Source organism: Lissotriton vulgaris, chromosome 12, assembly GCF_964263255.1.
Source record: "Lissotriton vulgaris chromosome 12, aLisVul1.2, whole genome shotgun sequence".
Classification (NCBI taxonomy): Eukaryota; Metazoa; Chordata; class Amphibia; order Caudata; family Salamandridae; genus Lissotriton; species Lissotriton vulgaris.
Window position 1 is genome coordinate 711,769,949 of NC_141700.1, and position 144,179 is coordinate 711,914,127.

General features: G+C 43.6%; 1 protein-coding gene across 1 annotated transcript; it reads right to left on the reverse strand.

The window, feature by feature from the left end:
* Window positions 1-4,093: 4,093 nt before the first annotated feature.
* Window positions 4,094-100,162, reverse strand: LOC147678076 (vomeronasal type-2 receptor 1-like). Its single transcript, XM_086945622.1, has 6 exons — window positions 99,279-100,162; window positions 97,514-97,805; window positions 88,493-89,317; window positions 56,701-56,925; window positions 45,633-45,756; window positions 4,094-4,998 (listed from the first exon to the last, which is right to left on the reverse strand). The coding sequence occupies exons 1-6, from the start codon at window positions 100,160-100,162 to the stop codon at window positions 4,094-4,096; spliced, it is 3,255 nt and encodes a 1,084-aa protein (XP_086801748.1).
* Between the last annotated feature and the right edge of the window lie 44,017 nt (window positions 100,163-144,179).

Below are 144,179 nucleotides of genomic sequence, written 5' to 3' on the forward strand. Positions count from 1 at the left end.
TGGCGGATGCTTAATATCCTCTGTCATCCCTATCTAGGTAATATACAAGGAATGAAATATTTAAATCATCAAAAATAGCGGAATTAAGTCTAAAACAAATTATTAAATAGCACCTTTCTTCTCCGCTTTGTCTCTGAAAATTTAGGTGAATCCTGACAGCTAATAACTATCAAAAAGAAGCAGACAACTATACTGCATTTGATTGATTGATCAACATATCTGAGTATACATCTAAATCAGGCGCATGAATCGAGATATTCTCAACTGTTCTAACTTACGTGATAGTCATCTACACTATCTTCCCCAACTATCACATCTCTAATCATTCAATCTCTCTATTGAGAAAAATAACCGTAAGGAAATGACAACGTTTGAGGAAATATATATACTTATATGTTTAATAGAATGATGCATTTTTAAATTGTAGCATTGTCTTAAAAACGGCTGCTAAAAGACAAACTGATAAATGTCAGACTGTAACTTTTATGTATACATAAATATATGAGTTTGATATACGTTTTTATATTTGTAGATATCACGTGGCTACTCCAGGAAGAAGGCGCTGGCCGCCGAAACGCGCGTAGAGTCCAATAATTTCGCCACTCGTCTTGTTTAATACATGAATTTATTGTTCTTTGTATATTTTTTAAAAAAATTGTTTTCACCTGTAAAACGATACTGCATAATTTTTAACCTTGTGTCATATTAAATGAAATGTTTTCTGTTTTAATTAAATGAATAAAATGTTATGTCTTTTTAGCCAGCTGTAGTTACCTGTTTATTATTCCCTATCAAGCATACATTTCAAACTGTTGATTGCCTAGGTTGTTACTTCACATATATACTGTTTTCCCTGACCTAGGAATCAGACGATTCAAATTCTCAGGGGGTCCTTGATAAATATACATGATTAGGGTTTGGACACCATGCCTAGATAAACATCAAATTCAAATGAACATGTTAATGATAAAAAGGGGTATTTTAAGCTGCCTAGGAAGCCCTTGAAATTTCCCACCCCAGGACAAATTAGAATAGGACAGTTTTAATTATTCATCTGTCTCTCGTGTAAGCGCCGAGGGATATAACGAAAAAGTCTCCAAACTTAAAGGTTAAATAGTCAATTCTTTATATGAGCAAGCCAGGGGATCTTTTCCACATGACATCCTTCCAGTAGCCCCCGGGTCTATTCCCTGTAGGGTTCTAAGTCCTTGGTTGACCACAGTATTAGTCAGTATTTGATGGGCTTCAATGCAACTATGTCCCAGATGGATCGGAGGTTTAAGTCCAAGTTAATTGGAAAAGTTGGAGCGCTTGGAGGGATTTTTAAAAATGACTTCAAAAGTGTTTTCCGCTTACGCTAAGGTGTTTAGATTGCAATGTCCCCAAATTTCCCCTCCATATAGGGAAGCCCAACAAACTTGGCTCCTAAATATTTCCATGGTGGGGAAGATAGAAAAGGTAGAGGCCCTGTTTGCAAACCTAACAAAGGACCCAGCTCTATACTTTCATGTCATGGTACTCTTCTGTGACTGAGCTGCCCATCTCTGTGACCCATCTAATCTTATACCCAAATAGTCAAACTTGTGGACCTTCTCTAACACTAACCTTCTACGGACATGTTTCTCTTTAATTTTTTGCAGGCACCAAACACCATATATTTACTTTTGCCATTAGAAATCTCCAGGACGTATTCTGTGCAGAAGAGAGAAAACCTTTCTAGCGAGATAGATAAACCTTTGGGGATTTTTGATAACAGCAAAGTATCATCTGCAAAAAGTAGACAAGGTGTTTTTGAATCCTTACTCTTTGGAGAATAATTTTCACAATCGAAAATATAGGGGTAACAGAAATTGATATACAGCATAAAGAACGTGTGGGCCAAAACATCGCGCTATCATCTGTTACTGTACTCTGGCAAAGTTGTCTTTGTACAGCTCCAGAATTAAGGTCAACAAATCCTAAGCAGAGTTTCCTATAGTTTGTGTTTGTGGACTAGGTCAATCGCGGATCGTAGATCCACGAATGCAACATGAAATGTCCAGTTATCGATATCAACAGTCCTACACTTAAGGGTTTGGAACCGTATAATTTGGTCTACAGTGCTAATATTTTGTCTAACCCCCGCCTGTAGGTGGGAGAGCAGCTTGGATTAGGAAATCCAGTCCCACAGTCGAGTTAATAAGTGTGTGCTGAACAATTTCTGAATATTATCAATTTGACTTATGGGTCTATAGTTGCCAGGGTTTGTTCTCTCTCCCTTTTTATAAATCAGTATTATTATAGCTCCATCCAGGAGATTGGGATCCGGGCTTCTGCTGTAAATACATTGGACAAAGAATTTATCTGGGGACCCTCACTGACTAATTATTGGAATCCGTGGACCCAGCCTAAGCTATTTCTATTACTTGAACGCAGGCAAATACACAAAAAATAGGGAAATAGGCATCCATCAAACAAATACATATCTGGTGAACTATATTATTTAATTCAAATACAAATCGAAAGTAATCAAAATTGTAATTTTAAAGGGAAGATTGGAGATTTTCTAAATTCCATTGAGGCCAACCATTATCCCTACTGTTCTATTTAAAGCACTTGCACCCCTCTCACAATTTTATCTGAGGATACCAACGTCATTTTTTAAAACACTTTTTATTAAGCAGTTGCATGTCACAGCAAGATAATTTGATACAGATGTATAAAACATTAGCAAAGTGCATGGATACAATACATTCTGAAGGTGACTTCCCAACGAAACAATTATTTTACCTATTGCCCTCCACCCAACCCTGAAGAGTAGTCCCTTCGTACCACCCTTGTCCACACATTGCCTAGCTGTGTCTGTACCTGTCCCAGTGTGCCCAGATCGTTTCCTATTTTTTGGGGCATCTCCAGCTTTGGTGCACCACCGTTTCTGCCAGTTGGCACCAGTCCACATCGCGTTCCCAGTCCCTCACCCTTTGTGTGGTTGCTGCTACCCATGCTTGAGCAACATTTTGTTTCACTATTTCCTATGGCAGCATTAGTCAGACTTCCAAGTGTTTGTGCCACCGCTCCTACCCCGTTATTCCTGTGTGCGCACTGAGAAGTGATGCGTCGCTGCTTTCACGCAGCGATGTGTCATTTCTCGTAAAAGAGGCCCTTAATATTTAGTCTATAACATCAAATCAAAAGCCTTCACTTTTACTGAAAATGTAAACTTTTTCAATTGTACATTTTGTTTCTTTCTTATATACACTTGATTAATCTGTTGATATTATTTAGTTTTCTAAGCAGTCCACAGACCCCGGAGTAGGAATCACAGACCCCCAGGTGTCCCTGGAATACAGATTAAGAATCTCTGCTCTATGGAAGTATGTGTTTCAGGGAAGGCCAACAGATCCTAAAGGAGATAAATCAAAATGTTTGGAGCCTTTGCCACTAAATTCTGAGGACAAAACGTACATGTACATGCCTATTAAAGAAACAAATGATTACTTCTTATGGATGCAATAAGTCGTTCGTGTGAAGTTGTGCCACATCTTGCTTACTTTTGAGGAATTGATGTATCTAGTTCTAAGTGAAAAGCACAGAGGGCAGCAGCTTCTGCAGAGTTGATGTGCAACAGGATCACGGGCAAAGGTTCCGCACAGAGTTAAAGATTATGCAGCCTATTAGTTCATCATCACTAAGTATCATGGGAAATATACTCTTAAGGGCTAGGTGTGATGGGAAATGTAGTTTTTCAACTGGGTGAACTCACTCTTAGAATCTAAATGTGCTAGGCTTTCTAAACTATTCATACAATTGAAGAACAGAGAAGAGAGTAAAAACTCATAGCACAGGGCCCATGGTGCAATGGGCCAATTTATTCAAGTTAGTCAAAGAATAAATCAATCATCTTAGAAGGGTACTTGTATAGCCTTTCATGTAACCATTTTGATTTTCAATGTTTAAAAATTATAGGCATAGAACAGAAAGATACACAACATATTCAGCATCAAGCAAACTGTCAAATGAGATGTCTAGAATAAACAAAAGTCCATTCTGAACTTGCCTATTCCTCTCCATTTATTTTCTTCTGTCCTTGACTGGATCATTTAGTTCCATATTCTCAATGGCTTAGCTTACCCTTCATGTGATTTCTGTTGTTCAGATCAGGCCGGATCAAAATGATGTAACACTTGGGAAGAAATATGCAAACTACAATCCCCATTGAGGATGAAATGATGGTGAAGACCTCCACGGCAACCATGTACTTCCCTTTAGTGTTCTGGTAGGCTGGAAGGAACAGAGTCCAGACAGTTAAGAAGGTCACCATGCTGAACGTGATGAGCTGGGCCTCATTGAAGCTGTCCGGCAACTTTCTAGCTCGAAAGGCAACCAGGAAACTAGCAAAAGCCAAGAGTCCCATATATCCCAGGACACACCAAAAGGCATGAGGGGAGCCTTCATTGCACTCAATCACCACCTTCCCGATCAGGGACTTCATATTCCGTTGAGCGTGAGGAGGGGATGAGGCCAACCAGACCCCACATATCAGAGTCTGTACAAATGTGCAAGTAAAGACGATCATCACTGGCACCTTAGGGCCAAAACCACTTCTGAGGGTGGTATTTGGATAAGTGGCTCCAAATGCCATCAGCACCAAGACAGTCTTGGCCAATAAGCAAGACACACACATGACAAAGAGGATGCTGAAGGTAACCTGCCGAAGCATACATGTGATGTCTGTGGGGTGTCCTAGGAAGAGGAATGTGCTGAGAAGGCAAAGTGACAAGGCCATGAGAAGAAGGCAGCTCAGAGTCCGATTATTAGCTTTAACTATTGGAGTCTCTCGATGTTTGAAGAAGACAATTAGGATCACAATTGGAACCAAGGCACTAGATGTTGCCACAGCAACCAAGATGTAACCCAAGGGCTCTTGGAAGGAAAGAAACTCAATAGTTTTGGGTATGCAGTGATCACGTTTGGCACTCGACCATTGGTCATCTGGACACTTGATACAGTCTGGTGAATCTTGAACAAGAGAGAAATGTCCATGAGAGGAGAAAACAAATACAGTCATTGACTTCAGGTGACTTAGACGTATGAACACAATTGTAAATTAACATTTTACATTTATCTTTTCATGTGACATGATTTTGGGAATGTGTGGCATTTTCATACAAGCCAATCAGCTGAAGGATCCTAACACAAACATAACATTTGCGAAGGGAGAACAAAGCGTTTCCAAATATCTTCCTCCAACATCACCCATTTGCCCTATACATGTACTAGGAGAATTTTAATGTTACAAACACTCATTTAAGCCAAGAGGATATCTTTAAACCAATCTAGAGAGTGAATCAAAATGATTTTGTAGGAGGGAAAAGATAATTGGATGGCGAGGATGGAAGAAAAAGGAATAGTGACTATTCTTTTGTAAATAATAATAGACCAGTTACTTTGAATAAGGCTTTTCCACAATGTGTTGCAGAGTCCATATTTAAATGATTTACTTACTGGTGTCCCATCAGAAAATGTTTTCCCTTATTAGAAAGGCATTAGTTTCTTGAATGCTGAGTACCAACAATATCTGCTACCACGCAACCTGTGTGTTACACTTTCACTATTAATATTCATGTAACTAGGTGAGGATCAAGGGTCACAATAATTTCCAAACCTTCTAACAAATCAGGACCCCACAATGTGTTTGTTTCACCTAGTCAAACAAATTGTTGCTACTTCCTTTGTATACTCTTGTACCACTACATAGAGTTTATTGGTGGTTCATAGACCATCAGCAAAGCCTGTCACATGCTTGAAAATGTGCTGGTCAGTGCGGGTGACATGGGCAGTATGAATCACAAACTCCCCAGATATAAAGAGACACCTTTTTGGAACAAACTAAAACCTGTGCTCAAAATTCATTGAGATTTTTATTTGTGTCTTTTCACCATTAGTCTATGTTTTTATAGCTATCTGGGCTTTGAACATTTGATTATTTAATTTAATGATAATATGTTAGTGTACTAAAGTGCTTCTTTTTGACATGGTCACCCCCACTTTTTACCTGGAATTCAATGAAAGTTTGACACAAAGTGCAATAGGTTCCTGCTGTCCAGGTCCCCAGTGCCAGATCTCTTTCCCTGAAACTAAACCTCTGCTTCCATAGTTGGCAATACCTTTAGCACCCTTGTAAGTTCCTAGTAAAAGGTGCCCTAGGTTATTAGGGTATTGTTACTTAAGAGGGTCCCTAAGGGCAGAAGCATGTGTTGTGCCGCCCTAAGAGACCCCTCACCTAACTAATGACTGCCATTGCAGGCCATGTGTCTTGCTGCAGAAGTGAAACAATGATATGGCACACATCCATCCCTGTGTGCCATGCCTGCAGACATTGCATGCAGTATAGGTAAGTCACTGCTACAGCAGACCTTATCGCCCTAAGGCAGGGTGCACTATAGTACATGCGTGGACATATCTGCATGAGCAGACATGCCCCTGAGCTGTCCAGTTCAAGTACGGCCAGTACAAGTGATCAGATTACCCAATTTAAGTACATGTGTTGGACACTGGCAATAACGAGTTCCCCAGCTACATGATGGCTTCACTGAAACCAAAGATGTTTTGTATCAAATATCTTGTATTAATAAACCCACACTGATTCCAGTGATGAATTTATTAATGCATGCACCCATAGGGCACCTGAGAGGTGCCCCTGAAAACCTACTAACTACTATTATGCTGCCTGACTAGTTCTGACCAGACTGCCACCACATATGAGTTTTTGACCCCCAGGAGTGAGGATTCACACTCTTAGGAGATCAGTAACAAAGCATGTGCTGGCAGAGGGTGTTTTACACCCCACTAGCAGCACGACCTGGAAATTAGCCTTCCAAGGCATTAACGGGCACATGCATCAAGCGATTTTGGAATCGCAAACGGTGCGAATCGCAAAATTCGGCCGTTTGCAATTCCAAAATCACTTTTTGGGATGCATCATTCATTTTTCATTTATCGCAATTTAAGAAATCGCAATTTTTTGCGATTTCTCAAATTGCGATAGCATTTAAGAAATCGCAAATTTTGCGATTTCTTAAATGCTATGCATGATTTTTTTTTTTTTACGAATTCGCAATTTTGAAGGGGAAAATTACCATGAAGTACACCTTCATGGTAATTTGTGAAAAGTTTCAAAAATGCAAATAAATGCATTTTTGAAACTTACATTTTACACACACACATGCCCTTGGGACATGTGTGTGAGTAAAATGTACTTACGTGACATTTCAGGGGTGCAGGGGGAGTCCTTTGGACCCCCCCCTGCACCCTTGAAATTTCATTCTCATTTTGTGATTCCTTAATTGTGAATTCGCCTAAAATGAGAATGCCGTCCCATTGATTCCTATCGGCCTATAGGCCCATAGGAATCAATGTAATGCGATTCCTTATTTGCGATTCGCAATTAAGGAATCGCAAATAAGGAAAATTAAGAAATCGCAAAAACTTTTGCGATTTCTTGATGCATAGGAATTTGCGATTCCTAAATTGCGATTCCTTAATTTTTGCAATTTAGGAATCGCAAATTCCAACAATGATGCATGTGGCTGTAAGCTTCAATGAGCCAACCACTTTTAGTAACCAAATCTAGGATTTAGGGGGAATCCTGCCAACAGGTAATCAGATCCTGACAACCAGAAAGAAGAAGAAGGATACGGAAGAGCTGCAAAAGAAAGAATAGAAGACCAGCGACTGACTTGGTGCCAACCCTGCCGGCCTGCCTCTGTCCCTAACAATTGCGCCAAAGATGATTCGTCCTGCAGCTGCCTGTGCCTCCAAAAGACTGGGAGGACTGCAAGCCTCACCCAAGACCCAGGACCTCCCATGGAGAAGCGGAGGTGCTCCTCTGAATCCTGCAGGCTCCCCAGAAGAAACTGCAAGAACTCTGGACTGCCGAACCCTGACATCGGAAAGCACCACTGCACCTGGGCTGCCTAGCCCACATCGAAGTGGACCAAAGGTGCCTGAATGGTCCCCAAACCCTCCAAAGATGAAGCACACCTTTGGCTTGCAAACAGTTGACTTCTCAATGCCGCCTGCAGCCTCTTTACGCAGAAGAGGGCCAAAGGTACCCCTACTTCCCTGAGCATTGTGAGACCTGAGTCTCCTTGTTGGTTCATCCAGACTGGTCCCCCAGTTCCAGCTTGCAGTCTCTTTTACGCTGGACCAATCCCTATTGACTTACATGGAGCACCCAATGCTGAAAAGCACCTCTGCACCTGGTTGCCCCAGTCATGCACAAGGTGAACTATTGGTGCTGCCTTGGACCTACCTCATACTCTCCTTAAGTTCACAAAATTAGTGCTGTTAGTCGCTGTAAATTACATGTATGCAGCAATGTCTTTCCTCCATGGGATATCAATAATGCTCCAGAAATTGTAGTGTGCCAACTTTTAAGAAATTTAAAAATTCATAAATCGAAATGCACTCACCGGATCCTGCTTATCTTGGTGCCTAAACCTATATAAAGATAAGTGTTATTTTTATAAATTGGTGTCCTTATTGAATCGTATGTATCATTTATTGACTGTGTGTATGCAGCAGATGTCTAACACTCTTCTCTGATAAGCCAAATGCTGCTTGACTTCACTACCCCCTTTGAAAGCACCTTTGGATTGCTAGAGCAAGCCCCTGTCTACTTATGAGGGATACCCAGACTCTTCGCACAATATACCTCTTTTTTGTATACTATATAAAGAGCCAGCTTCCTAACATTATTAAATAAAGTATTTAAATATATCCCTAACTAAAGTTTTAATGTGGTGATCAAGTTATGAATCTGCTTCCAGGAACCGCGTTGGTGGTCTATATGAGCAGAGCTTGGAATAACTGCTATTGTCATAAAGCACCACTTTTTACCTTTAATACAGTGTTCAGCATTTATGGAAGTATCAGTGACAAAGCTACAAACTTCATAAATGAAATGTGAGTGATATTGTAGAAGGAGCCAAACTAATAGGAACATGTGAATGTGGCACCAAATGAGAAATTATATGTAATATAGAAAATCTCCATAAGATGCACTTTTCAGAATGATTAAAGGGATATTGCACTTGTTAACATAAGACCCAAGACTGCATTTAAAGGTGATCGGCAACAATACACTGTATTGAATATCCTCACAGCTTACCTAATGGTATTCACAACAGCAGTTCTGTGACAAATTCATCTTTGGGAAAATCCAATTGGTTTTTTTAAAAAAAAATTGCAAAGAAATGTGTTATTTTCTAAAGAATGATCTCAGCCTTGCTTCTGTATTAGGAAAAGAAAAGAAAGATTTGATGGATCTAGGACGTTGTCACAGCACAGGAGACCAGCATTTACTTTTTCACTAGGAGGACAGGAGTGATTTTAATGAAAAATAAATGCAGACCCAGTAATAATCTCTAATGTTAGTAGGCAGGAGATGGGTGGACCAGTGGAGGTGATGACTCTGATGTCCAGTCTATTTGATGGGCTGTCAAACATTAAATGAGGGCACTAGTCTTTATTTGTAGTATATGCATAATATTGATTCAGGGTACATAAAAGCTGCTTAATAAGCCTTAATACTCAGACAAGAAGGCTTAATCAATCAGGATTTAAAAAGCACGGGTAATCACTCGATAGGGTATCAAGGAGCTTCCAGGCGCCGGAGGCTTATTCGAACATTTTTATATTTTTATTAATTATAATTACTCACGTTATGTGCACAGAGGTGGGTGCTGTTACTCCGGGAAATGTCCAGGAGGAACACTATGTGTTTTTAACCCCTTCCATGCTCATGACGAGCTCAGCTCGTCATGAGGCACAGTGGAGCTGTGCTGATGACGAGCTGAGCTCGTCATGAACAATGGAGTTCACCATAGATCAGCACAGGAGGGGAAAATGCACAGCAGCGATATGGTTAAAATACCCCTCACATACTATGAATCCCATAGTGTCATGCTTCATCATGGGGGTCTTCCCGTCCCTCTACGGAATGGGGCGTGCTATGACCGACGAATACGTGGGAGCACAATTTTTTGTGATAGGTTATGTGTGGTGTGGATAGTGGGAGTGGTAGGGAGTGTGATGACTAGTGAAATAAACTTTATAAACCCCTTTTTAATATTTCCAGCTGGAGAAGCGAATAAAATATATGTTTTCTACTAGCCAGGAAATGTTTAAAGTTTATTTCACTAGTCATCACACTCCCTACCGCTCCCACTATCCACACCACACATAGCCTATCACACAAAATAGTGCCCCCACGTATTCGTCGGTCGTAGCACACCCCGCCCATAGAGGGACGGGAAGACCCCCACGATGAAGCATGACACTATGGGATTCATAGTGTGTGATGGGCATTTTAAAAACACATGTTGTTCCTCCCGAACATCTCCCGGAGTAACAGCACCCACCTCTGTGCACATAACGTGAGTAATTATAATTAATAAAAATATAAAAATATCTAAGGATAGAATCTTGGTGTTTATGAACTTTGAACTGGAGGCGGATTCTATCCATTACCTCTATACTCCCCAATTTGTTGTTTTGTGCTTATTCAAACAGTCAGGTCTTGAGGGACATTTCCAGAAGCGAGGTGATGGTCTGGGGGTATGTGGGGAGGCTGTTCCAGGTCTCTGCTGCAATGTGGAAGAAGGAGCATCCTCCACTTCTGCTTTAGTAGATGTGGGGAGTATTGTCAAGTAAAAGGGAGGTGGAGCATAGTCTTCTCGATGGTTGGTGGAAGTTCAGATGGTGGTTATGTAGGTGAGTCTATGGTTGTATAGAGCCTTTTGTGTTTGCAACAGCAGCTTGGATTGGCTTCTCTTCTGTATGGGGATCCATTGGAGTTTCCTGAAGTGAGGTGTGATGTTGGTTCATCAAGGAGGATGAGTCTGGCTTTGGTGTTCTGTGTGGTTTGAAGTATCTAAAGAAGGTGTGTGGCAATTCCTATGTAGAGGGCATTGCCATAGTTCAGCTGGCAGGTGATGAGGGCTTGTTTCACAGTTCATCTCGTGTGTAGGGGTAACCAATTGAAAATCTTACGTAGCATGCAGATAGTAGGGAAGATGAGGCGGCGTTGATTTGGGATTTCCTGGTGAGCTTGCTGTCAATGATGATTCAGAAATTTCTGGCATTGTTGGAGGGAGTGCATACGGGTCCTAGGTCTGATGACCACCAGGAGTCATTCCATGCAATGCTGCTGTTGCCAAAGATCAGTACTTCTGACTTGTCTTTGTTCTGCTGCAGGCAGTTGTTCTACATCCAGTCTGCAACGTTTGTCATGGATTTGTGGACGTTGGTTCTGATGGTGGTGGGGCGTCGGTGAGTAAGAGGATGAGCTGGATGTCATCTGCGTAGGAAATTATGTTGAGACTGTGGGATATGACTATGTTGGCCAGCAGGATCATATATAGCCTAGGGCAATGAAAACCTACAGTCCAAAAGTGAATTGTCTACAGACACCAGAATAGTTGTAGCTGTGGTGTTTAAACAACCATCAGCACCTTTGAATTTGCCCATCTATGTTTTTTCGGTTGAAAGGGCTTGCCACATATGATCTTCTTCATCTTTATTTGATCGAATTGCACAATTGAGTCTAAATTGGAGATTTAAGTCCCTGTATGGAACAGGATACCACCCTGCATCCACATACTTAGCTAGATTCTTGTTCTCTCTGATACTGTAAAAACGTGCTCAGGCCTTACTTCCAACTTCTTTTTCACTATGATACCTCAAAGGAGGCTTCAGACACTTGTAAAGGCATTTGAGTTGAATCACCTGGCCATGCCATTTTAGTTCGACTTTAACTTACGCAGACTAATTTTTTAGCCACTCCTTTCCACACCCTATACACTGCATTCAACGTCTTAAATCTCGTGTGTTTGAAATACGTGAATTCAGTAGTGTTGAAAAACCCATTCTCAGCTTCCTCCCCCAGCAATACAGCATACACATTAGGTAAGCCCACCTCACTATCCGTTGGTTGGTCCCGACCTCCTCCTCCTCCTATTAACACCTTACTATACTGTAATACTGCAGCCCAATAATAGAGCCTGAAGTCAGGAGCTCCCCAGCCCCCTTTTTCCCTATCTACCGTCAAATGTCTGTATGCTCTTCTTGTTTTCCCTTTCACCCAAATGAATTTATTCAAAATCGATTCTAATTTGCTAAACCAAACATTTTCAAAATATAGAGGTATAGATCTAAGTAAATATAGCACTTTAGGGAATGTTATCATTTTAATGACATTTATTCGCCCCATTAAGGTCAGATGCAAATTGTTCATTCTTTCTGTATTTGTTTTGATTTTCTCCAACAGTGGTCTCATATTGATTTCAACTAAACTATCTAACTCGGACGTGATCTTCACCCCAAGATACGTGACTTCCAGTGCTATTCTTGTATCCTGATAGTTTACCCACCTATTTTTAATTATTTGTGTTTTTCCTTTATTTAGTGAATACCCTGAAAATGTGCCAAAAAGTGAAGCCTCCTGTTCAATTTCAATAATGGCTAACCCTGGATCCGGTGTGACCACTGCCACGTCATCTGCATATGCAAGTGTCTTATATGCATAGCCGTGTAAACCAATCGGGAGAATGTTCAAGTTTCCTTCTAACCTTCGTAAAAAAGGGTCTAGATATAGGGCGAATAACAGTGGTGAGGCCGGGCAACCCTGTCTTGTGCCACGCTTTATATGTATATCCTCTGTATACCCCCTATTGATCCTCACTTTAGCTGATGGAGCTACATATAACGCCTTTATAGCCTGTATATAACCTGTGCCAATCCCGAACCACTCCAAGGCTTTCCACAAGTAGCACCAGGAGACCCTGTCAAAGGCTTTCTCAGCATCTAAAAAGACGGCAGAGGCAGGGTCTCCTGCAGCTCCCGTAGCGTCCAATATGGTGATCATTCTCCTTGTATGTTCCGTAGTCCCTTTACCTGGTATGAAACCATGCTGTGTTGTGTATACCAACCCCTCAATTACTCTGAGTCTTTGTGATAAAGCCTTAGAGTATATTTTTGCATCTGCGTTCATAAGCGTGATCGGCCTATAAGAGCCAGGATCCAAATGCGATTTATTCTTCTTCAAAATAACTACTATACTTGCACCAGCCCATGACTGTGGTGTATTCTCCCCTTTCTGTGCGTACCTTAAAGTTTCCAACATGTATATCCCTAGTGCATCCCAAAATGTCCTATAAAATTCTGCTGGTATCTGATCGGGTCCTGCGGCCTTCCCCGAGGGGAGTTTTGAAACTGCATTATGTAGTTCCCTCAACATTAGCGGAGCCTCTAGAGTCTCTTTATCTTCCAGGGACAGTTCCTTGTGTGGGATACCAGCCAAATAGTCCTCTATCTCGTTTCCGTTTCTACTCACGTCTTGATCATACAAATCAGAGTAAAACTCTCTAAACACCTCCCTCACCTCTTCCACCTTGGTTACAACCTTCCCGCATTTACTCTTGATTTCTTTAACTTCCCCAGCTGCCAGGTCTTGCCTGGTGCGCACTGCGAGCATATGTCCAACTCTCTCGTTGAACTCGTAGCATTTTTCTTTTTTTGCCAAATAATTAGCCGCAGCTTTATTAGCTAATCTTTCCCCAGTTTCTGCCTTCTTCAATTCTATTTCTAGTAAGACCTGCTCAAGAGGTTCTTGATTTATAACATGCTGAGTAAGCTGTTGTTCTAGATTCCTTAAATCTTGTAACCTACTGGCTAACTCCATTTTCTCCTTTTTACTCCTATACAGGGTATAAGCCAACGTTTCCCCCCTTATCCCTGCTTTGAATGCATCCCAGACCATGCCTGCGGTTGCCGTACCTCTGTTTACCTCCCAGAACTGCGTGATCCATACCTTCATTCTGCTAACATAGTCATCTTCTCTGAGCAACCCTCTTTCAAATGTCCAACAGTACTCTTTGTGACCAATATTGTAGTTCCGGGAGATAGTCAACACCAGTGGATTGTGATCTGAGGAAACTCGAGGTAATATTTCTATTTTCAGTTCTGATACTAATGGACTGGTGACTAAGAAGTAGTCTAATCTGGCTATACTTTTATGAGGGGCCGAATAGAAAGTACTACCTGTCCCTATAGGATTGAATGCCGCCCAAACGTCTACCAACGCATTATTATTCATTAGATTGACAATGGCTTTTCTTACTCTCTTCTTTCGCTCGCCCTTCATCCCCCCTCCCCTCATACCCAGCCCTGTTAACCCATTGATATTGAAATCTCCACACACAATTATAGGTTCAGTCCATAGCGGCAATTCGGTATCTAGATAATCAAATATATCAGGTTCATCTTCATTGGAACCATATACAGAAACAATTGTGTAGCGGCTACCGGCTATTTCTCCTTCTATCATCACCCATCTACCATCCACGTCTTCCTTCTTTCTCTCTACTTTCATCAAGCCTTTTTTCGCCAGTATAGCCACTCCTTTTGTTTTAGTATCTTGGTGCGTGTGTGCTAATACATCGAACCCTAGCTGATCCATAAGATACCTATCCTTCCCCCTCACATGTGTTTCCTGCAGACATATGATGTCCAATTTTAACATTCTGCACATGGCTGCTACTTTCTGTCTCTTGCCCCCATCATTTAACCCGCATATATTGATTGTAGTGATTCTTACTGCCATCTACTTTTATACAAAAGACCAAAAAACAAATCCTCAAGATATTTTCCTACCACCTTTGTGTGTCTACCTACCATTTTATTTTGTGCTGTAAAAAACCTTCTCTCTTTACCACCCTCTTCCCTCCCCCCCTCCCCCACCCCCCCCTTTTCACCCCTCCCCTTCCTAGCCCCCCCCCCTGTCACAGGCAAATAGGTCAATCTTGACCTATGTGTGGCTGCGTGCTGCTGTAGTGTCGCTTTCCTTCTCCCACCCTAGCTAACCATATTACCATCGTGGGACCCAATATACAATATAGCTAATATTTTTCCTTACTTAACCTATGCTGGTTCTGATTCCTTACTTTTCCTGCTTTTCTGAAACTCTGTGATCTCTGCTAAATATTCTCCTGCCTTCACTTCCGAGAAAAACATTCTGATGCGGCCCCTTGTGACCACTTTTAACTTAGATGGATACATCAAGTATGCTTCTGAGCCCTGTCGTTGAAAAGGAGTGATAAGCTGCCTCAGTTTCCACCTCCTTTCCACAGTAGTGTGGCAGAAGCCGGGCCTCGTAAAAAAAGTAATCCCTTCAACTGATTTTTTCTTCTCTGGTCTTGCAGTCTCAAAGATTTCCTGCCTAGCTAAAAAATTTCCAAAAAAGACCAGCATTGCCCTAGGCAATCCATTCTGATTACTGCTGTTTTGATTACCGCCTCTACCCCCCTTCTGCACTAACGGGAATCTATGTGCTCTCTGCACTTCAACTTCCCACTGCCACTGCGCCTCTGGGTATGCCTCTTTTAACAGTTTAACCATAAACCCCCTTGGGTCCTTCCCTTCCAGTCCTTCCTCTATGCCTAGAAAGCGTAGATTGTTCCTTCTTTGACGATTCTCGAAATATTCCAGCTTCCACTGCAAGTCTTCGATCACCTTCCCTTGTTCTGTTCTTGCATTCTGCCAATCTGTGACCTCATCCTCCAGCTTCCCAGTTCTTTCTTCTACTTGTTCCACTCTAGTTTCAACTTCCTGATATTTTCTGTTCATTTTCCTGATGCTCGCTTGTATTTTCTTTGTATCCTGCCTTGCTCGTCTGCTTTCTAAGCGAGCCTCCAAATGCATTTGCTTCAGCATAGAGAACATCCCATCTAAAGTTGCTTGAGGAGGATTATCGTTTAACTCATTAAGGGCATTTACCGGATAGCTCTCGGGTGCCACTCCCAAATCCTGATCCTGGTAAATTTTTGAAGCACTACCATAGTCCCATAACAGCTTCCTGTTTGTACTTGTTGCTGCTCTGTCCATTTCCCTGTCACGTCTTATCATTGTTCTTCTTCTTCTTTTTTGTGTTTCCCTGTTTCTGTGTTCACTAGAGAGGGATCTATCAGACTCTGTCCCAGATGATAGGTCTGTGTTAGTATCCTCTTCCTCTGATCCCAACAATGAAGAGTCTGACCCCTCAGTCACGGAGTAGAACTTTTCCCTCTCCGGGGAACATACTCTCCTCCCTTTCGCCCCCTTTGTTATGTGGCTTTGAATACTTTTCATACTGCCCCAAGTAGATTGTACCATAATACTGCTATCCACGGGTGTTGGCGCTAGATTAACTTCATTTAAAGCTTCGAGCATTTGGGCAGTGTAAATGTTTGTTTCAAATGTTTCTTTTGCTTGGGAATCACTGGACTTACTTGCATTATCCATCGTCTTTAATCCTACTTCACCGCCTGCATTAACCTCATTGTTCGTGCTGGCGTCCTCGGCAGCAACCTCGACAACCTCCGCTGTGTTCTCCAGTCCCTGTGCGTCTCCCGCTAGAGGCGTGAGCATTTCAGGCCCTGGTTGCTTAGCAACCGCCGTGCTTGCGTCCTCGCGGTCAGCGAGGAGATTTTCCGCGTTCTGTTTCGCTTTTGGGTCTGAGTTTGGATCCGGACCACCTCCAGCGACCGGGGTTAGTTGTTGATTCCTTCCAGCGAAAGCCTCTGCCACAGTGGGTTGCCGCCGATCCTTGCCAGCGGCAGGTATAGTAATCGCATGCTTCGCTGTTCCACTTTCAGAGTGAGAGCGCCTTTGTTGTGTCTGCGCTTTACCTCCAGGAGTCTCCGGTTGTGCTGCTTGCGAGGCTGTTTTACTCTCCACTTTAAAGTCGGGCTTTTCTTTGTCTTTGTCTTTATCCTTAGCAGGTCTCTCGCTCTTCTTGAGCTGTGTTTTCTGGGAGATGCCGCTTGTAGCCGTGGTTGTTGTGCGTTTACTCAGCGTGACCTTTGGTATAGCACCTGAGCGCTGCGACATCCTTAAGGCTGTATGGATGCTGACCACAATCGCTTTTTTAAATTGCTTTTTAAAACGCTCACAGTAATAGCACCCCCAGGTTGTAAGCACCTTATGCAGTGACTTAATGTTAGTCCCGCTTTCCGTCCAGAGTATATTCTGCAAAACCAGCATGCTTTAGACCATCTCCAGCCATTTACTCCCTGGGTCCAGGAGAAGGAATAAGTGCGACTGCACTCTACAGCAGCCTGGCGGCCATCTTGCCCTAAACTTTCACCTATGCCTAAACTTTCACCTAAAATTTAGGGCTAGGCAGATTTAATATCTATACAAGATTGTACACAAATAACTCACTGCCGAGGGAGATCTTTAAGGATGTCATTATGCTTGATTGGTATAATAAAGGCATAATGCAGATAGGGGATTTACTGGATGAACAGGGTAATATCATGCAGTTCGGAGTACTCAAAGCAAAATTTGGGCTAGAGCACAACAGTTTTTACAAATATTTACAAGTGAGGAGTTTTCTGACACAAAAACAAGGTGGTCCGCTGGGAATGCGGCAGTGCAAAATTATGGATTATATAAAAACAACCACCAAATGTACAATAAGATATCTCTATGCAGAACTGAAAGGAACTAAGTCAGATGAAAGGGCAAAATTTGCACAAAAATGGATGGAAAAATTGGGGTCAGGCTCAGAAATCTTTCAGGAGTCACTAGATCTGGGTAGAACGGTGCTATGCTCAGCAACCCTCCAATCGCAACACTACAAAACAGTATTTTCACTTTACCATACACCGGCTAGAATTGCCCAGTGGGGCGGAACAACAGGAATAACTTGCCCACGATGTAATGCGAGCGGAGCAGATATTGTACATATGTTTTCGCAGTGCCCACAATTATTTACTTTAAAAATGGCAATTGAAGAATTCTTTGATAAAACGCTTGGGATCAAGATTAAGCTACTAGATGAATTAATCATCTTGGGGGTGGTCGACACGATGGAAACCGCGCCAGTAGAGTTTATTTTTGTTGCAGTAGCAGTATTCCGCATTTGTATAGCAAGGAATTGGCTGAATAAGACTCCTCCGACATTTGCAGATTGGATTGCTAGCCTCCTTACTATATATAACTTAGAAAAGGCAATATACGACAGGAAAGGTAAAAGGGCCAAGGCCTTAGGCAAAAAATATGGCAACCAATCACGACGTGGAAGACTAGCAGGATAAATCCAGAATAGTGAAACAGAAGCTTGATTTGATTTGTATTAGAGGATGGTTTTTGGTTTATGATATCTGCTTATGATATGAAAATTTGTATAAAAACAGTGAAATGTATATGTACTATATAACCACCTGAGAAATTGGTATGTGCTGTAATACATATGTTGGAATATGTTGAAAAATTTTGACAAATTAATAAATATGTTTTAAAAAAAAAAAACTTACGCAGACTAAAGGGCTACAAAGTTCAGTGTAGAGACTCATTTAAATTATTAAATCACTCTCTGACTAATGTTTTGGAATCTTGCTTCCTGAGTTTGAGAGTGAATAGAATGCTGAAAACTGTTCTTTTCATTGTCATGATGATCCTGTGGTAACCATCACCACTTTCAGAACAACTAGTTCACTCCTAAACATTTATTGTAAAGAAAATAGAAAAGGGCTTTAACATGCCTTGGCCTGATCAAATCTTTCTGGCTACTTTATTGTAAAAGCTGTGTGGGACACTGCTGTGGAGATAGACATGAACTTTCATAACCTCTTATCTGGTTAGCTTTATCCTCTATGATATTAAGTCAGTGTCATAGGCGGTGCACTGCAGGCTGATGTACAGGCACAAACAGTTTTAGGTGTGAAGCACCTATATAAATCATGTTTAGATCTGTTCAGAATAGAGCACTGGTCAGCAGGTAATGCTGTCTCTTGCTGTCTTGAGTTTTGGTAAGTCCTGATTGTTGCAAACCGTGGATGTTACTCCACTTTGGGAGTCAGAGAGGATAGCGTGTACTCGAGCTAGTATCAAAGTTTGTGCAATCATCTGAGACACTGATTTCAAGTCAGAACCAGAAATAAAGTTCAGGCTCAATGTCAACGAGAAAGTCATGTAGTCCATGTGATGTGAATAATACAAGGTCAGAAGTAGCCAGCCCACAGCAACCTACTACTAGATAGGGCATGCAGGCTATCCTATTTTAGGTTTATACCTATTATAAGTGAGGGAAGCAGCCCTCATCATTGTAAACATATCAACACTGATAAACACCTGCACAACCACAAACTAAAATGCCATTCAAAGTAAGGAAAGTGAAAAAGAATGTAATTTTAATATCTTCCTGAAGGGGCCAACAAAATGTAACTTTGTTTTGCAATGTTGCAGCAAGAAAGAATGATATAAAATTATTCTGCTTCACTTTTGGTATTTAAGGATGCCACTAAAATATGGTTTCTTCTTCCTTTCCTTGCAAAGTTGTATGCTTAGGATAAAGGTGTGGGATTTAGATGCATGTTTTAGGTGTGATCTAATTATTTCATATACTTTAAAGAATCTGGACATATTCAAATAATAACTGATCATTTTGCAGTTCTTAATTCTTTCACTAAATGGTGAAACAGCTTGCTAATAAGAATCTTGGCCAATGTGTACTATCACATTTACCCACAGATGCAGAATTGGTAAAAACCCTTTGATATGTCATCCCCGTTTTCTGACAAGTCAATATTAATAGAGGGGAACAGACACACATCCCAGGCATTAAACATTCAATGCAAGGTGTAGTGACAAATACCTGAGAAAAAGTGCTGTAAACATTCACATAGGTTTGGTGAGGAAAACATGACACAACTTTCCACATACCAACAAAATTCACAGCTGCAAGTTGCCCCATGGTTATGTGTGGGGCAATCAGCTAATTCTGGCTTTTAACCCAACTGCACCTTACTGCAGGGGTTTTGGAGCACATAATGACAATGTTAACAGCACAATTTCAAGTTCTAGATTACAATGTGATGTTTGTTAAAAGATCAAGAGTGACTGAAAGTGAGACATTTGCCATGAGAATATTTGGCAACTATGAATGTCCATACTACAGAAACTCCAATGGAATGTAGTCAGGACAGGAGTAAAGAAAAACAGTGGGAGCATGCTTATAAAATCTGGTTTGAAGTAGTTTAGAATGCAGGTCTACAAATTATTCTGGTGTACTTCAAAATTTTAAAGGTTTTAGAAGGTACTATGCTGCTGGGAGGGATGACCACCCATACAATGTCATAATAATCAGGAGGGTATAGGTGAATGACTTCAGCTGTGTTTAGGAATTTGTTTATTAAAACATTTGGTATAACTATTTTACTTTTTTATTCCATTTATAGTCCTGTAAACATATTAAGTGTGAGAGTTAATGTGATATGAGAGATTGTAATGAGATGTGAGACACACTGCCAATGTGAAGACACTACATACCCTATGTTACTTCTCCTATAACCACTTGGGTGTTAAAGACATGCTGGGCACATCCTCAATACCGGCGCCCAGTGATCGTCTCGCAGGCCCTCCCACATGCCTCCTCCAGGGATGGCAACAGAAGGGCTTCCAGTGCCACCCCGACCCCTCCCCATGTGATCTGATGATGTCAGCGTGTCCACAGCGTGTCATTATGAACAGGCACAGAGGATGCGCTGAAAGCCATTTGCTCCAGTGAGTCCAGGGAGAAGGATGTCTTTTGGTAAGCCCTCTCTCCAAGGAGGGCTAGGGAGGGCAGAGAGATACTAAGGGGAATGTAAAGAGTTTTTCCTTCCCCATGTGTCTCTCTTCTGTGTATTTCTGCAGCGGGATTGTGGGTGGGACCACGACTGCACCGCAGAAATGCACCCACTAGACAGCAGGGATGATTTAAAGTGGGGGGAGCTGCCCATAGAGCAAGGTTGCGCTCCCCAAAAGACTGGACACTAGTTTTGGCCATTTTCCTCCCCCTCTGAGGGCAGATCTGCCATTTTTTAGGCCAATCTGCCTGGAGGGTGGAAATTTACTATCCACCAGAGATTGTTCTAAATGGATGTTCTGGAATGGATGGTCTCTTGAGCAAGGGCTATTTCCCAAATATTTCTGCTTATGTTTTGGCTATTTTCCACCCTCCTGGGGGCAGGTCAGCAACTTTTTAGGTGAATCTTCTCCAAAGGGTTAGCAGAAAACCACTAGACACCAATTATTTGGTTTGGTGCAAGTCGGGGAGTAGCTCCTTATGGAAGAATTGTTCCTCAAATATTTTTCAATGTAGTTTGGCCATTTTCCACTCCACTGTGTGTAGATTATCCATTTTTATGCCGATATGCCAGCAAGAGGGGTTGCATAACAACTAGGCACCAAAGACTTGGTTTGGTGATTGTTGTGTGGCCTTTTGGGCAAGGGTCACTACTCCTCAAGTATATCTGCGGACAGTTTGGCAGTTTTCAGCCCTACTGGGGCAGATCACAAAGTTTTCTAGGTACATTTTGCAATGAAGTGGCCTGTAAAACACTAGATTCTAGGGAGTTGTTTTGGTGATTGTCGTAGAGCAGACCCTTCGTCAAGGGTTGTTCCTCAAATATATTGGCACATGTTTTAGCAATTTTATGCCACTCTAGGGGCAGATCATCCTTTTTTAGGGTACTTCGCGCCAAGGGGGTGGAAAACCACTAGACAACAGGAAATTATTATTTATATATGAAGGAGGAGCAGCCCCTTGGCTGGCGGCATTTATAAACTGGCATTTGGCTGGCGGGATGTGAACTGTCAGTGTGTGTGCTGACTGGTATTTGGCTGGCAGTGTGTGTGAACTGGTGTTTGTATAGCAGTGTGTGAGGAGTGGTGTATGGCTGGTAGTGTGTAAGGCTGGCCTCTGCCTGGTGGTGTGTGTCTGTGTGTGTAGTGATTTGCTGCTGGTCAATACAGACACAAGCAACCAAGCACCAGTCCCCATTCACCACCAGCCAAACACCAGTCCACTGATTACTGTGTCAGTCCTGTGGGCATTGGAAAGTGATGGGCCCTTGAATGGTGCCTTTGCTGATGTGAGTGTTGTAATGTACTGGGCCGTCAGCTGGCGGATTGAATGTTTTTTTGTGTGTGATACGCGAAAGGTGTGCAAATGGCCCATAAAGCGATTAGTGCCTTGTCGTGGCTTCACAGCTCATGAGCTGTCAGTCACTGGCTCAGTATTGCAAAATTTAAATTGTCTTATTAACAGTGATTTCCACATTTTCATTTTAGTGAAATCTTTTGTTTATACAATTTCCATTTTGAACTTCTCAATCACCCGTGCCAAATCCAACCAGTATGTGCATGTACTTGAGTAGCAGATGCTTGTACAATAATATATGTATTTTCTGTCTTTCTCTGCCAGGGTGTACATTGTCTCTAAGAATAATTTACCAAAGTGAGATATTTTCATAAACTAGACACCAGGGGTCTCCAAGCTGGTGTATCTTCTGTGGATCCCATAAGGTTTTCTTACCCAGAATCCATCTTCAAACATAGGCTAAAACACACCTTTTCTTCCTATTTCTCAGACTCAGAATACTGGAATCTGTGGGAGCCACAATTTTCCTGCCACCCAGAATTCCCACATGTCTCCCGATGAAATTGGTACCTCACCTGTGTGGGTGGGCCCAGTGCCCGCAAAAAAGGCGAGGTCCAACACACAATGTGGTAACATCAACAAAAGAGATAGCTGCAGTTTTTAAGCCTGGGCTCCCAAGCCACCCAGGGAAACCTACCAAACCCAGGCATTTCTGAAATCTAGACAACCAGGAGAATACAGGATACAGGGTGGTGTGATTTTAGTGGACCATTCAAAGATTTCTTGCCCACAATGCCCTGCAACCCTGAAAATGTGCCTAAAACTGCGCATTTTCTTTGCATTTCTGTGATGTATTCTGCCAGAATCGGAAGGAATCTGCAAAATTCCTACTACACAGCATTCCTCCACTAATTCCGATAAAAATGTTGCCCCACTTTTGTTGGTGGGCCTAGTAACCACGACAGAAACGGATCAAACTACGGTTAATGGTGGTCCTCGCAAAGGGACATTTAGTGACCTTGGTTTGATCTGGTCCTGTCAGGGGCATTAGGCACAGCCACACAAGCGGAGCATTGTTTTTATTGAGAAACCTGGGGGAATGCTGGATGGTAGGAATTTTGTGGATTCCTGCTGATTCCAGAAGTTTACGTCACGGAAATTCAAGGAAATGTGCAATATTAGGCAAAGATTGAGTTTGCAGGACATTGTGAGTAAAAACATTTTGTAGGATCCACACAAAGGGACAATAAGCTGGACTCCCCTGGGTGTCTAGTTATCAAAAATGTTGGGTTTGGTAGGTTTCCCTGGGTGGCCGTTGATCCCTGGCCAAAGAACAGGTGCTTTCCCCATTGACAAATCATATCATTTTTGTGCCAGGAAATATTTTGTGGCCTTTCAGGTCGCGTGCACTAGGCCAACCCACACAAATGAGGTACCATTGTTATCAGAAGACTTGGAGGAATGGAAGGGGGTAGGCAATGTGTGGCTCTCTGCAGATTCCACAACTCTCCATCACAGAAATGTGAGGGAAATATGTTTTATTTGGTCAAAATTTGCTGTTTGCAAATGTTTCTGGGTAGCAAAACATGGTGCGAAAAACACAAGTTACCTTACCCTGGATTCCTCTAGATATGCAGGTCTGCTAGGTTTCTGTTGGTGCTGACTGAGCTAGGTCCCAAAATCCACAGCTAGCCACATTGCAAAAAAGGGAACGTTTTTAGTGTAAAAATGTGATGTTTGCATGTTGCGTTTTGGTGTCTTTATGTTGAGAGCACTAGCCCTGCTCTCACAAGTGAGGTATAATTTTTATCAGGAGTCTAAGAGGGAACAATAGGTGGTAGGAAACGTGTGGCTCCTGTAGATTTAAGAACATTGTATCACAGAAATGTGAGGAAAATGTGTTCCTTTAGTCAAAGTTTGAGGTTTTTAAGGGCTTCTGGGTACGAAAACCCGGTCGAGCCACACAATTCACCTCACACTCAATTTCCCATGGGGTCTAGTTCTAAGAAATGTGCATGTTTGCTAGATTTAATTATGTGCCGAATGAGGTAAGGCCCAAAATCCACAGCTTGATCATTGTAAAAAAAGGGTCAGTTTTCTGTGGAAAAATGTAATGTGCCCATGTTTCATTTTATGGGCCCTTCCTGTTGCAGGCGCTAGCCCTACCCAGACAGGTGAGGTTCCATTTAAATTGGGAGACTTCGGGAAATGCTAGGTGGTAAGAAATATGTGGCTTCCAACAGGTTCCAGAAGGTTTTCACACAAATGTAAGGAAACTGTATATTTTTGTCAGAATTTGAAGTTTGCAAGGGCATCTGGGTAGGAAAACTTGGTGGGAGCCACACAAGTCACCTCACCATGGATTCCGCTAGGTATCTAGTTAAAATTTTTTACATGTTTGCTAGGTTTCCCTGGGCGCTGGCTGAGTTAGTGCCCAAACTCCACAGCTAGCCACTTCACTTGGCAAAAAAGGACCAGTTTTCAGTGGAAAATGTAAAGTCTCCATGTTGTGTGTTAGTGCCTTTCCAGTTGTGAGCACTATCCCTACCCACACAATTGAGGTACTATTTTTAGCAAGAGACTTGGGGGAATGGCATGTGGAGAAAATGCGTTGCTCCCTGCCCCTCGCAGAACTTTCCATCAAGGAAATTTTGGAAAAATATGATTTTTTAGTTAACGTTTGAAGTTTGCAAGGGCTTCTGGTTAAGACAACCTAGTGGGAATCACACAATTCACCACACCCTGTATTCCCTTGGTGTCTAGTTTTAAGAAATGTGCAGGTTTACTAGGTTGCATTAGATGCTGGCTGAGCTAGGACCCAAAACCCACAGCTAGCCATGTTGCAAAAAAGGGTCGGTTTTCAGTGGGAAAATGTGATGTGACCATGTTGTGTTTTAGCAACTTTCCTGTATCTGGCCCTAGATCTACCCACATAAGTGAGGTAACACTTTTATACGGAGATACGTGGGAATACAGAATAGTAAAACATTTGTTATTATCTTTTATATTTCTCAGCATTTGTGCCTTCCAAATGTAAGCCAGTGAGTAAAAAAAAGAAGACATTTTGAAAAATGCTCTCTGCATCACATGCTAGTATGGGTAAGCACAAGTTCAGATATCTACAAATAACCACAGCTCCTCGCCTCCGTATCTGATGACCAATTAAGAAATACATAGGATTCCTTGATTCACATTTTTCACTCTTGATATTTTACCATATGAATTGCTCTATACCTGGTACACATTAAAAACCCCTGGGAAGGTCCAGTTCAGGTGTTGGCTCTGGGTACCTCAGGTTCTTGAAAAACCAACAAATCATGTAGATCCTAGGAACCAGAAGGGTCTAGCAGGTGCAATGGTATATTGCTTTTGTAAATCGCCCATTGTTAAAAGAAGTTACAAATGGAAGCGTTGACAAAAATGTCTGCAATTGACAATCAAGGTGAGGAAAATATAGAATATGTTGAAGACTTGCAATGAAACTCTGGAAAGGGATGAGGAGTAGCCCCCATGGTGCAGCGATGAGGGAAAGTATCTGGTGGTACACAACAAAGAGGATCGAAATGGTGCCCAAATGCCCAAGGGGTGAAAAGAGGGGGGGGGGGACAGTTCATCACACTGATCAATCATGTCCTGGGGCAGTAAGCTGCATCTTGCAACCAGAGCATTACCAATGGAATCCTCCTCTGCATCCACACCATAGCAAAGTTTTGCTTAGCAAGCACCATCAGTATAGAGGAAAGACAACGGCAGGCCATCAGCAGTGCCAAAGTGTCGCCCAGCAGGGCGATCTGAAGGGACATGGATGCCTAGGATCTCATAGAGCAATAGGAATATGTCATGCCAGAAAAAGGACTAGGTCGGAACACTGCCATGATATATGCAGAATGTCTGAATTAATAAGCCCACGACTACAGATTGAACAAACGTACAATTGTGACATTCTAGCAGGAGTATAGTAGTATTGATGAAGGTATTTAAACTGTAATAACTTGTGCAAACAACAATATGCCCACGCCTTATCTGTGAGTTGATAACCAAGAAGAGTTTCCCATTTGCGCCTGGACTCAGGAAGAGCATGTATCATAAAGGTTAGTTAGTTCAAGTATAAATAATAGAATGTCCCACATCTGCTCTCTCAGATTAAGCCGCAAGGGGTAGTTTCTGGTAGAGTGGAGAGAAATGTGGATGCAACTGTTCAAACCGAGGAACACAGCCAGAAGTAGCAGAATGGTGCAAAGGTGGTTACACCGTGGTGAAAACAAAAAACTGGCTAAGAAATAAAAATGGCATTCACAAAAATATATATATCTCAAAGCGTGAGTAGCCCCATCAGAGGAGTTCCTTCGTGGCCCTGTTACCAGCAGAGTAGGCAGAAGCAAGGGCAAGTATGGACTCAACTGGTTCAGTCCTCGCAAAAGCTTCTACCAGGCACATCTGGTGATAGCCAGAAGATCCATTTTGCACCTAGCAATCATGGACAGTGAGCAGATTGTCCCAAAAATGAGTGTGTACGAGCAATGGCCCACTCTGCCCTAACATGAGTAGACATGATTGGTGAGGTGAACCAGTATTCACCAGCAAGGTAGTAGATATGGAAATCAAATGTGTAAGGTCACTGGACTGCATTTGCCAAATTAAAATCTCCCCCTTATTCGAGGTTGGCTAACTCTCCAAATTAGTCCAGTTAGGAGTGTAGGAAAGTAGGATCTGCTTCTTATGGTTACCCCCGCTTTTTGCTTGATGTTACACTGTTTTTGACTAGTCTGACTGGGATCCTGCTAATAAGGACCCCAGTCTAACTGATTTCTCCTTTAAATGTTATGCCATATACTTTGGTACACTCCAGATTGGATACTAGGGTACCCTTATAATAGTATCTGGTACACATGTACCCAGGGCATAGGTATCCCAGAGGCCTCCCATGGGCTGAAGCATGTATTGTGCCACCCATGAAAGGCCATGCAAAATGGAACTACAGGTCTGCCATTGCAGCCTGTGTAAGCTTGTGCTTGCACCACTTACTTTAGATATAGATTTGCTATATCTATAGGTCACTACACTTAAAACCTATAAGTCACCCCCATAGCAGGCCTTAACAATCCTGAAGGCAGGTTGCTGGGTTTTACATGAGAGGGTGTCCCTTAATGAGCAGAGCCACTCTGCAGCCTTCAGAGACCATTCTCCTGGGTTGTCTGTGACTCAGCCAGACGTATAGGTAGAGGTGCATTATAACCTCACTGTAAATGCTATCTCAAAAACGGCTGAAGCAAAACATGTCATGTTTGGTATCAAACACCTTGGAATCATACCTCCACACTGGTAACCGGTGTGGGAGGTATGATTCCACCCTTCTGAAGTGAGCTTCGTGTGGTCACTGGTCTTCCCTGTGCCAGCCATCTCGACCCGGAGAGCACAAAATGGATGCTGCTGACCAGAGACACATTTCTGCCCTCCTGCTGCTGAGCCAAGCTCGAGCAGAGGAAGGCAGCACAATAGGCATCCCGTCACAGGGAAGTGTGACCACCTCCCAGACAAGATTTAGTGTATTGCGGCTGGGTGGGGGCATTGCCACAGTGCCTGAAAGTTTGCATCAGTTCTGGGAGCCTTTGGCTCCTGCTCTGATGCAAAACTGAACAAAGGACATGGGTGTAACCACCCCTCTGTCCTGACCCTCCCCTAGGAGGGAACACCTGAATCTGTCCAACCCTCTTCCGTGGGTACATAAGGGCTTCGCTGGGCTGCGACTGCGACTGCGACCGACTTCCTCTCCATCCAAAGCATCGTCTGTGCCCCTGCACCATACAGGCTCCATGTAGGATCTGTGGAGCATTAAGAACACCTGAAGAATCTCCCTTGGGGTGAAGGAGTCACTCCCCTGCATTCGCAGGCACTACAACTCAACTGACTGGTCTACTTATCCTGACCTCCTGCAGACTCCGAAGGCTCCAGCAACACAGTAGGGGGGTTCTGAAGTTCACTGAGGTTGACTGCCCTATCACCGAAGTTGAGGCCAGTATACCCCGTGGGGATCGCATAACCCAAACCTCTGTGCACCGCATACTTTTGCAAGTGCATATGCTTGTTGGAAATTCCCGAGCTTGTGCATTGGACTTTGTGTAGTCCTGACCCTGAGCAGTATTTCCACCAAAGAAGTCCGGCCTCCTTGCACTGAGTGCTCCGTGGGCTGGTACTTTATGATGTTGCTTGAGGTACCCTCGTGACTCATGGTCATCCTACCTGTGGGTCATCTTGATTTCTACTGTGCTTTCCTGGTTGCTCCAGATGTGCACTGGCTTCCCAGTGCTTGGTGAGTCCCCTGAACCTTGCTTGTCCACACAGTAACCTGCTTGACCTTCTTATGTTGGTTGCTGTTGCCAAGGCTTGTTTGTGCTCCCGCCGGACACTGACCCCTCAGCACTCGTCATCCTTCGTGGGACAGCTCACATCTGGCTCCTGGTCATCCTCATCATTTCCTGGACCTCGTGGCTGCAGAGTGAAGCATCCTTTCTCCGCACCTGAAGCACCCGACATAGGTGGGCATTCGTCAACCGAACCCCTGGTCACACTGAAGTGATCCAGACTCTGTCCCCTCTGCTTTCAGGTTCCTTCCACCACGAATCCACCCTTGGATTCCAACGGACACCTTCTTCCTTCTCTGTAGCAGCTCTTCTTTGAAGACCTCCATTGAGAACGACGGCCGTTTCCGACACCACTCAAGACCTAAGCACCAGCTCCTCTGGGATAGGTAAATGTGTGTGTAGGCATTTATATAGCGCACTGCTACCCGTAGGCGTCCTGGCGCTTCGACTGCTGCGAAACCCTTCCTGGCTTCCCTGAGAGATGGTCCCTTAATGGGTATCTCCAGGGTGAGACCAGGCATCCCCGGCGGTCTGGGGGGCCGTTAGTGAAGATGAGGCAAGATAATGCCCAGAGTTGCCGAGTGTGATCGCTGATCAGAGTGGGCACCGAGGCGAGAGAATTATCAAGTCCGCTGACCCTGGTCCAGAAACCTGCCGCGCCGGGAATCGAACCCTGGTCCCGGACCGTCCTCTGCTCTCGGGTCTGCCGCCTCTAACCAGTGAGCCACACTACTTCACCTTTGCTAAAAATGGTAACTCTGGTACTCTGGTATCCACGGGTGGGGCGGCTCTCCAACATCCTCAGTTCCAAAGGGTTTCCTCAAAGTCCACCGAGAAGGGTCCTTAAACTTTAAAACTGTAACCGCAACTTCCCAATAGAATTGTATGGAGACTGCGTCGTGTTAGCACACTGCCCCATCCTCGTGGGGTCCCTTTCTACTCACCTTGGGTGGTTCCTCAGGGTCCCCGCGATTCTACATGTTCTAGACCCTGTCTCGATTCCAGTCAAGTTTCTTATTCCACTATTTTAGTATATGGTTTGGTCTCCCCCTTGAGCTCACTGTGTATTGTGCTACTTAAGAACTGTTTCTTTGCTAAAAATGGTGTGCTTTGTGTTGTATCCTCGTAAGAGGATATTAGAGAGAGTTATATAAATAAAAACATATTTTTATAACTACTGTGTGGTTCTCCTTTCATTTAGTTAAAACAAGCTGCTTTACATTCTTTCAAGATTAAGCCTGAAGGCTGTTTCCCACAGCTACCACTAGGATAGCTTTCTAAAGGTTATCTTTGACCTAATACATCATAAGGGTTGTTTGCAAGGTGCCCACTTTAATTAGTGGACAGCATATAGCAGGCCAACTTCTCACAAGGAGGACCAAGCAAGTGCCCTACTGATGGTATTGACTACCAAGGTCCCATGCTAATGGGGGATAAACCAGGTGACGGTTCTGCCAGGCCTGTCCCCCTCTCCAAATGCCCTTGCTTGGGCACAACACCCCAAAAAGAGAACCACTCAATCTGCCGCCTCTCTGTACTCCTGCGGTGTAGAATGCAGCTGGGCCAAAAGAGACATATCCTGCGAAGTAGAGTAACTGGTTTCCAGATGATTGAGTTGGGATTCTAGTCTAGAGAGGTGCTATTAAATGGAATTAAATATACCAAGGCTTTTGGAAATACAGAAACTGAGAATGTGAGTTAAAAATACTTGTGAATTGTGACCCCAACCTCGCTGCAGAACACCTGATGTTGAAGCTCAGATCTGTGTAATCTCCAAGCTTAAAACAGAGGAGCCGAGGTTGGCTGCTGAAACATTAGCTTCACCGGGGAGTGGTTAGACAAGTTGTGGGGCACAATGCCAATGCTTGACATCCTAAATAGCAGAGACCTTGAAAGAAACCACAGGGGAGTGGCACTCCATGTCCCGTTTGATTGGGATACAAGTGGCCACCAGGTAATGTAGCTGCGTAATGTAAATAAGAGCTATACTGGCTCGGGCTGCCTGAGAGGATCTGTCATGCACCATGGAGAGAGTGAGACTGAAACCCCTCTCCCAGAGTGTGAGCAAGTCACGTTATTTGGAGCATAATTACATTTTATCATCAAAAAAGGTGGGGCTATCAACGTTGGGGCCATATGCATTGACCAAGAGCAGTCAATCTCCATTTACCATGCCTACCAGGGTTACTGGCTGGCCCTCCAGCATCAGTGATGCGCTGTACCAGCGAGCAATTTATTGATTTCTGTATGAGAGTGACAGCCCCCATGGAGTAGGTAGAGTATGAGAAGTAACCGTGTATGGCCCATGAAGTGGCAAACCTAGGAGTATTCAGAGGAGCATAGCAATGTTAATCCTATGGTGATCAAGGTAGGTCAACAGCTACCTAGCCTTACAGGGATTGTAAGCCCCCTTACATTGCATGTCATAAACTGACTCATGTGAGGGTGTAGCGGCACATTACTATTAGCATCATTGAGTGGATCAAACTGTACCGCGGTCCACTAATGGCAGGAAATTGAGGGTAAGCATCTAGGCAATTGTACATGACTGCAAAATCCATAAAGGAAAACAACAGCAGTAGACTACTACTAACTACCCAAAAGCCCAACCCAATTGCCAGTGAAAGACCCTGTCATTTCTGAAGGCAACCCAATGGAAAGATAATAGGGTAAAAAACATATCCATATTACAGCAACTAACAAACCCCAATCGCAATAGATGTGCTTCACGCATATTGGGCGGCACCCGTAGAGCGCAGCATTGCACCCAGCAAAACATCAGGACAATCATCAACGTAATATGTAGTGTTGCCCAACACCAAAGGGACAGTTTATAGAAGGAGAACCGCACCGCTCATTGCAAAGGAGTTCCGTCCAGGAGCAATACAACCCCAGAGAGTGATGGGTGGTGTATTGTGCAGTGGGCTCACAGGGAGCCAGACACTGGGAAGATAGTTGTTAATAATAATAATAATAGTAATGATAAAGATAGTTAGCAGCCAGCATTTGTGAAAGCATAGTTAGCTGCAGTGCCTGGCCCGCGGCCACCCTGGGAAGATCCAGGGCTGAAGCAGGATGAGGGGTGAGTCCCACTCAAGAAAATATGATGTTCGATAAATTCAAGAGTGTTAGCATGTTGAAGAAAAAAGTGGGTTTTGTCCTAGTGTTCTAGACCAGTAGTCCCAAACTTTTGACTCCTGAGGACCCCCATTGAGTCACCACTGGAAGCCGGGGACCCCCAAGAAATTTGTAGGATTTAAATTTCAAACATTAAAACAGTAATTTGAAAAAAATGAACAAACGTGTGGACACAAAACAAATACTCAAATTACTAATGATTTTAGGGGAATATTTACAAGCCCCTATCACCATGGAAAACCACTTTTTGCAACGTTCCCATGGCGATAAGGTCTTCGCCTTATTTACAAAGCTGCGTTAAGCCACTTAACGTGGCTTAACGCTGCCTTGTAAATAAGACCCCCTTTTACCCAATGCTTAGTGTTAAAGGGGTGGGCAGTGGGTGTTGCGGTGCAACACCCATTGATTTTGAAGCTGCCCCCTATTTACAAGGGCAGCGTAAATGGGAGGCAGCGCCAAAATTGAGACCAGAGACAACCGGGTCTTAACTTGGCGAAATAAGGAGAAAAGCTTAATTTCTACTCGTTTTTGCATAACGCCTTGGATTGTTGATCTTCAGGAAGGTGACCATTCCTGCACCTCAACAATCTTTAAAATAAAATGCCATTTTATAACTTTCATGTGTTCTGCATTAAGCAGCACACATAGAAGTGACAAAACAACACTTCAAGAGTGTTTATGTGCTGGAAGGGGGACCTTCCTGTACATAAACAATCTTCCCTTGTTAAGTGTAGCACCAGAGCAGGGGAAACGCAGGGCTGCACCATATTCTTGTAAATATGGTGCAGCCCTGCATTTCTGAAGTGGCGGATGTGTGTTGTTAAGCCAAGGAGGCTAACAACACTCTTCGCCACTTCTGTTGTACTTTATATTGAAAGAATTTGCAAGAAAACAAAAAAAGTTAATGGGAAGGTTGGTGCTGCATCTCCTGACTAACTTTTCAATGGTTGGCTTTATTTCGCAGGATGAGGCTCATGCTCCTGCCAGGGCCAGACTGGAAACCCAAAGCAGCCCTTGGCAAATGATTTCAGACCAGTCCCATACGGTGCACATGAGTACAGTGAGTGATCCTGACCACTATAAAGGGGACTTTGGGTGGCTCTCCCCCCAAACAATTTAGGAAACAATGGTGCAGTCTACAGCACATATCAATATATATTGAATTGTAGTAGCTTTTAAAGAATAGTAAATGAAGACCTGACAAAGCACCAGAATACGACAATCTTTCAGGGGGTTCTTCAATGATTCCCCCACTATCACCCTCCAACAGTGCTTCTCATTTCTCCATAGCCCCGCTCTGTCACGTGTATTTCATTTTTTATAGCATCGCTCATACCATTGTTGGATGTCAGAGCACTTTACATCACACACATATAGAGACAGTGAATCATATATGTAAATCAGTGTATAGAAAATGTTACATAAGGCAAAGGGGACTGCAACGTGTAGAATTCACATGTCATTCATACTGGTAGGCATTTGTAAAGAGTGTTTGTTCTGGAGAAGCACAAACCCAGGATTCAGAAAACAACACAGTGGTTAGCATTGACTTTAACAATAAAAATGTATTTCCACCCAAAGAAACCTTTTAAGCAGCATCAGGATAATGAAAGACTGGGAAAAAACATGTTACTAACTTGTACCTTACAGTTTGCAAGCAGCTCTTTGATTACAGTTTATAGGTCTATTTGCTAGATTACGACTGTCACTTATGAACTGCAGAGTAACAAAAGAATCCCTGTGGAAAAAACAGTAACCCACTGACCTATGCACATAAAATACTGGTTCTTAAAATTCATGGTACACTTCCTTGCAGTAGGCATATTAACTCTCTGTGCTACATTGGATAAGTCAAAGCTGCCACCAGACAAAACTCTCATCTCTGTCCAGCAGGGTCATTAATCACTGGTGTTATCTTGACACTTTCATTGTTCTTTGAAAACTGCTAATTAAACAAGATACTTTGCAGTGCTTTTAAAACTGCTGCCTGCAGACCCCCTGGGAATGTGCCAGGGACCCCTGGCGGTCTGCGGACCACAGTTTGGGAAACACTGTTCTAGACAAATGAGGTAGAGCATGGAATATTTCACCGCCTGTGAGCGAAAGATACTCGTCACCTGCTGAGAAGAGCAGTGGCCCCCCTGCATGGCAGGGGTGAAATCAGGGAAGAAGGACATCTTGGATCCCTTGTATTGAAGATCCAGATTGTTTCTGTTTAAGCACAATATGAGATCTCGGTCCCTGTAGTTCAACAATCGAGTTATAATTGGGCGTGGTGGTTGACCTAGTTTGGGCTTAGGTGCAAGCATGTGGTGAGCTTATTCAACTATCAAGACCTCTGAGAACTTGTGGCAACCAAATAGGGTGTCAAGAAGACACTCCACAAAACTCTCAAAGTTGGAAGGTGTAGCAGATTCGGGTGCCTCCAGGATCCGTTCTGGCGGGACCTACCTTCTAGGTCCTAATTCTTGGACATGACTGCCTTGAGTTCCTGTCTGAACAATGCGAGTCCGCGTCCAAGCTCCCACTGGGTATCCTCCAGTGCAGAAATCTTGGCCTCAGTCTGTGTCAGCCTGAAGTCATGATAGTTTGCAGGCTCTTGCATAGGATCTAGGTGAGCGGTAAGAGAGTCCATCTTACTGCCAATGGAGGGCAGGCCCTCCCTGAGCTCCCTGAACATGGCTGTAACATTGAATTCCTCACGGTCACAGGGGTCCACCATTGATGGATCGTTGGGAACTTTGGAATAATGCTAGTCAAAGGTAGTTTGCACTGTTTTTGATCAGTTTTTCCCGTGTTATAGAAAGTTTGATGAGGAGAGGGAAATGATGAGACACTGACCACTGTGTTCAAAGCAGGTTATGGGGCACCATGTCAATTTAAGACCTCAGGTTCTATTCAGACCAGCAGAAGGGTTGCCGACAAGACAACACAGGCTTGAGTGAAAGTGCTCTAGGGAGGTCCAGAGAGTCTAATAAGGAAGGATGATGGTGAGTATAAACAGCCAATAAAGCAGCACCTAAGCCAACACAGGATCAACCGGCCAGAGACCAGCTGGTACATGTAATGTGGGGTATGTCCCACGGGCCGGGAAAGACACAGCTGTTACCACCCGTCAGGCCTCAGGTATCTTTAAATAGTTCAACAAGCGAGGAGCCTGCCAAGTATTTTGGACAGAGTGCGGCAGATGCAGGCCCCCGCTGGCGCAATGGATAGCCAAGAGCTAGGAGGGCAGGTGCCACACGGTGTCATGTAAACCAGCAGCACTGTGGCTCAGGTCAGATCCGGCAAGTTCTGGCCCTGGGAGGCTAGGAGGTGTAGTGTTGAGGCTGCAGTCCAAGGAGTACAAAGCAGGTTGCCCGAGACCCGCCTCATAAAACTGTCTTCAGATACAGCCTTATGCCCTGTCCCTCTGGAGATTTTCGGATATAGAAATCTTCGCTGCAGCTTTGACCCTGATGGTGTCGCTACCTCTTCGGACACCTCCTGTAGCTTTGCCCTGCCAAACTTTACCTTCTCATTCACTTTTTCTCAGGATTTCTTTGAGGTAAGTACTGACCAAACCCAATCCACTTTGTGTATCCGAAGTATGCTCCATTGGGGTTGGCTGAATTTTTCTACTTTGGCCCGGTCTCGCAGGACTAGATGTCCGTGGTTGGCTCTTTAATCTTTTAGGCACACATTTTTAACAAATACTTTAAATTCATACAATTCTACCGATAAGATCTGTGTTATTTTGCTGTCAAATTATTTATAGAAATGTGCTCTCTTTTTCTAAATTGGTTTGGGATTTTTCTTGTGTAATGTTTTCACTTTATTACACTTTGCCTCTAAGTTAAGCATACACATTACCTCTAAGTTAAGCCTAACTGCTTTTTGTGCCTAGCTACCAAGGTTTAAACACAGGTTAATTTAGTGACTTTTTTGGTTCTCCCTGCAAGGAATTGTAGTTGTTGTTCACCAGGGCTTACACCCCATCCAACCAACAACCCAATTTCTCACACTAATCATCACAATTCAACACGTTTGACAATTCAGATTATTCCAGGCCCCTAAAGCTATTAGAATGGCGTGGGTGGCAGGTATTAGTCATTTGTAATGTATTTTGAATTAATAACCAACTTTCAACGTGCTCATTTCTAAATTAGACAGACAGCACCACCATGTGGCAGATTGCTGTAAGTTATAAGTGTTGACAATAAAGTGCGGTGCGGAGCACCAAAAACCCCAGGCTCAAATTAAGCACTGCAAGGAAGTGGGAAAATCGGCAACTGCCCTGTTACAAGCATTTTCCAATATCCGTAACCTCATCACCCATGCCAGGTATTTATTTTGATCTAGCATAAGAAGGGTGATCGAACTGCTTTCCCAACCTACAAACTTTGCAGGATTGCAGATGTGAGCTGTAGCGCTGCCGTGATTTTGCTTGACTTTTCATTAGCATTTGGCATTGTCCCCCATATTATCATGTGGGAGTGTATATTAGAGGAAGGTCTCACAGGCTTAGGTTCCTTGAAGAGAATACACCCACATGTAAGCCATTCCACCTTTTCCATCTGTCACTGAGCCACTGGCTAGTGGAGGGTAATCATACTCATTTTTGGGTCCCTTGCTATTATGCTCATTTGGTATCTGCTAAATTACCATTTCAAGACATTGTTCCAGATATGTGGACCACACTGAGGTTATCTTTCTTCTTGAGTATGATTGCCTAAATTCATATCCATTTTGTATGAGTAACCAGTGAATGAAGATTATCTTTATTAAGTTAACTAGTAACAAAGACAAAGTCCTCATTATTTGTAGACCAATCACATCACTGCATCCCAGCCCATTGGCCAGTTTGACCACCTCTGTCCCAGTAACTTTAAGTGTTATTTTGGAGAAACTATAGGGATTGTACTTCCAGCTAACAATCCTGAAGCTTATGAGAATACTTGAGTATTAGCTGAACCGTCGGTTGGATTTCCAAAACTTAGTGGAACATTTTGGCACAGGCACTAGGTTAGAAGGGCACACATTACACTGGTTCAGTCTCTATAACGTTGGTTGTCAAGGAACAAAACAATTCAGTTCAAGGCCTCATGCATTTCTACAAAGTCCTTATCTCTGTGCCTTGGGTCAGTCAGTTCCAGAGGGGCAGTATGTGTGGTGGTATTGTAATTTGGCTCTGGTGTCTCAGGGCCTTGAGCACAATTGAACTGGACCTAGATAACCAAGTTACTCTCTATGTAAACTTGACTCTCCAAGGGTAGTAGCGCTCAGCAGAGAAGGCTTACTTTAAGAGGCTGTGAACTCAGTTACAGCATGGTTAAATGATTACAAAACCTAAACAGAACTTCCAGTCACACATGTCTCTTTTAAAAAGAATATGCATTTTGTCTACACAAAGGTAATTTATGCAATTAAAATTAGACATAATATTTTTCTGAATTCAGTTCTAGTTCTGAACCAAGATGGTGCTATGCTACAAATAGTGTGGAGGCCTATGGTCACTGTTATCCTATGTTGGCTCAGGTGCTTAAATTCTACCTGCAGGGCTGGTCCCCCCTGCACTCCGTTTAGGAATCAAACCCGAAAAGGCCTGCTGCCGGACTCAAATTTGAAATTGATTGGCAATGCACATATGAAGTCCTGGACCAGATGCTAATCAAAAACCCTTCGGAGGGCCAATCCCGTTTCATGGGGTGTCATCAATGAGAGCCCCTCCGCTAATGCCGCTCATCCTCCACCTCTTGTCCACTACACGCACTTAATGTTTTATTATCTGGTTCACCATCTTGGAAGGTTTTTACGGATTACTTTTTAATGGTAAGTAACGTTTTATTATTTGCACAGTTCTGATGCATTGTATTTTTTGTTGTTGTAATACAATGGTGACTCAATCTTGGTCCCAGGGGGGTCATTAACGAGGGCTATCCCAAATAGCCTCAGAACTTGCATTAGTGCTCAATGCATGCTTTTAGGGGCCTATTATATTTTTATAATCATTATTCTGTAAAGGTCTTTATGGACTGTTCCATGGCCATACAACATTTTATCATGCTTCAAGGATTTTATTATTTGTTTACTCTTATGCAATGGTTTTAAGTAACTATGCTAATAAATTGACTTGACTTGACAGTGCTTAATTAGTGCAAGTGACTGAGGTGGTGGGCACTAGCACCCATCTTTGGGAAGCCGGACTTAATTTTCACCATCAGTCTTTAACTCAGAACCAAGACGACATTGGCATGAAAGGGAGAAAGAAAAGATGTAAGGGTTGTGGGAAAACAGAGACTAAGGGAGAAAGGAGGAAAGAAAAAATAACTTGTAAGCATGAGATAAAGAGACACAGAGTTTGGGGTGTTTGATGAGAAGAAAGAGGCGTCAGTTGGAATACAGACTGGGCAGCCTTGGCATCCAGTAACCCTCCGATGGTTTTATAGTATATCTGTCCAATAAGCACATATGTGGCAACACTCTGAAACCAGAAGTGTGAGTCTGACTGTTAAAAAGAGATGTGGATCTCAAGGTTTGTGAATATTTGTTGGGAGGTGGGCTCTGTACTATGCAGGTGCTACAAATATCCATTGGAAATTACAGAATATTACATTTCTTATTTTTACACAGACTAAGCAGTATCTCACAGGAAAATGCTTGGATGGGTCAATTTCAAAACATTGTTTAAACTTGCACTTATATTGGAAAGACTCTTCTATCTTGGAAGGGCAATCTACTATTGTTCATTGTATTGTGTTATTTTGCAAAGCTATAGGGCCATCAGCCCACTTGTAAAAAGGCCCCTCAAAAAAGAGCTGGTGCTCTATTGACCATCAAATAGCTGGCACTCTCATTTGGAAAGTCCCTTTCCTTACAAAAAACATAGGTAACATTTACATTTGCATTTATATGTTTATGTATTTAATAAATTATATAATATGATTAATTATTCAGAAAGTTTTGCTATATGCTTATAAATAACAATGTTCTTATATATTTATTGTATGATATTGCATACAATTATTATAATATATGTATTTTTTTTATTATATACATTTCAATACAAAATTGAAACATAAAAAAAAAAACATAGGTAATGGAATCTGTATTCCTCCGCTTTAATCAAGACCACAATGGCAGTTTGGAATAGAGTGAAAGAAAAGACAGGCCTTTTTCTCAATTAGGTCATTTCTCACACCAATAATACATTGTTGTTATTCAATGCTATGCTATGCTATGTTATGTTATGTTGCCAATGAAGATATCCAGGCGGCAGTAAACCATATTTTACACCTGGCGCCACACAGATAAGTTTTCCATCTGGGCAGAGTGAGGGAGTAAAAGAAAAGGTTCCCTCTTTGACTTAACAGATTTGACTAATTCAAGAAAAAATACAGCATACCAGAGACTGAAAGGCTGTGATGCTTTCAAATTAGACACTGGTTCACAAACAAAACATTTAAACCTTATGTCATAGGAACACTTACAGAATCTGAAAAAGGGCTGATCACAAAAAGGATATTTCTATCCGAAATATGTCAATTCCTATTGAATGCTACCCCAGCAACAACAGACCGGGCCAGAGAAGATGGGAATCAAAGATTGGCAGAATGGATATCCAGTGAGAATGGGGAGAAATATCTTAGAACTTCAGATGCGGCCACAGCAGTGAAGAACTACTAAAAATCACCACATATTGGTACTCAACTCCAGTGAGGCTTGAGGCACTCCCTGGTGGTCCGGAAGTTACTGAAAAACAAATACATCAGCCATCTGCTCTTATTAGGGTGAACAGTTTGATCCTCCAAAGACAAAGGCACCAGTTCTGTTGGTTTCCTACAGCAAAGCCAGCTGGCATACCATTGTTGGAAACCTGATGGTCAACACGAGAAAAAATAGTGCTGGTGGACTGTCATTTTGGCGGGATTTGTGGTGAAGTACCCTGTCTGCCAAACTCTAGTCTAGGCGCATAGCTCCAGTTTTGAAACACAGACATATATCATTCTTGGCATTATCAACAAAAAAGCACATGCGTTATGATACACAATGGTAAATTCATTTCCTTATCTCTGGGAACTTCCTGGGGATGGAGAAACTTGCTGCAACCAATAGCTCTATAGAGTTTGGACTTTGAGACCACATGGGCTTCAATTATTTGCTTCCTCTCTGCAGAATCTACTGTTAACATGTAATAAAAATCTAAGGACACTGCAGCTCACATCACATACTCTAGATGGCTAGTAGACTGCCCATGTCTAGTCTAACAGTGTAGAACCATAGTATGTCTAGATCCTTCAGTGCCTTGCGTAATCCCTCATTCAAATTTAGCTAGCTGTCCCTGGAGGTACGGAGAATTTTATTCGCTGTTGTTTTCTATAATGTGTTGCATAATTTAAGCAAGCTTGGTAATCGTCATTCTCCATTGGCCATTGGTTGTAGGTAAGTGTGTGTGTTTAAGCGCTTAAAACATAATACAAGAGAATTGAGTCATGATAGAAAAAAATGACCAGATCTTCTTTTGTTTGCTTTGTGGATACTGGAGTCAATTGTGCAGGGTTCGGCGCCTTGCACATTTCATGGATAACAAACATCTCTTAAATGCAAGTCCCAATGCATGAGAAGTGATCAGCCTTTGCATCACAGCAATTTAATTCACAGGCCCTGGGTACATATGGTACTACATTACTAGGGACTTACAAGTAAATTAAAAATACCAATTGGGTATAAGCCAAATCTACCATATTTAGGGAAGAGAGCACAAGCACTTTAGCACAGGTTAGAGGTGGAAAAGTGCAAAGAGTCCTACGATCAGTAAAAAAAGAGGTTAGCAAAATCAGGAGGGATAAAGGTAAAATGTTTGGGCTAAGACCACCCTCAGGCTGACAGGTCTAACACTGTCATTTCATGGATGTTGCCCTTAGGGGGATCTTTCCCCAAACATTTTGTCTTTACCCATCACTTTTTGCTGAATTCCTTTTGTTGATTTTAGGACTCTGCATTTTATCACTGCTAACCAGTGCTACAGGGCATGCACTCACTCCCTAAAACATCAGTAAAATTGGCTCACACATGATTGGACTATTTAATGTACTTATAGGTCACTAGTAAAGTGATTTACCATATACCCATGGTCTGTAAATTAAACGCTACTACTGATCCTGCAGCATTTATTGTGCCACCCACTTAAGTAGCCCCTTAAAACATCTCTCAGGCCAGCCATTGCAGCCTGAATGCAGTTTTAAACTGCCAATTCAACTTTAAACCCCCTTGCCAAGCCTTAAACTCTGATTTTATTGCATAAATGTCACCCATAAGGTAGGTCCTAGGTAGCCCAAAGGCTGGGGGCATCGCCATTAATAAATGGTTGGTAATGTACTTTTAAGTTTTAAATGTTCTGGTAGTGAAAAACTCCTAAATAAGTTTTTCACCATTGTGAGGCCTATCTATCACATATGATAACATCGGGTTGCTTTATTACATTTAATAAGTGCTAACTTTTCATTGAGAACAGGTGAACATTTCATGTTTGGTGTCTGAGAAAGTGTCAATCTAAAGCCTCTTTAATGGTAAAGTCAAATTTTAAGTTTCAATTTTGAAAATGCTACTTTATAGAAAGTTGGCATTTTCCTGCCCTAACCATTTGGTGCCTGCAACCTGCCTAGGTCACGTGACTAGGCGTAGTTGACAGTTGGACTTTGTTTATTTCTCCCACACAGCCACATAATAGAGGGATTAACTATGCCTGGATGGGCAATCTGCTGTCAGGATGGGGGGTGGACTTAAATATGTTGCCCTCTATATTCACACAAGGGACTTGTCACCTCTGCTTTGTTCATGCAGCCAGTTTGGAGTCAGGGCAAGGGAAGCAGAATATGTCAAGCACTCCAAAGAGAATTCTTTAGAAACGCCTACTTCAAAGACGGTATCAAGTATAAAACTAGGACCCAACGTTCCACTCTTCAGTTCACTTTCTGGACCTGCATAAGTACTCTCAGAGGGCTGCCTGCTGATGTTGCCTTCTGTATACTTAAAAAGACTGTTTTGCTGTACCTGGAAGGACTGCCCTGCTCACATAAGCCTGCCTTGAATCCTTAGAGGCCTGCCCAGCAGGTTGAGCCCTTTTCCACTTCTTGAACCCAGGACTACCCGAGTGACTCCAAGGTCTAGTTTGCTGGTCTCCTGATCAGAGCCTCAGGGACAGAAAAGGCTCCAACAATCTTAAACCTGCACCTCTACACAGTCTGAGTGAATCCTAACCCGCCAAGTGGTGCCCCTCCAGTCCTGGATCCTTGGTGGTGGTGATGTTAAAGGTGTCCAGATAGCCAACATTAAAAACCTGGGTTTTTGGTTAAAAACTGCTTAGAAAAGTGAACAGAGACTGTGAGGGAACAGCCTGCTCATCTATCTGCCCAATGTGCATCTCCATTATTCTCCTCAGCAGCAAATCCTGTTCAGCGGTAATTCACCAAAGGGGTATCTGGCCTAGTCGAACTTGCTAGCTAGAGCCTCCAGCCTCGACCAGGTGGAGATTTTCGACTTCCATAAAGGACACTGAGGGCCTGATTTAGATCTTCGCCGTCGCTTTTTCCACTGTCTTCCCGCCCGCAGTCTTGGTGGTCCACCCGCCTGATTTAGATTTAGTCTATGGGAGAGAGACCGCCACAGTCCCACCGCCTCTGCCAGGAATCTTCTCCTGCATCCACGGTGGCACAGCCTAAAGTGCCTGGCTGTGGGACTCCAGCCAAGAATCCCACCAAGCTGATTATGATGTGCCTACCCACCGAGCCAACTGTGTCGGGAAGACCTCTAATTTCGTTGGTGGAATCGAAGGAAAAGAGGCAAACACGAACCTTTCTGCTTGTTTCCTCTTCAGTTTCTGTCTTATACCTCATCGTCCATGTCCCTCTTTTGCTGCTCTGACTGCCTTACAAGGCCAAACGACTCTGGTGATGCCAAGATCTAAGGTAAGCTACTTGTTCTATTGCCCCATGTATCATGTGTTGACAATTGCTGTGGGCTGATGCTGTGTGTGTGTGTGTGGCATGCAATACGTAACACAAAGGGACACATTGCCTACATATGGATTGCATGCAAACATGACGCATATGTGTATTGACGCATTAATAAGTTGTCATACACAAAAAGGAGCGTAAGAGGGAATATTAATCAGGTTGCCCCCCACTTAGTTACTTATAAATCCACAAAACCTGATTAATTATGAACATTTATCTTTCGGAGAACAGGAGCAGTTGAGGACATTAACTCTGCTCTCGGGACAGTCTCAATGCCATTCACCTCCCGGTCCAAATATTTAATTTTTAATATTTGTCAATTCATCTTGTAAGCAGCAAGAGAAAAAATGAGTGAGAGGTCAGAAAGTACCTCACGAAAGCATCACCAAGCGAGCTGCTAGTTGGTACTCACCAGTGTGCCCACGTTATCATCATTGGTGACTTTCATGACCATAAAGAAAGAAAAACGTGTCCAAATTTCTAAGAGGTGAAGAAACAAAAGAAACAAAAGAAAGACAGTGATGTGTGTACAGATGCAGTGCAAGTGCTTGTGTCATTCACTACCCACTTGGCCCGATCGTGAAAAAAGAGAGATTCACTTCTCTAAATTAAAAAGAGGAATGAATCACTTGCAAAAACAATTTTTTATGTGGTGCAGTGAGTACCCTCAGATTAAAAGAATGGCATGCAATTTTCTATTTCAAAGGCAAAAGGCCAACATTTTCCATTGCCAATTTATTTACGGCAACTTCATCAGGGCGGTGGACCAGTCTTCACCTCACTGGTACATCACACTGAACCAGGTGGTTGCTGTCATCTCTCGTACCCGCAACACACCCTTATGAGGATCCTGCACCTTTTAGTCACGCATCCCACTGAGAACCGCGGTCATCGTATATCAACTGCACACACGGGCACCTCAACTTTGTGCTCTGTCCCGATAAGTTTGTTGGTGGAATCGTAGGAAAAGAGGTAAACACGTACCTTTCTTCCTGTTTACTTTTCCGTTTCTGTCTTGTACCACAGAGTTCATGTCTCTCCTTTGCTGCTCTGACTGCACCACGAGGCCAAACAACTCTGGTGTTACCAAGATCTAGGGTAAGCTTCCTGTTCTATTGTCACATGTATCATGCATTGACAATCGCTGTAAGCTCATGCTGTGTGTGTGTGTGTCATGCAATATGTAACACAAAGGGACACAACACATTGCCTACATATGGATTGCATACAAACATGACGCATATGTTTATTGACTGATCAATAAGTTGTACCTAACTGTCTCCACATCACCATGAACCTCATTCCATTAGCAAACTACCACTAGGACTCTGCTAGCACAACAGGAAGATCTAAATCAGCTTACAGCAAAGCCGCCGGACTGACGGCTACTGAGGACTGTGAGTCAGTAGAGAAGACCGCTGCCACTGTGGCCTTCTGTCTATAGCCGCAAGATCTAAATATGGTGGTCGGACCGCCATTAGCTTGATAGAGTATATGTGACCACAGCGGGATGTCGGTAGCCTCGCCAAGATCTACATCAGGCCCTAAGTTTGGACATCTCCTCCTCAGACACTGCCTGTGGCATTGCCCAGCTTAACTTCTACATTCTCACAGACTTTTTGTAGAGATTTCTTCTAAGTTTGAAGGTAAGTACCAACCAGGCCCAATAATCTAATTGTAGCCAACTCGCGCTCCATCACAGTCAGACATATTTCTCGACTTTGAACCGGTTTTACTGGACTAGATGTCTGCGGTTGACCATGTCTGAACTGGGGTGGCAGAGTGGGCTAAAGAACGGTGATGGATTAAACCCAGATCTGTTGACTGGGGGTGAGTGTTTGATTGGTTCAGATGCTCCGTCCATCACCAACCCCTTTTGTACCGCTTTGTTCGCCATAAGTTGTCAGGGTATGCTCAGACGTGAGTCCCTTGCTCACTTTGCCACTGGATTCAAGCAAGCCTGGATGAAGACGGCTGTGATGCCAGAAACTGGTCCTAGGAAGTTGTTTCCGGTCCAGGGAATGCATGGCTTGGCAGTTCGGGCTGGACTGTTCCCATGAGGCACAGGGTCAGTCTGATTTGAAAATGGCCATGTCTGAACTGGGGTGGCAGAGTGGGCTAAAGAACAGTGATGGATTTAACCCAGATCTGTTGACTGGGTGTGAGTGTTTGATTGGTTCAGATGCTCCGTCCATCACCACCCCCTTTTGTACCGCTTTGTTCGCCATAAGTTGGCAGGGTATGCTCAGACGTGAGTCCATTTGTTCACTTTGCCACTGGATTCAAGCAAGCCTGGCTGAAGACAGCTGTAATGCCGGAAACCGGTCCTAGGAAGATTGTTTCCGGTCCAGGGAAGGCATGGCTTGGCAGTTCAGGCTGGACTGTTCCCATGAGGCACAGGGTCAGAGTGATTTGCATATGGCCATGTCTGAACTGGGGTGGCAGAGTGGGCTAAAGAACGGTGATGGATTAAACCCAGATCTGTTGACTGGGTGTGAGTGTTTGATTGGTTCAGATGCTCCGTCCATCACCACCCCCTTTTGTACCGCTTTAATCTTTTCGGCAAAAGAATTTCCCTTAAACTTTAAAAATTCATAACTCCGGTTCTACTGATTGAATTTTGGTAATTTGCTGACAAATAATTTACTAAAATGTACTCTATTTTTCTAAATTGGGGAGGGATTTTTCTAGTGTTGTGTTTTCTCTATTACTTTTTCAATGCTGCATAAGTACTTTACACATTTCTTCCGAGATAAGTCTGACTGCATTTGTGCCAAGCTACCAAGGATTAAGCACTGACTAATTTAGTGACTTTTGTGGTTCATCCTGACTGGGATTGTAGCTTTTGCTTGAGCAGGGTTCACTCCCTACTCAACCAACAATCCAATTTCTCACAATGGAGGAATTATCTTGAATAATCTTCACCTTAATTTGGCCATCTTATTTTGGTTTTCAATTGGTTTACTTCATACATATGTTCATATATGACATGCCTCCTGTGTGGCTCATATATACAGATACTCTTCTTTGTTTTAAATATACACAGCCCTTCTCCTGGCTATTTTTTCTGAATACAGATACTGACCTCTGAGGCATATATTAAAACCCCCCATCAGTATATATTTATAGCAGATTGTGTAGAATGTATGGAGGCAAATGACTGATCTTTAAGGCTAAGCCATCTAAACTCACCAGTTTGGTTGGAGATCTCTCCATCTGAGCATGGAATGCAATCATAGCAGCAGACCCCTTGGCCTTCCCGAGTGGATTTTCTGAAGCCCACTGTGCACATTTCACTGCATGAGGACATTGGGATCTGGAGTAAGAGACAAACATTGCTTAGAATGTAGACATTTATTTGTATGAGAACTGGGTTTATACAGCTGTGCAGAAAGTGCAGGGTAAAGCTCAAGCTTTCAAGGGACACGTGATAATTAAAAGGCACATTCCTGTAACAATAGTTCTCCATGCCTGCAATATATATTGATGTAACACAAAAAAAACTGTCTTCTAACAGTTGGCTCACTGGTGCATTAGCACTATGTCTCTCCATGGAAATTAACATGACACACAATTTCTTCTGACCCGGTCTCATGAGTTCTGCATAGACATAGACTCAACAAGTGTATGACTTCATTGCAGCCTTCTCTATCTTCCGGAAGAAGCAGCCCAGCATGCTGTTGGATATGCCCAGACTCTTCAGCCCAAAATATGGACTAACTCTTACCAAACTACATGCAGGGGCGGCCTTAGGCATGTGCAAGCTGTGCACCTGCACAGGGCCACCAAACCCCAGGGGCCACTGCGCCAATATACATCCTTAATATAATAATCCTCTGAGGATGGATACATATTTGCGTGGTGGCCCCTGGCAGGGATTTGGTGGCCTCCGGCTCTGTTCCACTTCCAAACACCCTGAACCCCCCCTCTTTTCACTGGCCTCTGCCCCGCCCGGACCCCCTCTTCCGGGGCCCCCTACCTACGCTCCCTGCCCAGGGCCGCCATGAGCCTAGAGCCACCCCTGCCACATGGTCCGAAATTACAATATGAGAAATATATTATTTGGCCCCATCACTATCGGTCATCTAGATCCATCATTATGCTAGGTCGTTAGCCTTGCCCCATGCATACTAGAATTTAAGGGCTGGCAGAATGACATCTGCCTTAATTGTGTTTACCCCGAGACTGTAAGAACTCACAGGTACCGCAACATAAACACAGGAATAATGGAAGGAAAGTTGATTCCACAAACGTAAGAAGGGACCCAGTCAGGTGCATAACAACAGGTAAGACTTGGGTAAGAAGCAATTTGAAAAGTTGGTAACCTGGGTCCTCGAGATTAGCGTTAGAATCTAATTGGGTGGGTCGTAGAGTCCTTTGACTCCACAATGTGGAAGCAAGATCCTGTGGCTTTGCACTGTAAAGGTATTACTTCAGAGGCTGAGCCTTGATATATACTGGGTCTCACCAAAAGCCATTTGCTCAATCCCAAAGGCTGGTATCAAATCCATTTTTTGGGACAGTGTTGACAACATTCTGCAATGCAAGGGATCATTATCTGCCGCTTTTATTGATTTCAAACCAGTAGCATTGTATGAGAATACTATTGATGACATTGTTGCCCCATTGGCTAGACACCTTTACCTACAAGTAAAGTATAGATCCCTACCTGTAAAACATTTCACTAAGAAGTGGCAAAAAGAAATGGTCATTGCTGATGATCTTTGTAAGGGTTGCCAAACAATTACTGAATCGCTCATCCATGTGATGTTCTTTTGTCCATATTATAAACAGCTTTGTTCCAAGTGGATTGTACCCCTCTGTGAAAACCTGGGCATTAGGAAGCACCAGGAGGGGGACGGAATACTAAAAACTGGCACAAGCCAGATTGTGGTCTATTGCATGGCTAGGTTTTTAATGCCAATGTGGATAAGACTTGTAAAACATGTATAAATCAGCCTCCATTTCTGTCTCAATTGTGGATCCCGTTTTTCTTATGCTGCTATCTTGTTGTATTGCTGACAGTCTCTTGCTACATTTCATGTTAATGAGCTTTATTAGCCATATGCCTCTGTCCTAAAGTATTCAACACATGTAAATTTGCAAGATTTTACATAGGAGCTTTATCTCTTATATGTTGCTATTTTAATGTGTTTTAATAGAAGAAAATGTCTAAGATTTGGTTGTTCCATGTATTATGTATGTACTGTGTTATTTATATTTGTTTTACATTTTTCTCTAATTGTCTTGTTTTGTGTTGTACTTTTATTAACTAAAGTGATTGAAATAAAGTCCTTGATTGATTGGTTATGTAAAAATAATTTATAGAGCACTCGTACACCAATCGGTTTCTTGGTGTTGAGTATAGGAGTAGAACTGCAACACAGAGAGTAATTTGCATGTGTGTGTAAAAAACCACGTCTTCAAACGTTGTCTGAATCTAAGATAATCAACGGTTATTCTGATGTTAGATGGAAGAGAATTCTAGAACAGAGGGGCCAATACAAAGAATCTAGAACCTCCTAGTCTCTTCCTAAATGGGGGAATAGCCAGAAGGTTGAGATGAATGACCTCAAGTTACGGGAGGGTATATACTTTTGAATTCAGGAAGAAATAAATTCACGGCAATTGCCATAGAGCAGAGGTCTTCAAACTTTTTGATGCCAAGACCCACCTGTCAAAAAATTGTAGGTGTAAGGACCCCCTCCTGACAAAACTTTCTAGAACTTGGTCCTTCTCATCATTGCCAACTATCCAGCGGCAGCCGGCTCAGGTAAGCGCGTTGGGGCAGGGCGGGCAGGGGGGGAAGCCGACAGACGAAGGAATAGGTATTATTTATTTAATTATACCTATTCCATTGTCTGTCGACTTCCCCCCTCCCACCCTGCCCTGCCACACTGCGCCAACTGAGCCAGCCGCCGTTGCAACTATCGACAACCATAAATGACCCCAAGTCCCACAGCAAACATTTTTACATTGGGGAAATAAATGTAACAATGTTTAGCAAACCAAAGGTCAATGAGCGCGGGAGTGGTTAAAGGTGTGGCTTGAAACAACATGCTTTATTCATAAGGCATTGGCGTAGGGCAGCACCCCAAGCCTTCTCGCTGTGCTGCCTTATGCCCATGTGAAAGGGCAGGAATGCACCTTATTTGTGAAATATGGTGCATCCCTGTCCTTTCCCTCTGCGTTGGCGCACAAATTGCTGCTGAGCGACAACATAGGCAGAATAGTTTTTGTGCAGAAAGGGCCACCTTCCTCCACAAAATCAATCCTGAGAAGGAGGTTTCCTCGTTCTATGTGTGCTGAAGAATGAGGCACACATGGAATTTGGAAAAAACTTTGAGAAATGAAAACATTTCTCCTCTTTACACCAGCTGTGGGGAGGCATAGGTTTTGGCGCTGCCCCAGTTTTACATGGTTTTCAAATCTGGGGCAGCATCAAAATCCAAGGGATTGAATGGGAACACCCACCACAACGCCCATGGAACGCCTACCTGAGATAGAGTAAGGCAAGGCATCGATTTGTGCTGCTTTGTCTTATTCCATATCTATGAGACCATGCGAAGCCATGCAGGGTGACTTTGCCTTGCCTTCTAGATATGATTAATACGCGTGTGCCGCTGAAGCTTCAAAAAATGTGGCGGTCCGGCGGCACAAACCTCTCATAATTGAACCCCAAAATATTTTGTTCGTCTTTGAGGTCTTTCACCATCAGGTAGCTAGATATAAAAATATGGGTAGCTTAAATGAAAAATACATTTAAAAAGTTGTTACTCTGTGGGAAAGGCATTATATAGTACATTATGAAACATCTTTTATTTAATGCACTGCAGAGGTCTATGTGTAACTAGAGAGCCACAGAATTAAATTTGGTTGGTGAAGTGGAGAATACTGACTTGTGTATTTTTAGTGCAATGAGGTCACAGCCTATGACAGAAAGCACTGTGAATGTTAAAGTCATTATTTTATATTTGGATTACACACATTATAAGACAGACTGCTACAAACTGTGCAAATAGTTTTAGGATAAAATGGAGCTTCCAAATGTAGATTTGTATGATATCAGACCATAAGTATTGCACTTTTGGTTACATAACTGTCCCTCAGCTCCTCCTCAGGGGTACTAAGCGCTGTGTAAATACAGTTATGATTAAAAGCACACACTTCACATCCTAATTGTTAACCACCATGCAAAAAAAACTCATCTTTGTCATCACAAAGCTTGGAGTGATTCGAGCAATTAAAGCCAGAACCCCTCCCAAGCAGCCTTTACATTTTCAGATTAACTCTTAGTGCACATTTGCATTTCATTCAGGCACCCTGGCATGAAGTCTTGTTTGAAGGATTGTTTTACCTGTCTGCTGGGACTCCCCGTTTTACAGCACAACGATCGTGGTTGTCTTTTTTTTATTTAACTGTTTTTATTATTTTTTTAACCAATATACTCAAAGAACAATACACTGTGTGACGCAGCACACACCATTTGGAAAGAAATAGTATGATACATGCCATAGGTATGAAGTATTGCACTTTGGATGACAATAAGAATTATGCTTTATATTATGAGCGCCCAAACCCATCAGTTTAGTGCGTTGCCAAGTCCCCAGGGGTCGCTGGATCTCCAGGGAGAATTTTGTGTTTCTCGTGGGGTTCATAGTCAGTTCTCACTAGAGTCCGCTGTTTCTGCTGTAGTAGCTGCCTGTTGTGCCTGAAAGTAGTGTTGCAGGGGACCCCATATCTCCAGTGGGCGCGACGGTATTGGTAAGAGCTCTGCATATGTGTTTAGTTGTTCTTGGCAGAATGTGATATCTTGCATCCATTCTTTAAATTTAGGCACCCTCCTTCTCCCCCATCGGCATGTAAATGTAAATGTAAATTGATACTTGTATAGCGCACTACTCACCCGCAAGGGTCTCAAGGTGCTTGTACGAATACCGCTGTGGAACCCGTCCTGGCTTTCCCTGTGAGGCGTCCACTCCTGGGCACCCCCAGGGTGGAGGCCAGGCATCCTTAGCGTTGTGGGGGCCGTTGTGGAGATTAAGCAAGCTATTGCCCAGAGTTGCAGAGTGGGACTCTATGATTAGAATAGGCACCGAGGCGAGAATTATCAGGTCCGTGGAATTTTGAGCCCAAGACCCGCCGAGGCGGGGAATTGAAACCTGGTCCCGGGCTAGACCTCTGCACCAGGGTCTGCCTCTCTAACCCTTGAGCCACACTTCTCCAAGCCACCCTACATCTGGCAATCAGGAGTGCTAGTGATATAAACCGCCTGTATTGTACATCTAATTCCCTGGTGAGGCCTAATACAGTGATTATCGGGTTATTTGGAATGTGCAGGCTGGTCAACTGCTCGAGCGCTGCTAGAATCTCTGTCAAGTAGTGTTGAAAGTCCGTCCTATCCATGACGTACCTGTCACAGCAGTCTGTGTTTCGAAGACAGAAGCGCATGAGTTTCGCAGGTGTGTAGTAGAGGCGGTGCAGGAACTTGCAGTGGATTATACGCAATCAGCTACTGGCAGAAATGTTCCCGGTCTGCTGGCAGCAATAGGCCCATTGGTCATCTGTAAGGGAAGAGCCTAATTCTTCCTCCCAGTGTTTTTGCATAGCAGGGGTAGCATATGTACAATCTGTCTGGGTGGTACGGTATAGCTTAGAGACCACATGCGTGGGGGTTTAATTCTGTAGCAGGGAGTGAAGTGGGCCCAATATGGGTGGTTTGTGTGGAAAGTCTGGGGTGAGAGAACTGACATCCTGTTGTAACCTCATATATAGAAAACGTTCTAGAGGTGTGGAGGAGGAGGAGTCCCTAAAGAATTCCCCACGGGTGCAGAATGTGTCATGTTTGTGTAAGTCTCCCATTTCTGAATTGAAAGTTTCCTGAGCATTTGCCGTCATCGTCCCTCCTGAGTGACAGGGAGGTCTAATCTATCTGCGAGGGGCAGTAGTGAGGAGAATAGGATAGTTAGTTTAAGTCGATGGGCCAGGACTCCCCAGGCTTTATTTGTATAGTCTACCGTAGTGTGAGTGGCGCAGACGTGGGTGGGGGTTCGCTAAGGTAGGCCGAGCTCAGTGTGGGAGTCATATAACCATCTCCTACCGCTAGGTGAGGCATGTGAGGCAGGGGGTTCATCCTGTACGCAGAGCATTGGGCCTGTGCGCAGCTGAAGTATAGCTTCATGTCTGGGATTGCAAACCCTCCAGCAGCGAATGGGCGAGTGAGGGTGTCCCATTTGAGCCTAGGATGTTTGCCACCCCATCTTAGGCGGATGAGTGGGAAAGAAGTTCCCACTGGGGGCATGTGGAATTTTGAGGAAGAGGTATAAAAGTTCGGGGAATCACCATCTTTATGAGTGACGCTCTACCTTCAATGAAGAGGGGCATGGCTAGCCAGTGTGTAATTTTACCCTAATTGGATCTATAGCTCGCCCATAATTCACTCTCATTGACTCAGCCCTTTCTCTCGTGATCACTATGCCCAAGTAGGTGACCATGTCTATGTACCAAGTTAAGAGGAAATCTGGGTCAAAGCGGGTGGTAGCTTCAGTGAGAGGGAATAATTGAGATTTGCCCCAATTTATGGTAATACCAGATAATTCCAGAAATGTATGAAGACACGGAGGATCGGATTCAAACTGTCTTCCGGATTGCGGAGATAGAGGGTGAGGTTGTCTGCATTTAAGGATATTATGAGTTGTCGTTCAGGACATTCAAGAGCGTGTTTCCTATGGTGTTGGTGCAATTTTGCTGCCAGAGGTTCTCAGGCAAGAGCGAAGAGAAGGGCGACAAAGGGCACCCCTGTCTAGTTTCCCTGGCAATGTTAAAGGGCAGAGAGCAGGATACATTAATAAGAATACTTGCTTGGAGGTTGGTGTATAGGAGTTGAATCCAAGCTAAAGACGGTGTGGGGAAGCCCATCCTTTGGAGGACCAATATCCCATTCCAGGGAATCAAATGCTTTAGTCTCATCTAAAAAGACGGTTGTGGGATGTTCCCCGGCCAAGGACAAAGCTCAACTGATCCGGTAATACCAAGGCAGTCATCAGTGGGCTGATGCGGTTAGCTATGATCTTAGCCAGGATTTTTGCATCCACATTGATGGGGGAGAGCGGCCTTTATGAGTTGCGTTGGTCCGCTTGTTTCCCTGTCTTTTGGAGGGATGTGATCAGTGCTTCGCGCATGGTCTGAGGAAGGGAGCCGGTCTTCCTTGCCTCCTCATATACCCGTCGTAGAATGGGGATGAGGGAAGAGCTGAATGTTGTGTAGAATCCGGCTGTGAGCCCATCAGGGCCCGGGGATCTGCCTGACTGTAGTTGCATAATTGCAGTCTTAATTTCTCCACCCTCAAGGTCTGCTGGGAATAACTCCTGTTGTTATTCTCCCAGACATCCTATTGCTGTATCTTCAAAGAATGGGGTGAAGTCTGTTGCTTGTAGTCTGTAGGATTTGTATAATGTGTTTTAAAATTTGTGAAAGACTGTCATAATATCTGGGGTTCCTCTGTGCACCTGTCCCTCGTCATCTAATACTTCAAGTATTGTGTTTGAGAATCTGGGAGGGTGGGTTACAGCTGCCAGTGCCTTCCCCAGATGTTCCCCCTCTCTATAGATCGCGGTTGTCTTTGTCCAAAAGGAAGAGCACATGCTTTGTATTCCAGGCAGAAGTTAGGCCTGGAAATGCACGCCCCCGTTCCAAGGATTCCACTGCCCCCCCCTGGGGGTCACACCCCACAGATTGAAGACAGTACAAAGATTTTAAAATGAAGCATCCTGTCTTAAAGGCCACGTGCTGTTTCACAGTCAACCAGTGTAGGGGGTGATATGAAATCTCCTAGGTTGCCAGTAGATCAGCTTGGCTGCCTGTTTTGTACCAGTTACAATCTCTTAGTCAAATAGTCTGCGAGACCAAGATATGGTGAGTTCGCATAATCTATTTGTGAGATAACTAGAGCTAGGATAACCTGGATGAGGGCTTCAAAGGTGAGAAGTCTGCCAATGTTTCTAATCATCCTGAGCTGAAGAAAACTAGCTGACACTACTGCCCTAACCTGAGGCTTAATAGAAAGTTTGTTGTCAACAAGGATTCCAAGACTTTTTACTGAGTTCTTTGGTTGAGGAGGGGTACCCATTTGAGTTAGCCACAAATTGGAATTCCAAAGGTTTTGTGTACCTCCAGCCAAGACAATCGCCATCTTATTTGAGTTTAGTTTAAGTTGATTGCTATTTATCCAGTCACAGATGAATAGCATTGTATTTTGAAAGAATGTTTTAGTCAGTTGAAATGTCTATAGTAAACTGAAGTTGCATATCATCTGCATAATTAAAATCTTTCACCTTCATTTTCCTCAGAGTAAACATTAAATGATTTATACATAGACTGAAAAGATGGGGGGACAGGAAGACCCCTGAGGCACCCCACAGGTAAGTGTAACCTTAGGAGAGCTAAAGGGAGACAGACGGACTGACTGGGAACTATTTTTTTAAAAGGAGACAAACCAGTCATGTGCCGAACCCTGAATACCCGCAGTTCTGACACGGTCGACCAGAAGTTTGTGGTAGTTTGTGGTAGAAGAAGGATTGAAATGACGTCACACATCAATCAAAGATTTTTGGCCAATCTGTTGGGTATATATTTTACCTTGGGATTCCTATCTTGAATACCATCATGTACTTTATTACAATCTCCACCTATAATAAAATATGCACAGCTAAAATGTAGAATCTGGTTGCTGATGTTGTTTCAAAAGGAATTACCAGTTGTAGGACCATGCACAGAAAACATGGTAAGCAGGATCTGGTTAATCCACTGCTATCCATCTACCTTCAGTATATGTGGCTTGTGACATAACCTGGACAGGCAAAGTTATGATAATTAGAATAACTGTACAATTCTTCGTTTGGAATGCAGTGGACACAAAACATGACAAACCCAACACTTTTAAAGTTTCACAGCCCTTGATTCAGATAAGTGTGTCTCTTGTAAGAGAGCAATATCTGTGTGTAGTCTTGCCAAATGCAATAATTCTCTTTGCCTCTTAATTGAGTTACCCAAATCCTTAACATTTCACAATATTTATCTAAATGGAATGAGTTAATTATCATATAAAATATAACATTGCCAGCAGTAGTGTTAAAAGAGAAGTACTTACTATAATATCATAAACTGAAACTTTTTTTCATATCATGCAAACAGAAAACCTGATCAAATAAATGCTGGAAAAAGAAGACAGGAAAGATGGGAATCAGAGAGAGCGATGAAAAGAGAGGAATTTAGTGACACTAACGAAAAGACAGTACAAATCAAATAAATGACCACCGAAAGACATTTCTGTAAGGGAAATACTTATGTTGCAAGGGGAATAGGCAAACTACAAGAAAAAGCGAACGTGACACTACTCCAGATGGATATAGCTCAATGAAAATATAGCGAGGCAGAGAGAAGAAGTGAGGCATGATAAGAAATCACATCTACCTTACAAACAAACAAACAGATATACCCACAATCAAGGTACCAGTTTAATTAAAATCCAAGTTATAATTTCGATGTTTTCATTTCTTCTTCTCTGCACTTATGTAGAAATGTATTAAGTCTAATGGAATCATCTTAAGTGACCATCTTATTTTTGTAAGTCACCTTGAATTGACATGGGTGAATTAATCCATATCTAGTACTTATTGATCCAAAAAACTGTTTCCTTCTGTCATCTGTAACCATTGTAAAGTCTTGTGAGAAATAAAGTTTATGATGGGACGAACAATCTGCTTCTTTACTTAAACTGCATTAACACCTTTCAAAAGAACAATATGTTCCAAATACAGGATAACTCCTCTGGCTTTGGAACCTGATTTAGAACCCAGTATTTTGGCTCTTTCAATATTTGGAGGAGTCAAATGAGGAAGACCAAAGATTTTTGGAAGAAATGTTTTGAAAAATCATAAACAATCATTTCCTTCTGTATTTCCTGGCAAGTCAAGAACTAAAAAGTTATTACTGGGAGTTGTTTTATCACGATCTACAGTCTGTTTCTTTATATGATTTATCTAAAGGCTATAATGTGTTGATTTTCGTAGCTCTATCTTGATTGTTGATAACTATCTGTTGTAGCACTGAAGCCCTTTTGACTATAAAAGACTACTTTTTTTCCAAAATATGTAAGGCTTCATTAGTGTACTCCATAAAAGCCTTTAATGCCCTAATTTTTCAATGATAAATCTAGAAAGATGGGAGAGGGTGATTTTAACAGAGAAGGAGGATCCTTTGTAGTTTTTTTTTATTAGTAGATGAAGAAGGCAGATTTTTATTTGAGGCTTGAGATTTTGGCATTATCACAGTGGTCACCTCAGATTTTTGAATTGCTGCTTCTGCCATTGTTAAAGCTGTGGGGTTACTGAAGGATGGCTGTGAATCATTACACTAGAACGTCCTCCCCAGCCCAGGAGCATGTAGATGATTACACCACACACAGGGCTTGGAATTACTATAGCCTTAGAGCCTGCTTTCCGTCACAAATACTGATCAGGAATAAGTGCTGTGACAGGTAAAGCTGCCAGAGACCTCCACAATATACCTATTATCTGCAGTATTTACCAGGTAACCTTCTGATGTTACTGCTGATGCTCCTGGTAATTGACCACATCCATGGGGTGTCAATCAGTTGACCCGATTAAAGGCTATTCCTCCACTTCACACCGTGACACCCCCTCCCAACCCCCCCAGTATGAAAGAAGGTCATACAGCACACAGGTTGTAGAAAAGTAACACAGTACTTGTCGTTCATTCATTTATTTCTAGCACTTGTAGAACTCTTGGCCAAAGGAACATATTGATCTCGGAAGGACCTAAGAGCAGGCCAAGCTGGGGTTTTCAAGGGCAATTGTGCATGACCCTTTGTATAGTCAAGTCCAAGATAATAATTAGATTTCATTGCAAATCTAAACTGTTGGGCTTTTACCATTGATAGTAATTCAAAAGAACGCTTTATCCAAACAGCATCTGTAGAAATAACTTTGTAAACACACTGTACACTTCTCCTCATTAAAATCCCCTACAATTAATACAATAAAGTCAGAACAATAGACAAGCTCACACACCCTATGGGCATATATTGAGCACATAATATTATTCAGAGGGCTAAAGCATGGAAATTAAAACAGAGCAGTCTTAGGAAAAATCACTCCTGAGGAGATGCACTTGAGTTGCATGAAACCATAGATGGAACCATATGTATCTTAATGATTTAAGGCTAGGCCTGTCCAGTCACCTGCTCAAACCCGCCCAGCTGGACGAGGCTCTTGTTAAGGGTCAGCACTGGCTCTGATGTGTGTCCGGGCTGGTACGTTCCCACCACCACACTCTCGGCCACGCCTCCTGCGGATATTCTCCAGTTCAGTATTTCGTAGGCTGGTGGCGGGTTCCCATTGGAATCAAAAAAGACCCTGTCCCCCGCTGTGCTCCGGAAGTTAACATTTCTGACGTAGTGAAGGAGCTGTGAAGATACAAAGGTCATGATCATCTTTATGATACAAATTTCCATGTTTGCCATCCTTAGCACAGATTACTGATTGGAATATTACGTTTTTAGACGTTTACAAAGTGTAAAGACAACAGCTAAGAGATGCTATGGCACATAACCTCCTGCTGGTGACGATGCTCTGCCATTTGGCTATGTTGAAGTGTGCCCTTTATTGATCCTATTTCTGTTTCTGAACATGCCTACGTAATGCTTTCAGTTTCCCCGGTTTCATTGTGTGGCCAAGCTCGCTTGACGAGCGAAACGCGTAACCTGAAAAAAAATACCATCACCGGTGTATGCTTTACCTCCGAGCGATCGCATTATTGCTGTGAATAAATTGTATGTTATGGTTGGCACGCTCCGCCATCTTCGTGCGATCTGCTGCAAGGGCGGGGGAAGGCAGAAGGAGCAAGTAAGCTTAAGATATATATATATATATATATATATATATATATATATATATATATATATATATATATTACCTACTGGCGATAGCCAGTAGGTATATATAGTTAGGATTTTTTCTCTATGGAACTTTTGAAAATTCTATGTCTAATAACTTTGGCGTTTGTGGACGGAATCGACTGAAATTTTCAGGAAAATGGCACATTTTGTTTCTGAGCAGCCCCGAAAATTTGGGGGGGGTTCGTCAAGGGGGGGCCGAGAAAAAAGGGGGGTCCCAAAACGCGTTTTTCCCATGTTAATTTCCATAGGGCGTTTGGCCTCACTTTTAGCTCGAACGGCTGAATGGATTTGCACGAAACTTGGCAAAATTGTAGGGACTGTTAGCCCGATGTGCCTTTGCTGGGTCTCAATATATGTGCTCCAGTGGATTTTGAGAAATTAACGGGGCATATTATCAAGCCTGTGCGCTAAAATTATCGCCGCTTTATCGGCCGAAAACGGCCGATAAAGCGGCGATAATGGGCTTGATAATATGCTCTATCGAATTCCAATCGAAGCACATGTTAGATGTGAAGACATCTAACATGGGCTTCGATTGGAATTCAACAGAGCATATTATCAAGCCCATTATCGCCGCTTTATCGGCCGCTTTCGGCCGATAAAGCGGCGATAATTTTAGCGCACAGGCTTGATAATATGCCCCAACGTTTTAAAAAATTTATATATCTGTGACAGCGTCCCAGATAGCGCTCCAGATCACGTACTTTTCGCGTTACAGAGCTTTGCGAAGCAATGCTGATTGGCTCTCCGGTGTCTGTCAACATTCTAAACAGTCCGGAGCGGCCGCCATCTTGTCTCTCGGTGGGATCGAGAGACAAGAAGAGGTGAAAAACGAAGGGGGAATTTAATGAAAGGGGGCAAGGTAGACCCCTCTTGACCCCCTAGGAATGATGTTGGGGTTATTAAAGGGTCCCGTGGGGAAAATTTAAAAAATGTGATTTTTCACGGTAGAAGCGCTTCTCGGTTCGCAAATTAACGGCTGAATGGATTTGCACGAAACTTGGCAAAATTATAGGGCCTGTTAGCCCGATGTGCCTTTGCTGGGTCTCAATATATGTGCTCCAGTGGATTTTGAGAAATTAACGTTTAAAAAACAGGTATATCTGTGACAGCGTCCCAGATCGCGTACTTTTCGCGTAACGGAGCTTTGCATAGCGAAGCTGATTGGCTCTCCGGTGTCTGTCAACATTCTAAACAGTCCGGTGCAGCCGCCATCTTGTCTGTCGGTAGGATCGAGAGACAAGAGGAGGAGAAAAACGAAGGGGGAATTTAATGAAAGGGGGCTAGGTAGACCTCTCTTGACCCCCTAGGAATGATGTTGGGGTTATTAAAGGGTCCCGTGGGGCAAATATTAAAAATTTGATTTTTCGAGGTAGAAGCGCTTCTCGGTTCGCAAACTGGTAGCGAAACGTGAATTCGCCATTTTGTGTTTTGATTTCATTAAATTACTAGGTATAAGGGGGTACGGGAGACGTATCCTGACCCCTTTTGTTTTCTGAGGATGGCTGAGGAGGCTCATATATGTTGATACATGTCTTCCAGCGGCTGTGCGTGAGCGTTTTTTTTTTGTTGCGTGACGTCTGTTAACGTTCGATTCGATGGAAATCAGGAAGTGTTGACCGCCATTTTGTCACTGCGAGTAAATATTTTGTTTTAAATATTTGTTATAAATTAATCCTTATTGATAAACATTGTCTGCGCCATCTTGTCTTTTTTGCAATGCCACACTTTTGTTGAGCACGGCAGCCATTTTAGATGCCTTGACCAGACCCACTCTCTGCACGCCGCCGATCCTCAGCATGGCTCCTCACCATCGCAAGCATCTCCCCCACGCACTGGTCACCCCCGCTCTCTCTCTCATGCATGGGCCAGAAACCTCCTCCCATGTGCGCTGCTCTTCCCTGAGAATCACACCCTGTGCCCGCCCGACACCACCCTTTCACCCTATTCACTACCGCACCCTCTGACACTCTTCTTCCTCTGTGTCCGATTGTTCAGGCCGGTCCCAGGCTATCACCTAGCCCTGCAGATGTAGTTTATGGCCCCAGCTGTAGAGAATCACCCCTCTTCAAAGGAGTTACAGTAGATCTGTCACACCACACGCGTTCCTACTATCTGATAACCATCCTGTATTGTGCTTGGGGAGGGGATTCTCACTGTGAGGGTGTGTGGGACCGAGCCTGAAGCGGAAGATTCCAGGGATGCCTCTTTGTACATCAAAGTTTTTACAATTATGTGTCACATTATAAATATCTAGTACTCCAACAAAGTAGGATTATAACACTTTAATAACTTTTAAATATATAGAACGCAACAAAAACAGTAAATACATTTAAACATTTTTTTGAAAAAAGAAGCAACAATGGTCAGTAGCTGTGTTTTGTGCGAATAGTCCCAAGGCAGCACAACGTGCTGAGTTCTGGAGGGCACCCAGGTGATGTTACCTGGGTGCCGCACTGGTTTTTGGTATCCTACAATGCAGCTCCGAAAAACGGCGTGGGGCATCCCGGTGGGTGCGCGGGGAGGCCTCGTCAGTAGCGGTCTGTTGTGCGAATAGTCCCAAGGCAGCAGAACGCGCTGAGATGTGGATGGCACCCAGGTGATGTCCAGTAAGTTGTCGCACTGGTTTTGGCATCCTACAATGCTGCTCCGAAAAACGGCGTGGGGCGCCCGGGGGGGGGCGGCGTGAACGGGTCTCCCCAGGTGGAGGCTCGTCGGCTGTACTGGGGCGCCCCTTTACCGTTTCAGTTGCCATTCCGCCCGCTTTTGCTACACTGTGCCTCATCCGCCATTCAGCTGTTTATCGCCCGCTCTTGCGGCTACAGCGTCTCGCTCACCATGTAGTTGAGTTGCGCCCACTCTTGCGGTGCAGCAATAGGCGGCTGCCACAGGACTCTTAAAATGGTGGACGGCTCTTCGGATTTGGGCCTGGTCCACTAACATGGCCCTGGGACACCTTGGAACTCGGACGTCCCCTGAGCCTTGAAGATTTAAAAAAATTCTTGGGGGCTCCCGACTCCTGCAGGCTTCCGGTGGGGAGTGGCTGCCATGATTGCTCGCAGAATGACCACGACGGAGCCACGAGATGGTGGTGCTCTCAGGCTGACGCCAGCTTTAGTCTGAAACATCTAGAAACAAGGTGGGGCTTTCATCGTTTGGGAAAAAAAATGTTTTAATCCAATGAAAAGTGATATTTTTAGGTCATATGATCAAGCCTTCCATCATTAGGAAACCAAAAGTAAAATGAACCAATGAAAAGTTTTATAAAGAAGTCACATGACCTGTTATGCTTACGTTACGCGCTGCTATAAAAAGCGTAGAAAATCCGTTGGCACGTGAGGCGGCGTCAGTAGCGGACCGATGTGCGGATAGGCCGAAGGCAGCACAACGCGCCGAGATCCGGATGGCACCGAGGTGGTGTCCAGCAAGTTGCACTGGTGTGGCCATCCTACAATGCTGCGCCGAAAGTCGGCGTGGGGTGCCTGGGGGGGGGAGGTGGCGCAAACTGGCCTCTCTCGCCTCCCCAGGTGGAGGCACCTGATGTGCAGTGCGGCGCCCCTTATCTTTTCACTCGCCGTCCAGCAGAGTTGCGCCCGCACTTGCTGCTACAGTAGGCCGAAGGCAGCACAACGCGCCAAGATCCGGATGGCACCGAGGTGGTGTCCAGCAAATTGCCGCACTGGTGTGGCCATCCTACAATGCTGCGCCGAAATTCGGCGTGGGGCGCCCCATTGGCCTGTGAGGTCGCGTCAGTCAGTGGGGGCTTTTTGAGAAAGCAATGTGATGCTGTGCGTCGTCCCCAAGATGGAGGCTCCTCGGCTGCAGTGGGGCGCCCCTTGGTGTTTCACTCGCTATCCAGCTGAGTTGCGTCCGCACTTGCGGCTACAGTAGGCCGAAGGAAGCACAACGCGCCGAGATCTGGATGGCACCGAGGTGGTGTCTAGCAAGTTGCCGCACTGGTGTGGCCATCCTACAATGCTGCGCCGAAAGTTCCATGGTCCGGCGGAACTTTTTTCCTTTTCCTTTCTGCATCTTGTCCCACAATCCGTTTAACCTTTAGACACGACCAGGTCCCTGAATGTGTGCAGGGGGACGCTATTGATTGAATCAAAATGGCGGCTTCACACAAAGCTGACTCAAGCGTTGCTGGTGATGCTATACAGACAAAAAATGGTTTTCAGTTTGTACATTCTTCAGGATTTTTCCATCCAAGTCTGCTTGAGAGTTTGTAGAACAATGGCTTTAGATCTTGCCCTCCCCTCTTTTGACTGTTGGTCTTGTTGCCTATGTCTTCTGTTGTCATTTAACTGAACCTTTTTTGACTGCCGAAAGGGGTTCTGGTCCGACCGCTGGTTGGTGGAGATATTTTGACTATATCCTGGACCTGCCCGGCCTCGCCCAAAATGGCGCCGGTATAAATGGGACTCATACCTCCTTGTTGTGTACTGGTTGCACAACCTTGATATCACGAGATACGTATGCAGTTTTGAAGCACATGGCGGTCGGGAATGAGAATTGATTGAATATTTCGACATCCCTATTGATATTAAGTTCTGATGTGTTATTGATTACTGTACTATTGAAAGTTCGAATTAACGTCACCCATGGTACTTGCCCGCAAATGTATATCTAGATAATTTTATTGTAAGTGGCCCTGTCGTATTTTAATTACAAAATGTACGTCCACCGATTCCGCAACTGTTAGACACCTTAGTTCTTGCAACCTAATGGCCCGCTCGTTGCGTTCCTCTACAGTGTAAATGTCTCCTCATCATATACGATTCCAGTTTGCTCCGTGGCCGGCCCACGTGGTTATAGGCCCGTAAGTGTATACTGACATTTTCACAATAAAGGTTTTTAAAACAAAACATGGTAGTAGTATTTACATTGGTAAAGTTTTTAATTTTAGTTTCTGTTTTCGAATCAGTAAAAGGCAAGTGAAATAAAGCAGTCCAATTACATGACGGATAAAAGGTATAATATGCAGGAACGCAGTAAAGATAAATGGTCAAGGGCTGTTGTGTTTTTTACTCCTGCAACATAAAGTGATCGATAAGAATCTGATATTCGGGCGTATCGGCGACTAAGACAGCAGGCCGAGCATCTTTTGCTCAACGGCTCCGTCATGGGACGAAGAAACGCCCTTTTGCTAGAAAAAGGAATATATTTTACTTGCAGGACAGTTGTAAATTTTCCGGGAAAATACATTAGCCTGGAACATTATAACATATATGTTTAAGAAAAAATAATGTTCGAAAGCAATAAAAAGCGTAATTTTTAGGTCATATGACCAAGCCTTTCATCATTAGTATAACAAAAGTAAAATGAACCAATGAAAAGTTTTATTAACAAGTCACATGACATGTTATGCTTACGTTACGCGCTGCGCGCCACGCCCCGGATCCCTTCCGGAAAGCTGCGCTTCGCGCACTGGAGTACTTCCGGGTGCGCTAACGCGGCGTGTCATATAACGCATTACGCGACAACGTAGGTCCAGAATATAGTCAAAATGTCTCCACCAACCAGCGGTCGGAACACAACCCCTTTCAGCAGTCTAAAAAGTTCTGTTAAATGACAACAGAAGGGACAGGCAACAAGAACCATCAGTCAAAGAGGGGAGGGCAAGTTCTTCCCTACCGGGTCACGTTGGGGCGCTACCGGAACTGATCGAATTGGTAGTCTACAGTGTTTCTGGATGTTTCAGACTGAAGCTGGCGTTAGCATGAGAGCACCACCATCTCGTATCTCAGTCGTGGCCATTCCACGAGCAATCATGGCAGCCGCTCCCCACCAGAAGCCTGCGGGAGTCGGGGGCCCCCAAGACTTTTGTAGAATCTTCAAGGCTCAGTGGACGCTTTCGAGAATGGGGTCCAAGCCCTAGCAGACAAGCGTCCGAGTTCCAAGGTGTCCGATGGCCATTTTAGTGGACCACGCCCAAATCTGAAGAGGCGGCCGCCATTTTGAGAGTCCTGTGGCAGCCGCCTATAGTTGCATCGCAAGAGCGGGAGCAACTCAACTACATGGTGAGCGAGACGCTGTAGTCGCAAGAGCGGGCAGTAAACAGCTGAATGGCGGAAGAGGCACAGTGTAGCAAAAGCGGGCGGAATGGCAACTGAAACGGTAAAGGGGCGCCCCACTACAGCGTGTCTTCAGGTCAAACGGATTGTGGTATAAGGTCCAGAATGGAAGAGTCATCAAAAGGCAAAAAGTTCCGCCGGACCCCGGGAGCCGGCCGCCTATGTCGGGGGCGATCTTAGGCCACGCCAGGGCAACACGACTTGGGGAGGGGGCAGAAGTCAAGCGCACCCTCCCAGTCCGCGCCACCACACCGTATGTTGAAAATCTGAAGCCATCGTTCTACAAACTCTCAACCAGCCTTGGATGAAAAATCTTGAAGAATGTACAAACTGAAAACCAGTTTTTGTTTGCATAGCATCAGCAGCAACGCTTGCTATCAGAATGCATGAGTTTCATGCTCAATCGATTGAGCTAGCCGGATCAGGCAACAAAAAGTATAAAATAGTTATGTAAATAGTTATTTAATAAAATGTTTTACCCTGTTACTTTGCTGGTGTGTTGTATATATTTATAATATTTGCATAGAGTTTATCGTTATTTTGGGCGGGGTGGGTGGCGGAGCCGAGCTGTCTTGCAGCCATCATGGTGTGGAGCTCAGTTCATCTCACTAGTTTCATATTTCTCATGAAGGGTTGTTCCTAATGTTTCTATTTTAGCGAGGTCAAAAAGAGATCCCATTAGTGGCCTACTGATTTTGCTCGATTATTTTTTTTTTTAACACGATTTTTCACTATCTGCAAAGACTAAACAGAGTATTGCGGCTTTGTGCTTGTTAGTAAATAGAGAATGAACTAAAGAGAATAAATTCTAAAATAGTAAATGCTTGGATAACAATCAATCAAATGGAGAGACAAGCAGGCACGACGGATTACAACGGCGGCAAAGGCCTGCGTTAACTACCCTTCACTATCTGCAAAGAGAGAGTACTTCTAAGAGAAAAGAGGAGGGGGGCAGCGTTTAAAGCACATCAGCGTGCATAAACACGAAAATGTTTTTACCTATCACGTACTTGACATTTGACAGCTTTTGATATTTGTTCTTAAAAAACCATTGACATTCAATGAAAAAACCATAGGTTTTAGCCCATATATAGTTAGGGATTAGCATTTTCAAAACCTTATTTTACTCGCACAAAACCATTGAAATTCGCATATATAGTTAGATGCGCTAACTATATATCGCGCACCCGCAATCCACTGCTGATGATGTCCCATATTACATCATTCATGACATGCTCAGTGACATCACTGATGACATCACTGATGACATCTCAAATGACATCACTGATGACATCACTGATGACATCTCAAATGACATCTCTGATGACATCACTGATGACAACATCCAGTGACTGTATGTTTCTGTAAAGTTAAAATATGTCTTACATATTGAAGAATGAGTGGATGTATACGTGTCTGGATGAAGGATTTAGTAGGTGCATGACTGACTGTATGAGTGAGTGATTAAATGTGTCTCACTGAGTGAATGGGTTAGTGACTAAACTGTCTTAATTTGTGCATCATTATGTCTGTTGTTCTGTAAACTGCTGCATGTGTTGATCAGTAGCTATATGAGTAACTATATGGGTTATTTATTGGTTGCCCAAGTATTTGTATGGGAGACTGAGTGTGTGTGGGTGGCTGGGAGGTGTATGACTTTGTGCATAGATGTGTGAGCAGTTGATTCACTAGATGTATGGGTTAAAAGTGCATGTGGAAACAGCTGTATGGGCGGTTGACTGTGTGCATGAGTGTATTGGTGAGTGAATGGATATCTCAGTGCTACATGTCAAAGTAAGTACATATGTAAAACACAGTACATGTGAGAGTTGACATATATAAATAACTGTGCATAAGAGCCAGTGAATGTGTGAGTGGCTGTATGGATCATTGTGAACTTGTATCAGGGATTGTATAAGAGAGTAAATATGTGTTAGTATATGTTTGAATAAGTAAGGTGTGTATAACTGTATAGTAGAGGAAATGGAGGTGTGATTGATTCTTTGCATGACTGACTAGGTGTGTGAGTAACTCCATGGATGAGTGACAGTCTGTGAGTTTTTGTTTACACTGAGTGTATCTAAGGTTATATTAGAGTCTGAAGAGGTTCATCGTATTATCACATGAATGATGTCATTAGTGATGTGCTCAGTAATGTCAAATGAGATGTCAAATGAGATGTCATCAGTGATGTCATTTGAGATGTCTTCAGTGATGTCATCAGTGATGTCATCAGTGATGTCATCAGTGATGTCATTTGAGATGTCATCAGTGATGTCATCAGTGATGTCATTTGAGGTGTCATCAGTGATGTCATCAGTGATGTCACTGAGCATGTCATGAATGATGTAATATGTGACATCATCAGCAGTGGATTGCGGGTGCGCGATATATAGTTAGCGCATCTAACTATATATGCGAATTTCAATGGTTTATGCGAGTAAAATAAGGTTTTGAAAATGCTAATCCCTAACTATATATGGGCTAAAACCTATGGTTTTTTCATTGAATATATATATATATATATATATATATATATATATATATATATATATATATATATATATATATATATATATATATATTAGTTTTTATTTTTTCATTGAGATAATATGCTTCCTAAGAAGAAACCCTTTTCCATACGCCAAATAGGAGGATGTATAATTAATCAAAGCAGATAATACCACGTTTCCACTATCATATTGTGCTTGGAAAAATCTAATCTGATTCGGCCAATCAAAATGCGGATTTATGAAGTGCAAATCAAGATTGAAAGAACTCTTCATAGTGAAGAGTAAACAGACCAGATGGGAGAGTAACAAATTAAAAAGCACATTAATTACTTTAGCTGGCCTCATCTACCGTGTTATGTGGCAATTCCTCTGATCTATCTCTTGTTGTGAATCCGCAGCATCGTTATTTGGTGACAAGATTAATATTAAATTACGTTCCTCTAGTGTTGGGCTTTCCGGAAAACACATATTCACTAAACCATTTACCAGCATGTCCCTGTGACGCCTATATTTAATTGACTAAATTGCATAGGATACACGCTAATTAGCCCTATTGGTAAGGGTTGGTATTCCTTATAGGAACACATCACCATCACAACAATCTCTCATTATTTTATAATATTTTATATTTTTAAACAGTCATGTAAAACCTCTTAAATTATTTATTGAAATGATGTCTGATGTGATATAATGTGGTCATCCGTACAATATTGTTTTTAGTAATATATTAATAGTTCGCAATGAATGTTAATGTACTTTTATGCATTTTTAATGCGAAATAAAGTTAATATTGATTGATATTGATTGATTGAAGTGCAAATTGTAATTCTTATGCACGTGAATAACCTTTGTGTATTTGGCTCTTATTGCCACAAAAACCGAATTAGAATCCGGATTGAGCTGAAAACGTTTCAAAGGTAATTCATTCTCTAGACTATGAACAGCTTTGCGATGCCATTCTAATGGCAGACAGTGCGCTATACAAGTGTTCACTTGTTTACTACAGGACTTTGGGCCGGGGAACTGACTGTGTAGAGGAGAAAATGACGATAGAAACGGGTTGTGTTTTGTTAATATGCTACATATCCCAGATACGCTGTGCCACATAGAGATACAATGGGGCACATGCATCATTGCACCCGTTTGCGATTCCTAAATTGCGAAAATTAAGGAATCGCAATTTAGAAATCGCAAACGGCAATGCATGATTAATTCGTAAATATTTTTGCGATTTCTTAATTTTCCTTAATTGCGATTCACATTTTGCGAAATCGCAATTAAGGAAAACCTTCCCATTGATTCCTATGGGCCAAAAGGCCCATGGGAATCAATGGGAAGGCATTAACATTTTGCGATTTTCATTTTGCGAATCGCAATTTGTTAATCCATTTCACCCTTGAAATGTTATTTTAAGTGCAAGTTTCACACACATATGTCCAAAGGACATATGTGTGTGTAACATGACACTTTCAAAAATGCTTTTTTGAGCATTTTTGAAAGATTTCGCAAATTAACACGAGGTTCACCCTCGTGTTAATTTGCTCCCCCTATTTGCGAATTCGCATTTTTGAAAACCTTCATGCATTGCATTTAATTAATCGCAAAAATGCGATTCCTTAAATGCAATCGCATTTTTAGAAATCGCAAAAAAATTGCGATTTCTAAAAAATTGTTTAATGCATCCCAAAAAGTGATTTTGGAATAGCAAATGGCCGAATTTTGCATTTCGCACCGTTTGCGACTCCAAAATCGCTTGATGCATGTGCCCCAAGAAGATTATTTCTCTGTTTTTGTTCGAAAAACCGAATAAAAAGGAACCCCTTTTTTCTGTTGTGCTATACAGTCTGGCCACTAGGTAGCAGTGCCAGACCACTAAAGCTGATGAATAACGTCATACACTGCTCTTGCAGAATTTTTCCTACAAATCTCCGATGGGCTATTTCTATTTTTTTGTTGCCGATTTATATAGCGCGAACTCGACCCGAAGGTGTTGGAGCACTTTACCTGAGCACCCGTTACGTTACACAAGGACAAATTCATTTTTTTATTTTTTGGTGGGCAAGGGGCGATTAAGTGATTTGCCCAGAACCACATGAATAACGTCATACACTGCTCTTGCAGAATTTTTCCTACAAATCCCCTATGGGCTATTTCAGTTTTTTTGTTGCAGATTTATATAGCGCGAACTCGACCCGAAGGTATTGGAGCACTTTACCTGAGCACCTGTTACGTTACACAAGGACAAATTTATTTTTTTATTTTTTTGTGGGCAAGGGGCGATTAAGTGATTTGCCCAGAATCACAGGATGTGGACGCGACCAAGGCTCGAACCTTGGTTTCCCAGCTCCAAAGTAGGCAGTCTAGCCTTCAGACCACAGCCTGCCCGTGATGTTCCACTTGCAATTGGTTGAAAAGTTTATAGCTCAGATGATATTAACACTCTACCATCTTTACCATCAGGTGGTAGTCAGTATTTAATACTGGGTTGATGAAATTACTAGGGGTGAGCGCAAAATCCGTTCCACACGCGGATTTTGCGAATTTTCGGTAAATTCCCGATCCGCGAACTCCCGCGAATTTACAGAGAATTCGCAAATCCGCGAGCGGCGGATCCGGGGGCAAAAGTTGAAGCCTGGCCTGTTGTAACTATTTTATGATGGCGCCGGCAAGCTGCCAGCGCCATCCTAAAATAGTTACTAAGTTAGCTTCAACAGGAAGCTCTAATAGATAAAATAAAGCAGGTGCTCGAGCACCTGCTTTATTTTATCTATTAGAGCTTCCTGTTGAAGCTAATTTAGTAACTATTTTAGGATGGCGCTGGCAGCTTGCCGGCGCCATCGTAAAATAGTTACACCATGCCCTTTGGTGTGCTTTCTTCCCAAATCTACAGACGAAAATCAGCTGTGATGCTGGATAGAGGCCTTTGCATCCTTGACTTTCACGAGCGCAATCCCTTTGCTGTTCCTGTGACCAGGAGGGTCTGTCTCTTCATCTACTGCTCTGATCGGTCTCAGACCTTTTATACACACAAGAGGCATGTGAACTTGCATGGAAGCCAGGCCAGCACAGCTCACTGAGGGGACCCCTGCGCCCTTCGGCGCGATTGTATAGTAACACACACATGGTCGCTGGAACTAGTTGAAGCTCAAATTCAGTGACGCATTCTTCAGCCCAAAAACAATCGTGAGCGTTGTCGAGGCTGGACAGGTGTGCTTTCTTCCCAAATCTACCGACGAAAATCAGCTGTGATGCTGGATAGAGGCCTTTGCATCCTTGACTTTCACGAGCGCAATCCCTTTGCTGTTCCTGTGATCAGGAGGGTCTGTCTCTTCATCTACTGCTCTGATCGGTCTCAGACCTTTTATACACACTAGAGGCATGTGAACTCGCATGGAAGACCCCCTCCCCCACTTAAAAAATTCACAAATCAGCAAATTCGCAAATTCGCGAATTTGCGGATACGCGAATTCGCAAAATCTGCAAATTCGCGAATTGCGAATTCGCAAAATTCACCCATACCTAGAAATTACCACCAGGTAATTACAGTCTTGGTCAGCTGGAAAAATGCAGCCTGCTCAGTACATATTTGCCTCTATTTACGAACTCAAAAAATAATGATGGGCAGTAGAATTGTAAACACCCTCGCTTTAGAAGCTAGGGGTGATTCTATGTCAGGGCAGAAGGCTTGGGATTATGCTTCTCTTTCTTTACTGAGTAAAAACACAGCAGTCACTTAAACGCTTGAAAAACTTTAAACCACATATCCCATGAGCCCCCAACAGCCCAATGTCTCGTCCAATCATAGGGCCACGTCTCCCTTTATATGTCCTTGCCACCATAGTCTGTCCTCTTTCTTTGCTGCTGCAGCTGCAGGAGATAAGTGCATTTCAGTTTCTCCTTGATTGAGCGCGTGCTATGTGAGGCTTATTACTCTATTGTCTTAAAGGTGTTTATAGCGACTGAGCAGTTCCCACTAGGGGGATTAGTTGATATTGCTCCATCGCATTGGCCAGAAATGGAGTGGGAGCGGGGTTTTGCAGAGCGGGTTCGTACCGCAAGGTGTGAGGATGTTGTCCTTTTTAGGTCTCGCCTACGCAGCGTGCATGCTCTGCAAAGGCAAAAAGACCTTTTGGGATCACTTTGGCTTTTCAGCCACAAACGTGCACGCGCTCCATTGCCTTCAATGGCAACAAGTGCATGTGTGGCTATTCACTTGCGGGAGCGCGTAGCTCCATATGGGAGCAATTATCGCTCCTGACGCTGCATTCTCCCGCAAGTGAAACGCTTTCACACACCCCCTCCTCTCGCCCCTCCCCCTGCTGCCACCTTGTAGCGCGAAGAACGCGCTTGTCAAAGTCAGCTGTTATCTTGGCGTGACGTGCATGCCACATGGTCTTCAGTTAGTTCCTTGTTATCTGTGGACCGTGTAACCAAATGGTCGCACTGTTTCATGGACAATGGCCAGATGAGCAGTCGATTGAGGTCAGTGTCCGGCTGAATAGCGGGAGACACCGGGTCCGTATTGGTCATTTCCCAATGAGCTCCAGCATGAGAGCGCCCTCCGGAGTCACCCGCATGGGATGCAGAGCACACGTACTGTCCACACAAGAGCTGAGAGTGGAACAATGCTCCCTCTAAGGCATGTTGAACTAAGCCATTGCTGCTGTTTTTATAGCACAGCACACACGGTGGTGCAGAGACAGACCTCGAGAAAATCACTGGGTTTGACTAGCAGGGCACAACAGCCACGTCGGTCATAGTTGTTCGACCTGGCACAATAGTTCCGTACTTCCTAGCTGTTGGTCCTGGCACCACAGTCAAGCACAAACTACAAGGTGATGGATGGAGTCTTTAAATGAATCACAACCACTAGCAATGGCTCAGGGCCGCATCACAATCCATCCTTTTTTGCCTACCATGACACTTCAGTTTGGACCCAGCCTTATGCAAATAAGTCGACCCTGCTGGTCATGGGAAGAGTCCAGGCACCGCAGCCGCACATTGAAGACTCTCTTATAAAAAAGAGCAGACTATCACAGAACTTAAATATGTGTTTTTCTGTTGGTGGCAGATGTAAATGAGGTGCATATCTTTAAAGTATGCACACCGGGCTCACTCTTTAAACTCAATATGCCCCAATACATTTAATGATTTGTGCAGCAGTCACCTCATTAACCCCAGTCTGGCCCCATATTGACTCCAAAAAACAACATTTGTAAACAAGTGACCCTGTGGAATGCTGCGATTCTCTCAGGACAGGGCAGATAAAGGCAGCGGCTCCCCATCAATCAATGCGCAGAAAGCTCTGGTCAGAGCCGGGGTCTGTCTGCGGCCAGGCGGTGGTCAGCGGACCCTCCAGACACGATGATGGTCCTCTTACGTGTGCTGGGAGTAACAGCTGGACTCGGTACGACCAGACAGCAGCTTGTCACAGTGGGAGCCCTGGACCCCTCACCTGCCTGTAGTGCTGCAGCAGGGTGCTAGAGACTGCAAACATGGGTAGGGACCCTGGGGGGGGGCGCCAGAGCTGGACTGGCTACCGGGCGTTATGGAATGCTGCTGATTTTGTTGATGGGGACCTACGTGTGCTGAAGGAAATTCGTTTTGCTTTGTTTATTTCAAAGCACATACAGGTATTCATCAACAAAATTAGCCCCAACCACAGTGACATCTGCCTCCAGCTCGGCAGCATTCCAAAACGCCCGGTAGTCAGTCCGGCTCTGGGGGGCACACTGCAGGACTGGGCTGTCTGCGTCTTCAGCGGCAGTCACTGGATGCCGCCCAGCCAGCTGGAGTTATTACACGAAGCATGGTGGGTCATGTTTACTAAATGCATGTGTGCATTACACGCACTACAGCAGGTGCGTTTATTACATGCATGTGTTTATAACAGGCACCATAGCGGGGCGCATTTATCCACATGTGTTTATCACACACACCATAGTGGACGCGTTTATTAAATGTACGTGCCTATTATAGGCACCATAGTGAACGCGTTTATCAAATGCATGTGTATTAACATGCACCATAGCGGGCGCGTTTATTAAATGCATGCATTTATTACACACACCATAGTGGGGCGAGTTTATTAAATGCATGCGTTTATTACACGCATCATAGCCAGGCGTTTATTAAATACATGTGTTTAAAAAAAGCACCCTAGCAGGAAGCGTTTGGGAAAGGCACTTTTAGAATACATGCACCATCTCGGAAGTGTTTTATTAAAGGTATGTGTTTATTACATACACCATAAAGGCATGCGTTTATTACACGCACCATAGCGGGCGCGCTTATTAAATGAACCAGAGGAACTGCATTTGTCGCCTTCTAAAGGTTTATCTATTAAACACACTCTGAACTTCATTTAATTGATACACCCTGCATCCTAGTAAATAGTGTGGATGGACTTCGGTAAGCTGTAGTCATTACATGTATTATGAATAACTTCATTTATTGAATATACGACCACAATTGTAACTATTGAATGCACCCCAGTGAACTCATATATTTAATATTCAGCAGTGAACTGCTTTTTATTGAACGCATCCTGACAAACTGACCTGCATCTATAGAATGCGTACGTTTGAGCGCATTTATTGCACGCATGCTTGTAATTCATCGATTCCAGCAAACGTGTGTATTGAAGTTAACATCAGCAAGTTTAATATAGTGCAGTAAACTGCTTTCAAGTGTGTGCCATAAACTGTGCTGATTGAACGCATCCTAGTAAATGTATTTACTGAGCGCATTTCTGTCGAGTGATTTTATAGGATGCCTCATATAAGCAATGCCTAATAAATACATTGTGACAGATTGCCTTTAATGACGCGGTGTAGTGACAGCGAAACTGCACCTATTGAATGCATCCATCGATGCTGTGTTAATAGAATGCACGCCAGTGCCGTATTTATTAAATGGCTGCATTGAGCTGCATGCATTGCATCTACGCAATTCAGTTGCAATAATCGATTCTATGCCAATAAGCTGAGTTTATTCAATGAATCTTGGTAAATCCAGTTTATTGATTGCATGCTTGAAACTGCGTGGTTTTTAATGCACATGGGTAACTTGCCTTCGTAAGTCATGTTTCACTTATCAGCTAAGTATGTTGCATTTATTGGATGCCTCCTTTTAAAGTGATTCTATTGCATGCGACAGTGCTAGACGCATATATTGCATTCATCTCAGTGAACTGTACTTATTCAATACTTTGCAGTGAGATGTGCTTTTAAGTTGCCCCAGTAATGCATTCTTATAAAGTGAGTTCATGGAATGCATCTCTTAATGTGGATTTATTACCCGTTTTCAAGTACACTGTGTTTATCGAAAGGACGCTATTCAGCTGCAAGAACTATGTCCACTGAATGCACCCCAGTGAGCTGCGTGCAGCAAGTGATTCAGAAGGAACTGCATTCATTGAACACGTGTCCGTAAACTCCAAAGTTTAGATGCAAAATGCGGACTGCATTGTTTAATGCATGAGTGTGCGAGATGTGCATTTAGTGAGCGTATCCCAACGAAGTGCATACATGTAAAGAACATTTATTGCAAGCATTCCATTAAAGTGCATGGACTGATTGCACCACGGTAACTGAATTTAAGGACTGCAACCATGTGCATGTGTTGAAAAGATCAGAGAAAAGTCCACAAACTAAATGCACCCGTCAAGCTGAAATTATTGAATGTATCCGAGTAAAGTGCATCCTAGTAAAGTGCTCTGACTAAATGCACCCGGCGAGGTGAAATTATTGAATGCATTCGAGTAAAGTGCATGTGGGGATAGTATTTTAGTAAAGTGCTCGGACTACATGCACCCGGCGAGGTAGAAATATTGAATGTATCCGAGTAAAGTGCATGTGTTGATAGCATCCTCTTAAAGTGGTCGGACTAAATGCACCCGGCGAGCTGAAATTATTGAAGGTGTCCGAGTAAAGTGCATCTGCTGAAAGCATCCTAGTAAAGTGCTCAGACTAAATGCACACGGTGAGCTGATTTTATTGAATGTATCTGAATAAGGTGTATTTGTTGAAATTATCACAGTAAAGTGTTTGGGCTGATTGCACCCAGCGAGGCAGAGGTATTGAATGTATCCAAGGAAAGTGCATTAGTTAAAAGCATCCTATGATTTTAAAACGCATGGGCTAAATGCACCTCGAAGAGCTGACTTTAAGTTTCCGGGTCTAAGTGCCCCCGGTGAGCTTAATCTATTGGCATTGTAAGTAACAATGCGTTTTATTTATGTTTCAAAAATAAAAGATAAATAAAAGTAATTGTAATTTACAATGCCAATAGCTGAAACTCGCGTAAATGCGAGACCTGTTGCATTGCAAATGCTTTTTTTACTTTGTGTCTTCGTACAAACCCGACCAGGACACTATGACTGCCTGATTAGCTTTGCACGCTTTCTACAGAAGGGAAATAATCGCTTTCCCCAGTGAAACATCCAACGGGGCTGTATAAGCGATTAATCAGGACTTTGCCTTAGGGAAGGTTGTAGGTGGCTCCATACACATTATAACTTATCTAGCAAAGGCAGTTTAATGTCTCCTTGTATCTCAACAAAGACTTTCTGATACCTGCTGTCTGGGGTTGTTTCCCCCCTGAACCACTTCCAATCCTCGTGAGACTGCTCACCAGAATGGCGTACTACACTCAGGAAAATGAAGCGTATCAAGAATTGTTTGAGGTGCCAGATGAGCTCCAGATATGAGAGGTTGGTGGAATCCCTTAATACAGCATTGATTAGATGTCTGAGGCCATTTACACAACCATTTGTCCCATAAGGACAAATGGTTGTGTAAATGGACCTCAGTGACTCCTTACCTCATCTCATGATTTTGGGTCCAATGATCCGGCTTCGCCCAGGGAGACACTTTTAGGAATTCTATGTAGACCAAACTCTTAACACTTGCCGTCTCGATCCTATGGGATCATGAGTATGGGATCACTGCTCCTACAGGTCCTTCGGGGATCTCTTCACTCTCAATGCCACACATTTCAGACTTGTATTTTGTGTCCTTCCCTTGCTCATCTGATTCAGACATCCCTCAAGGGGACTCTCAACTGGTGGCAAAATGTAAGGATAAATCTCATCATTCTGCAACCGAAGTCTGGCAGCCAAGCAATAGATATTTCCTGTTTGACCTGGAGAATATCGTTCACCCACGCGCCACTGAGTGGGTCCAATGCATGGAAGTGGTGCATTATATCCAGGTAACGCAAAGGGTGTGAGTGCGAGGTGTGTAATACCTCGAGATCAAAATGCCCTTGTTAAGGTTGTGGATACACAAGAATTTGTCCTCAATATGGCGACCTTCCTTTAAAAATTGTCAAAAGACCCCAAAAAAGGGCAGGATCAGGCATGGCGCAGATGCCAAGATAAGCTCTTGAACCTTTCCAAACCCCTTACTAAAATTCTTGAGTTGGCCATCCAGGTGAAGGAGGAGAATTCCCAGATGGATCCGGAGGCAGTTCTTGAGTGGGCCTGGTGGGCGTTATGTCTTCTCTGCAATGCTAATTGCTCGATATCAACTCAACGATGCAGGGCTGTCCCCATGCAGATTAACTCAAAACATGCAGAAATGGTCTCTATAGAGGACCCCGGCAAGTATGTTGGCACATTCCATGGACAAGGCCCACACTTCCATGAAGAATGTTTTTAACAGTGACTTTTTTGTGAGGGCCAGGTGCTTCTGAGGTAGGGCAACAGGCCGTGTATTCAACCAGGCTTCTCAAGGTTACTCACAAAGGGGCAGAAGTGCTTTCTACAACTTCTATCCCACTCAATTTCAGATGAGGTCTGGGCAGTGCCTGCTATCAGTTGAAATGTTCCCTCCAACAATAGCCCAGGGGATCATATTTCGCTGGCAGTAATTGATTTTTTGATATTCGCCATTTCTATTAAGCAGCACCTGCTTTCTTATTGGTGTTTTTCTGTTCAATGCTTGATTTTTTTTTTTTAAGTCCACTCTCTACTCACCTTTATTTGAAACGTATTGGGCCCGATTCCGATGCAGTTTGGAAATCTTTTCGACTGATTGAGTTTGGGAATGGTTTCCGAAAAACGCAGATCGGGAGAGTCCAACTGACCAAGTACGATGCATACGAATGCTTCCATATATGATTTGCTCGGACTCCCATTGAGAGCCTATGTCCCGACCGATTGCATGCCTCTGAGTGCAGCTATATAGTTGGTGACCGACTCATGTTTACCCTGAACACGAGTAAAAAACTTGTGCCGCTCTAGGACAACATTTACCTTGTCACCAAAGTGAGTTTCAAGAGAGTGATCTTAAATAAATCCACATCAACCTCATCATCTTCTAACTCGGGATTGGGTAGGGTATTGTAAATTTTCCTACCCTGAACACCTAAATTGTGTAAAAGGACATGTTGTTTACGGACAGCAGAAAACTCCCCCCCCCCAAGCAATAAGGTAAGAATGAAACAAATTAATCCAATCCTTCCAATAGATTTCTGGATCTCCAATTTCATTGAGAAAGGAGGACGGTTGACTCATGGATGAAGCAGCCATGGAAAAAGAAGCAGAAGCAACTAGACAGGCTATTTCCACTCAATATGAAAGATGCAGAGGTTATAGGTCCACTGGAGAACTGGAGAAGCACACTAACTTGAAATATTTTTCACTGACAAAAAGATAGCGCAATTCCTAATACAAACTATTGACACGCCGAAGTAGTAATTTATCAACACTCAGCTATGGAGTAGGTAGAAGAACCGCCCAGGAAAGATGACTATAGGTACCGGAAATAACATGAAAGGAAAGCACAACAAGGTCAGACTATAATTCACCGGATATTACCTATATAAAATGTACACTTTGTTAAAAAAATACTGGGTGTACTGGAATTACCAAAGATAATAACTCGAGGGTACATGTAGTTCATTAAGGTGCTTCTATGAATAACGTGGTGGGGGATATAAAGGGTACATCACTGAGGTGAGTGTGTCACCATATAAAACACACAGCTTAGTAATGGGTCCTAAAGGAGGAGGTGTGTGTGCCACCGTGGAGATAACAAGCAATTGCAGAAATTATCCAATGAAAAATGACTGAATGGCGTTAAAACGATATACTGCAGGATAACAGTCTTACTTTAAACGATCGGAAATGAACGCTGTGCCAGGGAGGAAGACCTCTGTACGAATTATGATGGAAGTTTCCTTGACACTGGCTATAAGGTGGCTGGAGCGCCGGCCGGGGAATTTGACAAGAACTTGAAGGCCCACGTAGCTGGAGAGGCGGGGACCCAAGAGGCAGAGCGCTTCAAGATTATGTCAGGATTAGAAGGCCCTCATAGCTGGCGTAGGCAGAAACCACTGTAGGCGGAGCACTTCACTGACAGGAACTTCCTCACAGCTGACGGAACTGCCTCACGCAGCACCAAGGTGGCGGCTCAACAGGCAGAGGCTCTCACAATTGTGAGGAAAAAAAAGAAAATGAAGGGCCCAGCTCCAGCTGACAGAAAACTCGCCCCACACAACACCGAAGTGGCTGCTCCTTAGGCACCGTGACTCTCAGAACTGTGAGAGGAACGGACCGCAGTGCGCCTGTGCTAGAAGGGGGAACGAGAATGCAACGGAGCAGGCAAACCCAGAAGATCTCCCAGGAGTGCAGAGGCGCCGTTCACGAATAGCAACTCTCCTCCACCGAACCAGGAGGCAGAGGGAACACGGGGACTGCAACGGAACTATTGGAAAAGGCAAGAATCACCACAACAAGCGCAGCACACCATGGTAAATCTCCAAACACAGAAGTGAGGTGGCGAGACAGTCCCTCTTACGTACTGTCCTTGCGTGGCCCTTGAATCACAGGCAAGACCAGACAAAAAATGCCTTGTACAGCGCCACTGAATGATCCGAAAGTGCAGTGGAGATTACGATGGTGCAATATTGACGATTCACCCGTGGTGACACAGGAACAACAGGAAAGGAGCACCCAATTCTCCTCTGCATTAGCGAACAGCAGGATGAAGAACAGACTGTAGAGAGCACTGAAAGGGGAGATGACGGAAGAGGCCCCCTGCGCCAACTCGTCGCCAGTGTTATAAAATGAGACTCTGAGGCAGAGGTGAGTAGAAAGTAGACTTTATTCCATCACCCACTCTCCTAGACTACAAGAGGGATGCCAACATTGTAAGGCAAGCTCTACTGAAACGTACCAAAGGGGAGGGGGGAAACAGGGAGTAACAAACCAACACAGGAGAAGGAAAACAAAGGGAAGGAAGATTACAACACCACCTGTATTGCGACTTTTTGATTTTTGATTTGATATCCTTTTTTGTGGCAGTGTTTGTTTCTTTGAAGGCAGCTTGCATCAAATGTATGCATACAATGTGATCATACAGGTGTGTTTCTTTAAATTCCTAAAACACACATATGCATTGCACATTGGAGTGCTATTGCTTGTCAGAGAGATATAAAAATAAATTCCTGAGTCCACTTTAAATGTTCACATACAAGTCAAAAGGTAGAAGTGGAGCTTACCATCAGTTCCATCCATGACAGTTTTGTTTTTGTTTGTGATCAAGCAGCAACAGCAGGATTTGGAAGATCGGGTCCATGGTGGAAAAGGAAGTGTGAAAGTGAGAAAAGGTGAGTTTTAGCCTCAGATCCCTTCCAATCCACTAATTCAAGTGTGGAGGTTTTACCTCCACAGTCGCACTGGAGGGAAGGCACATCATGATTGGCCCAGTGTACACACTGGCGGTCCTCTCTCCAACAGCTGCTTTTCTCTTTTGTGCCATCAAAGGGGGCAACCAGGGGGGTGTGGCTTACGCGCCGGCGAGTGATGGCGCTGCCTCGGTGAGCTCCGAGGCGACGCGGGACTATCCAAGGTTTTCCCGATACTTTCCTCGGATTTGGAGACCAGCTACACGCATCCCCGCACGGCGGAACATGGTCCCCGTGTGTTGCGAGATGCAGCGGCTATTTTAATTGCCTCTTTTGTCTGGTTTTGCCGCTTTACATTTCTCAGCTGTTACGGGTCGCGAGTGGCCGCCATTTTGTGCCGCCGAGCTCGCGTCCCGTTTTTCTCTCGTCTCTGTCTCCTCAGCAGCCCGTACTCCTCCTGCTTCATCGTGTGGGCACATTGTCACAAGGTATGTTGTAGGGGAAACTCAGCATGCTACTCTGCTCCACCTTCATGACTTTTTACGCCACAACTCTCATCCTAACTTGTGACTACATTGTTACTGCATAGCGGCAGCCATTTTGTGGTGTTTCCTGCGCAATGCTCAATATCTTCCTCTCACCTGCTTACAATCCTCTGTGGAATATCAATTGACCCCCCTGGGTCTCATATATTATGGACGCTTTGCTGTTTCTCTACTGCCCTATTACTGGATGTTTTTTTACCTGCGTATTGAACTGATTTTCACTCAATTTCGACGCATGCCCTGTGGGTTTGAGGTATTGCTTCTCCATTGCTCCTTTTTACCTCATATATGACCTCTTCCTTCCAGTGCCTCTCCTAGCTCTACATATAGGGTCTCAACTTTTTGGTTCTTGCGGTGTGGCTTCCATCCCTGCGGTCCTCCTAGTGTGCCCCTCTGTTGGCATAATGTCTCAGGACGCGGGTCATGCGAGATCGTCTGTCACTGGTACCAAACAGAAACGCCCTAAGAATGACCCTCCATCTCCAATTCGCACCTCTCCGAACCCTGTGCTGGATTCCATCCTAGAAGAGGTTCGTGGCTTACAACCTTTTATGTCTGCAACTAACGAGAAGCTCAAGCAGATAGAAGATAGATGGGTTGTCATGGAGGGCAAGGTTCTGCAACTAGAACAACGCATCAGTGACGTCCAGGATGTATCTACTAAAATTCCTATTCTTGAAAAGGAGATTCAGCAGTTGAAACTACACACAGAGGACCTTGAAAATCGTAACAGGAGGAATAACCTCCATATTTATGGTGTTCCGGAGTCCCTTGAGGGGGCCGACATGGTGTCCTTCATCCGCAAATTCCTCTATGAACTTTTGGAACTCCAACCAGAATCTACTCCTCTAAACATACAGCGTGCTCATCGTCTGGGTCGTCTCACGTCCAACCCGACCAAACCTAGAGGTATTATCCTGCTTTTTCTTGAGTTCACCGAATTGATGACTGTTCTTAAAGCTGCAAGACTAAAACGTCGCCTCATTTGGTCGGGCCATACCATCTTTATTGCCCAGGACTTATCAAACGCTACGAATGCACGTCGCAAGAAGTTCCTCAATCTACGACCACATATGAGGGACTTGAACATTCAATATGGAATCCTACATCCTTGTCTCTGCAAAATAACTCACAACGGTCGTTCCCGTACATTTGATGATCCTCTGAAGCTTCGAGAGTATCTCCAAACTGTCTCTGCTTCTGCTTCCACTATGGACACTAATGACTGAAAATAATTCTTTTCTATTTCCTGCATTCACTTATCTTATGTCTTGACGACTGTTGTGGCCTTGTCCTGGTCTCTTCCTTGTAATTCTTTACTACGACTTCTCTTATTTTTGTTTATCTTCTATCTATATTCCCACGTTTCCCTCGCTCTGTGGGGTTGGCACCTTCGCCGGCGTCTCCATGCTCCTAATGTCTTGGTATTCTCTTTTCTCTCAGATCTGGCTTCTTTGCCCTGATCTGTTTGTTATCTTTCTCCTTCTCTTTCTTTCTTCTCTTCTTCTTCTTTTCACAGGCCATGCATGTTTTCCCCCTGTTCATTTATGTTTCGTTCTCTTTCTTGTGTACCTCTCTTCCTTACTTATTGTTTCCTCCCGTACTTTTCATTGCTCCCCTTCTCTTTTCCTTATGCTTGAGATGCTCATTCGTCTACTGTCTCTCTATATTTACCCGATTTTCCTTGCCTTTGTTCATATTTTGTATTTGATTCTCATTTCTAACATGTTTGTCTCCATTGTCTTTCCTTGTAGTTGTTCACCCGCAGTGTATTGGACCCAGATGTTACCCTCCTCTCTTGCCTTCCATCATGTGTAATTTTGTAACGTGGAATGTTCGTGGTCTTGGCAACCCTGTTAAACGTCAAAAGGTACTGTCCCATTTATCCAAGTTAAATGCTCAGATTGCTTTTCTCCAAGAGACTCATTGTACAGATGTTGAATCGTTGAAACTTAAGAGGGCTTGGGTGGGTCAAGTTGTATTTTCTCCTGCTGTTGATAAAAAAGGTGGTGTTGCTATACTATTTCGTAAAGGTTTGAATGTTCAAATTCTCTCTTCTCAAGCGGATGATGGAGGTCGCTGGGTTATGTCCAAAGTGATTATACAAAACAAAACTATGGTGCTCCTGAATATTTATGGGCCTGTCCGACCAGATCCTAAATTTTGGTCTGACATCAAAATCCACATCTCCTCCATTGACTGCCCTAACATTATCATAGCTGGTGACCTTAACCAATGGTTAGATCCCTTTTCAGATAGATTATCTTACTCCAAATTCCAGCCTGATAAGACACACAAATCCTTTCAATCAGCCATTGCCTCACGTCCCCTTTTCGATGTGTGGAAAACATGCAATCCGAACTCACTCGAATATACATTTTACTCCAATGTTCACCACACCCGGTCCAGAATCGACTATATTCTAGTCAGCAAATCCCTTCTCCCTGCGATTCAGAAGTCCGAAATTGGTTCTATTTTTTTGTCGGATCATGCACCTGTTTATGCCACTTTTGACCTAACCCAAACCTCCTCCTCTTTTAATCGATGGAAATTTAACACTTTCCTCCTCTCCGATTCTGTTTTTATGTCTAAAGTTAAGGATTTTATCTCTGAATACTTTTCCCTCAATTTACCTCATGACACGTCAGTTTCGAATAATTGGGATGCCTTTAAAGCTGCCTTGCCAAATCTGACCTCAATCAAATTGCCACAGTTGAAGCCTGTAACACCCTTTTGAAGATTAAATCTAAATTTCACGGGGGTCAGAATAAAGCTGGCAAAATGCTAGCAAATTATCTCAAAATTAAATCTGAACGAAAATCAATTGGCCCTATTCTCAATGAAGCAACCAACACACTAGTCTCTTCCGACGAGGATATTGCACAAGTCTTCCATAACTACTATAAACTCTTATATACTGATGATACTCATCCTGATGATGATGACCTCTCCCGTTTTTTCAAAGACCTACCCCCTCCCCCATCTCTCCCTACCGAATTCCATCAACTAGAGACTGAAATTACTCCTCAGGAAATTCTCAAGGCAATTACCTCCCTAAAGAAATCGAAAGCCCCTGGCCCAGATGGTCTCCCAATTGAATTTTACTCCACCATGCATTCTATTTTTGTCCCCCATCTTTTACAACTTTTCAACTCCTTTATTGCAAATGCCAAAGCCTCTGGCTCCTTTTTGGATGCCCTAATAATCATAACACCTTAGCTGCGTGTAAACATCCCTCCCCAGTGCTGCGCTGTCCATTGGAACCAGTGCTGAATGGACGTCCAATGGTCGTGCGCAGCACTGGGGAGGTAGCGCTGCTGACGACCGTTGGCCGTCAGCAGCACTTAAGGGGATAATCCCCAAGCCTGACAAAGACCATTCTCTTTGTAAAAACTTTTGCCCCATCTCACTGATTAATTACGATTGTAAGATTTTTGCCAAAATTTTAGCTGCCCGCCTCGAATCCCCTATTCCTCTGTTAATCAGCACGGATCAAGTTGGTTTTGTGAAAGGTAGACTTGCTGCTGACAATGCCCGTGTTTTTGCCAATATTATTTCACACAGTAAACGATTTAAAGCCCCCCTAGCTGCCCTATCCTTGGATGCTGAGAAAGCTTTTGACCGTATTAATTGGAATTTCATGTTTAAATCATTACAATGGTTTGGTTTTGGCCCCTCTTTTATCTCTTTAGTTAAACTCCTTTATTCAGCTCCTCGTGCCAGCGTTTTTGTCAATAATCAATTCTCAAAATGTTTCCCTTTATCAAGAGGGACGAGACAAGGATGCCCTCTTTCCCCTTTACTTTTTATTCTTTGCCTTGAACCCTTCCTCATTAAAATCCGCTCTAACCCCCTAATTAATGGGTTCAAATTGTCGTCGATTGAGACGAAAATTTCGGCCTATGCCGATGACGTCCTGGTTTACATGGCTAATCCTGTTTCTTCCCTTCCTCCATTTTTAGAAGAAGTCCGCTTATACTCCTCTGTCTCTGGCTATAAGCTTAATCTCTCCAAAACGGAGGTTCTACCCCTAAATTCATCCTGTTACCAATATATGTTTGCATCAACTGATTTTGCCTGGTGTCCTTCCAAGATCAAATACTTGGGTATTTGGTTCTCCTCTTCCTTATGTGAATCACTTAAATTGACCTTTACCTCTCTTACTCAAAAAATTCAATCACTCCTTCAATTATGGTCTCCCCTTTTCCTTTCATGGTGGGGTCGATTAGACACCATTAAAATGATGATTTCCCCACATATTTTGTACACTGTTTCCATGCTTCCTGTGAAAATCCCTAAATTATATTTCAACCGGCTGAACTCCATCTGCTCCAAATTTTTGTGGAATAATAAAAGACCCCGTATTGCTTTACATAAACTTATACACCCGAAATCTGAAGGTGGAGTTCGCTTTCCTGACTTTCAATCATACCACTCTGCCTTTTTAATAAAGCAATCTTTCTCATTGGCTTTCAATTTCAATGATACCCCTCTGCCCAGATGGATTGAAATTGAACGGTCCTTGTTAAAAGATTTTACTTTCCAACAATCTCTTTTTATGTCAAATTGCTCATATCTGTCGAACCACCCTGTACTGAAATACTCACATACTCTGCTGCACACTGTATTCTCGAAAGATTCATCCCCCTTACAATGTTTTCTCTCATCTAGTGTGTGGTACAACAAATATCTTAAGTATAAGGGTAAATCTTTTTATTTCAAGTATTGGAAAGAAAAGGATATTATATTTGTATACCAATTTTTCTCTGATTCCTCCATTATTTCATTTTCTGTAATGCAAACCATGTTTGATTTACCTGTCCATTTTCGCAAAGAATATGACATTATTACCTCCGCCATCTTATCTCATTTATCTACCCTTCCTACTTTTGATTTCCTTCCTTCCCTTACTCCTTCCACTCCTCTATATCCTTTGTTTACCCAACAAATCCCCAAAGCTGCTCTAATGTATAAACTGTTATTAGATAATGTTGTTCTTAGACCTAAAACCATTACTGAAACTGTTTGGGAAACTGATTTATCTTTCTAGTTATCTGTTGATGTTTGGGATCACTTATGGTGTAAATTGTTTAAGACTTCGATTTCAGCTCGAATTACTCAATCACTTTTTTTTATATACCATAGAGCTCTTATTACCCCTGTTAGCATAACAAAATTCTCCTCCTCTTCCTCCCCCCTTTGTTGGTCCTGTTCCTCTCACCCCGGCACACTCAAACACCTCTTGTTTGATTGCCCCTCTGTTCTTGCTTTTTGGAGCTCAGTTTGGGATTATTGCATGCGTATTTTTCATTTTTCTGAACCATTCTCATCGTTGCACGTTTTTTTAGGTTCCCTATCTGATGTTTTAGACTTACATTCATATAATGCTAAATTATTTGATCTTTTCATTGCAACTGCTTTCAAAGTAATTTTGTCAAGTTGGAAGGATAACACTAAACTGTCTGTTCATACGTGGTGGAATTTCATATGTGATGAACATAGAATTGCAATTGCTTCTTCTTCTTCTGTTACTTTAAAAATTAAATCCGATCTTACCTGGCTGCCTTTCTCTACCTTCTTATCTTCTCATCCCCCTCCCTAACCTTCCCTTCTTCTCTCTCTCTTCCCCTCTTTTTTCTTTTCTTTTCTTTTCTTTTCTTCTCTTACTTTCTTTCTTCCATTTTCTTCCTTTTCATACTTTATCTGAACCATTTTTCCTCTCCATCTCTCTCTCATTGTTCTTTCATATTAGTTCTGATTTTTTATATGCTGTTATATTATGCTGTACTCTTTCTAAAACAAAATAAAACTTTACTAAACTGAAAAAAAAAGGGGGCGACCAGACCTGGCAGAGTCAGCGGCACTCCAATGGTCTTTTGTCCGTCGATCTGCTGGCATCTAAATAGAGTGGGCAGACCACCTAGTAGGCTGGCGGAAAGACCATCAAAAAGTGGCAGTGAGACCAGGTCCACCAAGATCTAAATCTGGGCCTCTGTCAGATTCCCAAAACAACAGGAAAGAGGAAGACAGCAAAAGAATTATCAACTTCCTTCATGAGTAAGTTAAAAATAAATAAACGATTTCAATGTAACATAACTTAAAAAAGAGGAAATGTATATTTAATAATTAAACAAAGTCTGTGTTTATACTTTTTCTAACACACTTTAGACACTAATATACTACTGTAGCAAAATCAAAGCTCTGCACAATGATTAATTAAATCAAAAGCACAGCACAAGGATTAATTAAACACCTGGCTCCTTGACTAGTGCAACTTACAAGTAAGTATATTTAAGCAATTTATAAACATCAAGAAAAACATACAAGTAAAAAATAAACATAAAACCCCATGACCCATTCAAACAACCAAACATAAATGTTTAAAATGTTACTAAAGCAACCTTTTTGCCCCAGCAGAAAACAAGTCATCTGATCCACATCTCCACAGCATTAACTGAAACCTGAAAAAAGATGTAATTATAAAATGTAATACACTTGAAATCATGTTTTCTCTACATTAGCAATTAAAGTTACATTAATAACAAAATATGTAACTAAATAATTAAACTGTTTTCACATAGACTTGAAGAAAGTGCAAGATATAAAACATCTCAGAAAGGCAGACAACTGCTCTTGAACATGAAGGCACTTAAGGCAAAAAAGTAGAAGCACAGAGAATGTTAATTAGAAATGTACGAAATACTATTCTAACGATTGTTGTTAAAGTGAGAGAAGAAAACCACCCACAACTGTAACCAGAAAAAAAAATGACGTTCACTAAATATGTCTGTGTAACAGAGGTTGTTTACCACTACAACATGCTTACAGGAACCATATTTTACAATATAATTAACTAAATTGAACTCCCCATATGAATTATTTTGAAGACACTTGGGTTGGCAGACTTCGCCAATCTGGATGCAGATGCCAAATACAATGGTGGAATGTCTATGACAACACCATGATTCAACAAATCAAAACTACCAACACAGTAGAAGTGTGGCACAATGCCTTCCAAACCACACTAGGAAGAAATAAACCATCACTCTAGAAATTCATAAGAGCCCTCCAACAACTAAGGATAAATTAATCAGTAAACTGAATTAAACCTAAAATAAGAAAAAAAGCCAGAAAAATGTACAGAATCCTATACAGTAAAGTGAGAATCTTTATTAATAACAAAGGAGCACACTACTTACAAGTAGTAGAAAAATACCTATTATAAATCACCCACCTACCTACTAGCCAGTAATGCTCAACAAAATAAAACACAATAACATAAGCTTTTTAAAATAAATAATACATTTATTTGTATATATCTGTCCACAAATATATAAATAAAATTGAAAAGAAGATTAATAAATAGGAGAATTTAATTAATACACATCAACAACCAACCACAAACCAAAATATTAGACATAACAACATGAAACCAATTAACTCACATATGTAGAAAATAATACTGTTACATTGCAATTAGAGCAACATACATAGAAGTAACATAAAAAGTAACATTTGCCACCCAAAAATAAAGACAAACATCATACTCATAGTTGTGTTGCTGGAGATATTTGTCCACACTCATCTCCCAAGAATCAAATCCACAAGAATTTAGAACATAAGATCCAAAGCCCCCTCACCCCCCCCCCCCCAAAAATACAAAAATGAAAAATTCCAAAGCAAATCCACCAAAGTATTCCACAGCCATTAGGAATCCTCAAAACTCCTAAAAAATAAAAAATAAGTACTGCTCCAGAAAATTTGAAAATGTAAAGGAAATTAAAAATTAATATGGGTTCACAATTAACAAAAAATATTTAAAAGAAAAATGCATTAAACACAGCTCCATGTGACACCTTTTGATGTGTAAACCTGTAAGAAAACTTAACATACCAACCGTCACAAAACACAACTCCCAAATACAACATAAACATAAGATTAGAACAATACAAACATAAGACATAATATCACAATATCTAAATAACACAATAGTAGTAGTACCAAACTATAACTAGGCACAACATAGAACACTACAAAACAATATAACACAAGCTACCACAAAACAACCTTCAAAAACAAAATTTTGACTATAACTCACACTAACTACATATCCTAACATCCCCCACCTCTACAACCCTAAAGACAAACTTAAAAAAGGACATACCTTATCTTTTATACATCAGCAAGTAACAGTAAATAAATGGCTGCTAAATGGAAATGAAAAAGCCTATCTCCCTGTATAAATCAATAGAATTATAACTCAAAAGTATTGAAAAATGTTAAAAACATATATATAAACACAGATATGTCCTCCGCTTTTAAAAAAAATAAAAAATGTGTAATAAATGTTGTACCATTCTATTAATGAAAAGAATTTTAATTTAAAGAAGTATATACATGAAAATAAATGTCAACATATACATTAAAATGAAATATGAAAACCAAAAGAAATTAAATTAGAAAAGCCTTGATATGTTGTTTACTTAAAAACGGAAGGCCACAGTGCACGCAAAAAAAAGACAATTTATTTTGTTAAATGTTGATACTAAAGGGACTGCTTCTACTATTCAAGGGTTTAGAAGAACTATCATAATCCAATGTAAACCATTTTGGGGAATATGTTAGACACTAAAGGGTTATATTGACTACTACTACTCCAATCTAATCCATTTTGGGAAAGGTGATGGTCACTAAATGAGTCCCATTTAGTATTCCCACTCTAATCTAATTAATTTTGAGAAAGGTGATGGACCCCTAAGGGGTCGCATTTACTATTCTTTCTCCAAAGTAATTAATTTTGGCGAAAGTGTTGGACACAAAAGGGGGAGGATTGACTATTCTCACTCCAATATAAACCATTTTGGGAAAGGTGTTGGACTCTTAAGGGAGAGATTTACTATTTCCCACTCCAAACTAATTCATTTAGGTGAAGATATTAGACACAAAAGGGGCTGGATTTACTATTCACACTCCAAGGTAAACCATTTTGTGGAATGTGTTGGACACTAAAGAAGTTAGATTTACTATTGTCACTCCAATTAAATTGATTTAGCAAAAGGTGTTGAACACTAAAGGCGTTTCATTTACTAATCCTTCTCAAAGAAAAACCATTTCGGGGAAGGTGTTGGACACTAAAAGGGATTACATTTACTATTCCAACCCCAAACTTTTTAATTTAGGGGAAGGTGTTGGACGCTAAATGGGTTAGATGTACTATTCCCCCTCTCAGATAGTACATTTTGGGAAAGGGGTTGGACACTAAAGGGGTTCATGTTCTGAGAGCATCCATATCCTTCCATATCCTCACCTGCCAGGCTTCAAAGTAATCCCTGTCTGCACAGCTTTTGTTCTGAAATGGGCCCTCTCCACCTCTGCAAGCACGAAGGTTATGCAGGGCATGAGCCACAGCATAGACAGCTTTGTAAGAAGTGGCTGCATTATTGAATTTGGTCTCATCGAGAAATGTGATGTTGAGTCCTGTTAGCTCCTCTGTACCATAACAGTCTTTAAAATCTGTGGATGTTCTTTTTGTCTCATTTGTAGGCCACTTGCAACCAAATACTTCTTCCCAGAAGCTTCTCATGAAAATGTCAGAAGGAGTGTGAAAGGGTCGAATGCCAAGCATGAAATTTCGAAATCCCGGCAGCAAACTCTTCTGTATTATTAGTCTTAAGGAGCCATTTAGAACTTTATTGAACTCAGAGTCTAAAAAAGGCTCATTTTTTGCCCATCCTTCGCTTGCTATCCAAACATTCCCTGTGAGGTTGAGTCTTGCTGCCTCCTTCAGAAGAGGTAGCATGCTTTCCATACCGGAGAAGCTTACAATAACCTTGGCCCGAGATTCCTTGATCACATTAATGACATGATTAATTTTAATCTCTGAGTAAACCACTGGAAGCCCCACATAGAAAGCAGCACATGCTGAATACCTGCCCAGTTCCTCTTTCAGGATCTGGCTGCCCAGCCGGCCGTAGTCACTCTCCTCTGCTACAATGCCCACCCAGGTCCATCCAAAGTGACCAATGAGATCAGCCAGGACTCGGGACTGGTACTCGTCACTTGGGACAGTTCTCAGAAAGGAGGGAAACTGCTGTTTGTCACTGAGGAGAGAGACAGTGGATCCATAGCTGATCTGAAATTAAAAAGACAAAGTATAAATTTACAACAAAATAGCTACAATTTATAGGCATTCCTAAATGGCTCTAAAATAGACAAAAGTTAAAAGTATAATTCCATAATATATGCTTGTCAGAAAGAACTAAAGCTACACAAGGCTCGCGAGTGAGCTTGTTTGCATTGATGTAGATTCGAGTCTTGCAACCTATGTGTCTGTTTTACAACTTGGGGGAAGGCATGTATAGGAGCAACCTTGGAATTAGATTGATACCTTGAAAGATTATATCCAGGACTGCACTTATGGAACTCAGTGATAGATCATAATATATTATTGTTAAAGACTTAGGAATCTGATTTGTGGGAGTGGAATTAAAATTGAATTTGCACATTACATTTGCGTTTTAAATTCTTTTCCATTAAATACAGAACCATTTCCCAACATTCATGATCTGCTCTATTTCCTTTCGTCCAAGGGTCATAATCGTTACACCCCAAGCCTGGAACCCTGACTCCATTTAGGTAGAGGTACGTAGCTGTACTGCTTCCTGGCAACCACATCTCCCACTCACTTGATCAAACCTGCTTCCCACAATCCATTCATTAAAAACCTTCTTCACTGGCAGCTATGGCAAGAAAGATCTGGCCAGTATTTCGGTAGGCAAATGGGGCCTCTCGAACGCTGAAAGCATCACTGTCAATGGCCGAGGCTAATCTTGCACCTATATAGAGCCATGAGAGAGGACGTTGGGGCCCATTGGCGAAAAGGGGGGGGGAGAAAGCACCGACCCGAACCTCAATGTAAGTGTGATAAAGGCCGCTTTATTGGAAGCAGGTGCATCCTATACAATAACAACCTTGGCCTGTGCCGCACAATCTAAACCTCATAAATATGTAAATTCCTGCCTCACCCCCACCCCCTCCCCTAACTGATTACCACAATCCACAAACAGTAACAATTAGCATAACGTCAATTTGCCTCTCCACCTGGCTAACTACTTTATTGTGCTTGCCTACCCCCCGATAATCCAAACAGTTTTCCTACTCTTCCCCCATATATTAGGAAGAACCGCCACTCGAGGGACGTGCTAGCGGTCCTCGACCCCCCCTAGGACTCCCCCTCCCTTAACCCGGGACGTGCCGCATGACCCAGTCGGATGGAACACCTCATAACTAAATGGCGTGCCGCGGACCCCCCTCAAGCCCCGTGCTGCCCGGGCCATGCCTTTGAATCGCCGGCAGGTCCTACCCCCTTACCACAGGGCCATGCCCTCCGTCCCAATGTACAGGGCCATGCCTTCCGTCACCACGTATAGGGCCATGCCCTCCGTCACCAATGTATAGGGCCATGCCCTCCGTCACCAATGTACAGGGCCATGCCCTCCGTCACCAACGTATAGGGCCATGCCCTCCGTCACCAACGTATAGGGCCATGCCCTCCGTCTCCAACGTATAGGGCCATGCCCTCCGTCACCGTCGTATAGGGCCATGCCCACTGTACCCAATGTATAGGGCCATGCCCTCCTTCACCAATGCACAGGGCCATGCCCTCCATCACCAATGCGTAGGGCCACGCCCTCCGTCACCAACTGTATATGGCCATGCCCTCAGCCGACGTCACCCCCCCCCCCCCGGGGCGTGCTTCCTGGCCGCGTAATCGGGTTCCCCACGAGGTATGCTGCACTGAAAACCGGGGCCGTGCCCCATCTCTGGCGCCCAGGGCCCCCCCCGTCAACATAAGGCCTGAGAAGCCGCCCAGCGCCCGCAGGCAGTCCGCTGAAGCCAGCCGTCCCACCAGAGAGAAGCCCTCCGGATGCGTGTCCCACACCTGAGCCCGTCCGCCAGGAAGAAACCCCTGCCGCAGTGCCCCCAACTCCCCCCCCCGTCACCTACCAAACCCCGCAGCCCCCGACATGTCAGCGGCACCGATCCGCGGCATACCCCACTGGGCGTTGCGACCACCCTGTCCTCCGGCAGGCGTGCTTCCTGACCACGGAGTCGAGCTCACCACGGAGAATGACCACACCGACATGGGACCGTGCCTCCTCTCTGGCGCCCAGGAAAAAGTCCTCCACACCGTGCGTCACCCCCAGAGCCAGTCCGCCAGGAAAAAGCCCACTGCAAAGAACCTACCTCTCACCCACACACGACTTGAAACGACCCTGTCCTCCGGCGGGCGTGCTCCCTGCCACGGAGTCGAGCTCACTACGGAGAATGACCACACCGACATGGGACCGTGCCTCCTCTCTGGCACCCAGGAAGAAGTCCTCCGCACAGTGTGTCACCCCCAGAGCCTGTCCGCCAGGAAAAAGCCCACTGCTAAGAACCTACCTCTCACCCTCACCCGCCTTGAAACGCCTGCGGCCCAACCGAGGCTCTGCCCCTGGTCACGCTTTACGCCCGTACCGCCCGCTCGAGCCCCCCCCAAACCTGCCCTAGGCCGACACCTCAAAGTACGTTGGATGGACCCTAAGACTCCCCCGAGTTATATGGGCGGGTCCAGGGGATTACAATAGAACAATAATAAAATGGACTTAAAACCTATTTCAATATCACTTTATTTGCGGGTGGTGGGGGCTGGCGCCCCTCCGCTGTAATGGAATGCCCGCCGCTGATTTAGTATGTCAAATAGAAGGGAAATAGGGATGAATGCTGATAGGCTTTCAAAATTTGGTGAATATTGTTGACCTTGGAGCAATATCATCACTGAAACAAAAGCATGGAAAATTCTCATTGATATTACTGTGCCAGAGTGTTAGCAAACGTCAGGCCTCCATAAGAGAGTCGATGGACCAATTTTATAACCAGCCTGAAGTCACAAATTTGAATATGTGACAAATAATTAGAAATGAACCTTCATGAGCTAAATTATATGTCTGAAGTCAAGATTCCTTTTTATACCAAAATTAAAATAAGGTTGTAACAAAAGTATATTTTGGCTAAATAATTGAATAACACTAAATGTAAGTTTCCGGGATCTCACTGATACAGTTATGGCATGGCTATCCAATCTCAACCGACATAATCAAAGATTTGTATTGCTTCATCAAGAGTCCATGGTTTATAATTTAGCCAATAGAGAAAACGTGGTATAACAATAATTGTAAAATGATTTGTATTTAATTTATTTTAGTTTTTCGTAAAATTCACTATTTGTTTTAGGCAAAAATGGCATAAAATTAGCATCGTATTCTAGAAATAACGCCCCATGTAAAACAATTTGTGTGATTTTTAATGATATTTATGCTATATTCCAAACTATTGCGGAACATGATCTAAAGTACGTGATAAATAGACAGTTCAATAGGAATCTTGGACAGACCTCAAACAAGATGCAAAAGACAGTCAAACAAATTGCTCTGAATTCATAGCATATGCTTCAAAAGATGATAGACAAGGCCACGCTTCATCAATGGCTTCCTTCTCCCATTCTTGTCAGTAGAGACCACCAGGATGGACTTAACCTTTTGAGGGGGTTCAGCACAAAAACTAACTAGATAATTGCAAGGATCCAAATACACAAAACACACCTTGGGTGGAGCCAAATGATAGTTCTGTAACAGGTGGGTACAACACCTTGGGCGGAGCCCAAGATAGTACTTTAACAGGTGGGTACCTAGGGTACGTTAGAAATGAAATTGTGTGGGATGTTCTTGAAATGAACGTTTTATACATCCACAGTCTAATGCCAACATGATTTTGTACCCATATGGTTGAGCGCAGTACCCTTCGTCCAATCTGGGTAGATCCCTACCATGAGGACATGCACCGGCATACACTCGTAATTGTAACAGCCACGTGGCTTCAAACCTTCATTAGTAGCGGGTAGTGATATACCTATGATTCAAGATACAACAGAATTGTCAGGTTGTGGTATATAGAATTGTTCTGCCTCACTATCATGCTCAAAAGCAAACACGAGTGAATTCCCTGGGTGCTTTGTAGGGTACTCACTGCACCCCACAGCAGATCATGGCACGCGCGAAGGAACGACTTGAACAGTCTCTCAGACACACAATCTACCCTCATCCGGGTTTAGAACTACTTCATGGGCATGAGTAGGGCACGTGAAACATGACACTGTGAACACCAACGGTCGGACTGGGTACAGCCAGTGTAACTGACCTACAAACGGTCAGAACATTTAAAACACATCTAACCAGACCCACCTGTACATAGCGATTTCACAAAACGCTCTTTTAATGTGAAATATGCCGAAGTACACAGTGGGTGGATATTCCCATACAAACGCCGCATTCAAATAAACAGCCTGAGTGTTTTCCCTGTTTACTTCCTTGTTTCTCCACTGAAGCTCTGTCGGTCATTGGTTTTGCTTACAGTAAGCCCAGGGAGCCGGTGCCTGCTGCCCAGTACAACAACCAAAAGGGACTCATCCATCTTAAGAGCAACTAAATAGAAGAAATAATTATTCGTTTTGCCGGAGGATGGGAACTCATGCACCAGTCACAAGTTTCGAAAGGATGTGGTGAAACCAATATTGCCAAGTTGCGACGAAGTCAAACCTGTTTGGAAAGGTTGCAAACACTTTGCAATTTCCCGAAGTCCCAGTACACACCCCCCAAGCCGGACCGGGTGCTTCTCTCACAGTGACTAAGTTTCCTATGCTCTGAACACTGTCACTGTGTGCAGCTCCAAATGATAGCAAGTACCTATTTGTTCCCCCTCCCACAAGACTCCCCTTTAACGAAGTACAGCCCGGAATTCAGTGCCCACAGGCACCGGAGCGCCCCCCCCGTCTCTTCCTGCCCCCCTCCACCCCCCAAATTACAGCCTCGTGGACATCCTTCATGTTGAGCTAGCTCGCGCCACGAGGAATACCCTTCACGTCCATACCCCCAGCGTGCACTACGAAACATTTCAACCCCCAGAAGCACCTAATGCGCTATAAACACAAATGTACCTTCCCTCGAACAATTATACACCTAAAGCGCTATAGACACAAATGTACCTTCCCTCGAACAATAATACTCACTCGTGCACGTAACGCGGGAGCACACAGAAAACCCCTCCACCTCCGTCCACACACCCAACCACCCACCTCTTGTACACAAGTAATTGTCACCACAACTCGCTACCTTCTGCGAAGAGACTATAAATTTCGCCCTCCAAGGAGCACATCAGTCTTTTCACCACTGCCCCAAAATATAAAACCCCGGGGCCGTATGGACCCCTCGGGTAGGGGCAGCGGGACTCACCTAGTCCCACGTGGGAGCCTGACCGCCCGCACCAGGCAGAACAGGCCCCTCCGCTCGGCCGTGTGGAGCCGCATGCTGCTCAACCGAGCTCCGCCGTCCTCCTGCGATGCGTCCAGCACACCTTCTGCCCGTCCCTGCTCACGAAGTGTCCAGCCTGCCGGGAAACCCCGGTATCGCCCAAGCCTGCACAATCCCTCTGCCCCCACAACCAACGTCCACGAAGCAAATTGTCCGTAATGTCCATCCTGCGCAGGCCATCCATTTTCTTGATACCCCGGGTGAGTTTTCACAACCAACGTCCAATTGTCCCCCAAAAAATTTCCACACACCAAAACCCCCGCCCGGCGGCCGAGACACCTCACTAACAATGGTGTTTCTGCCGCGTGGCCGGGCGGGAAACCACCGCCCAGCCCAAAAGAAGCCCAACCAAGCCCCGCCCCCAGCCCAAAAGCTACCAAAACGCCCAAACCGTCCCCGGGTGGCGCCGTCTCTACCCCCCCCCCTTTTCCCCGGCCCCAAATTCCCCCGGGCGGGACAGGCCTCCCTTCGGTCGCCCGCCCCCCCCAGGACCCCATTCCCATGACAGTGCTTGTGGTGACGGATAAATGGGAGTCCCAACTGACGGTGCCCCTGGATGCACACACCTGGGAACTAATTCACAAATAGATTAAATCCACATCTACGATGCGTGATTCAAGTTAATACAATACACTGTGATTCCCCAGGTCTATTTGATGCCTAAGAGGTTACGGAACATATACACAGAGGTCGGCGGGATGCACTAGATGTGGGGAACAAGATGCTGGGTTTCTGCACCTGATGTGGAGATGCCCAAGGCTCGATAGTTTCTGGCGAGCTATTATTCAGAGTCTACAATTAGCTATGGGTTGGGTGGTTCCCCGGGAAATTACACAGTGCCTCTTGGGGCATGTCCCATTCTGGAAGAAGAAAAAGCGGAGCAGGAAGTTTCATATTAAGGGATTAGTACTGGCTAAGCGTAGGGTAGCAATAGGATGGTTGTCCCCCAGAAGCCCAAAAGCGAGCAACTGGTTGAAAGATATGGCAGAGTGGGGCACTGCGGATGATATGAGAGAATGGACGGTAATGCTCACGGAACTGTTAGCACCTCCGAATGCATTGCCGGATTATAACAGCCTAAATGTTGAGCATGACTGTGGTAGGGCCAGAGTGGTTGGACAGTGCATTGTTAGTGATTCCCGGAAGGAAAAGGGGGTGGCCCACATGCAAACTGACTTTAACTTATTACTATTGGGCAATATCAGATCCGAACACATTGAGACGCAGACTGGAGGGGAGGTGAAGAGGGTGGGGAGGGAGAGGCGAAATATGAAGAAAGATACTAATCCGAACTGATGATACATGTAGCTTGAGTTTGTCGTATGTTGTTCAAGTCCTGGAAAGCTAATAAAAATATATTTAAAAACCTATCTTCACCACTCTGTTTCTCTGAACATTTGGCTACTGCAAAAGGTTTCTAATTACTTTACACAATTTCTCCTGGAACCTCGCTTTGCCATATACTGATTTCAACTTTTCTCATGCTACCTCAACCCTTTCTGGTACCAGGCAGGGTCGCTCGGTGGACAATATAGAGTTCCGTCCAAATTCTTCACTCTGGTTTTTAAACATGTACATGTCATGGATGCCCATATTTCATTCAGCCATAATACTCTACGCTCTGACCCAACCCCTTCACTTCCAATCACAGTGGCGAAGCAGTAACTTTAACTCATTCACTGAAGCCTCAGTGTGAATGCCCTTCACATTCTTAGCACCCTGATTGAAACACTCACTTAGTGCTTATACGAATTACTCTGGACCTCATGTACTAAGGGTTACATCTGATTCAGTAAATCATATGGTTTGCGAATGCCGAAACTCTTTTTCAAATGCATAAAGCCAATTTAATGATTTGGAAAAATAACTTCAGAATCGAGAAATGGGTTAAGGGAACCATACTGAATCTGTGTTTGGAAGGGGACAGTTAAAACAGATTTTTTTTACTGACACCTCAAAGAAGGTGGTAACCCAATGGCAAGCAAATAGGACTGAGTCCCCAATGGACCCCTTCATCCTTGTGAAAGTTGACAAAATCATGATTTTGGGGCAGGCAGTGGTTCATATTCCTGAAAAAGTATGTAAAACATTAACCTTTTTGAAAATCACATTCTTTTTTCCTTTATGGAAAACAGACGGCATTGTTATTAAAACAAAGGTTGCTTTATTTAAAAGAAATCACAGACATGGTGGTCTGCTAACATCAGCAAGCCACCATTCCTGTGATGCTGTTTATCATAGTGGGTCAGAACTTGCAACCTACCTCATTGATATTCATGAGGCAGGCCAAATTGCGATCCACTTTGTTTCGGCATTTGTTAACTGACCTATTAGTACATATGTCGGTTCATACAAATACTGATCCATTCGTTTGATGTTTAAACTCTTTTTTTGACTGCAAACAGCCATAAAAGAGCATAAAAAGAAAGTATCTGTTATAGTATAAAATTACATTACCAGATGTCAAAACAAGATTAAGATGCAAAGAGAGCAATAAAACTGGTAAAACGCATACTGATCTACTTGATAAAAGTTGATGTGCAAATTGTGATCAATTTTATCAAATGCTTTGTTTGTACAAGGCCCTCTATCTCTGAAATATCAAATGGTTTCTAAAGAGGCACCTTCCCTGTCAAGAAAATCCAGCACAGTCTGACATCATCGAATTGCCCACTCCAGGATTACCACCACTGTGAATGACAGCATATCTTTTCACTGTTATCATATTATGGCTCTCTTGCATATCACGCCCCAACCTAGAAGTTTCATCCATCACTGCTCATCTCATGTACTGCTTCTTTAATTAAATTATTTGTAGGCATAGTTGAATTAATCAGAAGCAAACAAATACAAATAAATGAAGGCAAATCACTGGCACTGCCCTAGAATGACTGGAAATCAAGTACCCAGCATGACCTCACCTGTGGTTGTCTGTGCAACCCCAAAACTCTAGCCATGGGTATACTGGCGATCGAGGCAGCATCTCCAATGATTGCTGCAAGCGGTGGGTTCTTTTGACAGCGGTAGTGCGGAATAATCTCATCTCTTCCGGTGAGCATCCATAGGGTACCCTTCAGTGTCCTCTCCACCACCGCGCAAGAGTCGTACATCCAGAATCCAAGTGTCGCATCAGGGAGAAGAGCAGGATCCTGATTGATTTCATCTATAGCAAACACCATAGCTAGGAGTCTCTGGTATAAAGGGGATCTGAACCTAGAAGAGACAAGAATACAGGACAAATGTATAGTTAGATCGAAGATCATACATGTCCTTTTGATACATAAGTGCTGTTTTATTTAGTTAGTTACTTAGTTTTGATATTGCAAGGACCGGGGCCACAAGGAGGAATGTAAGAGTACATAAAATTTCTTTTTTAATGGCTCTCTAGCTTAACAAGTAGATGGTAGCAGTGCCTGGACTTAAACTGGTAAGTATATACATGTTATGTTATGTTATGTTATGTTAGGCTACACTTGTAAAGCCCACTGACACTGTAGGTTTCCTGGCGCTGAGATAAAGATGATAGTAGGTGGTGGCAGAGGCTAGTTGGAGTTCGAGAAGAGCCAGGTCTTTAAGCTCTTCCTGAAAATCAGTAGGGTGTTAGAGCTCTTGATTCCTAGGGGGATGGAGTTCCATAATATGGGTGCCAGATAGCTGAATCTACGGCCGCCCAGTTTCTTGAGTTTAACCACCGGGGTGGTTAGGAGGTGAAGATGGGCTGAACGAAGATTACGGGCTGGACAGTGCGAGGTGATAAGAGATTTCAGAAAGGCCGGACACGTGCACTGCCGGGCCTTGTAGATTAGGCAGCCGATCTTAAAAGCAGCTCTTTGTTCAATGGGCAGCCAGTGCAATTTGGACAGAAGGGGCCTTGCTGACTGCCATTTTGGGGCTTTATAAATAAGCCTTGCAGCCTGGTTCTGCACCATCTGGAGGCGATGGAGCAGGGACTTGGGTAGGCCCCAGTAAAGAGAGTTGGAAAAGTCGAGGCGGGGAAGGACGAGGGAGAAGACAATTTGCACCAATGCATCGTGCGAGAGTAGGTGAGAGATTTTCCGGATTTTTCTTAACTGGAACATGCTGGCCGAGATGGTAGCTCCAACATGGGATTTGAGAGAGAGGTCAGAATCAATGGTAACGCCCAAGCTTTTTACCGAGCTTGACGGGCTGGGGGGTGTACCTAGCTCTTTAGGCCAAAATTGTGGACCCCAGTGAGCCGCGCTGATACCAGGCAGGATGAGTTCCGTTTTCTCCGGATTTAATTTGAGTTGGTTGGAAACCATCCAATGTTGGATGTGGAACATCACTGCCTGAAAATCAGATGCGGCATCAGGGGTATCTAAAGGGAAGATGATCTGCATGTCATCTGCATAGTTGAGGACAGCGCATTTCCAGTTTCTCAATGAGTGGATTAGCAGCCGGAGGTATAAATTAAACAGTAGTGGTGAAAGGGAGGATCCCTGTGGGACTCCACAGGTGGTTGGCATCTGCGTTGCTGTGAAGGGGCCTAGGTGAACTGTTTGCACTCTGCCCGAAAGGAAGGACTTAATCCATTCCCTTGCGGGGCCCTGGATGCCAGCCTGTCCGACACGGTGGAGAAGGATGTCATGATCCACCGTGTCGAACGCGGCCGATAGATCCAGGAGGACCAGTGCATATGGGGACCCCCTGTTGGCATTCTCCCACAGAGTGTCAAGGACTTTCAGAATGACTGCTTCGGTTGAGTGCGCTGGCCTGAAGCCTGCTTGGTTGGATTCCAGGAAGCCAGAGCTCTCTATAAATGCCGACAAGCATGTGGTCACATGAGCTTTCAGGAGTTTAGAGATGTAGGGCAGGAGGGAAATGGGCCGATAGTTAGCAGGGTTAGTGGGATCGGCACCCGTTTTTTTCAAAAGAGGGACAAGTATGGCCTCCTTGAACGTGCTAGGGACCGAACCGGTGCTCAGGGAGGCGTTCAGGAGGGGAAGAATACTATCAGGTAAGGAAGAGAAGACTGCTCTAAGGACTTGGGGAGGACAGCAGTCCTTGGGAGATCCTGATTTGATGCGAATGGTAAGATCTGAAAGAGTACTGGTGGTAATAGCTGGGAACTGGGCAAGGGAGCAGGGATTGAGAGAGGAGGAGTCTAGTGGGCTGGCAGGGAGGGGGGAAGAGATAGCATTCTTAATATCTACTATTTTCTGGATGAAGAAGGTGTTGAGCGCATTGCAGGTTTCTTGGGTTGGGGCCTGAGTGGGAAGCACTCTATGGTCTGATAAAAAGTAATTCATAATTTTGAAGACTTCTTTTGATTTGTTGCGAGCTGAGTCGATTCTTTCAGAGATATGTGAGGCCTTGGTTTTGGTGATTGCGTTTTTGTAGTCTTTGCGGGCCTTCACAAACGCTAAGCGGTCCGCATAAGAGTAACCACGCCTCCACTTGCGTTCTAATTGGCGTAGCTTCAGTTTAAGTGATTTGAGTTCCCTTGAAAACCATCGATGGGAATTACCATGTCTGGTGTTTGCAAATTTGGTAAGAGGGGCAAACCTGTCACTAGCTGATTGTAGCCAGGTGGCTATCCTGCCCTCCATAGAGTCGAGGTCAGAGTTAGGGTCAATAATGGGGCAGGTGTTGGCCGCGAAGTCAAGGAACCCCTGGGAGTCGTAGGAACTCCATTTGCGGCACAGTCCACCAGGAAGGGTAGGGGACTTGATCCTCCCTTTAATTGTAATGGTGACCTCTATCAAATGGTGGTCCGACCAGGGACAAGGGGAAATAATAGGACTAGACAGACCAAGATTGTGAGTCCAGACATGGTCAAGAATATGACCCTTAGTATGGGTGGGTGAGGTAATATGCTGAGTCAAGTTGAGACTAGTGAGAGTTTCGAATAGTTCAGTGGCATGGGGGTCAGCTTGGTCATCATCAAACCAGTAATTAAAATCGCCAAATATGGCGATCCTGGAGTGATGAGTGAGTAGGCCAGCTACCTGTTCGCTCAGAGACACCCTTGGGTATTTGCGCGCTTTAAAAATCGCCAAATAAAATAAATAAATAAGAGAGAGGGGGAACGAGGGCATCGATTGAGGGGGACGGTAAAGTAATGCAAAGGCGAGGACACCACCGACAGTTTCCAAACTGATGACTGGATTATCTACCCCAGGCAGAATTAGCGACGCAATGGTGAGGAATCTAAACTTTTTGTGTATGATGGCCGCTACTCCACCTCTGGGGCAACTCGATAGTCGATTTACGTTGAGGATATAATAATCCGGGGGGAGGGCCGCCAAGACAACCGGGTGGGAGTCCGGGGTAAGCCAGGTCTTTGTTAGTAGGAGGACATCTGGTTTATCCGTGATGAGCAGGATGAATAGGTCTAGCTGGTGTTTCACCATGGAGCGAGTGTTAAGGTAGAGAACCCGAAGTTGTGTGTCATTGCTTAATGCCTGTGGGGATGTTTCCAGGCGAGAGCGGATAGCTCCATGATTACTCCGGGTGCAAGGGTTCGGTGCATTTCGAGAGATCTTCAGGTGTACGATACGCTCAAGTGTGCCTGGCGGTAGTGGAGGGTCGGAGGACTGCAACTCTCTAAGTACCTATGGTGAGTAGGTAATAAATTGACCAGGGTTCCTGGCCCCTGTGCCCGGACTGGCGCGGATGGGTGCAGACGGGCTTGCCTTTGGCGCGCCGCCGGCGCGCCCGCTGCCCTTCCGGGGCCAGGGTGTCATTATATGACGGCAAGGGCAGGAGGGCGGAACACTAGTCTGCTCGCCCAGCACTGCTCCTCGTTCAAGATGGTGGCCAAAACAGGGCCAAATGGGGCGAGGTAGCGTGGGTTCGAGCCCTCAATGTGCAAAGTAGGCAATGATTAGAAAATATCAGATGGGGACAGTAAGCGCGTTAAAAAGACAGATAGCAGCAGATTTTTAAAAACAGCAAAACTGGTCCCGGCTTCCGCCTCAGGACAAGACGATCATCCACACACACCCACTAGCAATCAGTGGCGCTGTGTGCTAACAAGGTTCTTTTTTATACAGCAGGGCGGGAGGGCGGAGCACTAGACTGCTCGCCCAGCACTGCTCCTCGTTCAAGATCGCGGCCAAAACGGGGCCAATTGGGGCGAGGTAGCGTGGGTTCGAGCCCTCAATGTGCAAAGTAGGCAATGATTAGAAAATATCAGATGGGGACAGTAAGTGCGTTAAAAAGACAGATAGCAGCAGATTTTTAAAAACAGCAAAACTGGTCCTGGCTTCCGCCTCAGGACAAGACGATCATCCACACACACCCACTAGCAATCAGTCAATACATCAAGAGATTGCATAGACACTGAATTCAAAATTGGCATACCTACCCTTAATGTAATGCAAGACATTCAAAGGAAAGCTGTAGATTACTTGTGTCTGAGGGGTAGCGATGCAATGGATTAGAAATAGAGTCTGAAGATCACGGAAAGTTGAGTCGTGGGGTAGAAGGTGCAAGGGACAGGGATATTAGAAATGGTGAGGATCAGCTAGAAATTCTGATGGGGGAGTAAGGGGCTAGGCGGGCAAGTAATGATCAATAGAAATGTGTCCTATGACATCCGTGATCTCACAGGTGAATACATTATTCCATCCTATGGGGTTTATGCTCCATACAGCCATGAGACAATGTGTGCCGCTTGTATGGTTGCTTAACAACGATGGGAGAACCTGTATCAATTATGTCACTGGATATCTAAAAGGCATTAAACTCTGGTGAATATCTCCATCTAATGCGTTTATCAATGAAGATGGGATTTAGTCTGAAATACATACTATGGATTAAGCTATTGTATGCAAGGCTACTGGTCTGGGTACATGTAAATGATGCAACCTCTGAGGCCTTTCCTTTGAACTGAAGCATGATGCAGAGCTGCCCTATGTCCTCCTGATGTTTGCCCTGGTTCTGGAACCATGGGCTTCCAGGCTAAGAAGAAGTGCCCAGATTAGAGGCTTTAATTGGGAAAGTGGATAGGAGGAAATGGTGTCACTCAATGCAGGGTTATAATTCTATATCTTGCAGACCCTGCACAACCTATCCCCCAAGTCCTCAATGTTGCCAGAATATTTAGAAACTACTCAGGCCATCATTTTTATTGGCACAATCAATCTTATATCCGTTGACAGAATGATCCCGCAAAATGACAAAGATTATCAACTACACATAAATAGAGAAGAATTCAGATGCCTCTGGGATATAAGTGACTGAAGATAAAGAGAGATACATAGATAATAACTTGGGAAGGCTTCTAAATAGACGCAACTCTGGTGTGGCCCACTGGAGGAAGCTCACCACCTGCCCTTATTGAAATTATTTAATTACCACTCTTGATATGCATACTTACAAATATTTGTTTCATGGATTCATACTGCAGAAAATACACAGCACCTTGTGCATCTTGCTGTGGGGAAACAGCCCATCCAAATGACCATAATGACCTTATGCCAGAGCCTAATTTGAACTGGTGATTTCCAGTACTCGGAACCAGCACTTAATAATTAACACCAGCACTTGTGACAGTCCACCACAGAGTGGTGCTGTCTGACTAATTTATAGATTATCACAACAGTTAATTATTAATTCAATATACATTAGAAAATTACTATTATGTGCCGCCCAAGCCATTTTAATAGCTTTGGGGCCTGAAATATCCCACATTGTCACACGTTTAGGAGTGTGATGGTTAGTAATTGTGTTGTTACTCTCATTGGCGGCATGGCAGGGCCAATGTGTATGCAAGCTGCAGTGGCCTTCTGCAAGAGCCCTGGCACTTATTTTTTTACACAATAAAGAGTGCCTTGTGCAGCTGTATATACGAGGGGGAATAGCACTTTCGGATTTCTGGAACTACTATTGGGCTTTGCAATTTATGGTATTTATAATTGGGAATACAGTACTCCATCTGAATGATCCATGATGGCAATTAGGAGTACAACGACCGTGAGGGTCCACTTAAAGGCATTATACAAATGGAAGGTACCCAACACTTAACTAAAATCTGGCAACTCACAAACTGCATAATGGGATGGGAAGGAGTATTTACTTTTGAAACCCCACTGTGGGGGTCTATTGGGCTACAAGGATTGCAGACCCTGGACCGGTTTAGAAAATGGAACCTGATTGGTATCTTAGGGAATTTCTGGAGCTTCAAAAAGTCTAAGAATTGAAAGAAGAAAATGAATTAACAGACTCACAATATTATAATATCACCAGATAAAACATGCACTACAATAATACTGCCTAGAAAATATAGTAATTAAAGAAGAATATTTGGTACTATAGGCTGTTTTTCACAAACACACAATATCCATCATTTACAATAATTTGCAAGAACTACTTACAAACATTAGAGAGAGATGGGCCAAGGTTTCAGGCCCATGGAAGATGAGGATTGCCCGGAGGCGTGACAGTAGTAGCCATCAGGAGAGGTCTGAGAATGGTGCAACTTAAAATATTACAGTGGGCACACTACACCCAAACACAATTGTTAAAAAATTATTGATTCCAAATAGTGACTACCTGAGAGATTGTCGTAAAGTAGATACTTTCTTATATATGTCCCAAAATACAACACTTATATATAGGGGCCAGGAACCAGATTCATCATTTGATAAGAATTGCATTTGATGTGCCAGAGAAAATTGCAATTCTAAAAATATGGAAAGACACATCGGTACCATGATTCCCCTGAACCTGGCTGCTAGAAGGGACATCGCAAAGGTCTGTGGGTCGGGGGCAATTGTGCACTGAGTGGATTACCTGGGTAAAATGAGTGCAGAAAAAAGGCTGCAAGAAGCACAAGCCTTAGGAAAATTTGGGACTCATTGAAAAATTATAAATGTCTACTTTAACAGTGGTTGATAACTGAGGTTGATGGATACAACCCACATGATTGTCATGATGATCACTGTCTCGATACTGATGTAAAATACATAACAGATGGAAATATGTATATATTAAAGGATGGTCAATGTCTATTGTCACTGTTGCAGAGAATGATGGTCTGACTACAAAGCAAGGGAAATATTGTGTGCAAAAATTGGGGCCACCCAGAAAGATATAAATTTGAAAGGGAAATACAAATATCAATTAGACTTTAGCCCTTTCAGTCTTTATGCAGGACTGCACTGTATGTTAAATATCTAATGCTTTCCCTTTAGTTGAAGGTTTGTATGACAAAGTGTATGTTATAACACAAAATCACCAAAGATCTGATTCCCTGCCTTCTTCAAAACCATCATTGGTCGACTACATAGATAACTACCTGTAGGATAAACCTGGAACTTCTAATACAGAATATGGCCCGAAAATACATTTAGAAATCATGAGCTGGAACAAAGCAGGCTTAACGTGAAAATTGATGGATGAGGACTGCCTGTCCTTCTTAATTCAATAGGAAATTGTTGCTTGCAGGAAAAATATGTCCACTGATACTTTTGATCTAGATGGTTACGAAACATTTCACTCATCTGCAATTATTTTATTTATTTATTTTGAAGGTTTTATATAGCGCTAGCTCCACCGAGGGTATCAGAGCGCTTTACATCAGCAATGGCATTACACAATAGAAAAACAATCATAGTAGTTGAAAAACGTACGAGTTATACAGGTGTTAGAACCAATACAAAATACTGGTAATAATATAGGTAAAAACAATAATGATTAAAAGCACATATAGTTAGGGATAGAATAGCAAGTTGCAGGAATCAGAATGTAATTGTAGATAGGGACATTTTTAGAGTGTCAGGGAGAAATCAGAGGACATAGTAAGTAGTGGGATGTAAAGGGAGGTGACAAAAGGAAAATGGGAGGGGTGAAATAAGGGAAGCGGGAGAAGTCTAAGGAGGGAGGAGGAGAGGTTGTCAGGAAGGAGATCAGGGATTTAATTTCCCCAGAATGTGGTGAGTAGAGGAATTTTCAGGTCTTTTTTGAATGTGGGGTAGGAGGGGTTACATCGAAGGTCTTTGGGTAGGGCATTCAAAAGGGTTGGGGCCTTACCTGAGAAGGAGCGGGATTTGGAAGCAGATTTTTTTGAGTAGGGGGAATGAGAAGGAGAGTGTTGGAGCTTCTTAGTGTTCGGGCACAGCCAGCTTTTTTAAGTTTATAAAAGAGGTAGGATGGGGTCTTCTGGTGAAGGGCTTTGTGAGTAATGCAGGCAATTTTGTAGGAGGATCTGCCTTCAATGGGGAGCCACTTTAGGGACTTGAGGGAAGGGGAGATGTGGTTAATGTGTTTACAGTTTGTTGTTAACCTGGCAGCTAGGTTGAGAACGGATTTGAGGGGGGCCAGGTGGATTTTGGGGTGCCAGAGAGAAGGGCATTACCATAGTCTATTTTGGATAGAACAAGAGACTGGATAATTAATTTGAAGTCATCAGCTGGGATAAAAGGTTTGATTTTTTTGAGATTGCGGAGAGTGAAGAGAGCACTTTTTGCAGAGTTCTTGATGTGGGAATTAAGTGTGAGTTTATTGTTAATATTGATGCCAAGTGATTTAACCGAATGAGCGAGGGAGAGAGAACAGTCAAGCGCATTAAGGTCGGCGATCCATGTTTGGATGGGGAGTGGGTTGTTTTTGGGAGAGAAGAGGATGATCTCAGTTTTTTTAGGGTTGAGTTTCAGATGATTGATGTGGAACCAGGTTTGGATCTTGGTTAAGGCTGAGTTGAGGTGTAGGATATTCGCATGGGATTTAGTTTTATAGTACAGTTGGATTTCATCAGCGTATAGGTGGTAGTTGATTTTATCTTGTTTGAGTATCCAGGTAAGGGGTTCCATAAATCGGTTAAAGAGAGCGGGAGAGAGGATGGATCCTTGAGGGACGCCAAGGGAGACAGAGAATGGGTTAGAGAGGCAGTTTTGAATTTTAATCTGTTGTGTTTTATGTTGAAAGTAGGAAGTGACCCAGTCAAGTACAGTGCCACTGAGGCTGAAGCAGTTTTTGAGTGTGTTTAGTAGGGTTGGGTGGTAAACAGTGTCAAATGCCGCGGAAAGGTCAAGAAGGATGAGTAGGTAGGTATCACCCTTATCCAGGGCTAGGTAAATACCATCGACTATGTTGAGAAGTGCGGTTTCGGTGCTGCACCCTTTGCGGAAGCCAGATTGAAGGGGGTCGAGCAGTTTAAACGTATCAATGTGTTTGTCCAGTTGGAGGAGGGCACATTTTTCCTGGACTTTGGAGAGGAGGGGAAGGTTGGAGATGGGGGGAGATTATTAGGGTCGTTGGGGTCAGCTTTGGGATTTTTGGGGATGGGAGTGATGTGCCCGAGTTGAAGGGAGATGGGTACATTCCCTGTTGAGAGGGAGGCGTTGATGATCTTGGTCCAGTAGGGGACGATGACATGTTTGAGTTCTTGGATGAGAGCGGAAAGGAGAGGATCTTTTGTGTGGGAGGAAGGTTTAATTTTGGCTAAAATGTTGAAGACCTCCTGTTCTTATACAGGGTGGATATTATGCCATGAGGCGTTATTTCTAAGCGGAAGGGAAAAGGGTTCTGGAGGGGAGAGAGAAGGGAGGGGGGAGAGGGGGTCAGGGAAGTGTTCAAAGGGGGAGGTAAAAGAGGTGCAGAGAACAACGGTGGTTGGGAGGTGGGCGTGGGTAGAATATTGAGAATGGATCGGTATATTTTTTCAATTTTTTCACAGAAAAAGTTGGCAATTTCTTCGCATTTGTTAGTGGAGGCAATCGGGTTAAGGCATTGGTTCCCAAACTTTTTTGACCTGTGGCTCCCTTGACTAAATCGGCAGTTGGCCGTGGCTTCCCACCATTACCGATTGCCAGTACGCCGGGTGATGCAGTGACAGTCACATGCCATGCCACTGTGCAGGGGCAGAGTCAGTCACCTAGTAAACTTAGTACAATAGGGATGGCACAGTCAGTTGGATGGCAGACTGGGAGGGCTAGTGAACAGCAAGTAATATACTGTCAGTGGGGTCAGGTCAGTGAGCATTGGCAGAGCTAGTAGGCACACTCCAGGTCACAGGGGCTGAGTGAGGCAGGGGAGGACAGTAAGGTTGGGTGTAGAACGAGATAAATGGCAGAAGACAGGGCTGTGTAAGATCCAGCCAGCTCAGTAGAGCCAGTCTCATGGCACAAAGAATGGACAGGCAAGAGGCAGTTTTGTAGCATTCTGGTATGGGTAAGGTAGAGAGTGTTGCACAAGGTGGCGGTGGTCAGTGTGGATCAGAGGACTTTGAATATAGGTCTGCTGCCGACACGCCTAACAGCCCACTCCGGCTTCAACGCTGCTGTCGAAATTGATGTGACACTAGCAATGCTTCTATCTGGATACATACTTCGGAGATGTCTCGGAGAAATATTGCTTTTGGTGTAAATTGTTTTTGAGGAAATAGACGGTGAGTGATAACAATGTCCCTTAAATTGGGTTCAGGGGTTACAAACTTGTTTTGCCATTTAATAAATCCATTTGTCAACCTTATCTGTATTGAAGGATTGGCTAAAAACGTTTGCCTTGCAGAGTGCATGCACCTTTTTAGAAAGTGCCTAGTTCACTGGGCTGTAACTTGCGACCTGCAGTTCGCAGAATGATCTCTGCAGCAAAGCATATTTTTTAGCTATCTTACACTGAGCTACCTTACACAGACTAGAAATGCTTGACGCTTAGACGTAAACACGGTTCTGTGCTGCAGCCATGCTCAACCTCTGATCATTGGAACCTGTTAAAGATTTCATAAACGTATTTTCAAGAAGTGAGTTAGCCACATTTTTTCAAAATATTGTATCCTGAAGCTAGACGTAAAAACAGATGTTTGCTGCAGGTGGCTAACCCTCAGAAGTGTAAGAAATAGGGAAGGTACCAGTTCAAGAAAAAGCTTTATACATGGAGAAATATACAGAGGGTCAGACTGGGACCAGGAAAAGAATTCTGGCAGCAATGCCGCCTATTTCCACAGCCTCGAGTTTGCCCACTGGAATTTCTGATCTTTGTGGTGTTTCTTCAAGTTCACACAAAGTGCGGGAACAGCAGCCATGATATATTTATACATGGGCTGTATTTTACATTTACAAGTTGTAGCTATATTTGAATTCATTATCTTGTTCTGCGAGGACCAACTACGTGTTCATGAAGTCAGATGCTGTCCTCTTTCCCTACGAGACTGTGAGGGTCACTGCAAATTTATAACTTGTCCCTTTCAACCTTGACTTCTCGAAATAAATATAAGAGTTAATGAGCAAGCAGTGTAGTCTTACCTATTTGTAACTTGTGAAGAGGGCCCCACAAGGCATGGCAGAACAGGGCGGGCAGCAATAACTTTTGAAAGACACATAAGATTTTACTGCCTACGCACGCTTTATGGCACACCCTACAGCTGTGGTTCCCACATCGTGCGAGGCGCCCCTGGCAACTCATAACGGCGCACAGGGGCGCCACGGCACACAGTTTGGGAACCACAGGGTAACGGGGAGACGGGTGGTTTGATTTTTAATAATGTTGAACAGTTCTCTAGGTCTGTTTTTGGCACGTGAGAGTTGGAGACGAAAGAATGACGCTTTCTCTGAAAAGATGTGTTTTTTGTAAGAAGCTCTCGCTGATCTAAGAAGGGTAAGGTGGCATGGGTTGGGGTGTTGTCTCCATGTTGTTTCCACCAGTCTCAGCGAGCGTCTTTCTTTGTTAAGGTCTAGTGTGAACCAAGATTTAAAGGGGGCATTTTTTAATGTTTTAGTTTTCAAAGGGGCAAGTTGGTCTAACACCTCTGTTACAGTTTTGTTGTAATGATCCGTGAGGTCATTAGCATTAGAAGTGGGGGGAGGGGGACTAAGGTGGGTTTGGAGTTGATGTTCCAGTGCGCCAGGGGGGATTTGTTTAAAGATTCTAACTACGACTGTAGCTTTATTTATTTTTTTAGGGGCAGGAGGGGCAGGGGGGGACATTGTGAACAGAATGAGATGATGGTCAGACCAGTCGATGGGGATGATGTTAGATAGGGATGTCAGATCTGGGTTGGAAATGATTACGTCTAGGATGGCTCCTTTGGCGTGGGTAGGGGAGAGGCAAAGTTGTTTGAGGTCGCTAATCTAGAGGAGATTATTGACGAGGCTGATTGCCGGGTCATTAGGTTCGTTCCAGGGGAGGTTGAGCTCTCCTAGGAAGAGGTTTTTGGAGCTGGAGAGTAACGATTTAGTGAGGAGGTCGGATAATTCTTCAGCAAAGGGAAGGGGTTCACCCGGGGGATGATAGATGGTATGCATTCGTATAGGACGGGAGCTTTTCATTTTGAGTTTGGCGCCTAAGTATTCGAAGGTTGTGTAATCAGTGTTATTAATAGGGGAGAGTTGAAATTCTTCTTTAAAAATGATCGCTAGACCACCCCCAATTGTTTTAGCTTTATCTCTTCTGAGAATAGAGTAGCCAGGGGGAGAAAATATTGGAGTGTGCTTAAAAAGGATCCGGACATTGGCAACCTAATTGGTGATGGACCCCTAATTTCATATAGAAAAGCACCTTCTCTTGGAGACACATTGGTCAATAGCTACTTCACAGACAAAAAGGCAGAAACAGGGCTACAAAAGCGACAAAAAGGATTTACCAAATGCATGTCATGCAAAGCTTGCAAAGTGGGAAAGAACCTGAAATCTCTAAAGGATCCAAAGGGACAAGTTTTTGAAATAAAGAATAAAACCACATGCGAATCACATTTTGTAGTCTATTTGCTAGAATGCGACTGTGGCAAACGCTATGTTGGTTCTACAATGTGTGCTCTAAAGAAACGTATGCTGGAGCACATCAGAGCGATACAAAACAAGGACACAGCATGTGCAATAGCGAAACATATGATGACACATAAGAACAAAACATGGCAAAATATGAGATACTCAGGAATTGCAATGGTGCCAGAACATGAAAGAGGAGGGAATCGTCTTCAAAAACTAAGACGTTTAGAATCGAAACTCATCATTAGGTTTAAAACAAAAATTCCTAATGGAGTGAACGGGGACGAAGAACTTTATGTACACTTGTGACAAACTAATGACTTGAAAAAAACATACTTTGATAAAGTACAAATACGACCAAACCGGGAATGAATAGAAAAGAATGTGACGAAGAACTTTATGTACACTGGTGATAAACCATAAACTTGTAAAAACAAACTCTGACAAATTGCAGAATCAACAATTTAAGAAATAAGAGACAATAACGTGACACCAAATAAATGGAAATGAACACAAATTCTTCTCTTGACAATACAATTTGGACAATATCAACGATGTGTAGATCAACTGACTTTGCTACGAATATATATATATATATATATGTACATATATATATGTATATCCAGGCTCACTGCTCCAAGTTTCGGGGCACTCTTGCAGCGGGTGCTAGTCTGAGCGCGTCAGAGCTTCGCGCTTGAAATATGAACGCTCTCTCCCTCCCGGTCCCGGGTGGAAATAAAGACAGCACACTCGGGAATTCTCGTTGGTAGCAACTTTACTTGCACAGACGCGTTTCGGAAGCCACGCTTCCTTCCTCAATGTTTGTTACACCGCAATGCGCGATCTGGCGCCATTTTATTTCAAAATAACAAACAACTCTCGTTGGTAAGCATAGAGAGGGGACAGGCGCGTGAGCGCCATCTTGCTAGTGCATGTAATTCTTACAGTAGCATGATTGCGATTAAATAACACATTCATTTAGTGATTACTAATGTTGATACACATTATTTAAAAACCTCACATATTTACAACGAGGAATTTACAACGTAATGTTGCCGTGGATCGGCAAATAACCCTCTCCTTAATGCGGCGGGCAATGGACTGAAATCTCGCCGTTTCATTGACGACATTTTTTGTGTGTGGTAGGGTGATGTCAGCAGTGTTCATATCTTTGTAAATTCCCTCAACAAGAATAGGTTCAACTCATTTTTCACTTCCAACATCAGTGAAAGCACTGCTGAATTTCTTGATGTATCTATTAGTATCATCAATGACCGAATTATTACTGCCCTCCACAGAAAATCCACTGCAGGCAATAGTATCCTCCACGCCAGCAGTGGCCACCCCAAACATGTCTTCATGAGTATCCCGCTGGGGGAACTGCTACGCCTTAAGCAAATTTGTAATACACAGGCGAAATTTGAGGAAGGGGCGTCTTCAATGCTTGCGAGATTAGAAGCAAGAGGTTACAGCAAATCCTGTCTTGCCACTGCATTGAGGAAAAGTGGGGAAAGAACTAGAGAATCTTTGTTATCACACAAACCCCTTGAAAGCGATACAACCCCTAACCCCAGCAGACTCATAACAACTTACAGCCAGCAGCACCGTAAAATCAAATCCATTGTCAATAAGCATTGGGCAGTCCTTAAAACAGATGCAGTGTTACGAAACTTAACTCCCGAAAAACCTGTTATTACATTCAGGCGCGCATTTAGCATGCGCAGTAAACTATCGCGATCCAGCCCAGAAATACCTAGAATGGATCAGTGGTTTGGGAGAAAGGGCTTTCACAAATGTTCCTCCTGTCGGGCATGCAAGTTCGGACAAAATACCACTCACTACCGCACTCCGTTCACTGATATTGATTTTTCCATCCGAGGCAATTACAACTGCCGCACGGAGTTTGCGGTATATGTCCTAACTTGTACATGCGGTCTACGTTATGTGGGCAGCACCGGCGCACAGGTGCATGTGAGGATACTGCAGCACCTCAGAGCCATTGTTAACCACGATGGAGCATATCCAGTGGCGCGTCATTTTAACACCAGGCACAATAGGGATTTATCATGTCTTACCTATTTTGTCATTGACGCCGTGGCCCCTCTCAAACGGGAAGGTGACCGTGAAAAATTACTGCGCCGGTTGGAAACCCAATATATCATTAAACTCGACAGTAAACAACCGAATGGGTTGAATGCAACGGAGGATTTGCACAATTTCCTTTAGGGGTACTCATTTTTCTTTTTTCTTTGTTTCTCTGCATAACATTGTACATAGTGGGCAGAACGTGAGCACAAGTGTATATAGTGTGTAAATATATGAAATCCTGTTAAACAGCACCTTTTATTAGGTATCCTGTAGTCTGATCTCTGTACAGACCTGGTTGTTCTTGTCTTCTTGACAGTTTAGTTTTTCTAAACAAACACACGGAATCTTTTTTTGGTGATTTTTTCAACACTGATTTTGGGGCCACACAACCCTTTGGCGCAGATAGCTCCCATATACTCATGATTTTTGACACACAAATAATGTATAGATGTATATATACTGTGGCATATATGGGAAATGGCGAGTATATTTTGTTTAAAATTGTATCATACACTTAGGTGCTGTTTTTGGTGTTTTAAGTCATATGTGTAATGGTTATAAACAACATAGTACAGTGCAATACTGTGATGCAAATTAATCAGTACATATTGCCATGACACATCTTCTTTTGAGGTTGCATGTAATTTATATCGGAGTCGTGCATATCACTAGGTTCAGTTTAACCGTGATATTAAGGGTTTTTTCGCATTCATGCGGTCATTTTTAAACCCGTATTTGATATAAAATAATCTATAGAAATAGTCTGCAAATTATCAATACTGCAAACCAATGCGATTAACAACTAGCATTGATGTCAATTATGTGTCTTAGCAAACTGCTTTAATGAACACTCACGCATTTATGCGGTTATTTTAAATATCCAGTTTTAAAGTCATGGTATATGCAAATATTGATACAAAGTAATTTATGTAAATATGTCAACAGACTAACGCATGTATCTTTCACTTTGTATTGCAACATTGTTACAACTATAATGTGGCTACCATGCACTGTGCCTTTAATTTAGGCGAGGTTGTTTTAAATGTTTTACCATGTGACTCACGTTTGGAGGTGGGACCCGGAAGGGTGTGTCTTCACTGCAAAGAATATAAAAAAAAGTTTCCACTTTGTGCAATGTGGTGTGTGATCAAGACTACATCGTTAGTCGAAACGTTGCATTTTTTGGAAGGCACGAGAACTTAATAAAACATCTTGCCTGGAAAACGTGGGGTCTGTCTCTTCCCTCGCCGCTGTGCAGTGGAGGTTTGAAGATTTATGCTGATATATATATATATATATATATATTCCAACAAAGTGCCCAAAGCATCAAGAAGGCACTCGAATGCACCCTCGCACTCCGGCTTACACATGCATCTCACCGTAATTCGCCATTTGCATATTTTCCGCCCGACGCGTTTTGAGGCCATGAGCCTCTTCTTCCAGGGCTGCCAAAACACACATCAGAGACTCGCATTGTTTCATTGCCTGACTTTATTTATTTCCATGGCCCACAAAGGGCGTGTGTTGATTGTAAAGTCCTTGGTGCATTATGGGCCATGGAGTCATTAATACAAGTATAATTAATGGCTTTTAGTAAGTTCCGATGTGCAGTTACAACAAGGCATCGCGATGCACTTTCTATTTCGGCGCCCGTTCGCCCAATTCTTTTCGCGTGCGATTGTTGTATAGGTTGAAATGCTGACTACATCAGGCACATCTAACAATTCCTGGCAACTTCAATATTTATGTCATCACCACTAGCTTGACATGGGTGTCCGAAGGGGGGGGCAAGAGGGGGCACTTGCCCCCCCCTGGATCGCCGGCGCGGGCCCAGTCAGGGGGCCTTCTCCTGGGCCGGGCTGCCATGGGCTGAAACGGCAACATGACACCGCATCCCTTTGAGGTGCTGCAGACTGGGCAGAGCAAGGTTTGTGGCCGTGATTAGCTTTCCCTGCATCTCTTTCTCTAAGCTTAATTGCAGCATCTACATGATAACAGCGTTAGGCAGACACTTGTGGTGTGAGGTGTGAAGTGAGCCCTGCCCCTGATGAATGAAACACAGAGCATCCTGCAGGGCTCCCAAAAAAAACAGAGTGACCTCACATGACATTGGGCTCTGCTCACTCCCAAAGAAGGGAAAGTGAGAGGAGCAGAAAACGGAGAGAGAGGTGCTTATTAATATTTATTTTTTTACAATTCTGTTTTGTTTACTCTAGCATCTTTTGTCATCTGGGGGTGGATTCTGGAACCCTGCCCGGGTTGGGCCCTTTATCCAAAAGTGAAAGATGCTAATTCGTTTCTTAACCTCTCAAGGGCCTCATTATAGTAAGGAGGCATCTAATCAAACCAAAGGCAGGCAGGAAGACCTTCAAGCAGAGAGACAAGCTTGCATTTCCTCTTATGTTATTTTAACAGGGGAGAGATTTTAGTTTGGTTTCTTTGTTCAGCGCAGCATGGCCTGTGTCTGATTTTCCCTAGGAGCAGCACTACTTATGGTACATGAATGTGCCAGACAACGTTGGACGGATCCGGTCATTACCAGTCCTTACCCCACAGGTCATGGCAGTTCTAAAGGCATCATTCACACACACCAAAGCCAGATGGCACGTCTCTGGCCACACAATGGACGATTACTGATTTCGTTTTTTTGGTTATGTTCGAAGCTCACAGACACAGTATGTAACCATTTTTGCTGCAGTGGGGAGCAGGCAAAATAGAAATAAATCTAGGTGTTCCCTTCCAACTCAGAAAACAGATTAACTCCTATGATTGACAGCATTAAATATTTGAACAGAGAAATAACACCATAATCGTCAGCCACAACCAAAGTAAAGCTACAGTTACAATATCTGAAGGTGCTTATGAACCAACAGCCCACTCAAGTGGTGGTAGTGGCAGACTGGCCACTAACAAACGTTTGGGGACATGGACTTTTTTTCTTTTTTACAAATTAATCTTGGAATTGGATATAATGTTCCTCTTTCATATACCTCTACGCGGGGAGATTCGGTTCAAATTAGAACATTTCCTCACTTAGCAGTTACAGAAAGAAAATAAAACAGAGGTCATCATGTTAAAATAATTACAGCAGTTTGCCAGAAAAGGGTGCCTGATATTTAACAGTCTGTGTCCAAAAACATACTAAATGATGACAAGCGAAAAACATATGAAGGGGTTCTACTGTTAATTTTCCTACTAAAATCTTTCAAGTTTTATGGGATTTGTTCATCAATTCCTGAATCCACATTTCCAGTACCACTGACTGTTTCGACGTTTGTAAGAACCTACACTTCTCTAGAACCGGTGCTTAATTTGTAAGTAGAAGCCCTGGGGCTCACAGTTTTGCTCAGAAGGAGCTGCTGTATTTCAGCACGCTGATAGCCATGGCTGCATAGTCTTGATTCTGCCGCCTGTTTCCTTGTTCCACAACTTTCTGTCCCATTTGTCGTGCCGCCGAAGTGGCACTAGGACCCTGGGGCACAGGGTGGGGACAACAGGGGACACCGGACACCACATCCGGTCAGGGGAGGGGACCAGGGGTCAGTAATCGACAGGACCTCGGAGCAAGAGGTCGGGGCAGGAGAAGCGCTACAAACAAACAATAAAAGAAGGTACAAACGACCCTACCGTTTCCTGTGTGTCTCTGTGGGCCTGGGGACGTGACAACTGGCGACGAAGGCGACGACACCCATCTGCGTGTCCATTGAAAAAGCGCGATTTTACACCAGGAGCCCACCCTGGATCGCGTCGTGCCCAGAAGAAGAATTGCATAAATTAAGAAGAAGGGAAGCGCAGCGACGCGGGAGCCCACCTCGACCGCTGCGAGAGGAAACGCATTGTGCCGGTAAGCGCTGTGCATCGAAGCGCGAAGATAAAGAGTTTGGCGCGAGCTCTCGCGAGAGTCTCGGCGGCCATCTTGGAGTCAGACGCGAGGGCCAATCAGCGAGCAGCAACACACGGGCGGCCATTTTAGAATCAGGCAACGCTGGAATTGGCTGCGAAGTCTCGCGAGACCATCGGCGGCCATCTTAAAGTCAGGCGAGAGAGCCAATAAGGGGGCAGAAAGCTCGGGCGGCCATTTTAAAGTCAGGCCACGATCGAAAACAGTGCTAAAGTGCCAATTTGAATGTCAATAAGAAAATAAAGCATAGGCAAAGACAAAAGGAGAGAAAATAAAGGAAAAAGTGAAATTAAAAAACAAATAACAGAAGAAAAGGAAGGAATAAAGAAGACTTAAGAGAAAGAGAAACAAAATAATGGCAGACACCAAACAGAGTGCGCAATATAGAAGGCCACTACCATTCAGCCTTTCTGAACCACAGACAGGAATCAGATGGGAGAAATGGGTCAGAAGATTTGAAAATTACGTGGAAGACACTGACGTAGCAGAAACAAAGAAGAGAGGTCTATTTGTGAACCTGGCAGGAGATGAAGTGGAGGAACTAATGATGACTCTGCCAAAAGAGGAGATTGTCACCTACGACCAACTAAAGAAATGCCTAACGAGCAAATTCGACCCCCAAAGAAATGTAGATTTCGAACGATATAGCTTCATGATTGCATTCCAACAAGCAGAAGAGTCCCTGGATGATTTTGCAACAAGGTTGCGGAAACTGGTAACTCATTGCGAATTTGATAAATTCGACAACGAACAAGCGATAAGACTGCGCATCATCGAAGGTTGTTGTGACATCGAGTTCCGCACGAGGATCCTCAAAGAACCGATCTCGTTAGAAAACATTCTGGCACTGGGAAGGGCGGAAGCAAGAGCGACAGCACACGCAAAAGAAATGGAACGAGGCAAAGGAAGAGGCACAGAACAAATTCAGCGAATGACGAGCAACAACCGCTCAGGAAACTGGAGAAAAGAAAAGAGTGACACGACGGCAAAGAAACAACCGGAAGGGACATGCTACAGATGTGGACTGGAGTTCCCACACAGAGGCCCATGCCCGGCTTTTGGCCAGACCTGCAGAAAGTGTAATGGAAGAGACCACTATGCCAGTGTGTGCCAAGGGAGACAATTCAGAAATGACCGAGGGAGGCCAGGGAGAAGACGGATGCCAGCAACCAGACACATCAGACATGTCGAGGCAGGGGCAAGAAGCTCATCAGTAGAGTCGGAAGAAGAGGAAGTCGAAGAAAAGACGGAACAATTGTATCTCATGACCGCAGAGTCAGAAACAGAGGAAGATGAAGAAAGAATATGTCTGGTAGACAAAAAGAAAATCAAGAAAACAGAGTCGGTGAACATAAAGGTGGGGCCACATGAAGCAAAATTTGTCCTGGACAGCGGTGCAACGTGCAACATCATGTGCCTCTCTGAGTACGAGAAAATGGAAAGAAAGCCGACTCTCAAACCATCAGGAGTCAGAGTGTTCACATGGGGAGCCAGAAGTCCAGTGACAAACATGGGCAAATTCAAAACAGAACTGACGTACAAAGATCAAAGGACAATCGAAGAGATACTCGTACTGAGAGGAGACATCCCGGCACCATGTCTACTGAGCAACGTCACGGCTCAAGTGATGGGTCTCATGGCCATGACATACAATGTGTCAGAAAAAGAAAACTGGAGAGAGACAGAGAGAGAGAGAGAGAGAGAGAGAGAGAGAGAGAGAGAGAGAGAGAGAGAGAGAGAGAGAGAGAGAGAGAGAGAGATGCTGACTGTCACTTTACATCTCCTCAATCAGTCTTTTTGTCTTCTTGCACTCTCTCCTTGGTCGTTGTTCTGTGACGCTCGTTGGTGTTTCCGTCTGTGCTCTGTCTTCATTCTGTTCTTGCTTTGGTGTCTCCTCTTCTTTTGTTTTCAGTTCACAAGCCAGGAAAAGAGCACAACCCCGCAGATTATGTATCACGACACCCCTTGCCACAAGTATCACAAGCACCAACAATGGCAGAAGAATACCTCAATTTTGCAATGAAACTGAGTACACCAGCCACAATCACGCTGGATGAGCTAGAGGGCGAGACAAAAAAAGATTGCACCATGCAGGAAGCGATGAACATCACCAAACAGCAGAGATGGAGACACGTGAACAGCAACAGCCATGTAGAAAAAGGGGTAGAAAAAGAAGAACTGTTAGCTTTCAAAAGGATAAGTGAAGAACTGTCAGAGTGCGGGAATGGAATACTAATGAGAGGCACGCGGATAGTGATGCCCAAAACACTGAGAAGAAGGACTGTGGAGCTAGCACATGAGTCACACAGAGGAATAGTGGCAACAAAGAAAATGCTGCGAGAAAAGGTGTGGTTTCCGGGACTGGACAACATGTTGGAAGAAATGGTAATGAACTGCTACATCTGCCAAATAACAGGACCGTCATCAAAGCTGGAACCACTACAAATATCCCCACTACCGAAGGCAGTGTGGACAGAGCTAGCAGCAGACTTCTTTGGGCCGCTGGAAACAGGAAGTTACCTGTTAGTGATCATAGACGAATACTCGAGATTCCCAATAGTGAAACCAGTGACATCAACGTCGCCAAATGCGACACTGCCTGTGCTAGATGACGTATTCGCAGAATGGGGCTCCCCCCAGACACTAAAAACAGACAATGGCCCGCCATTCTCCGGCGAGGAATTCAAGAGATTCATGGTGTATCTGGGAATAAATCACAGAAGAATAACGCCGCTATGGTGTTATGGCTGGATTTTCTGCTTAGATGAGATCAGCCCCCAGGGGCCCCTATGACCCAGCCAAAACGTACTCACCTTCCCTCCTCAGATCGTATTCACAATGGATAGATATACAGATATATATACAGGTCACACCTAAGGATGGGGAATGACAATACACATGTATAGATTTTCTACAATATCTTATTCACATCAGTTGGTCTCGCGGCCACCCCGACCCAGACCGTTCTACCCTAGGGCAGATACGACACACAATCTGGTGCGTCTACACATGGGCCTGCAGAACCCAATGCTCCCTTTTCCAAACGGTTCGCAATCCGGCAAACCTACACGCCAGTCTCCTTCCTGGCGCTCTCACTTATTCAAGCCACAATCTTGTGGGTATATACGCTGGTCTCCCACCCAACGCTCTCACTAACGCCGCATATCAACGACGACCACATTCCTATGAACAGTCATCAGGATAATGTCTCAGTTACCTACTCGGGATAAAACTATAATAATGACTTTTGATACGGTTCCCAAATTATATAATGTACCTCCTATTCTTGGCATCAAAGGTCCACTCACTCCCTCTTTGTTCGATCACCATTTACCTGATCGGGATTTCACATCCGTTCACATAAACAACTCTCGACTAGAAGTTGCATTTACCGAGATTGAACAGGAACACGAGGCACACGATAATTCTATAAGAATTAGGATATTTATTGACAATAGATACAAATCACATTACTATGCAACATAATTTCTGCAAAGAAAAGGTAAAGATTAGAGTGCACGCTATTTGGGAAAAGGACGGAGGTCACCTGGTTAATATGAAGTCTGGACTCGGCAGTCATCTAGGTTCCCTTCTCGTCTCTGTGTCCTGGCTCGCCTTGCAGTCACACCCCAGCCGTCACAAGTACATGTCTGCACCGCTAGGCTCAACCTCGTCTGCTTCCCTCCAGGGCACCGGAACCTTGCTGGTTATTAGCTACCGTCTCTCTCTCTCTCTCTCTGTGTCAGTGCGCTCCGCGCTAATTCTCCTTCAGTCTTTCTCAGAGAGTTTCGGTCTTAAATCTTTCTCGGACTTCAAAGATGGCGACTGTCCGCCATGAGATAATTAATGGCAGAGATGCTAACGGCTAGATGCCGACTACGGACTAACTGACAAACTGACTAACACCTTTGCTAATATCAAAGCCCGTTCCTTCATGGAAAGCTACGGCCAGTAACCTGCCGCCCACCAAATTCTTGTACCTCCCCGTACCAAGGACACGTTCCCAGCCGGCCGGCCTGAAGTTGTGTCTTCGGAGTGGAGAAAAATACATTCCTTCGATAAGGGCCAGCCTGAGCCGGTTCTCTCCAAGCGAACAACAGCTTAAAACTAAACATTACACTTCAACTAGAAAGCCTTCTCGAGCTACCGGGCAGAAAGCAAAATGGAGTCTGTCTCGTTTAAGGCCTACGGGGCCCACAATATGCGTAACTCCATGGAAAATATCCTAGCATGTTAGCAAATGGGCAAATCATGACTAATACTTATATATCTACCCCCTAACTTGAATTCATAAGCCCTACATTAAGGAAAGTGACACGAAAATGCCCTAATATATGTAAGACAGGGGCCCTGTCTATAGTCCTAATCCCTATGCTATGGGGATGATAGGCTGGAGTCACTCTCCATCATTCTCCCTCTCAAAAGAGCCAGAAAAGGGCAGCCATTACATTACACCCCTTGACTCCAGTCTATTAACCACAAACTAAATAGAACTAACATCAGTAGAAGAATAATAGGAAACAAAATTAACTGATCTATGTCTCTTACCAAATCTAAAAAATTGGAGCAGGGAAGGGATGCACTGAATAAAGCAACAAATAGCTATTAGGACACAAATAGCAACAATAACTCCCCCTAAAATCTGTCGTAAGGAATGCAAGTCAGGCAGCCAATTAAAGAGCCAATCAAAGAAACCCTGATCTATATGTTGTCTAATTTCTGCAGTCAAGTCGTGGAGTTTGTCAATATGGGATTGGATAGATTTAGAATGGTCAGACAAATTAAAACAGCATAGACCTTCAAAATCAGAACATTCGTGTCCATGTTTTAACAAAAGATAGTCAATAGCAGCTCTATTCTGTAAAATAGCTCTACGTTCGCCTTGGGCATCTAATAAAAGATCAGATAAAACAGTAGATGTCTGATTGATGGACTTAACCATCCAACAGGCCATTTTGCCGATTGTCTTGGCATTATAAACAGCCAATGCAGGCACTCCAATAATAGAAAAAGCCAAACCAAGGTATTCTGATTTAGAGTAGAGGTGAACAGAGGAATCGCAATCTTCATGCAATGACATTGAATCACGTACAATACGGGAATGTGAAGTAGGATGTGAGGAAAACATTAATAGGCTCAATCTGGTGATGGCACATGGGCCACCAGAAATATTCGCAGGAATATAGGGCCAAGACGAATTCCCGCAGGAAAACAGCCATCCAGCTGGCAGCAACATTGAACGATAATGACTAGGGGCAACTAATAAACGTTGACATGTCATGTTGTTTTTTACAGAAAGGCAAGAGTTTGGAAGTCTCTTTAAACACAGCAATCGTTGATGAGCTGAAAAAGAAGTAGCAGCCTGTATTTTCAATTTTAAGCATTCAGTAATAGCCTTAGGGTCACATGTCATTATAAAGCATAGATCTCCAGGGGTAATATTAAAAGTAGTGATTCGGGAATGAATAGGGATATCAAGGTCTGGAAGAGCAGTACATGAGGGACAAAACTCATGGGCCGCGAAGTCGCCCAGAATAACATTTGGTCGGGCATTCGAGATATTAAAAATATGTCGCAAAGTCTCGGTAGATGCAGGGACAGCAACCAAACAGGTCGCTAAAATGTCAGTGACAGATTTCATTGGGGTAAGACAGAAATGCGGAGAGTTCGTCACCCGCTTTGCGAGTGTGATCCAGAAGTTGGACGATGCAGCCCACGCAGACCGCGGGGCTCGGATTATCCCATCAACCGGCGTCGGTGGATCCTCTCCTCTCCCGGCGTAGCAGGCCAAAAGGAGTCCAGCGCCGACACATCCTGCAGCAGCAGTCCAGAGAATGATCTGAAAGAGTACAAACACAGGCCTTAATCATTCTCGTAAGTAACATTTATCAGCTGGGACAGCTTCCCAGCCATCTTTCCCTGGCTTCATCACCAAAACGGTGTTGTCATGACCGGTCGCAATAATATCAGCCTGTTCAGGAGGATTTTTAGGCGATTGCACCCATATCTTAGCTCCAGGAAGATCAGATGATCCGAAGCCTTTTTGTCCTCGCACAGTTAGCAACGTTGGGGCAGAGCCTTTTTTGATCTCACCACTGAAGACAGGCATAATCAGTAACTGAGCAACACGGTCAGACTTTTTAATAAACAAATCAGTCTCACTGCTATTAAGCAGGAGAACCTTAATCTCTCCCTGATAGTCACTGTCAATTACTCCTCCGAGCACTTGTACACCTTTCAGGGCCAGGCCAGATCTAGGGGCAATTAATCCAAAACTACCGGCAGGTATACAGACACCAATGCCAGTTCCAACAATGATTCGATCTTTTCCTGGAAATTTTGCATCATTTAAAGCATGCAGGTCGAGGCCTGCGGAACCTGGGGTCGCTCTACATGGAGCCAAAGCACCGGGGGTAATTTCCCAATACATGACAGTGTTCGATAAAGAATTGGGTTTCACATCAACATTCGGAGGAAACAAACGCATTAAAGGGGATTCAGCATGTAACAAAGGGCGATTATTCAAGATCAATAAAGCTCAAAACAGGACATCCCTCCACTGGCTGTAACGGTCATCAGTCAGCTTGCGCAACTGTTCTTTCAACAAACCATTCATTCTCTCAATCAGTCCTGAAGCTTGTGGGTAATATGGAATGTGAAACACCCAATCAATATTATTTTCCGCACAGAATTCCTGCACCAATCTTCCACGAAAGTGGGATGCGTTATCTGATTGAATTTGGAATGGGACACCATAATACAGAATAAGTAGCTCCAGGGTCTTAATGGTATTCACTTGGGTAGCGTTCTTACAAGGGAAAGCGACCAAAAGGCCACTATAAGTGTCAACAACTGTACAAATATATTGACAATTTCTACTCATAGGGAGCGGACCGATATAGTCAATCTGCCAAATTTGAGCGGGCAATTTACCTCGATGCAAGTGGCCTCGAACAATCTGAGGCACCTCCTTTTTCCTAGAATGCTGACAAATGGGACAATGTAAAATGACATCTTTTATTAAAGGAAAAGGAATATGAATTCCTCTATCGGCAGCCCACCTGCTAGTGGCTTTTTCTCCAAAATGTCCTGCTTTCTGATGGGCCCACTTCGCCAATCCCGCCAAATCAGAATCCTGCATGTCCACCACTGCCTCAGCAATTTTAGACTTTTCATCTGCAATGTTATGGAAAAATTTGTCAAGGGAGTCAATTGGAGTGTGAGCATCCACGTGAAAGATTGTTACAGTACTCTGCGGGAGCAACTCCCAAATTTCTTGCCACAATTCCTTTCCCCACAATTCTTTTGAATGCAATTCCCAATTATGAGAATGCCATGTTGGTAACCACACCGCCAGTCCATTCGCAGTGGACCAGGAATCAGTGAAAATATGACATGTGCCAGGTAGTTCCTGCTTCAAAACTTGGTAAACTGCATAGAGTTCAGCATACTGACTACTCTTACCATCTCCAGTTGTACTCAACAATTTCTGCGTGATCGGGTTATAGGAAACAGCTTTCCAATGTCTTTTGTCACCAATGAACTTCGCTGAACCATCCGTAAACCACACATGTTTTCTATCCTCCACGGACAGATCATCAAATGATTTACCCCACTTAACGGGAGACTCCTGCACCACGGGAACCGAACACTCACTGGCAGTCTCATTGGAGGGCGCCTGCGCCACTCGTTCATGTAAAACCGCCACACCTTTCGGACCCACACGTGCCCTGTCCTGAATGTACCATTTCCATTTAATCACACTAGCTTCCTGAGCATGTCCAATTCGATGGGACTTCGGTGAACTCAAAACCCACTGCATAATGGGAATTTCGGGCCTCAAAATCACAGCATGGCCCAGGGTCAGTTGCTCGGTATCCACCAGAGCCCAATAACAAGCAAGTAACTGTTTCTCAAAGGGTGAGTAACGCTCACCAGCCTCGGGTAACTTCTTGGTCCAAAAACCTAATGGCACTTTTTGTCTGCCCTGCTTTTGCCACAGGCTCCAATTGGCATACAGGCCTTCCACGGACACATTCAGATCCACATCACCTTCACTCACGGGCCACAAATCCAAGGCATACTGAATAGCTTCTTTAGCCAAATTAAAAGCAGTCTGTTGAGGTTCACCCCATTCAAACGCATTCTTTTTACGAGTGACTCGATACAGTGGAGCCAAAATCTGACTTAAATGGGGAATATGCTGACGCCAAAATCCAAACAAACCAATGAAGCATTGAGCCTCTTTCCTGTTTCTGGGAACTGCAAAATCAAGTATTTTTCGCTTTACCTGTGGGATCACCTCTCTGTGACCTTCATGCCAATAAATACCTAAAAATTTTACATTCTGGGATGGAGTTTGTAATTTGTCAGGATTAATTTCCCAGCCTTTCGCTCGCAAACAGTCAATGATCTGATCTAAATGGGACTGTACCTGGTCTTGCGTTTCACCTTGAATCAAAATGTCGTCAATATAATGACAGACTTGAACTCGTGGATTCGTGGGCACTTCAGACAAATGCTCTGCCACCAGCCGGTGACAGATCGTAGGACTGTGTACATAGCCTTGAGGAAGACTCCGGAACGTCATTTGACGTCCATTCCATGTAAAACTGAACTGTTCCTGACATTCGGGGGCAATCGGGATTGAAAAGAAGGCATTAGCAATCTCAATAGAAGCATACCACGTACCTGGATGCTTTTGAATTCTCTGAATTAGCGTGACAATATCAGGCACTGCAACAGTCAATTTAGGTGTGTTTTTATTCAGTTCTCGATAATCAACAGTCATGCGCCAAGAATTGTCACTTTTGCGCACGGGCCAAACGGGATTATTCCAAGCAGATGTGACCGGAGTTATGACTCCCGCGTCAACCAAATCCTGAATTGTAGCAGTAATCTCTTCATGACCACCTGGGATACGATATTGCTTTTGAGAAATCACTTTCGTGGCTAAAGGGATTTTAATAGGTGGCATTCGTAAACAGCCAACCCGTACGGGTCTGGTCGAAATGTACTGTCTAGTTCCAAATTGATAACAACCATCATCCAAATGCAAAGTCATTCCTTTCAAAATGTCAATTCCAATTATAAATTCCAAAAGTGGTACAACCAACACAGAGTATTCTCTACGAGGAATCCTACCAATTTTAATTTCAAGTGCAGTTTGAACTGCGGGTGTTTCTTTACCACCCAAACCAGTAATCGTAAAAGACTGTCCATGAAATTGTTTTGACTTACCATGAATTAAAGTGGCCTCCGCCCCAGTATCAACTAATGCTCGGGCCCTTTGGATATTACGATGTTTCCAAAAAATCTCAATATCTACATAGGGTCTGTTATCTCTGTGAGCCCACTTGTGTACCGGAGCTTGACCTATTTCCTAGTCATTTTTCCTGCGTTCCGTCAACCAAGACAAATCAGGGTAAATGCTCTCAGTTTTCTTTGGTATCAAAATATCTTGTTCATATCCGTCTCCAGTACGAAACGGATTAGTGTCATGTTCAAAAAGTTGTGAATTATGGTCAGAAAGTCTGTTACGATCCTCTCTCCTTCTCATGTCAGGGGAATAACTCCTTTCATCTTTTCGTCTGTTAGGAACACGATCATCTCTTCCCCTCTCACGGTCATTCTCTCTCCCCCTCCCGTCATTACGATGAGGGGATCCATCACGTTCATAACGCCGATCATCACGGCGATCAAAATTCACACGTCGCCTCTCATCACCACTGTCATCCGAACCACGATCATACTCATTCTTTCGCACACGACGGGCACCCTCCTTTCGATCCAAACCACGCTTACGAAACATGTCCCATAAGCGATTATTAGGCTCACCGTCAATGTCTTCCCTTTTGACACCATCAGCAATGAGAGCAAGAAACATGTCACGTCTAGAGAACTTATAGTCCCCACCAGTACGACCCTCAGGTCGAGATTGTCTTTCAGGTTTAAACCATTCACCCAGCTCACCAAGCTGACGAACAGACTCAAGCACAGCAGACAAAGGATTGCCAGTTTGGTTAATCAATAATGTCATCATGACCTGCTTGTAAGCAACAGGAGAAGAACGGATAATGCGATTGCGCACAGAAGATGTTAAAAGACCATCCAACAACCTATCAGCAGTACTAAGAAAGATAGCCGTTTTCATGACTTCCTCCTTTAAACGTTGCGACGCATCGCGCAAAGGGTACCATGGTTTCTCATCAGTGGGCCAATCAGATTCAGTTGGATATTTATGATTACAGCCGTCAGACGCAAGCTGGAGCAAAGTAATTTGACCAGCACCATTATAGTTTCGAAAATGATCCTGAATCGTAGAATCAGACTTTAAAGAGCAAAATCGTAAGCAATCAACAGCATCGAGCATAATACCGGCAGCGCCAAGTTCATAAAGACGCACCATCCAGGTAAGCAAGGCCTCACCAGGCCGTTGTCGAAATCGTTGTAAAATGTCACTAACCTCCTGCTAGGTAAAATCTTCAATACAATCTAGAGCTATACCAGCCGGGTTACCAGGGGCTTGTTGTACTTTACGTCGAAAAACAGGGTGAGCAGAAACTTCAGGAAGAGCCTCCGAGGAAGCCCGCATCTTAGATTTAGTAGCACAATCAGGGCAAGCTACGTCATCCGAACGGGAAGAACGAGCACGGTCGTTGTCAGGACCTATATCAGTACATGAAGCAGATTTACAATCACGTCCGGAGCGAGAAGACTCGCGCTTGTCACCCTCCTCTGCCGAGGAGTCAGAAGTATGAGAATCCCAGATATTACCGTCCCACTCATCGGGGTTCCAATCCATTCCAGCTTTTGCTACAACCATACGCACTTTGCGTGTAGATACACGACCACGACGGTGTTTATACTTGTATCGTGCAATACGGACCGCAGCTCTTTCGGCAATGGTCTGATATGTTTCAAGTTTGTCGGCAAACAATTTATTTTGACAACGCAACAGAGTATGTGCATTTTGTAATTCAACACACTGTCCTTCCATATCTTTAAACTGCTTCTGTAGCTGAACAAACTTCTCATGCAATATTCTGTATGCATTAAGAACAATCCAACCTCTGCGTCCTAAAATAGGAAGCTCATCACCCTTCACTACTGGCGCTTTCTGCAAGCACGATACCACGTCAGCAGGCTCCGCCTGCTCCAAGCATGAAGACCAATTTTCACTCAAACCAGTAGAATCAGCCCACTCCCGGGCCAAGGCCTCGTAAGGGGTACATTCCCAGCCGGGAATCTGAATCGGTAATTTGAAAACCGACGATGATTTTTTCGCAAACATATTAACACAAAAAAGTATATACACAACTATAAACAAAATTTAAAACGTATAAGCCGAGCGCAAACCAACAAGATTAAATCAACACAATGCACACAGGCTTCGTAAACAGTTCGTGACGCCAGATGTAATGGCTGGATTTTCTGCTTAGATGAGATCAGCCCCCAGGGGCCCCTATGACCCAGCCAAAACGTACTCACCTTCCCTCCTCAGATCGTATTCACAATGGATAGATATACAGATATATATACAGGTCGCACCTAAGGATGGGGAATGACAATACACATGTATAGATTTTCTACAATATCTTATTCACATCAGTTGGTCTCGTGGCCACCCCGACCCAGACCGTTCTACTCTAGGGCAGATACGACACACAATCTGGTGCGTCTACACATGGGCCTGCAGAACCCAATGCTCCCTTTTCCAAACGGTTCGCAATCCGGCAAACCTACACGCCAGTCTCCTTCCTGGCGCTCTCACTTATTCAAGCCACAATCTTGTGGGTATATACGCTGGTCTCCCACCCAACGCTCTCACTAACGCCGCATATCAACGACGACCACATTCCTATGAACAGTCATCAGGATAATGTCTCAGTTACCTACTCGGGATAAAACTATAATAATGACTTTTGATACGGTTCCCAAATTATATAATGTACCTCCTATTCTTGGCATCAAAGGTCCACTCACTCCCTCTTTGTTCGATCACCATTTACCTGATCGGGATTTCACATCCGTTCACATAAACAACTCTCGACTAGAAGTTGCATTTACCGAGATTGAACAGGAACACGAGGCACACGATAATTCTATAAGAATTAGGATATTTATTGACAATAGATACAAATCACATTACTATGCAACATAATTTCTGCAAAGAAAAGGTAAAGATTAGAGTGCACGCTATTTGGGAAAAGGACGGAGGTCACCTGGTTAATATGAAGTCTGGACTCGGCAGTCATCTAGGTTCCCTTCTCGTCTCTGTGTCCTGGCTCGCCTTGCAGTCACACCCCAGCCGTCACAAGTACACGTCTGCACCGCTAGGCTCAACCTCGTCTGCTTCCCTCCAGGGCACCGGAACCTTGCTGGTTATTAGCTACCGTCTCTCTCTCTCTCTGTGTCAGTGCGCTCCGCGCTAATTCTCCTTCAGTCTTTCTCAGAGAGTTTCGGTCTTAAATCTTTCTCGGACTTCAAAGATGGCGACTGTCCGCCATGAGATAATTAATGGCAGAGATGCTAACGGCTAGATGCCGACTACGGACTAACTGACAAACTGACTAACACCTTTGCTAATATCAAAGCCCGTTCCTTCATGGAAAGCTACGGCCAGTAACCTGCCGCCCACCAAATTCTTGTACCTCCCCGTACCAAGGACACGTTCCCAGCCGGCCGGCCTGAAGTTGTGTCTTCGGAGTGGAGAAAAATACATTCCTTCGATAAGGGCCAGCCTGAGCCGGTTCTCTCCAAGCGAACAACAGCTTAAAACTAAACATTACACTTCACCTAGAAAGCCTTCTCGAGCTACCGGGCAGAAAGCAAAATGGAGTCTGTCTCGTTTAAGGCCTACGGGGCCCACAATATGCGTAACTCCATGGAAAATATCCTAGCATGTTAGCAAATGGGCAAATCATGACTAATACTTATATATCTACCCCCTAACTTGAATTCATAAGCCCTACATTAAGGAAAGTGACACGAAAATGCCCTAATATATGTAAGACAGGGGCCCTGTCTATAGTCCTAATCCCTATGCTATGGGGATGATAGGCTGGAGTCACTCTCCATCATTCTCCCTCTCAAAAGAGCCAGAAAAGGGCAGCCATTACATATGGCCACAGGCCAATGGCATGGCAGAACGATTTATGGGAACAATCAAAATGGCGATACAGAGAGCCAAATTGACACAAATATCGACGGGGCAGGCACTATGTCAGGTGCTAAGAGACTATCGCAACACCCCCCACAGCTCCACGGAAAAATGCCCCGCAGAACTGGCATTAGGACGTTCAAGCAGAACGAGATTACCACAAGTGAAAGAGATGGAGCAGGCAGAACAAAAGGACATTGCGACAAGGGACAAGGAACAGAAAGCAAAAATGAAGGAGTATGCTGACCAGAGAAGACATGCGACAAGCACAACAATCAAAGAAGGAGACACAGTACTTATGAAACAGAGACGAGTAAAAAAATCAGACAGCGCCTTCGCAAAGGAACCTTTGAAGGTAACTGAAGTCAAGGGGCCTATGATAACAGCGTCGGCTGGAAGATATCACATCACGCGAAACAGCTCCCACTTCAGAGAACTGAAAACAAAAGAAGAGGAGACACCAAAGCAAGAACAGAACGAAGACAGAGCACAGACGGAAACACCAACGAGCGTCACAGAACAACGACCAAGGAGAGAGTGCAAGAAGACGAAAAGACTGATTGAGGAGATGTAAAGTGACAGTCAGCATCTCTCTCTCTCTCTCTCTCTCTCTCTCTCTCTCCCGTTTTCTTTTCTTTATTTCTTTTTTTTCTTTCTTTCTCTCTCTTTTTTTTTCTTTTTTTGACAACAAAGGGGGAGATGTCGTGCCGCCGAAGTGGCACTAGGACCCTGGGGCACAGGGTGGGGACAACAGGGGACACCGGACACCACATCCGGTCAGGGGAGGGGACCAGGGGTCAGTAATCGACAGGACCTCGGAGCAAGAGGTCGGGGCAGGAGAAGCGCTACAAACAATAAAAGAAGGTACAAACGGCCCTACCGTTTCCTGTGTGTCTCTGTGGGCCTGGGGACGTGACACCGTTCTCTCACTCTTGCATGTTCTTGCTTTTAACCTTCGTCACTTTTTTCGGCCTTTTTCTTCCTCCTTTGCTCCTTGGGTGTTTTCCACTCTCTTGCTTTGGATAAAAGTCTGACAAAGAAATATAAGTACTGGTCCCCAAAAATGAGTGCCGCTGCGCACCCCCTCACCCACTGGCTCAAATGAAGCACATGTATAAATTAATTCAATTCTTCGACCTTGGTTCTGAGGTTTCTACAAGGTCTCCCTCTTCATCTCACATCTATTCTTTCACATTCTTAAGACGCATTTTAACTCTGCTTTTCGGTCAAATCTTTGGATAATTTATCTGATAACTTCGTAAAACAAGGGTCCCATTACTGCCAGCAGGCCTCCAGATAATAGTGCGATCTTTAAAGGTTTTCATAACATAATGTAATATAACAAATCATTTTGGCAAGAGAAACAGGCTCTGACAACTTCCCCACTGCGGAACGAAATAAGTAAAGGATGGAAGCCACCAATTAACCTCACCCTTGTCTACCAGGGGGAAGCAAGTAGTGATCCATAGCAGCAAGCCGGTGAAGACGGAGGCCACAAGTGTACGCAGTGATACAGCGATACACTGAATAGTCCTTCAGGCTAACAGGCCATGGTGACCCATGAAGACCCATGAAGAAGGAATGAAGCCTTCCAGACTATTTCAACTTATGGGTGGAAAGTTACTTTTAATTGCCCTCTATCGATTTCCCTGGTCCCCTCAAATACATTTCATGGCAGAGAACAGGTTCTTTTCAAATGACATACAGGCCACTCAATTGATCTGGGTATATAAAAATCTTGAATAGGAGAGCATATCAGTTCTGTGTCTAAATGCCTAGTTCAAGCTGTTACAAACTGCTGTATGTTGTGCAAAAGTGTCCCCTCCGGAAACCCTGTAGACCCAGTTAAAGTAATTCACTAGAATATCCATTGCAGAAAGGTGCAGTCAAGGAAGAGCTATCAACCTATCTCAAGCCTGTCTACCTCTCAGGAGACACCCATAATAGGGAACTTTCATCCCGTGCACCAAAATCGCATTCTGGACCACACCCCTGACTGTGTGAACTGGTCGATCATGTGGGCATGACAAGCTGTCTACTTCCCAGGACAACAAGCATTGGCATAGCCAATAGGTCTCGCCTTTGAGACCTTATTAGTTTTTAGCCATGCAACAGTTGATGTTGTTGCACCAAGGATATTGTGCTGCATACCTAAATTCTTATAAGGTACAAAAAGCGAGACCTATTGGCTATGCTAATGCTTGGTATTAAGTGAGCTCAAAAAACGGTTTCTTCCCTGGAATGGGCAAGGCCCCTGAGTAACGTAAAATAGGGCTAAGCTCGTCCTCCATGTTCTTGCCCCCCCCTACTCCTAGCTGAATGTAACTCTCAAGTCTCTCAGAACTCCATCTCACCAAACCCATGAACTCCATTCTATCCATCCTTATTGTTTGCCTTTTGGTCTCTGCCTCTGTTCTAAAGAGATGTGCATTGGAGGACACGTATCCCTGCCACTTCCATGTTCAATGACTTGCAGAGTACACCTAAAACCTACCCATTTATCAGTTCCTTGCTTTCCTTGTTTCAGTTTCCCTGCACCTGACCTTTACTTCTGCACTGAGATTTCCCTCTCTTGCTTTTCCACTGACTCTATATAGGAGGTAGGCACTCTTCTGTCCATGTTGAAACCTGGCTTTCCCAATGACTTGTGCTGTGTGAGAATATTACAAGGAATATCTACTGCCACTGTCTAGGAAATTGCCAATATTATCAATGCATTTTTCACAGCTAGACTTGTCCCCAAAGTTTGGAAATCCAATGTTGTTAGCCCTCTGCCTTCAAAAGATGGTTTGGATGTTCCAAATGTGTATAACTCTGATCTCATGGTGCTGTTACCCACTTTTGAAAAAAAGATAAAGCAAATAATGACTGAACAACTTACCAACCATCTTGAAGAATTCAATGCTCTGTACACTCCTAAGTGAGTTTCTGTCCAAGTAGATAGATGGAATCAGTCATGGCTTTGGTACTTAATGAGATGCTTCATTAATGTTGTTTGATACGATGTGGCTTAGCAAGGCTGATCCTACTAGCTCTTCAATTTGACACAATTGTCCACTGTACCATCATTGAAAGGTTTGCTGATGTGGGTCTCTCTAGAACCACATCAACCTGATTTAGAATTCTTTTGTTTTTTTTCCGGCCATTTTTAGTTTTATCCATCTGTTTCATTGTAGTTGCCAGGTCATCTGCTGTGGCGCCTCACAAGATTTTTCTCTTCCCCCTATGGGTTTCTTTGTTTATTTAAGCTCTTTGTCTTATTAGATTTTTTTAAAATGTATTTAATACTTGTGCTCAATCATGTCGGAGGATGGTGATGAAGTAAAAAATGTGCCCCCCCCCCTCCCCCGGAAACATTTCTGCGGACGCCCATGTAGCTTGATGACAATTAAAAATCGGTTTGCCAAAGCGGACCGTTGATGCCATGCACCTTGTGAAGGATGCTGCTCGCTGAAAGGCCACACATCATCAGCAGCCATACCTTTTATCATCAATGAATGTGTGTAAAATCAGAAGTAGGTGCAAACGGGTGCACAGAAGTAATGTTATGTTATGTTATGTTATGTTATGTTATGTTATGTTATGTTATGTTATGTTATGTTATGTTATGTTAAAATCGGTCTTGAATGAAACGGTTCTTATCTTGCGCATACTTAACCCGATGGGCGTCAAGGCGCCTAAATCAAATATAAAAGCTAAGTCCCCCCCTCTGCAGCATTCTCTCATTGGTAGGCCCTCTTAAAGAAGCAGGTTTTAAGAGCCTTTTTAAATGACTCTATTGAAGGAAGAGTTTTAATTTCAATTGGGATAGAATTCCAAAGCTGCGGGGCAACCACGGAGAAAGCTCTGGCTCCCCATCTAACAAATTTGAAACGAGGCACAACAAGTTGACAGAGTCCCGCAGAGCGAAGGCCTCTTGTAGGGACATAACGCGTAAGCCAATAGCACTCGAGGAACCTTCTGTCAGTGCTCTGTAAGCCAGACACAGAATTTTAAAGGAGATTCTGTGCTGGACAGGAAGCCAATGAAGGTCCTTCCTGGCTGCAGTGGCAGAAGAGGTTTTCGGAAGAGCCAGGACGAAGCGTGCTGCAACATTCTGCACAATCTGCAGTCGGTGTATAAGGCTTTTGTTGGCTTCCATATACAGAGAATTGCAGTAATCTAACCTCGAACCCACCAGGGCGACTGCAACCTGTTTACGTGCCTGGGGAGAAAGATACCCGCGGATTTTGTTGAGTATCCTGATCACACCCCAGCAAGTGGCCACGGTCCTGTTGACTTGTAGGGACAGAGAAAGCGAGGTGTCAAATATTACACCAAGATTTCTGGCAGATTGGGAGGGAGTGGGGCATGTGCCAAGAGAAAGTGGCCACCACTCACTCGACCAAACTTCTTGGTCCTTCCCAAAAATCAACACCTCCGTTTTTTCGCCATTCAGTTTGAGGGAATTTATAGTCATCCAATCTGCCACATACTGCATGCATACCCTGAAACTGGCGGCAGATGTCCTGACAGAGAAGTCAGCCAGTGACACCATAATCTGGGTGTCATCTGCGTAGGACACCACCTCCATCCCCTGCGATCTAACTAGTCTTGCCAGGGGAGCCACATAGATGTTAAACAGGGTCGGACTTAAAGCCGACCCTTGTGGCACCCCACACTGCAATGACTTAGCAGGGGAGAGGTGGTTCCCAAGCATCACTCTCTGCTCCCTTTCCAACAGAAAGGAATTGAGGAGACTCAAGGCCGGTCCCATGATACCATCTTCCCTAAGCCGACATGTAAGAATGGCGGGGGACAGGGTGTCGAACGCGGCCGTGAGGTCTAGCAGAACCAAAACCGTAGTTTGGCCAGAGTCCACTTTGCGTCGGATGTTATCGACCACAAAAGTGAGAGCGGACTCAGTGCTGTGGTGTTTTCTGAAACCATGTTGCGTGTTATCAAGGTATTCAGATGAATCAAGAAAGGAAGACAGATGAAGATTCAGATGCGCCTCAAGCATCTTAGAGGGAGCAGGGAGAAGGGAAATCGGCCTAAAGTTTTTCAGAAGGGCCGGATCAAGGGACGGCTTCTTAAGAAGAGGTTTCACGATTGCTTTCTTATATAGCGCTCGCTACTTCGAGGAGTGTCCCAGCGCTATGCCAGCACCCTTTGTAAATCGATACCTTCTTACCTCATCATCTGTCATATTTAAGCCCCTGGAGGAGCTCTGGGCATAGCTGATCTTAGTTTTACAAAGTCTCTCAATGCAGTATCTTTGCCAAGTTACATCAACACTTTCTCTTTAACAGAAAGTCCACCGGGCTTTGCTGCTGAGGAGGTTATCGCTCCTACCTCTAGTAAAATCTAAAATCCACAAAACCCACCTCCATCATTCAGAAACTAAAATACCCAGTACCAGCCTATTTTGTCTCATGAGAACGCTGGAGATGATTCAAGACATCCTCAGCAGCAGTGGCTCTTGACACCATGGAGACACTGAATCCATGATGTGTTGGCTCTGAACAGAAAATCCAAGGCACGTGTCTGGTGAAAGTCTCAAAATAATTTACACCGGGACATGGTACGAGAAAAGGCTTTCACGTCCTTCCCTGCCCTTCACATTAGTATAAAACCATTTCTGCATTGTGACCGAAGTGTAGGTAATGCACAGTATAAAGCTGCAAATGAAAGAATTCCATTCATGTCTCAGGTGGAATACTTGTGCCTCAGGGTCAGACAACGCCCTCGGTGACAATGGATCAGCAATTATAGAGCGTAGCCACCATTACGCGAGAGACATGATGAGATCTGGCAAACAGAACCCCTCAGACAACAGCACCAAAACACATGAACTTCATGAAAACTGCAACTGAAGGAAAATGATCTCATCAGCCCAGAACCCGGACATCAAACACGTCAAGATGAGCTTTCAGACAGACTATCTTTGGAAGATTGGCCATGAGGACTCTCTTTCTCAGAAGCATTTATTCGCAATAAAACGCCACATATTTTACAGTTACTAACCAATGTTTCACCCAGCCGAGAATAAACCCCTGGAAGAACAAACGGACAGTAAGTTGGACAGTGAAAGCGACTGTAGGTAGATGGACTCCACTGCTCTTTGGTTCCCTGGCGTCCTGTTCTTTCCCCACACCAGCTCCTCGAATCTTTGGTTCCCTGGCGTCCTGTTCTTTCCCCACACCAGCTCCTCGAATACATCTGGACAGTTCTACCAAACTTCACCACCGAGGTCAATTCCAAAAAGTGGAAGGTTGACACTCGAGTAATACAGGACCAGTGGGAGGGTGGGGCAAATTCGTGCCCCTCATCACCAGCCGACAGATCACCCGTGAAGCTTGGATTATAGATTCTCACTGGGATGTAAAGACAACAAGCATTGGCAAAGCCAATAGGTCTTTCGTTCGGGATTTTATAAGTATTTAATTATGCAGCACAATTCCCTTGGTGCAACATCAACTGTTGCACGGCTAAACACTTATAATGTCCCAAAGGCGAGACCTATTGGCTATGCGGATGCTTGTTTATTTTACTTTGCCTTACAGCTTTATCATGTTTGACAGAGCCGGACTGCAAAGTTACAATAAATTGGCAGGAACCAACTTGACTGTGGTTCTTTGTCAATGCTTGAAATGTCCACTGGCCCAACAGGCATTTCAAAATCTGCCCGTCTGGTCCTCCGGCAGGGCGATGGAGTGATTTGCATTGTTGCCCAGGTGGACGAAGGCCCAACCACCAAATTATAAATCTGCCCCAATAGCTCAACAGAATTATTGTGTTAGAGTTATAGATGGTGGATAGGTTTTCCATAGACTTTGAAAAAGGTTGCAAAATGTGTGCAAAATCATACAATACACAGAGATGTTAGTTCCAGCTATATGTTTCTCATATTACCCAAGAATTAAGGGATTTGAGGATGTTGTTGCCTGTGTTGTAGGCTTCTACCAATTCTTGTGGCTTTGCTTGTATTAGAGACACATAATAAGGCAGGTTGCAGGCCACAATGACCTAGCTAGGGTGTAATCGAAAAAATGCAATATGTATAAGTGAACATGGGCCTTGCTTGTACCACATACACAGAGGGGTTTGAACTTGATCTATAACAAGCAATCAATGCAAGAAGGAATTGTTTGTATTTACAAAGGCTGAGAAAGAGACTGGACATGGCATTCTGCACTGTATGTAGTTTCCCAGTAATATAGGCTGAACTGCCCAGGAGCAAATCACTTATGTAAACATAACCTGAAGATCTGAGTGCAGACAGCACTGAACGTCCACGTGGATGAGCAAAATATGACGTGACATTACCAAAGGCAAGAAGTAAAGTGCAATCTGGGTTTTACAAGGGCACTAATCTAGTAAAATTAAAGTTTCTAATTTAATCAATGAAAAACCTTTTAAAAATGTGTGAATAGTGGGAACTGTCCACCTGTGCAAATTGGCATTCCAACACTAGAAAAAATGCTATTTTTCATTACACTATGAAATACTGAAAGAAAAATGATCACATGGAATTTGTAAGTACTAGGTGTGTCTTCGGAACACGTGGATTGCATCACTTGCTTTTCGCAAAAATGCTATTGTTTACAGTTTGAATGGATCTGAATTCTAAAACAAGAAAAGAAATGCAAAAGCCTGGCACCAGCAATTCATTATATGCTGGAACAGTAATGGGTAACTTTAACCCTCTGGAAATGTCATTATAGATTACACCCTGGGTGGACAGGGAACCTTGAGCCCCGCACACATAGTAAAGCTGCTCTTATTACATAAAATACATTTCTTGAACAGAATTACTGCAAATAAACAGAAACTCACGTGTGGCATTCAATGGCTTCCTTCAGCTCTGAAAATGCAAAGGTGGAGGTAAAGCGGCTGAAGTGAATGGGGAAGATGCCCCCCAAGATGAAGTCTCCCCTCCTGGTGTACCCCTCTGCCTGCAGGCCTTGCATCCCACACCCAGCCTCAGCAAATGTCAGGCAGAGCATGGCAGACAGCATCAAGAGGAGAGATTCTGCAGGAGACATCCAACTGCAATCTATGCGGATTTAAGACAAAAAAGAACAGGGCCCTGTGAGAGAGGACCCCCTTGACAACTTATATCTAAGGTCAAGGTTTCTACCTGACTGGTCAGCAGAGGTAGACTATAGTGTCGCCTTACAGATTCTGAAGGAGTTAGTTATAGTCTTTACACATCCATATTTCCCCTGGGCAAAAGGTCTGAGTGTGATGTCTGCATAGGTGAATGCCAGCCCAGATCCACAGTGCTCGCAGTAATCCTTTATACATTGTATGCACAATCCCTCTGGATACACTCCTTGCAAAGCCTGCCAATTATTTTAAATAACTAAGTATGAAATTACTGCTTTTAAGCAGCCATGCAACACCGAGGGCCTCAGATAATTTGTGTAATGGAAAATATCAGGCTCTTAAATTTGTAACACCTGAGGCAATGCCCACATGCACAATGCCCAGCCTGGCTAGGCCTCCAGGGAAGGGTCTGTGATCAGGCTATGAGCTGGTGGTGCTTTGTGTTCAGCACAGCAGTAATAAGAATACAGTTTGTTTCAGATTTATTTTAAAAAATGTATTGCAATTAAGCAAGTCAACCACTCTGAACCAGTAGTTTCAGCCTGTAAATGGGATTTTTGTTAGGTCTCCCACCGATACCTTTGGCTGTCTGGGGCAGCTCATGTTACCAATACATTAAAAAAGTACAACAAAAAAGTACAACAAGAGAGTGGCCTTTGAATCAGCCCTTGGCAGTAAATGGTTTTCACGAGTTTTCCAGTTAGCTATTGCTTAAATAGATTGCCTGTCAAGTCCTTGGCATTCTATGGAAGGATACATTCTTTGCCATTAGTACCGTGTGACAGATCTATCAAACGCGAGAGTATCTTTAGATGCAGTTTTTAATACTCAGTGAGGGATTACAGATTTTCTCCTACCTAACCTGTTCCTCTTTTAGGTCCCTAAGCAGAGTTCTTCTCCCCTCTTGTATCAGCTAGACCTGATGCTCGCGTCAGGCCACCCATTCACCATCTAGAAAGGCATGATCCCCTCTTAGAGAATAGATAAGACCTTATCTGAACATCTGAGTAGAGTAAGGAACTACTTCTTTTTAAGATGCCATCACCTAACTATGAAGTCAGAGCCCTCACTTACAGTTGACTATTCCACAATCCACATGTGGAAAACCTAAAGTGATCATGCTGTTCTCTGCAATACCCATCTCATTTATGCCACCAACTTACAACAGCATGTACAAAATACAGCCACGCTTGTATGCAGCCACAACCCTTCCCTTGGGTCATGGTGTCCAGGCTAGTGTGCCTTTAGGATGGTGGGCCTGAGCATGTTGTGACCTGTTGTCCTGTGTCCTGGTCCTCTGTCTCCGTAAGTGGCTGTCCTGCTCGTTCCATCTACTTGTAACTGAAGAAAAATACTTTATTGTTTAATTAATAAAAATCATTACAATGGTGAACATGCATCACTAATAAAAATACTTGTAACTGCTCATCCACCGTCTTCTACTTGTTCTCCTTGCTCCCTAGTCAATGGGCCACTCAACCTCACTGGAGGTGTTCTCCCAGATCTGCTCGGGTCCCATTTTCTTTTCCGATGCTAGCTCCTCTCCCTCCTACCACCTCTTTCTGCTCACTGAGTTTATGTTCTCACAGAACTAGAATATTCACTCCACCTCCTCCTATGCTACTCACAACGGAATCTTGGAAATCTCAGAGTTTCTCTCCAGCTTTCAATTGTTTTTGTGGTGGGACATGAAAAATGTAGTTCTTTGGTTCAACTGTAGATGCAACATACGTATAACACTTGTTAAAAGAAATGACATTATAATGTAGATTCATGTATGGTATTGAATTTCTTAGGCTGTGGCACCTCATTTTGAGTGTAGACGTTTCCTAATATGTCCTGATGTCATTTCCAATGCTAATCGATGCGGTTCGCTTTACTCTGTGGAAGGTGGTTTCTCTTTGAAATGAAATTCTATTGCATAGGTACCTAAAGAAATGTCATGCACTGGGAAGGGGTTTACATAGTGAACTCTCTGACAAATACAAAACTTACATATATTACATTGTATTACAGTTGGCAGGGCTTTAAGTGGGATGAAACAACTGGGGGGTCTCTCAAAGGGGCGTAGCCAATGTAATGAAGGGCAGGGTTTAAAAACATGCAATCTATGCTTAGCATAGTGTGCCTCCCGAATTCTATTTTGCTGTTTCTGTCATTGCATCCAGATACATGATAAAACAAGTAACATCATACCTACAACAAGCCAGGACTATTGGCGTTGTCAATGGTTGTTAGTTGCATAAGATAAATAAGCAGCAACTGTGCCTTGTATATAATATTGAAAAAGCTTCGACTTAAATCCCAGGTGAAACCACAACAATGTTGCTGCTCTTGAGTTTCAAAAAGAGAAGGGAAATCCAGAGAGAAAATGACTCTCTTTAAAGGATTTCTCTTCTCACAACGCTCACCTGGCATGACGTCATGCCGTAACTTCTCCACTTGTGAGAAGTGAGCAGTGTAGGCACATGCACATTGATGTGCCTGCGGTCACTGCAGTCCACAAAAAAAAGGATCGCCTGTACCAGGGCACAAAACAGAGCCCGAAAGGGAATCGTTTCGTGGCCCCCTTTAAAAAACTGCCGGTGCTCAGCACCGGTTAGACCCGGCCCACTTAAAGTCCTGACAGTTGATTCTAAATGTAAATTTAAGTGCAATCTTGCTTGTGTCATAATTGCTTGGGTTGTCAAGCACTCACATAAACCTAGACAATCTTGTAGTTCTTAGAAGGTAGATCATGAACTCACTGCTCTAGCTTGCTGTTTACAGAGGCTATACCCTGCTGCTTTTGGCATGTAAGTGGGTTTGTCTCTGACACGACAGACAGCCATGAATAGGAAAGCTGATTGCAGCTTTTCAAGGGCATGCAATTGCAACTATGAATGAGAAAGTGAGACCGTTTGGCTTTGTAAGTTCTTATTACTTTCCATTTTAGGAGATCACTTGTATCTTCTCAACAATACTCTTGGTGCACACCAGACTCTGGACAATCATCTTCTTGCCTTCAGGCTGCGGCGTGGGCACCAGAAACAATTGTTCGTATGAAAAAAATATCAAAGAAGATTATCCTGGTTTTGCCCTGAATTCTGGTCATTTCCATATAGCCCCGAGTGCACAGCTGAAAAATACTTTTTGCTAGCCTTTCCATATGACAGGCCTATCACTGCTATGCCCAAGGACTAACTTTCAAGATACACTAACAAATGTGATATTCCAATAGATGATTGTTCTGTGTTCTTGCATGTTTACTCTGGGAATCTCAATATTTTGCTCCAAACATCCTCTTATGTTAAGGCTTGATATCTCAAATACTGTATCATACATGCATTCAATCCTTCCATCTGTCTGAGAATGGTAATAAGTGAAAAACAAACTTCCATATCCAGTCTTTACATAGAACAGACTAGAAGTTTGAAATACATTGGTATCTTCTGGCAGTAATCTGCATCTATAGCTGCCTATGCAATCAAATACTATATTGTAAAATGATATGTGCTAGATCTTTAGAGGTGGGCAAAGCAGACATGTATGCAAAATGGCCCATCTTAGTTAAATGGTCTTCAACTATTAGAATTCCAAAGCAACCCTTGACTTTTGGGCAATTCATTGACACCATATGCCAAGGTCTGGTGGAAGAAGCAAAGGCCTCAATAAACCAACTGGTGTACTTTATTTGAATTGAACTGGTTACATCAGCAAATAAACTTGGCCACCAAAGGAAGCTCTTTACAGCTGACAGATTCTTACAATTGAGCATATCCAGTCATCTTTGAATCATGAATCCAGTGCAAGGTGTGTTGTTAAAACTGATCTAACAGTTCACATATAGATTTCCTTTGGTACAATATCCATATTTCCCATTTCAATTTTCTTATTATTTTAACCAAGCCTCTTTGTTTATAGATTGACGTTCTGTGGATGATTTGTTAAGAAACTAATCTACATTAATTACAACAGTGGAAAGATCATACAGAACATTGTAGACAACATATTGGGACCTTTGTTGACTGATTTCACCTTCCAGTTTGATCAGCCTTACCAATTTTAGGACCTGGTCCATAGTTTATCACTAAGTCAAAGTCAGAGACAAAACAAAGTTCACCTGAGTTGCCAAGGAGCACTTGCACTAGCTGATTTTAGAAATTTCAAAAGTCTGTGATCAAGCTACAGTTCCATAATTTGTTTGGCCTCTAACAAATGTCTCCATATTTAAAATACTTAATGGCCAAATGTTCTCTGTCAATTATTGTATAATTTAATTGTGCAGATGAGAAGTTCTTGTAAGCTACTGAGTGAACCAGGACAGTGTTTGGATTTCTCTGAGATAAGGCATTTCCATACAAAGCACTCATCTCATCAATGTAAGGATATTCTGCAGCAGGGAATGCCAAATAGAAGCACTAGAAAAAGAAATTTCGAATCTGCTTCTTTTGACAAAACAAAAGATTTCCCCTTCTGCAATAATCTGCTAATATGTCTTATGATTTCAGAACCTCCTATAAAAAATTGGCAAAGCCCAAAACCTTAAACTGTCTAAGCTGGTGCAGACTACTGAACAATTATTACCTCTTTCCTTTCACCCATCTTGATGTCTTCTGTTTATAATTATATATCCTCAAACCTCCACAGTAGTTGCATGAAAAAGGCACTGATTAATTTTAGGAAAAATATGGTCCTGTCTTAAGTTTTACTCTACTGCCTTAAGATGTGGTATGTGAGTTTCCAATGTGGTAGAGTAGAGCAAATTATCATCTAATTAGACAATACAGAACAATTCAAATGTTCTCTCAGTGCATCATCAATAAAATACTGAAATAGCGCAGCAGCATTGCAGAGTCCAAAAGACAATTCCCTGCCATTTGAACAGACAAAACTTAGTAGGGGATGTATTTTTTAATTCATGACCATGGCTAGATGGTAAGCTCCGTTAAGATCTTACTTTGTTGATATTGTATTATCTTTTCTAATAGAATACATACTAGGGGAAAATGATGGGTAAGAGGCAGGAAAGGATGAGGGTTTAGTAAGCCCATTAGGCACATTCTCAGCTTGAAACTGTTGAATGTATTCTCTCTCTTATTCTAAATGAGCATATATTTTAATTCAAGAATTTGCAAGTCTTGCTCCAAATCGATCTTGCAACTGCAATTTCTGTGTTCAAATATCTCTTTTGCCTTTTTCTTATCAAAAACAGTACTATATTTGTCATACTAGGAGCTAAGGAGATAGCACAGACAAAAACAGGACTTACTTCCATCCCAGTAAATACTTTAAAAGGACAACTGGCTTTGGATTGGCCTGAAATCCTACTACTAGTCTGACAATATTCTGAATTTGACTGAACTGCCCAGAACTGCCCTTTAAAGCAACCCCATGTTTTCAACCAGACCCTGGCAAATAGATTTGGGGCCTTAGAGGATGTCAATTGACTCTCTATTATGGGGTAACCTTGGGCTTATCATGCGATGTATCACTCATTGGGAAAAGCCCTGGATCCCATCAGAGGTCACCTAGTTTGCAAGAAATTAACCCCACCTTGATCACTGAAAACACCTATATTGGAGAAATCACTCTCCATGGTTGCCCCTTAATCCCATCCTCATCTGCCAGCCCTAAACCTTCCCCTACCCCCACGGTCTTACAATCTGGTAATATTACTTACCCATCAGCCCGATCTACCCATGTGACATCAAGGGAAACAAAGACAATGTAGCCAGGGGAGCAGATACCACAATAAATGTTGATTCCCCCAAACAAGCCCTTATCAATAACTCCAAGCACTGCACCTAAACCAGACACTGCTATCCAGCAAAGATTCTAGAGCAGGGGGAACCTGCAGGCAGTAATAGAGAATTAGACGAACTTAAGATCATGTCCTGGAGCATGGCAGGCATTAAAAACTAGCTTGACTGCCCCGATTGGGGGATATTTGTAGATAAGTGTGATATCTGCATGTTTCAGGAAACCTGGTTGGTGGTGAACACAACCCGTAAGGGTTTTGCTTCATTCCACATACCAGCTGTAAGCAAAGGGCTAGGTAGACCTTTATAAGCTCAGTTACTTACCAGACCATCGGGTGGGCTTTGAACGTGGGTAGGGAGCCATCCTAGATTTAGGACCACTCTAGTGCAGCACATCTCCCAATACATAACCTGCCTTGTACTGACATTTAATTCTGAGCGAACAATAGCCCTAATTACCATATACTCATGACTGGTTAGGACAGCCAGGAGTCAGCAACTTTAGAACAACTCGATAATTTGCTAGCCAGCCTCCCAAATAATGCCTCAGTAGTGCTGTGTGGCGATATAAATTGTCAATTTGAACCCCTGAACGATCTAATGAGCCCATTTGGTACAGTTGAGGACAAGTTGTGGGATATCCCTGAAACCAATATTCCCCCATTAGGGCCTGTATACCATTGGCGCTTCAAATTAAGGCGCTTACCCTAAAGTACTCTTTGCAAGCCTGTAAAGGTCGTTTTGGTTCAGACTCCCCTGGGAACCATACCTTCAATAGAGTTGGCCACTCCTCTATTTTAGACTATATTCTTTTACAAACCAACCTCTGGCCTTTGGCCAGAGATTTTATTGTTTGTTCACGGCACGATAGTGACCTCAACGCCTTACAACTCACACTAAATTTGCCACCTAGTGGGTACAATTCTGTAAAAC

What these genes read in the sequence shown, in the direction of transcription:
- LOC147678076 (XM_086945622.1), bottom strand. Translation starts at nt 100,162, where the DNA reads ATGGAGGGCAGGATAGCCACCTGGCTACAATCAGCTAGTGACAGGTTT. An exon ending in GGTTGCACAGACAACCACAG is followed by an intron (nt 89,318 to 97,513) that starts GTGAGGTCATGC and finishes TTTTAATTTCAG; the next exon opens with ATCAGCTATGGATCCACTGT. An exon ending in AGAGATCTCCAACCAAACTG is followed by an intron (nt 4,999 to 45,632) that starts GTGAGTTTAGAT and finishes CTCTTGTTCAAG; the next exon opens with ATTCACCAGACTGTATCAAG.